Source organism: Physella acuta, unplaced genomic scaffold (assembly GCF_028476545.2).
Source record: "Physella acuta isolate Inbredline_101_S28 unplaced genomic scaffold, ASM2847654v3 ptg000080l, whole genome shotgun sequence".
In the NCBI taxonomy this organism is placed as follows: Eukaryota; Metazoa; Mollusca; class Gastropoda; family Physidae; genus Physella; species Physella acuta.
Window position 1 is genome coordinate 286,822 of NW_026731600.1, and position 144,179 is coordinate 431,000.

At 38.8% G+C, this 144,179-nt stretch overlaps 2 protein-coding genes across 3 annotated transcripts; both read right to left on the minus strand.

The window, feature by feature from the left end:
* Nucleotides 1–4,241: 4,241 nt before the first annotated feature.
* Nucleotides 4,242–117,317, minus strand: LOC131957145 (ras-GEF domain-containing family member 1B). 2 transcript variants are annotated; one of them, XM_059321875.1, is made up of 23 exons: nucleotides 116,984–117,317; nucleotides 99,164–99,410; nucleotides 79,720–79,812; nucleotides 79,513–79,544; nucleotides 78,705–78,795; nucleotides 54,202–54,252; nucleotides 45,270–45,326; nucleotides 16,089–16,202; nucleotides 12,436–12,525; nucleotides 11,111–11,188; nucleotides 10,864–10,952; nucleotides 10,577–10,718; nucleotides 9,410–9,496; nucleotides 9,220–9,285; nucleotides 9,037–9,105; nucleotides 8,805–8,903; nucleotides 8,470–8,613; nucleotides 8,271–8,309; nucleotides 7,955–8,050; nucleotides 7,650–7,802; nucleotides 7,410–7,476; nucleotides 7,199–7,271; nucleotides 4,242–6,877 (listed from the first exon to the last, which is right to left on the minus strand). In XM_059321875.1, the coding sequence occupies exons 1-23, from the start codon at nucleotides 117,061–117,063 to the stop codon at nucleotides 6,850–6,852; spliced, it is 2,085 nt and encodes a 694-aa protein (XP_059177858.1). In that variant the 5' UTR covers nucleotides 117,064–117,317; the 3' UTR covers nucleotides 4,242–6,849. The 2 variants fall into 2 exon arrangements, with proteins under 2 accessions (XP_059177858.1, XP_059177866.1); XM_059321883.1 differs by lacking the exon at nucleotides 116,984–117,317 and adding an exon at nucleotides 110,918–111,212.
* A 6,227-nt stretch (nucleotides 117,318–123,544) lies between these two features.
* LOC131957228 (uncharacterized) lies at nucleotides 123,545–133,513 on the minus strand. The gene is made up of 5 exons (XM_059321975.1): nucleotides 133,448–133,513; nucleotides 127,771–127,871; nucleotides 126,304–126,520; nucleotides 125,676–125,755; nucleotides 123,545–124,278 (listed from the first exon to the last, which is right to left on the minus strand). The coding sequence occupies exons 1-5, from the start codon at nucleotides 133,462–133,464 to the stop codon at nucleotides 124,163–124,165; spliced, it is 531 nt and encodes a 176-aa protein (XP_059177958.1). The 5' UTR covers nucleotides 133,465–133,513; the 3' UTR covers nucleotides 123,545–124,162.
* Nucleotides 133,514–144,179: the final 10,666 nt, after the last annotated feature.

The window sequence follows — 144,179 nt, forward strand, 5'->3', positions numbered from 1 at the left end:
CACTACAACACATCACAATCATTTTGCCCATACTAAATTCTCACGCACTAAATTCACCCACAACGAATATTCCACACTAAATTATCCTATACTAAATTCTTCCACACTAAATTCTCCCACACTTAATTCTCGCACACTAAATTCTCCCACACTAAATAATCTCACACTACATTCTCCCCCACTAAATTCTCCCACACGAAATTCTCCGACACTAAATTCTCCCCCACTATATTCTCCCACACTAAATTCTCCCACACTAAAGTCTCCCACACTAAATCCTCCCACACTAAATTCTCCCACACTAAATTCTCACACACTAAATTTTCCCACACTTAATTCTCGCACACTAAATTCTCCCTCATTGTTGCCAGACGTTTTTCCAGACCCGGTATCCCCAAGGTTTTGTTAAATGTTATCACAACTGGACAGTGTGGTCTAGTATGTAGTACGCCCGCTAACTAAACTGATAGATCGGTACACGGCCTGGTACCGGAGAAAACATCAAAAGCAGCTAAAGTTAATGAAGGTGACAACGAGTCAGCACCCACCAACCCGTTTTAGCGCTTGTAAAAGCTCGTTAACATAAAGGGTTTAAGACATGTTTTTCCTCTTACTATTTAGTCTTAGATATAGGGCTAACAAAAGCACCGTCAAATAAGTAACATAATAAGTAACACGAGCCGACCCGCGGCGTATCATATGCCGCTATATAGTTGTTTTATTTTCTACTTTTCAGTAATTTATAATTTGTGAATTCGACACTACCGTCCCTTCCCCCCTTCACGCCCCCCCCCCCCCCCCCCCGTGAAAGCAGCTGTCAGGGACGACAGTTTACAGACTACAATGAAAAGATCAGGCAGAACTTGTTATTACCTCATCTTAGTTTCAGAACTAAATGACCCGGCTCAACGAATGTAAACATTTAGCGTGAACTACAGCTCACCAGATTGGTAGGGGTGGTAGCTATATGCCTAGAGAGCGGGAAAGCCACGGCGTGCGTTTACGTGTGGTGTCTCGCATGATCCCCTCGAAGAGAATTATTTATATAGATAGATGATCCAAAGATTAATTATAGACCACACCCTGAAGAGCAACAACTCTGACCCACGAGAAAGATTGAAGAAATGTACACTGGATGTCTGGACAGAATAAATGCGCTTTCTTTTTCCTCTTGTGTATTATAGCAGAGTCAATCAAACTGTGTTTATTTCAGACTTTTTCTCCCGGGGTGGGGGTGGGGGGAGGGGTAACTGGTACAAGTATATGCTTTCTATATAAATTCTATTTCGTTCGTGGTAGCCGAAGGTGGGGGGGGGGGGGAGAGCCTAAGAAGGAACTCTGATCCCCACACCTGAATTAATCCCGAACACCCACACTTAACATGCGTCCACTAATCCCACCCACACACACACACACAACATGCGTCCACTAATCCCACCCACACACACACACAACATGCGTCCACTAATCCCACCCCCACCACACACAACATGCGTCCACTAATCACACCACACACAAAATGCGTCCACAAATCCCACCACACACAAAATGCGTCCACTAATCTCACCCACACACAACATGCGTCCACTAATCCCCCCTCCCCACACACAAAACAATCACACCCCTACTGATACCTAACACCCCCACCCAAGTAACATACCCACAGTAAACCCCTTCACCAATGCAAATTATTTCCCTTGCCTACACTACAACACATCACAATCATTTTGCCCATACTAAATTCTCACGCACTAAATTCACCCACAACGAATATTCCACACTAAATTATCCTATACTAAATTCTTCCACACTAAATTCTCCCACACTTAATTCTCGCACACTAAATTCTCCCACACTAAATAATCTCACACTACATTCTCCCCCACTAAATTCTCCCACACGAAATTCTCCGACACTAAATTCTCCCCCACTATATTCTCCCACACTAAATTCTCCCACACTAAAGTCTCCCACACTAAATCCTCCCACACTAAATTCTCCCACACTAAATTCTCACACACTAAATTTTCCCACACTTAATTCTCGCACACTAAATTCTCCCACACTAAATTCTCCCACACTAAATTCTCCCACACTAAATTCTCGCATACTAAATTCTCCCACACTAAATTCTCCCACACTAAACTCTCGCACACTAAATTCTCCCACACACAATTCTCCCACACGAAATTCTCCCACACTTAATTCTCACACACTAAATTCTCGCACACTAAATTCTCCCACAATAAATTCTCCCGCACTAAACTCTCGCACACTAAATTCTCCCACACTAAATTCTCGCACACTAAATTCTCCCACAATAAATTCTCCCACACTAAACTCTCGCATACAAAATTCTCCCACACTAAATTCTCCCACACTAAATTCTCGCACACTAAATTCTCCCGCACTATATTCTCCCACACTAAATTCTCCCACACTAAATTCTCCAAAACTAGAAATCTCCCAAATCTAAACTCGATACAAAAATAGTCTCCATCAAAATCACCCAAACATTCAACTCTCATTTACTATATTCCATCACATCCTTCCCCCCCCCCACCCCACCCCCCCCCTAACATGGAATGAAAAAGTGACACAGAATATTGGTGTTACTCCTGAGAGTGCACCAAGGTGTAACACAGTTCACAGCGGTTTGCTGTCGTCTTTTGTTTCTGGCAATTAATCTCGCGCGTAGAACTTTATTGTCAGGGGAAATAGCAAACAATAATTTTGTAAGGGAGGTAATTATAAAATTAAACGATAAAAAGAAAAGAAAAATGCATTAATATATATCTAAAAAAAAACAAGTAAACAAACATTAGTATTATCTATTAAAAATAAAATAGTAAGAAAAATATTTAAAACTTTTGGTGATTAATTACAAAATATTAATTACAACTCCTAGTAATTGTTAGTTGTTAATCCAATAATTACTAGTCATTAGTATCAACCAGCTGTAATATTAATACCAAGAAAACTGAATAAGTAACTGCTAAAAAGTCTTTTTGCGACTTCGCGTATTAAATGTGTTATTTATTTACACAGACGACTTTTTGACTAAGACAGGGGTCGGCAACCTGCTGCTCGCGAGCCGCATGCGGCTCTTTAGGTGTCCAGTTGCGGCTCTTCAGCTCCATGCACAAATATTAATAATTGTTTTATTTTATGTGCAAAACTCATGAAAATATTAGTCTGCAACACTCGGTAATAAACGATATAACATAAGATATAAACAATACACATTCACTATTATATTAGAATATTTAGTTACTCCCTATCTCAGTGTATTTCCTATTACATTGTCTATTCCGAATCGAAACATTCAACTTCATAGTGGATATCACAAAGAAACTAAACCAGCTAAGTGTAAAACTGAAAGGAAAAAACCCAGTCTATTTCTTGCTTGAAGAAGTGGTTTGTTTCGAAAAAAAATACTTTTTTGTTGAATAGGCCTACATGGTGAGCGGTAAATTACTTAATTAGAAAAACATGAAAAAAATATCGTTATAAAACCAATACTACTATTCAATCACTTCAGCATTAATATAAACAAAATGAGGGATGTTTTCACTGAGAGATTTGAGCTATTTAAACAAATGCAAGTACTCTTACTTACATAGTATATCCTCTCAACACAAATTCAAATGAGATTATTTCATAAATTAATTTGAAAGTTGCCTCCCTTGGCTAAAATACCGTGTATTGAATTTTATCCACTCACTAGTTAGCTAAAGACGTGGTGTGTTGAATTAAATGCATAAATCTTCTTATCTAGAACTAATCCAATTTGAAAATATAAAAAAAAATGTTTTGTACAGCTACAAATGACGTAATTTTTATGAACTGTACACCCATCACATTTCCTACTCATAGATCTATAGTACCCAACCGCCACCCAGAGTTTGATTTGCCCATGAAAGTATTTTTTCTCTACTTTCAGCTTTTTTAAAAATTAGAGTTTGATTAAGAATTGTATTCAATAACTGTTTTGGTTATTGTTAACATTTTGAAAAAAAATTTCTTTAAACTCTTAACATAAACTTGGTCTATCAAAGTCTATATTTTCCATTACAAAATCCATGAAAAGTTAATAGTTGAGTTCATTTTAGCCGAAATTAAAAGAATTTAGCATGTTTTCCATATGATCTTCCTACAAGATACATAGGATGCTATCCACATATATGCTACAACATACAGTATGCTACACACATAACACACCAAACAATAAACACCAAAAGGGCAAAATTTTCTTTCGTTTAATCACATTTAAATGACATGTTTATAGTGACATGATCTTTGCAAATGACATTTGAGATTAGTGACAAAAAAAATATTGTATGTACACGATGAAGAAAGAAACAGGAAATGTATAATGTTTCATGTTACTTTTGTTTACGTAAGATGATGACTTCAGTAGCTGCACTTGTGTGAGTAAAAATGGTAGTGGCAAAATGGTAGGAAGACAATACAAATAGCTTTAAACAAGTAGGGCCTAAAGTATCATTGTTTAACTAGCGATCTAGTTAGATAGCAATCTACCCTAAAAGTCAAATGACAATTAAACCTGGCAGACTACTGATAGTTATATTTAAAAATGTAATAAATAGTCATGTATGAAATTTTTTCAAAATTTAAATAATGGTTATAGCCCTTTATTTAAGCACCTAATGGTTATGGCCCTTGATGAGCACCAAGGGGAAGATAATGCATCCATTACAAGTGATCCCCGCGTACAACTTTCTCAGTACTTGGGCTAGGCAATATAAACAATTATAAGGCAATCAGGCATTGTGGTTCATCATCAATGATACAAATATTCTAATGGCAAAAAAAAAAATCTACTTCAGAATAAACCCAAAAGTTTCAGCTAAAAGAAAACGACCAACCTAAAACTATAAGATATGCTAGCAATAAATAAGACAAGTATACACATTATATACAAAATATCTGGCACATAACAAATTCAGCAGCAGTCTAGATAATATTCGATGCTCAGTTTTTTTAAAAATAATATCTAATTCAAGCTTTTCTAAAATATTAGAAAACTGTTTAGACTTAGGCCTTATGGGTGATTAAAGTTAAGCATGGACTTAGAATGGAAATAAACTTTGCTGCCGATGTGTTAAGACCTACTTCACAACACTCAACACACACTGACCACAGGTCTACCAATTAACCACACACCAAACACAGCAACCAAGAAATAATTTATATTATATGCCATTTTTTTCCAAAGGAGTACAGCTAAAGGAGAATTTCTACAATGAATAATTCACCCTTAGTGCAAATGTTTAATTTCTATAGATACAAGTACATAAAGAATAGTGTGAACTCTAGTGATGAAATTTTTTGATTAACTAACTAATTTTGAACAGCTACACAATTTCAATGATTTTTTTTAAATTTAATTTTTAACATCAATCATTTAAAAATAAGAATATTGTAAAATTAGGAAAGAAAACTGATTTTTAACATTAGCTATGATTAATGTACTTTGTATAAAAAAAACCCCTTGTTTTCAATCAAGCAATTTTCTTATCCCCCCAAATAAACAGCAATCTCAATAAATTCTTAAACTTTAATAATTATTTAATAAACTTCCAAAATTGCATACACAGCCAGAATTCCTGTCTAACCTAAACTAGTTTAACCCAAATGTCTTGATGTACGTATTTATATATATGATGATATATGCAGCAAGTTTTATGGGATATAATTTACATTATACAAGAAAATTTCAGGCAATTGCACTTCATTGTGAACCCCTCATTTACTTTTTATAAGCAGGTTAATATGGTTATAAAATATATACCTAATCTGACAGTATAATATATAAAACTAATCTGGCTGTATAATATATATAACTAATCTGTCTGTATAAAATATATTTTGCTTAGGCTCAAGAAAGGAGCATACACCTTTAATAAGTCAGTTAAAAACTAAACATTGTTAATATACTTTAGTTATTACTAGCACTTGATCAATTTAAACTATAATTAATTAGAAAAAAATGACATGCAATTAGAACAAACAGTTCATGATGTATCCACTTACATAAATGTCTTAAAATATTGAAAATAAAATTGTTTTTTTAACTATATCTGTAGAAATTACTAATATTATATAAATATTCTATTGAAAGAAAATAAACCAATGTAGCCTTTATATCACATACAAAATCTAAAATGTAATGTATTTCTATTTGACTTATTCAAATAGGCTAATTCATTTTAGTGTTAACATAGTAAATAAAAATTACAAGGAAGGGCTAGTTAAACTTTGTATATACATTCAGATATGTGGTCAGTAGGATATTGAAATTTTCCTCATTGACTAGCTGAGTTCAGTTACAGGATGATTTTAGTTAATAAATTACATATTAATTAACTAAATTCAAATTAAAAGGACAAATTGTACATCCAAAGCAAATGTAGAGTAAATGTAACTTCAATAAAAATGTATCACTAAACATATAAATATCAAAATGAGGTCATAGCCAAATGTACATGAACAAATCGCCAGCGATTGAAAAACTCTGCAAAAATGAAATATGCAACAGAAAACATAATGGCGCCTAGAATACACATTGTGTGGTCTGTCAGGTCAACTATTTACATCAGTTTCTATTTACATCATTGTTTATATTTACATCAATGTTTATATTTATGTCAGTGTTTATATTTACATCAGCTGATATGAGAGACGAAGTAGCTCAAATTATCCCAGATAATGTCAGCCATTTCTCTCTAGTTGTTTTGAAGTCCATTGTAAGTTGACACAAGGGAACTATGTTGTGGATGGCTTAGGGATACAGGAGTACTTTGGCTTGTGAAGCTTTTCATATAGTCATAATGATGATGTGGATGTCTGAGATCTATGGAGCAGTTACAAAATATAGAATAAAAACATGGACTGGATTTTCTTTTAAAATTAATATAAAAACATGGACTGGATTTTCTTTTAAAAATTAATATAAAAAACATGGACTGGATTTTCTTTTAAAATTAATATAAAAAACATGGACTGGATTTTCTTTTAAAATTAATATAAAAAACATGGACTGGATTTTCTTTTAAAATTAATATAAAAAACATGGACTGGATTTTCTTTTAAAATTAACTATTCACAATGGAAATAAGGATGTATTTTCAAATTCTATATTTAAATTGAACATTTTTTAAGAAATAGAACTCACTTGATCTGCTTGTATCGTTCCCGGTCATAACTGGTCTCTGCCGTTTCACATTCATAAGAGGCTAATGACAACACTGGTAAAATAAAGAGAATAAACTGTCAATTTTTCTCTACATTTTGTATTATTACAATATCTACTTGCAAATAAAGAGTTTTATTAATGAAATCTTTTAAACTATGTTGTATAATAAGTTTCAGTAGAAACAACTTACTAGATTCTTTGTATATGGGTGTAGTCAAAACATAATTAATGACTGCATTTTTTCTCTCAAAAGGACACTGCAAAAAAACAAAATTAAATTAAATAAAATAATTTTCAAAGCACATTTAAGTTTTAGTTTCCTTCATTCAAACTGGCAAACCCTAATATCTTAACATAATAGGAAAGATCAAATCTAAAATATTTGTATGTCAAATTAAAAATGAAGAAAATATTTTTAAAATTTAATTACCTCAACTTGCTGCCATGCAATGAGGTCTGAGATCTGCTTGGCCATCTGCCAACACTTCTGGAAGTTGACAGAACCATCCTCTTGCCTACTGGAACAGCCCTCGTTTAGGAAGTAAAGATCTTTTACAAACAGGCTGAAGAAGGGGATCACAATCTGGAAAACAAAGAAAAAATTCTGACGTTAGTTTAGCTAATTCTGTTTTAAGCGTTTTTGGTAAAAGAATGTTCATTGTGTTAATTAAAAATGTTTTTTAAAATAAAAAAAAACATTAAAAATTAGTGTTTTATTAGAACATATAAACTGACCTTTTCTCTCTCTTCTGCTGCACCCTCTGACCTCCACATAGCTGCTTTAAGGCAAGATCTGTAGCTGCCAAAGTTATTACTGGGGTCCATTTGATGCTGGAGATTAATAAAAGATTAGCAATTAGATTGGGGGATTATTAAATTATGTGTGTGCACAATTAGATTGTGTGATTATTAAATTTTGAGTGTGTGCATTTTAAAAATTGTGAAATTAGTTGGTATTCTCAAGTAGGATTTTTCAAGCGAAATATTTTCTAAAATAAAAAAAAAAAATGTGTAAAAGACTGTTATCGAGTTCAAAATAAAAGTTACCTACCTCTAGAATTTTTAACTTGTCTCTGTTTACTTTTGCCCACTGAAAAATTTAAAAGACATTTTATAAATTTTGTTTTTACGAATGTTTTTATACAATTTGTTATAACATATTTTAGTAGCTAAAACAGAATTTTGATGAGATCAGTTATCTTTAATTGATAAATATAATTTACCGAGAGGTATTATAGAAAATGACTTACTGTTTTCTTTAATCTTGTCACTGGGCTGAGGTTCATGCCAGCAATGATTGCCATCAGGGAGTTAAAGTTTCCAATGTTAATGCATTCCTTGGCAACATCAATAAAATATTCTACCATTTTCACCCGATTCTTTTTCTTTATGTGCTGAAAAATGATAAACAAACATGTTAATTCAACAATATTTGATGTATATCAACATTTTTATTACAATTTTTAGTAAAGGTTTTACTTGATTAATTACTAGCACTTAAAAATCATTGAAAGTGTAGAATACATTAGTAACCGATTCATAAAGGTATCAAACAGTAAGATGGCCAGACAAAAAGAAAACTTACTGAAGTAATTTCTGAAGCCACCAAATAGCTGAGTCTGTTAAACCACTGAACATAGGACTCTAGGTTGTGGGTCATCTTAATATCTTGTATGTTGATTATCTAGAAGATGGAATTAACATTTTTACCTATTAATTAAACCATTAATATATTTTTTTTCTGTTCATATTTTTCATATTAAATTAACTTTAAATTAAAATATAAAAATAAAAAACAGCAGGGGACTTTAACTTACATCTGACTGAAGTCGTTCTTTTGTAAAGGCTTGTACAAATTCTTCTGGTCCAATCATACTTAATCTTTCCTGATTAACAAACAAAAAAATACTAAATGTATAAAACAATCCAAACATGGTAATACAACCACAATGTTTACTTCATTTAAGAAGCCAAAACTGCATATAATATTTTTTTCTTACCAGTTCAATGTGTGTAAGCTGCTGAGCCAGGGCTAATGGACTTGGACACATCTCCATAATATCAGTCTGTAAACAGAAAGATACATTCATACTTAGGTCAAGAGTTAATTTGTTTAAGGATTCGCATAGCGGAGGAAAATTGAAGATTAAGTTTTAGAATAAAAGATTTAGTTCAAAGGTCAAAACTTACGGTGGCCACAACCTGGGTCTGAGATTTGTGTCTCTCTTCTGATTCAATTTTATTCAAAGTTTCCTCAAAACTCTTCAAGTTTGTCAGCTGTTAACAAAACAAAATAAAAATAATTACAAATATGTATAGCAGGAAAAATGTACAATATTGATACAGACAGTATATTAAGATTTTTATAAATAAAATATAAAATACATCTTAAAAATGAATGGTTCTATAATAACCAAGTTTTTGAAAAACTGAATAGAACAATGAAAGATGGGCATCATTAGTTATGTCCCTTAACAAGACATGTATTATATGGGAAATCAGAACTGCCTGTAACATAAGCAGGAGTGGTTCTGTGCATGATAACATTGTCAAACCTAACACAAGCCAGCTTAAGCAAGTCCTGTGCTGGGGAACAATGCTATCTACATTATTTAATGGCCTTTGGAGCAATAAATTTGATAGAGGGTTATTTCCCCTGAGACAATGCCCAGATTTCTGGCCAGGCAGTTCTAGATATCAACTAGACATTCCCTCAGTGCAGGTGGATGGGTAAACAGAAATGAAAGATAACTAGCAAGGGAGAGTACTCGTTTTCAAAGGGGAGTAAGAGTTAAACACCATTATTGTAGGCTAACCAGTCAGGACAAAAATAAAATACAAATAATGTATTCTTAGAATTTCCAGATCAATGTTTTGAAACAAAAATTAAATATTTTGAATGAACAAAAAATGTATTAATATCATAATGTGAAAACCATACTTCTTTTAGCTTATTCATATTATTATACACCCCTTTTGAAAATAAATAAAACAGCAATTTGTGAGAGTTCTGATGCACCATAATAGCACACATGCCTTAAACTCATATTTGCAGGTGCTGAAATTGATATCTTTTATTCAGCACAAACGCTGGGCGCATTATTTATGTAAAGAAACACATGTTCTTTCTTTTCACTCAACATAATCAAAACAATGGCAGAGTTATCTACCTTCCCCGTGGGCGTTGCTAAAAACAATAATTTCTTCAACTGGCAAGAAAAATAAAACAAAGTCTGACAGCCACTGCATCATGTAGATTCTAGATCCAGCCAAACATTTTTTTTTATAAAAGGGAAGGAAAAATAATTATGGGAGGATAATGGGTTGGGGAAAGAAAGTAAGAAGAAAAAAAAGTACCTTGGTTACCAGGTTGTAGCTGAGATTGTTTATGTCTTTTCTTAAATCTGGGTAAATGGCGATGATGCGTTGAGTGATGTCTCTTAGTTGTTTCATCATTCTTTCGTCCCGGAAGTCGTATGGAAACATTTCTGTCCACTCGCTAAAAAGAATTAAAAAACAACCATTCACATAAACACGTTTAAGTTGTAGGAAGATGTACTTTTTAAAAATCCTGACGTGACTTAGACAAACGTAAAGAGAAAAAAATGTAAATGTTTTGTAATTTTCTTTTTTTAGTTTCCTACCTGAGTAGATTGACAATGTGTGGTCCAAACTGGCCGAGCCTTGTTTTATCGACATTGTCTTGGGAGAGATTTTGTTGTAACACGCAGAGCTATTGGTCAGGAGGAATAAAAAAATTAAAACTCATTAAAAATGTTAAAAGTTAAAAACTAAAAAAAATATATAATAAATAGATATACGTAATGATTTCTTTTTAAATACATAGGAGAAATGTGAAATATATTTTGAACACATGTTTTGTAACTTTACCTTGAACACTTCTGAAAGTAGGTCATGAGGACGGATGAACAGACGTGAACTCAATAGGAAAGCAAATGTGTAGGTTCTCTGTAAGTAAAAACAACACATGTACATTTAAAAAAAAAACCTCCAGCCTGAAAAAATGTTTTTAAAAATGCCGTTAAGAGATTATTTAATGGCTGTAGTTTTAAACACTAGAGTGGGTGAAACTATTTTCATTGATGTGAAAAAAATGGGGGAAAAAACGTAATATTTGATATAATCTACTTATTTTAAACAAACGGTCATGTTGAAATTGAAGCATCATACTACTTATGTCATATTTACAACAATTTTTTAAAAAGTATATGGCGTTGTCTTCAATGTGTTGGTATAAAGTTGCTTGACTATTTTGTCAATGTTTACTGCTCCCCCTCCCAATCCCCACAAACGCTGGATGCGTATTTTCTTGATGTCTTTCCTCGCAATGTTGCCTATTTATTTTCTTGACGTTTCTCCCGTGCACCATCGTTTATTTAATTTATTGATATTTTTTCCTTGCAATTTTGCCTATTTATTTCCTTGACGTTTTTCCCCCCACAATGTTGCCTGTTTATTTTCCTGATGTTTCCCTTGCGTTTCCCGTTTAGTCACCACACGTGCAGATAGTCCTATAGTAACTACACAACCTTGCCCTCCCCCTTCCTTTAACTATTTACTAACGCGCTATTTTCATTGACTCTGCATTCCAGCGAGCGCCTTTAAGTCAATACCGCAGGGCAAAAAATAAAACAAAGAACAATGAAGCCTAACGGAAATGTAGTTAACAACGTCTTGCCTTGTCTAAAACGGAAAAAAAATTAGAAGAAGGATTTGACGTTCTATGTGGACTTGGCCAAGGAAAATATCTTGTTGATTTCCCAGCCTACTTTGGAATGTCGGACAGACGGAGTGAGCCGAGTTGACGACTCGGCAAAATTCGGTGTCTTTTTACCCCAGTGTAAACAAGAGTTAGTCCCCGTGGCCCGAACGTCATCACATACCGCAGCCCAAGGGCAACAATACAACGAGAAGGGAGACAAACGAAACTGCTTTGTTCAACGTGAATGTTCGTTTCTCGTATTTGTGAATACGAATTTTCTTTTATTTATTTTTTTCCAATTCCGATTTAAATAAGTTTAAACTATCATCAAGCAAGTTTAGCATTACATTGAAAAGCTATTTATTTTTTTCAAATTCCAAATTTAATAAGTTTAAACTATCATAAGTCAAGTTTAGCGTAACATTGAAAAGCTAGCTAACATTTGTCGATGTTCGTGTCATAAAGGGGAGTTAACAAGTTTAAGTATGCTTACATCAGGATAGTAGTCAGAGGTTGGGACTAAGTGTTGAATGAGAGCCTTCAGTGGTCCCGAATGGAGATTTCCGTTTTGGAAAATGAGAGCCTGAATAGAAAAAAAAACCAAAATGAAATAAATGCATTATAAGGCTTAATAAGACAATATGGGGTATTCGTTAGTTAGCCGTACCAATATCAGGTATTCAGAAATTCTATCTATATTGATAATGATAAATCTAAACCTAGTCCTACGTACTAGGTTAAATTACTATAGGCTGTTCCTGCTATATAACATGACGATCTTATGATAAATCGATAAAAGTAAAGTTTTTTCTCATAAAATGTATGTATGGCCCCACTGGCATAAACACAGCTAAATAATACATTACTTTCTTAACAAAGAAAAATATGTATCAATTTCAATTTGGAGATATCTGTTACGTTCCCAATACATTATCTAAAATTTTGGCTAGGACTTTCACCCCCCCCCCCCCGGGAGGCGGAGTGATATCCATCTCTTGGCGTTGTCCCCGACCTCACGCCAACCAGCGGCCGTAGACTGCAAGCGATACGTGGCTATCAACAAACTTGACCTTAACGTATCTGCAAGCTCGTCGTATTTACGTCACTTCCCTGACCCCTGGAGCCGCTTGAAGATAGGAAATGGCGGCATTTATGGCAGAAGACGGGGGAGGGGAGGGATGGGAACCAATCTCCAGAGCCTGCAGTGTTCTTTTGCTTACGATGTCATAAATGTAGCGTAACCTTATTTCAGCTAGACACTGGAATAATTCCCTACGTGTTTATTACAGGTCTAGGGTATAGAAAATAAACGCAGATCTGGAGGCCGAATGGCATTTGTAAACACGCATCTCATATACTCATATAGTGTATGATACTAGAATGAAGATACGACATGCCTACAGCGACATAGCAAACTGGCCGTTTATTGACGATGCAATTTGTGTTTATTTTATTAACCCTGATTGAATGGAGACATGCCTAGAGCGTTATTATAAACTCTTACAATTGTTGACAATTCATATAGACATGTCTACAACAACTCATGTTGGATTTCAAATTGTTAACACTCTCACTATAAATATACGTACAGCACAATGGTAAACTACATTTGTTTGAATTTCGTGTTTAACACCCTCACTACAGACATGCCCACGGAGCAATTGTAAACTATTGTTGCATTTAATGTTTTTAACACCATCACAGTCTATCTGTTGACATTTCCTCTTTTATTTTGCTAACGCCCTCAATTATCATCACTGTACCCGAGGCCTTAATTCTGAAGCCCCCCTCCCCGCACTTCCCCCTCCCCTAAACTTCCTCATTGAGTCTTAGATGTAAAAGTGAATAAGTTTCTGTAAAGCCGGCCCGGGTTTTCTCCGCAATGATCAACGCTGACAAATTCAATTATCGCCCGCCGGCCTGCCAAGCAGGTTTACGAAAGGACCAGTGCCAATCTAATTACCCAAAGATTGAGTTGTCGGATGGAGATTGCCGAATGGTTGTCTTAACTCGAAACAGATGAATGCGTGTACATTTTTCTCTCTCTTTCTAAACCTCGGTCATAGCTTGTTTAAGCCTCGTTGGCTTTCGTCCTTCGTTGAAAGGGAAATAACTCGAGTTTATAAACTAATAATTTAAAAAAAAATCACTATATAGTTCAAAATAGTGTGCACGGTGGATGTTTTCTAGTTTGCTGTTTAAACATATTTGTTTTAACTTCTCTAGACTCAAAGTCACACGTCAGTAACATTAATTTTAATTAATGGAGAAAATACCAAATTGTAACCTAATTGTAGAGAACATTAATTTTTAGAGCTTACTAGCAATATATGTATGGCTTGTCACCAACCTACATAGTTTTGATTGTCACCTCTCGGAAAGGGTCTTATTTTAGACAAATAATTTTCTCGTTTACATACGTTACTTGAGACAAATCCTTTCACACACATGTTGATGTTATTAGTTTTTATTGGAAATAAAAGTATTTTTTTTAAATATTCCCAGAATACTATGATGCAGACGCCCAACAGATGACTGGACGTAAACTCCGTAATAATATACGTTAAAAAAAAAGTAACAGGGTGCAGAGATCTAGTAACGGTAACTCCCAACAAAGAGAGTCACAAGTAAAGGGAGGTGATGCTCTAAGCAGCTTGGACGTAAACAAGGTTTTTCATTGTGATGATCAGGAGAAGATAACTCGCCAAGTCGCTCCCACAGTAGGTATGAATGAAATTGTTTGTTTGGTGAAGTGCTTTCACAGCCCATTGATTGTGTGTGCAGAAATAAAATTGCCACGGTCTTTTAAATAAAAATAGCGTGTTTATAATTTTTATTATAAACATTAACAAAAGAAAATTAAAAGTAATGTTGACAGTTTAAATTTATAGAATGCCTTTATGGAGTTGACAATGTACGTAAATAAAGAACCGGTTAAGCCTAGATTAGTGTAGTTATGTTTTCCGTGTAGCTAATGTGGGTTTAAAGAATGGCCATCTAGACAAGGGGGGGGGGGGGAGGGAGGGAGAAAGCCCGTAATTAATTTAAAAACCAGCGGGAGAAAAAAGAAATGTCTAGACGCGGGGGTCGAGAGATCTAGAATTGAGTTAAAGACGGTCAGTGCAGAAAGGACTGGTCAGTGCCAGAAGACCAGTAAACAATGGACGGTACCATGAACGGTGTACTAAGAGTTTTCTGCTTTGTATTGAGACGTGGGTTAAATAAAACAATCTCATTGATTATGTTGCAGTAATGAAATAAAAGACAACACCTTGATATCAGTTAACAGTTAACACTAACAGCGTTCAAATGGTGACATTTCTTCTTCGTTTTTGATTTGTAACATTGAAGTAAAAAACCTTACGGCTCTTGTAACATTGAAGTAAATTTCATCAAACACAATTAAATATTGCGTGTCAACATATTATACGCTTTATGGCCCATTTACTTTGACTTCAGCCTGCTTTTCTTTCTGGATTTGCTCCCATAAATTTTATCTACACAACAGCAATCTGCAAGGCAGTTTTGTATTATGTTTTTATTTTGTAGTTTTCTCTCCTAGATAGGTTGATTGTCCGCAGCTAAATGGTCTTATCTGCCATAGGGATCCGAACTCGGAATTTTTGGAGTTACATCCTATCTCCCTCCCGCCATCCCAAATGGTGAAATAAGAATACAGGTTTCTATAACTAGTCTTATACAGGCCTGCATGTTGCGCAAAGAAAACGCCTTACTAGTGGAAATTTCTAAGTGACAACAATTAACATTTCCTCAACGCCCGTCTCTCTCTTCCTTCCTACAAGTGTGGACGGACGTTTCACACATCTTAGCTTTAAATTTGGCGCTTGTTTTGACATGGGTTAGCTGCATGTTACGCTCATCCCGAGTTGACCTCAACTTTGGCTATCTTATCTACATATTTTATTAATCCTAAGTTAACCTCAGGCTTGACAATATTATCAGGGTTTTTTTTGCGTTAATCTCATTTTTTTTTTATTTAAAAACTAAAAAATTATCTTTCAGTGTCAAAAGGTTTAGAAACTTGTGTTTAGAATCACTTGTTTTATTCACCTTTTTTTTTTCTATCAAAGCCTAAAGAAACCACAAGGACAAAATACCACAAGGACAAAATACCACAAGACTTACATCTCTGTCTCTGTCCACTTCTGTCAAGTTGTTGTTGTCTGTTGCCAGGTAACCAGAACCGGAAGCAAACATCTGTGCCAGACTTAGCATCTGTGGGCCAACACTTTCACGGTTCTGATGGAGAAAAAAAACAACGAAATTTAAAAAAAAAAAAAAACTAGAATGAAACATGGACGAAATATAGTTTCTAAAAATCCTGAAATAAAAACGCTACATACATTGTTCTTTAAATCATTATCACGGTCGCGATTAGGATTATACAACAAATCCATCTTGCGGATAAAGTTGTAATTGAAATATGTGTCTGAATTGTAATCTGTAAAAATTTAAATAACAACACTCCAATGCCAGGTACTTATTCCAACTGGAAAACACATTTGCCGCGCATTCCAATTTTTTTATTTTTCAGAAGCAGAATTTTTTAAATGCACAACACATTAGCGAAGTCAGTCGACTGCAACTAAAAGCCTGAAATACAAGTCCCGGCCCTAAGTAACATAGCCTTGTTTACTGCGTGTCAGACCTGTACTTTAAACCGCCCAACGATGTATATTGGAAGCTGCAACATGCTCAACATGAACGTGTTTTAACTGGCTCTTTTGTCTCGCGCTTGCTCGCTCACTCTTAACAGTTTCAAGAGTTGTCTTTCCTGAACTAACAAAACAAAAAAACAAAAAAACAGGAGTAGGTGCTCTTGTTTTAGACAAGGGCATTCACTCTTCCGAAATAGCGGGGGAAAATGGTGTTATGAGCGTTATCTATGGCGCGATCGCCTTGTTTACCAAATTACAGCAGATCTCGGTTATAGACATTTACTTTAAAGCGATGACGGATAACGACAATTACTTTATCTCCTAATGTACATAGCAATTTACCTGCTTTCTCTTTTCTCTTCCATTCCGAACCCATTTCTATCCGCGCTACTGATGTAATGTAATATGCGCTTTGAAGCAACATAGACCCCGCCCAATATAGATCTACATTACATATTCTACCACACCTTATGAGATGTTCGTATGTAATATCACCCCACCTTCATCAACGGGTGGTCTGGTTATGATGTAAGAAGTTCATCTTGACCACCAAGAAGCGTGCTTGACATACCAGGTATTCGTCGAGGTCAAATATTTAAGACAATTCCCAAAACTGCTGAGTAGGTGAAATGTCCAACGACATCTAATTTACATTTTTTTTCCTTAAGCAAGATCTAGATATGTCTCTATGTTTAAATGTTAATGTTGTTGTTAAAAATAGCTTGACCTTGCCCTCCTGACAGTGTGCACCTTCCGTCTAAATTTAGCTAGAGGACACCATCGCATTAATTCATATTTCCTGCCGCATTCGTTTTTTGTGTTGAGACAAATGAACCTACCTTTTCGATGGCGGTTATTAATAGCGCTGTCACGTGACTATTTTTGTCTTGTTTTTTTGGCAGAGAGTAAGATGTATGGAATTCGGTTAACGAAAAAGTTTGTTAATTGGGGGCGGGGGCGGCTAGGTAGGGGGGGGGGGTTATAGACGTGAAACAAATATTTTGTTTTAAGCTCGGTAATGCTTGATAGGATCTAAGGCGGTGATGTAAACACGACGCTTAAGCAGACGGCGTTTCCGTTGATCTAACGGTACGATCTAACGCCCGATTTAAAATCTGATTGATCTTGAACGGCTAATAAAGATTAGGCTAGAATTGGGACAATTGGGTCATTAAAAAAAAAGATCACTGATTGTAATTAAGATATATTACAATTCCTGTGAGTTTGTATGTATGCATGTAAGTGTGTATGTGAGACTATCTATGTATGTGGATCTGAAAGGCTTAGCTAAAGACTTTGCTGTTTGCTGTTGTGACAATTACTGCTGTTGTGACAATTACTGCTGTTGTGTCAATTACTGCTGTTGTGACAATTACTGCTGTTGTGACAATTACTGCTGTTGTGACAATTACTGCTGTTGTGACAAGTACTGCTGTTGTGACAATTACTGCTGTTGTGACAATTACTGCTGTTGTGACAATTACTGCTGTTGTGACAATCACTGCTGTTGTGACAATTACTGCTGTTGTGACAATTACTGCTGTTGTGACAATTACTGCTTTTGTGACAATTACTGCTGTTGTGACAATTACTGCTGTTGTGACAATTCTTTTATCTTATGAACACATTTTACATTTATATTTGTAATGTCTTATGTTTATTTCTTTACATCCCAGTGGAATATTGAAAAATGTAATGATAATACAAAGTTAAATTATATGTTGGCGATGAAACTATTGATATATTCCGAATTTTTTTTAAAAAAGGAAATGTTCTCTTTAGACCATTGGAAAGATGAAGATTTCATATATTTCTTGACCTCGACATAACAAAGGGATGGTGTGGTCAGCACTTTTTCCATCCGTCTTTTACATTTGAATTCAGTTTAAAATATTCGATGACAAATGAGTTCTGGTAAAACATTGAAATAACGGGCAATGTCACGTGGTCACTACCATCAGCTGAGGTCATGTGACATGGTGAGGATGTTGTTTCCTGCATTAGGTATCTCTCACTTCAATCTCGTTAGACGCCCTCGCACGGTCGGTCAACGTTACTCAGCGGATCCGCCCACTCGCCGTGTTGACAAGATGAACACAATAGTGCACAACTCAACACAGCACAACACAGCATAACACAACACAATCCGCCCACTCGCCGTGTTGAGAAGTTGAACACAATAGTGCACAACACAACACAATCCGCCCACTCGCCGTGTTGAGAAGTTGAACACAATAGTGCACAACTCAATACAACATAGCTAGAAAGATTTTTTTAATAGTTTTTTTTTTGTTAGTGGATATAAAAAGAAAGTTTTATTTCAGATCTTATAAGTTTAAATTTAATATTTTGGCAGCAGTCTTTATTTTAACATTTGTGATTCTAGATCTTGATTGCTTCTAGATTGCGATTTTTTTAAATCCACCCATTTAATCCTGCTACGTAGTGATATGTCAGGGGAACACAACTTTATCTCAAAACGTAGCTTAGTACCAAAATATAAAATTGTCCAAAACATAACTTTATCCCAAAATTTAACTTTATCCCAAAATTTAACTTTATCCCAAAATTTAACTTTATCCCAAAATATAACTTTATCCCAAAATATAACTTTATCCCAAAATGTAACTTTATCCCAAAATGTAACTTTATCACAAAATGTAACTTTATCCCAAAATGTAACTTTATCCCAAAATGTAACTTTATCCCAAAATATAACTTTATCCCAAAATGTAACTTAATCCCAAAATTTAACTGTATCTCAAAATATAATTTTATCACAAAATGTAAATTTGTCTCAAAACGTAACTTTATTCCAAAATGTAGCTTTATCCCAAAACGTAACTTTATCCCAGACAAGTTTATTGAATTCAATAAATGCAATTAGCAATTACATTTTAAAAGGTAAAACTTTTTTTTTATATTAAAGAATATTACTGAATCTTAATATCGTCATAACTTTATTCATGCTTTAAAAAGTTTGTTTTATAAAGTGTCGAGTATTTTAAAAGTGGTTTCATTTACAATATTTGATATTTCAACACCTACCTCAATACCCATTGTCGAAACGCCGTGTTGATTATAGCCAACAAGTTAAAATAATTACTCCAAAAATAAATCCTTGAATTATTGAGTCCTTAAAATTATATCACAAAATAGTTTTACAAGTTTGAATTATTTGACTGCCATACACCACAGCTGTATAGAAAATACTGATGACGGTGAGCTCAATACAGAGCTAATGAAGCTCAGAGTTGTTCACACACAGAGTGAGCACAAGCGAGTGACCTGCTGTAACGAGCGCTCACGAGAAAAACCGTTGGTCAGGGAAAACGAAACTCGTGCTTGAAACAGCCAGTGGGAATTCCTCGAGTTTAAATTTGAAATGACGTGAGTGCTCGCGTTTTATATAAGGAGCGCGAGGTCAAGTTGTTGAGTGGAGCCTCCTACACAAAGTTGAGGAGGGCGGAGGCAGGAGTGGGGGGGGGGGGGGGTTAGGACGGGAGGGGGGTAGGGAAAACTACTGGCCACTCGGTGTCACAGGCGTCAGTATTGACGATGTTTACTGGTCGTCCGTGATAATTTCTAACACTTTGAACACCGATAATCTACGCGGCTTTGAGAGATTTTTTTTGTCAAGGTTAGGGGAGATGTCAAAGTAATTGGATGGGGGGAGGGGGAGGGAGGTCACAAGAGGCGGCTGGACACTACATGGGCATGTTTACAGAGGGTTGGGGCGCAGCGTAGGGGTGGGGGGGTGACGCTTCTATATGGGCATGTTTTCTAGGGGCGTTGGGTGGGGGTACACATACATTCTTCTATATAGAAATGTTATCAATGGGTTTGGGGCGCTGGGTGGGTGGGGGGTGGGGGGGTGACATGCTTTTATATGGACATGTTTTCCAGTGGTTGAAGTCGTGTTGTCAAGCTTATATTGACATGTTTTCTGTTATTGAAGACTGGTGATAAGACGAGTGTATGGAGGAGGGGGGGGGGGGGGTGCTTCCTCTAAGTTGAGCTTATAATCCAGCCGCCAATCATTATGTAGAATACATTTTAAATTACACGCAGTTTCCTTGCACCGCTAACAAGAACATAAATTTTACGAGCGTGGACGTTGTCCATCCTTGGGTGTAACGCAAGAGGGGGGTGGGGGGTGCAAGAGGAGAAGATGCTTTCTGGCGGTCCTTTCAACTTCGATTAGAAAACATCAACACAACGGCCCAGACGGTGGCTGTTAAACACGGACACTGGTCAACAGGGTATTATTCACTGGCCAGCTGACAAGGTCACTCGAGCCGTCTACTGTCAAGGTCATCCACAATATTGACCCTTCTAATCCTGACCCTGACCGGGGACCCACACCCCAAAATAAGTAGCGGAGCTTCTGTGGATAGTAAAAATGTCTAAATGATCAAAAGCGTTGTCAACTTCAATTTGCAGACATATATTCTGTTTATCGCTTACGTATACTAGACTTATGATGTGCCCATTCCTTACTTATCCAGGAGGCATACTGTATTTATTCGTATATACCCTATACGCAAAATGTATTTATCCTTACGTATCCCATCGACATACTGTAGTTATACTTACTTATCACCAGACACATAATGTGTATATAGAAGGAAACTCGGACGAAATTTTCGTTATACATTATTCATTTTGTATAGGGGCCTACTGACATGTTAGAAAACCATAACGAGGAGTAGCATATTATGAAGTAGTTGAAGCACTTCGGGGAGGCAGGGGGGTGGGCTATTATTGCCCCACCCCCTTTCGAAGCAGTTCGTTTGCTCTACCCCCCCCCCTCCTTTGAGGAAATAGAAAAATATGTATCTTTTACAAAGAAAATAAATACTTCAAAAGGTGTTCGGCCCTTGCTTGAAATTTAATTGTGCATCCTATATCTAAAGTTTCAACTGTCAAACATCCCCCACCCCACCCACACCCGGAGACAATTTTCTGAAGAATTTGTTTTTTTAATTTATGATATATTAAATTGGTTTTAAAAAATGTAATTTTCTACATTCTTTTCTTAGTAACATGATCTAACAGCCAATGAAAACAGATGCATTTAACAAGGGCAGTAGATTGTCTACCTTGCGTCTAGACATCCTGTCTCCGTCAATACCTCAGCGCGATAATCCTACACTATAATCTCTGACCATCCCATCCTAAAAATAACTTTCTTAAAAAAGTTCGAAAGTTTCGGCAACACCCCGGACGTCTTTGAATAGGATAGGATAAACCATCAAGGAAAACTTGTTCTATTTTTAGAAGAGTGTTTTCAAGAGTTTATTTTTAAACCCCGGGCTCAAAATCACTCGCGCTGTGACGTCACGTCGTTGTTTTCGTTTCCGGTGACCAAAAATAGACGCCGAAATTGGACGGGGGAAGCCGAGAGAGGGGAAGACAACTCAAGGAAAGCCCACTCTAAAGTGAAACAAGAAGCTTGGGTAAAAAAAAAATATTTCAAGTTGAGTCAGAAAACAGCAACAACATACACCGCGCGTGGTATCACGTGATCGGTGTTGTTGGTTAAAAAAGTGTGACCACATACTTATGGAAAATATACTTGCGGTAGTGAAGGGTACAATGGTGAGGTGGTAAGGAGAGAGGGTGGTGGAAGTTTCAGTTGATCAGAAGATTAATAATTACGTTTTTTTTTGGTGATATTTAGGTCAAATTTCGCTCCTTAATGAGATTACTGAAGAATAGATTACACCATTAATTTTACATTATACATAGCCTATTGATGCGTGTTTTGCAATTTACACTTGGTGCTATTAAGATTTTGAGCTATTCGGAGATAAAGCTATTCAGAGATCGATTTATACAGCTTGAGCTATTCAGAGTTCGATTTTCAGAGTTTTAGATATCCAGAGTTTGAGCTACTCGGTGTTTTCTTAGACTAGCAACGAAATAAATATCTATATACTATAAATTGTATTATCAATAGCAAGAAATACAACTGTTTGTTGTGAAGAGACAGGGGGTTGACAGTTTTAGATGAGAGATTTGAGCTTTAAGAGCGTGTTAGAGCTCAGATAATTGGAGCTTATAGAATGTATTTAAGCTTGAGGTAAGAGATTTATGTGTAGACATTGTCTGCACCAAGGTCGGAGTTAGTGCCCCTGATTGTCCCCGGCAATATGACAACCTGAAAGCCTGCGATAACTCATCTACAGGGGGTAGGGGTGGGGGGATCACCAGGGAGTGGGGGTCGTGCAGTTAACGACAGGCTAACCCTGGGAAACGGCAACAATACGACCGGCCGTGGACGGGCCCCGCAAATGCTTTGATAAATACGAGAACATTCCATTAGCTGTTAAAGGGGAATCGAATCGCAGTTAGCGGAGGGGGGGGGGGTGGTGAAGAGTAGAACGGTAATATGTTGGGGCGAGGGGGTGGGGGTGGTTGTACAGGAATACTGGGAAAATGTTTTAAAATATTGAATTACATGATAAAGAGTCTAAAACAGTTACATACCGGTACACTAAAGGTGGCTGACAATTTTTTTTTTGTGTTATAACTTATCATGAAATTAAATGTAATAAACTTATCATCGTACAAAAAAATGAACCAGTTTTAACATGAGATATCAGAAGGATATTACTATACTTAATGAAGCATAATTACTGTACACCGAAGCAAAGATAGTGAAATTCGTATCGAAACCCACAAGTTTTCAACCGGCTCACCCAACTGTACAACAAAACATGACAAAACAAAATCTCCGCTGGCTAAAATCCGCAGCTAAACAACCCCCCCCCCCCTCTCCCGACACAAAAATCGCTTTTTGCACCTTTAAAAAAAACAACCCCGTCCCCAGTTTCTCACGGTCCGTCCATTGTTTGACTAGGTGTCAGATCACGTGACCACGAGATAAGGCCGGGCTCGAGTAAGTTTTCAGTGTCGTGACCTGGGAGGGAGCGATACGACCGTGGGGGGGGGGGGCATTGTCGTGGTGCAATCGTGGAGCGGGTGGGGGTGGGCAGCGATGCCCATTATTTATTGTTGTCGGAGGGATGGGTTGGGTTAGCCTTGGTGACGCCGTTTATTGTAGTGGGAGGGGTGGGGTGGTTTGGATGACCCCATTATGGTTGTCAGCGTAGAGGTGGGTTAGCCTTGGTGAACCTGCTATCATGTTCATAGGGGTTAGGGTTAGCCATAGTGACCCCTTAGTGTAGTTAGAGGGGTGGGTTAGTCATAGTGATCCCGTTATTGTAGTTAGAGAGGTTGGTTAGCCACAGTGATTCCGTTAGTGTAGTAAGAGGGGTGGGTTATTCATAGTGATCCCGTTATTGTAGTTGGAAGTGGTGGGTTGGAAAATATGGTGATTCCTTATTAAGGATGTACAGTCGCTCAGATTCATGGAGGGCCGGAGACATTGTCTTACTATGAATAAAGGGGTAGGGGGAGGGTGTCAGTTTTGACAAACCCAAGACACCCTTATAGCGGACAAATCATGAATATTTGCTTTCTCCATCCCACGGATTCGGATACCACGATTAAACGGATTATCAGCAGCCAACGCCCCATGTAACCCGACACCCCCCACCCCCCCCCCCCCCACACTCAGCAAGCGGTTAGATCGTTGCTCGGTATACAACACAACAATCTGCGCCTTAATTAACATGAGAAGTTTGATCCCTGTATTAATTAATTATCCTAGCCCCCCCCCCCCCCCACACACACACACAACGATGCAGAGTTTTTATTTTTGTATCTTTCAACTTCAGCGACAAAATATATATATATATATATATATATATATATATATATATATATATATATATATATATATATATATATATATATAACGAAAACAAGGCCGCCATTTTTGATAGAGCTTATCGATTTAACGGCTCTGTTTACTTCAGTTTGATTGATTTTTACCCCCCCCCCTTTCTCCCCACGTTTATACAACATATAGCACCCACCCAATTTGCACAAGTGCTCCCTGTTACGGAGTTAACACTTTTTTCCCCATAGCTATCTCTAATGCTATATGTAATAGAAAACTCTAACGAAATTTTGTGAGGGTTTTTTTCACCGTTCTCTCTAATTCTAAGTAATAGAAAATCAAACATTATCTAGTAGAGGCTTTTTTTCATAGCTGTCTCTAATCCTGAGTAATAGAAAATCAAACATTATTCAGTAGTGGCTATTTTTTTTTTTCATCGCTGTCTCTAATCTTGGGTAATAGAAAATCAAACATATTCAGTAGGGGCTTTTTTTTCCTCTTCTTCAAATATGAATATTGAGGCAGGCGACAAGAGGGAGATAAAAGTAAAAATCTTCGCAGAAACAGAATGTCAATATTTTCCAGGGTTACAATCATTACTGCGCATATGTGCGTGACGTCGTTTTAACACACGTTTTAACACGAACATACATATGACGAAATGATGTATTCAATTTTTTTAATGCGTGAATATTTAAACACGTTAAAAGCATATCAAGTAACTAGCAAACAGTCCCCCCCCCCCCCTCCCTCCCACACACACTATGAACCAAGTATTAACATATATTGATAACATAATCCAACATAATGTTTTTGATCTGTGTGTTCCATTGAACCAGCAAATATAGATTTATTTATTTTTAAACTGTGTACCAAATTGAACCAGCATAACAAGTAGGTATGGCAATCCAACATAATTTTTTTATCTGTTTACCCCATTGAACCAACATATGTAGATCCAGCAGTCCAACACATTTGTTTTAGATATGTGTGCACTACTGAACCAACATATGTAATTTTTTTAGATCCGTGTGACCCATTGAATTAGAATATATAGATGTGTCAGTCGAACATAATTTTTTTTAGATCCGTGTGCCCCATTGAACCAGCATATGTAGATCTGGCAGTCCAACATATTCGCTATCTGCCAACACACTAGATAAGCCGGAGGGTGGGGCGAGGGGGTTGACGGATTCTAATAGCCGCCCTTAACGGTCTGTTTCACACACATGCACCTTCAGGGAATGCGGATTTGTAGTGTCACTTTAACATAAACATGGGAGGGTACTGGCTGGCTGGAACACGAGGAGAAACACATAGCTACAACAGACTTGTGCTACACCCTGCTACTACCATACCACACAACCACAGCTGCTTCTGGACCACACAGCCACAGCTGCTACCATACCATACAGCCACAACACCACACTAACTATTGCACCTTGCTACTCTCATACCACACAGCCACAGCTACTATTGTACCACACAGCCACAACACCACACTAACTATTGCTACACCATGCTACTACCATACCACACAGCCACAACTACTACCATACCACACAGCCACAACTACTACCATACCACACAGTCACAACTACTACCATACCACACAGCCACAACTTCTACCATACCACACAGCCACAACTACTACCATACCACACAGTCACAACTACTACCATACCACACAGCCACAACTTCTACCATACCACACAACCACAACTACTACCATACCACACAGACACAACTTCTACCATACCACACAGCCACAACTACTACCATACCACACAACCACAACTACTACCATACCACACAGTCACAACTACTACCATACCACACAGACACAACTTCTACCATACCACACAGCCACAACTACTACCATACCACACAACCACAACTACTACCATACCACACAGTCACAACTTCTACCATACCACACAGCCACAACTACTACCATACCACACAGTCACAACTACTACCATACCACACAGACACAACTTCTACCATACCACACAGCCACAACTACTACCATACCACACAACCACAACTACTACCATACCACACAGTCACAACTACTACCATACCACACAGCCACAACTACTACCATACCACACAGCCACAACTACTACCATACCACACAACCACAACTACTACCATACCACACAGTCACAACTTCTACCATACCACACAGCCACAACTACTACCATACCACACAGTCACAACTACTACCATACCACACAGACACAACTACTACCATACCACACAGCCACAACTACTACCATACCACACAACCACAACTACTACCATACCACACAGTCACAACTACTACCATACCACACAGCCACAACTACTACCATACCACACAGTCACAACTACTACCATACCACACAGCCACAACTACTACCATACCATACAGCCACAACTACTACCATACCACACAGCCACAACTACTACCATACCACACAACCACAACTACTACCATACCACACAGTCACAACTACTACCATACCACACAGCCACAACTACTACCATACCACACAGTCACAACTACTACCATACCACACAGCCACAACTACTACCATACCATACAGACACAACTACTACCATACCACACAGCCACAACTACTACCATACCATACAGACACAACTACTACCATACCACACAGCCACAACTACTACCATACCACACAGTCACAACTACTACCATACCACACAGCCACAACTACTACCATACCATACAGACACAACTACTACCATACCACACAGCCACAACTACTACCATACCACACAGCCACAACTACTACCATACCACACAGTCACAACTACTACCATACCACACAGTCACAACTACTACCATACCACACAGACACAACTTCTACCATACCACACAGCCACAACTACTACCATACCACACAACCACAACTACTACCATACCACACAGTCACAACTACTACCATACCACACAGCCACAACTACTACCATACCACACAGCCACAACTACTACCATACCACACAACCACAACTACTACCATACCACACAGTCACAACTTCTACCATACCACACAGCCACAACTACTACCATACCACACAGTCACAACTACTACCATACCACACAGACACAACTACTACCATACCACACAGCCACAACTACTACCATACCACACAACCACAACTACTACCATACCACACAGTCACAACTACTACCATACCACACAGCCACAACTACTACCATACCACACAGTCACAACTACTACCATACCACACAGCCACAACTACTACCATACCATACAGCCACAACTACTACCATACCACACAGCCACAACTACTACCATACCACACAACCACAACTACTACCATACCACACAGTCACAACTACTACCATACCACACAGCCACAACTACTACCATACCACACAGTCACAACTACTACCATACCACACAGCCACAACTACTACCATACCATACAGACACAACTACTACCATACCACACAGCCACAACTACTACCATACCATACAGACACAACTACTACCATACCACACAGCCACAACTACTACCATACCACACAGTCACAACTACTACCATACCACACAGCCACAACTACTACCATACCATACAGACACAACTACTACCATACCACACAGCCACAACTACTACCATACCACACAGCCACAACTACTACCATACCACACAGCCACAACTACTACCATACCATACAGACACAACTACTACCATACCATACAGCCACAACTTCTACCATACCATACAGCCACAACTACTACCATACCATACAGCCACAACTACTACCATACCACACAGCCACAACAACTACCATACCACACAGCCACAACTACTACCATACCACACAGCCACAACAACTACCATACCACACAGCCACAACTACTACCATACCACACAGCCACAACTACTACCATACCACACAGCCACAACTACTACTATACCACACAGCCACAACTACTACCATACCACACAGTCACAACTACTACCATACCACACAACCACAACTACTACCATACCACACAACCACAACTACTACCATACCACACAGCCACAACTACTACCATACCACACAGCCACAACTACTACTATACCATACAGACACAACTACTACCATACCACACAGTCACAACTACTACCATACCACACAACCACAACTACTACCATACCACACAGCCACAACTACTACCATACCACACAACCACAACTACTACCATACCACACAACCACAACTACTACCATACCACACAGCCACAACTACTACCATACCACACAGCCACAACTACTACTATACCATACAGACACAACTACTACCATACCACACAGCCACAACTACTACCATACCACACAGCCACAACTACTACCATACCATACAGACACAACTACTACCATACCACACAGCCACAACTACTACCATACCACACAGCCACAACTACTACTATACCATACAGACACAACTACTACCATACCACACAGCCACAACTACTACCATACCACACAGCCACAACTACTACCATACCACACAGCCACAACTACTACCATACCACACAGCCACAACTACTACTATACCATACAGACACAACTACTACCATACCACACAGCCACAACTACTACCATACCACACAGCCACAACTACTACCATACCACACAGCCACAACTACTACCATACCATACAGACACAACACCCCACCAACTCGTGCTGCACCCTGCTACTACCATACACAACTAATAACATCACACTGTGTGGCATAGCGTCTACACAGCGACATATATAATGATTGAAAATTATCCAAGTCTCGCTAATCTCCTCCTGATGACCACACAATCTTTAGGTTAAAGTTCAAACAATCAACAATCATTTCTCTCTTAACTAGTGCAGCTAAACTACCAGAAAAAAATTCTATAAAATGTGTGCACATTAAAACTTGATTATTTACTAACCAAATTAAGTCCCATGGTAAAAATTAAACTAATATAAAATATCCCAGTAACACCATACAAAAACATTGTATGCCTACCTTGTTAATGTCCGTCATTGTTGGTGAGCAAATTGTTGCAGTATTTAACAATGCAATATATTTGAATGATGTCACAAAGTCAAAACAATCACATTAAGTTATACTGCCCGAACGACAAGTCCACAAAATGTCAATAATGGCCGTCAAAAACAATGAATATTAATACAGTCGTTGTAAATATTTTATTCACCAACTTCGCGAATCAATATCTCCAATTGATAGCAGATTGCGCGCGGTCTTTGTTTCAAATTAATGTTCGCGTGCCGTCTTTGTTTTAAATTAATCCAGTGGGACTGCACAACTCCATGTTAATTAATCGTTGATTGAAAAATCCCACTCTGAACACATATTGCTTGATTCGAGTGCGATAATCCATTTTGAAATTGATTTAAAATGTTTAAAAAAAAACTTGGATTAAATCGTCAAATGTCACAGCTAAAACTAAAATTTCGTTTTTTTCGGTGCACAGTTAGGGCACACGACGCGAGGCTCGTGGGTTACAATACATCCTGTTAGCTGAGGACGGGGCCGTCTCGTTGACACATGTACGGCTAGCTCGCCACCCTTGCTGCACACGTCTAGCGCACAGTTACGGCCCCTTGTTCTATTGGGGGAATGCGCCGTGAAGAAATGTCCCGCATTGCTTGAGCGGGGAGAGGGGGGGGGGGGGAGATTGGGTGGAGGGATTGATTTAGAGAGGGATGGGTGGTGATTGTGAAGGAGTTAGGGGGAGGGGGCTAAAGAAAGTGTCAGTAAGGTGAGAAAATGTGTTCAACATTTAATGTATTAGCTGGGTCAACACGTTTTACTATTTGAACTTTTTATTTTAAGAGATGTTTGCTTTTTTAATGTGTTTGTTTTGTATAAAGGCCTATGTAATATAGGACTATATGGTAAGTGAGAGGGTGACAATGGGTGGAGGTGTTGTATAATGTGTTAATTACTTAAAATTTTATAGAAACATAAAGTGATAATTTAAAAAAGAAAATGCAGAAAAATAAGGATCGTTAATGTATTTAAATTGATTTCCTTGTGTAGGTTTCTGTTGCTTCGACATGCCCCGATAAATAATATTATAATTACATAATCTGTAATTGTAATGTTAAGTTTTAAAAAATTGGCTCATGTATATTGCCAGACCTACCAACTATCCACCCCCTCCGTCAATCATAAACTGTTTAGTATCTAATCATTATTAATCATTGTGTAGGAGTTTAAGCTTCTTTAAAATTTAAATGTTAGTACGTTCAGCATCCCCCCCCCCTTAACACACCACCCCCCTCCCCCAACACCCCCCCTCCGATTCAAGGTCACCACATGTGCGGTACAACCCGTGGAGTTGTACAACCCGAATCACAACCTGTTTTCAACATGGCAATACGTTTCACATGCTAGGTCAAACTACCACGTCAACAACGACTGGCCACTTCCCCCCAACAACACTCAACTTGATTGGCTGAACTAACCAATCACAACTCTCGGCATCCCAATGAGAAAAATTATTGCCGTTTAATCAGTGTCATACCCCCCCCCCCCCTCACCCATACACTACCCTTCGGGCGTTCTTCCCCAACAATGCATCACTTGAGATTTTTATACCTGGTGTATGTCAAAATGGTTGAGATGAAAAATGGAGGAATGGCGTGTACGAGAAGATAGAAACAATGAAACAGGTCGGCTATAATAGTCTTCGTTTGTTCTGTTAATTATTTGCGTCTTTGCTAGTTAAGTTAATCATGTGTTTGTTTGCTAAGTTAATCATTAGTGTCTTTGTTTATTAAGGTAATCATTTGTGTCTTTGTCAGTAAAGTTAACCATTTATCTCATTATGAATTTATTATGAATAACCTTACGGTCTTCACAATTTTTATTTACCCCACAGAATAAATAAATAAATAAATACGGCCGTTGTTTAGTCACCTTATTATAAACATACAATAATGTCATTAGAAACAGAACAGCAATGGAACTGGATTGTAATATACTCAACAAGTTAGGGACTTTTATTAGATGTAAAATAGAACTGAGATACAAAAAGTTCAAAGCCAAAACAGAAATGGAATATAACAAGACTAGAATAGAACGATATCAGTAATAGGTCCCTACACCAGTGTTTAAGTACTATAACATAACACTATATCAGTACTATACCAGAAGTAGATAACTTTATGTATAATTCTATCAAAGTACAAAAACAGCGCTGGGGTTCTGTGATATAAAACTAAGCAGTTCTCCAGAAGTACTGGAGTCATTGTACGGCTGGGAAAGTAAATGGCTGAGTGAGAGACCGCCACTCAGACACTTAGACCAACCGCTGTATTGCTGCTATTGATGATGTGGGGACACTTGATGGTCGACCATGTTTTGACCACTGATTGCTTAGCTGCTTGATTTGCATGTCGAGATGTGATGACGAATCGTTCATCAGAGGGGCCATTAGGCCATGTGGCCGCTGGGTCCCGTGGGAAATGGCCAGAAAGAGGAGATTTTTTTTTCTACGAGAGGCGTCAAGTAGCTTGAGACAGTTGTGGTGTAGTGGCATCCAATACAAGGTCGGTGGAGTGGGATCTAGAGGCGCTGTATTGGTAGGGAATGGGGGGGGGGGTGTTACTAAGAGATGCTCTTATTGTAGGCAGTGTGTGAAGAGAAGGTTCTACCAGTGGGACTTTCTGAAGAACTGCTCATATTTTTTTTGGGGGGGGGGGGGGTGGAAGGAGGGGGCTGGACGGTACTGGTAGGTTGAGCGAACTTTGGGTTTGGGGGGGGGGGGGATGGACGGCACTGGGAGGGGGACAGATTGTGATTGGTACAGGGAGAGGGATGAAACTTAGTGAAGTGATTATCCTTCTTGGACGGCTAGGGGTGGGTCGGGCATGACGGTACTGTAGGGGGGGGGGGTGTCTTTGTGAAGTGATCATCCTACTGTAGGGGGGGGGGTCTTTGTGAAGTGATCATCCTACTGTAGGGGGGGTGTCTTTGTGAAGTGATCATCCTACTGTATGGGGGGGGGGGTGTCTTTGTGAAGTGATCATCCTACTGTAGGGACCTCAAGAAGTGATGCTCTCAGGCAATAGACACTTCGTGGTCATACTCTCAGGCAGCCAATCAGCGCCCACCACTCCCATCAATGTATGACTTCAGATATCGAGTTACCGCTCTTACATAAGGTGTTGGAGTTTTCTTCAAATCAAGATACTCAAGCTTCAGTAATTGCATGTAATTGCTCAAGTGTTTATATATTGAAGAAAAATTATTTGGCAATATTCAGAGGAGAAATTTACCGACATTTCAGTGTTCATAAAATGTATCTTTTCGGTGTACTAATGTGTTCTTCAAAACACCAATGCTTTTTTTTCTATAAAGTTTGATTTTCTATTACATTTATTTTTAGTGTTAAGCTTAGGATTAGGTAAGGGTCAGAGGTAGGGTAAAGGCTACAATTCGGACCAGGTAGCGCTCGGGTACTACCGGAGAACACACAAGTTTCCCGTTTTTAATTAGTTTGCGCAACGAAGCGGGTCCTGGTTTTTGTTTGAGGGATCCGACGTTCACGACATGTAGATGTACAGACCCAAGGGACGTAATTCAGGGGACGTAATTCACGTTTCTAAAAATAGCCGGGCCATGGCCAATGTTGATCCTATGCAAACACAAGCTCGGGTCGCCTTGGGTTGACAACATCGGTACAACTAGGGTACATGCTGTCTTTAAGGTCATGTGGCATTAGGGTACATGCTGTCTTTAAGGTCATGTGACATTAGGGTACATGCTGTCTTAAAGGTCATGTGACATTAGGGTACATGCTGTCTTTAAGGTCATGTGACATTAGGGTACATTCTGTCTTTAAGGTCATGACACACTAGGGAACACGGTGTACTTAAGGTCCTGTGACACTATATGGTATTTATAAGATCATGTGACACGATATGGTGTATATACGGTCATGTGACATTGAACTTGATGTCTTTAAGGTCACGTGACACACTGTATGTTGTCTGTAAGGTCATATGACACTAGGGTACACGGTGACCTTAAGGTCATGTAGTCTTTAAAGTCATGTGACATTATTAAGTATTCTAACTTTAGCAGCGACTACAGCTAAACTACATCATATCTGCAGTTAATATTTACACTTTTACACGCATCCATCAAAGGGCATGCGCACAGGTGGTCAACTGACTGGAGGCCTTTATTCGCTGGTCACTAATGACGTAACACAATGTTATGATGGCCTGTGGTTGGTTAACCTCGGACACACCAGGTAGGTCAACACACGTTCAACACATTTTGGTACTACACACAACACGTTTTTGGTACAACACACAACACGCTTTGGTACTACACACAACACGCTTTGGTACTACACACAACACGTTTTGGTACTACACACAACACGCTTTGGTACTACACACAACACGTTTTGGTACTACACACTACACGTTTTGGTACTACACACAACACGCTTTGGTACAACACACAACACTTTTTGGTACTACACACTACACGTTTTTGGTACTACACACAACACAGCTGAGCTATACATGCGGGGTAAAGGCTAAACGTTCTACATCAGCTGTATATCGCAATCGTCGTAATTAATATCAATTAGCGTATTTACGATAGGGTGGGGGGGGGGGGGCAATTTGTAAGCCATCTACTATAAAAACACGTAACTACATCTATAGCTGATTATGCAGCTTAAAATAACACAAGCTAATATGTCGTACATGTTTTCCCCATGGTTAGAGGTGGCTTAAGACTAGTCAGAGGTGGGCTGATGCGGAACAATATGACGGGTCCTAACAGCGGTAGCAACCGCAGTACAACATGGCAGCGTGTCTATGACGCCATAATAATTCGAATGCATGTTTCTAACGACTGTCTGTATGACGTCAGTGTCCTCTCGCCACATGTTTCAAAGAGTGAGTGCTCCATGCACATGCACAGTGGGTAACACGATCCATGTCAACAGCAGCTTGGCTGGGCGATCATGATGTAAGGGGAGACTAATTGTGTAAACAGCAAAGGGAGAGAAATTGTGTAGTAAGTAAAGGGAGGCAACTGGGACGTGATGGACAAAACGTAATTGTGACGTAGCCAACAACCGCTGGTCATACTTAGACAAGTCACGTCTTGAGATCAATGATGTAATACCATTGTTTTTATACTTAGCATGCACGTCTTACATCAGCAGAGGCTCATGCATTAAAATCTTACTTGAATACATTTGGGTCAAACAAAGGGCTAGATTTTTTTCCTTAAATTGAAGTAAAGATTTGTAATTTATTATAATTATTAACCTGTTTTCTACAACTCTGTCACGGTAAACTATTTTCTTAAGAGTATATGCACCTCTAAAAAAAAAAAAAAAAAAAAAAAAAAAAAAACACCTCTACAGAAACTGCAATAATACGCATCTCTCTTAGAAATTTCAATGACTATCAAGAGTTTAATTCTTACTGACAGGTCTGGAAGATGCATATGAAGTAGGGCTTGTGGGATGTCAGTGGGTAAGTTGGGGTGAGTGAATATAGTTTTTGAGGGTGAGTAGAGTGTGTTTGGGTGTGAGAGAGTAAGGCTTGTCTGGTGTGTGGGTGTGCAATAGTGAGGGGGGGGGGGGGGGGTAAATGACCGAGCTGTGGGGGATGCTTGATTAATTGCTAATCAACACTTTAACGCAACCTAACTGTGCAGTGTTGTAAATAATACAATTCACTAGTACGGCAGAAAATATTAAAGGTAGCCTTTTAAAATGTTATCATTGTGAAATGTCGTTTCATTTTTTTTTTCTTCAAGAAATTTGTCTTTTTGGTAATTTTAGTTAAAGTATTTAAATGGAAACGACTCCTTTCAAACGTCCTCTAGTCAATACTACGAGCAAACAGACCAAAAGTAGAAAACAGAGGCGCGTTTCTTCTTCATCGTCTGCTTCAACATGGTCGACATTTGTTTACACGTGGCCAGGTGTGGACACGACGGTTGCTCACAACATCACGTGACTTCCGGTTCTTTATCAGGACCAATCAGAAAGTCAAACAGTCTTTGATCACTGGCACCCTGTGACCTTGTTGCACTGGGCGAAATGTGCCAAAACCACGTGACAGGCAGGCGTAGCGCGTGAGCGGGAATGTCGAGCCCTCTGACGTAATTAACCAGGCTGAGTTAAGCACGTGCACACGTGGGTGCCAGGAACGCTTATGAGCTGTGCACGCGAATTGTGACGAATGCAACAGTGTAGGGCGCGTCACTGGGGTAATGATAATAAAAACAAATGCAGAAAATGTGGAGGGGGTTTTGTGAGTCAACGGTGGAAGAGGTGGTTTTTGTTTATCAGGTGTGGCGAATTTTTAAGGTGGGCGAATTGATGTTATTGGTGTTGGCGAATTGATGATATTGGGTGTTGATGAATTGATGATATTGGGTGTTGGCGAATTGATGATATTGGGTGTTGGCGAATTGATGATATTGGGTGTTGGCGAATTGATGATATTGGGTGTCGGTGAATTGATGATATTGGGTGTTAGCGAATTGATGTTATTGGGTGTTGGTGAATTGATGATATTGGGTGTTGGCGAATTGATGTTATTGGGTGTTGGTGAATTGATGATACTGGGTGTTGGTGAACTGATGATATTGGGTGTTGGCGAAGTTGATGTTGGTACAGTGGCAAACTTGATGATGTTGGGACATTATCGAACTTGATGTTGGGACATTAGCGAACTTGATGAGGTTGGGACATTAGCGAACTATGTGATGTCGGTACAGTGTCGAACTTGATGATGTTGGGCGGTGGTGAACTTGATGATGTTGGGACATTAGCGAACTTGATGATGTTGGGACATTAGCGAACTATGTGATGTCGGTACAGTGTCGAACTTGATGATGTTGGGCGGTGGTGAACTTGATGATGTGGGTCGTTAGGGAAAAGAGAGTTGTCGAAAGTAAGATCTACTCTTAGCAAGTGTCAAATTCATAAGGCTAAAACAAGGGCAAATAACTGCAGCAAAGTATTGGCAGATTCCAATATACGCTTATGATGTGTTTTATTTATGTTAGCCCTAAACATCAGCACACGTGTTATTAAGCCCCAAACAACACACACGTGTTACTAATTCCAAGACTTCTTTTGTCTGCCTGGTAGTAATTCTAGCATTTAAATACTTGGCACGCATTCGCAAAACCCTCCTATTATTACCCACAGGTATTATAGTTCGCATTTTTCAACGCAAGTAATTGCGCAGGTTTCCTTAATCTGCCTTGTAGTTTAGTCCAATTTAGATAAGTGTACATAGAACATAACTATGCTTAGACTAAAGATTCAGTGGGGTATAATGTAGAGAAAAGCCCATTTTTTTCCTGTTCAAGAAAAATTTGTTAACATTCTTAGCAGCAAGGGTGAACGGCCTCCACTACTCGTCTGCTTAGTCCCATTACAAGGGGACGTAAATCTTTAGCGGCGGCCCGCATCACGTGACGGCTACAATCACCTACGTGCGTAGCCCTATATTGTTTCTCCCCCCCCCCCCCTCTTCTCAATCTAATCAAGCTGACAAGGGGAGCTAACTCGGACAATACGCAGAGTTATCCCCGCCCGTGACGTCATCGCCAACTCAAGCAGTAATAAAAGGGAGGCGGGAGGGGGGGGGGGGAGAGGGGGGAGCTTGTGAAACTTCAGAGCCGTCAAAGGGGAGATAAATATGTGACTAATACTAACAGGGGGCAGAACTTGTGGTTTGTGCTTTGCTTTTAAATACAACTCGAAGTATAGCGTTAAGAGTACACTAATAATAATAGTCAACTTAATGATTGGGTACACAACACAAGGTAAGTACAGTATGATTGGGTATTCAACACAAGGTACGTACAGTATGATTGGGTATAAACACAAAGCAGGTACAGAATACAGGAAAACTATTGCAGTGTTTAGCAGCATGTGGATCAAGCGCCATATTAGACTATTCAATAGACACAATGCGGCTCTTTTCAATCATATCACTGCTTGTTACAAGGATTGAATGTTGCAACCTACACCTAAATCGCTTCAAATGTATCAACATGGTATCATAATTCTCGTACATGGTACCAGCGGCCCTCTTGATATCGTTGTAATGTTAAGTTGCTCTGAAATCAGGAAAGGTTACTGACCCCTGGGTTATTGCAAGGCTTAACAGCTAACAGGTGTGAGCAACGTGGGTAGAGATGACGTCATAGGGGTGGAGAGTACTCACCGTTTTAATTGAAGCCAGCATAATTAATTACCCTAATCTCTATTGTCCGGGTCTTAATTATCTACGCCTCCTCAAACCGCGCCAAAAAAAAAAAAAAAGAAAACACTTCCCAATACTACCTAACAATAAACGCACTCCTCCACTACCCACCGCACACCACCCCCCCCCCCCCCCACCACATATACCCCCATCACACACACGCGCGCACACACACACCAATTGCATGCATCACAACTTAACATAAAGCACGTTTACTACTCTAGGTTTGAAGAAGCGAAACTAAAACCTTAAAAGCCCAGACGCTCAGATCATTGAGTGGGGTAATTGTTGGAGCTATTGATAAAATGTTCTCTTGTTCTTTTAGGTTTCCCTTTGAGGCCTACCTATAATGGAGACAATAAAAACAGGCAGCTGAGTTTTTTTTTGTAACTCTCTCCATCAAAGATTTTACGTCGGTTTCGTTTATTACAGGAGATCTGTCAAGCTCTGTTTACATGGTTACAGAACAAGAACAAACTTTATTCAATGATTTAAACCTATGGCAACGGATGATCAAATTTTATTACGGCACTTGGCGGTAAGGTTATCACAGAGTATAAATGTAGTACACTGCCGGCGTTAGGGGGTGGCAAATGGGGCGGTCGCCCCAGGCCCCGCGCTTGAAGGGGCCCCGCGCTTCAGCACCGCCATTGTTGTCTAAATTAGTTTGTAAACTTTAAATAATCTTTGCTGAATTGAATTTGAAAAAAATGGCCGAAATTGCTGATTGTTAAAAACTGCGGCCACGGCTGATGTTAATGAGTTATCCCCTACATGAACTGGGACAGAACGTCACTCGATACGAAGACAGTGTCACACCCCACATAATGTCGACTCGCTTTTGACCTGAGGTGACTGGTAATGGCGGTTGCGAATTAGCCCCCGACCTGACATGGGAGGTAAAATCGAGAAAACACGTAAAGAGATACCCTATTGTATTCGGACCGTTGAAGACGCTTTTTTAGTGAGAAGGCGGGGGTGCCAGTAGTAGACAGTCAGTGACCTAATAAATTATTTTGAAATTACGCACTTAAAATTTTTAACTTAAGTACCGTTACAGCTAGGTTGATGAAATTTAATTTCATATATAAGTATTTTATCAAAATCGTAGATCCGTATCAACTTTTGAGCGATTTACGATAACCGGAAGTAGTACTTTTTCTACTTTGAATTTTTCAAAAGCCTATAACTTGAGTACTATTTCAGATAGATAAATGAAATTTCACATGTAAGTAAAAGATCTATATCTCTACCTTCTGTCAAATTTTGGGTAATTTCCGTTGACCGGAAGTAGTAATTTACGCTACTTCCGATTTCTCAAAAAAACGCATGTAAATTTATAAAGTACTAATAATATTGCGCACTATTATGCACATTTTGTTTTGGCGTTCGCTTGGTGCGCTATTCTTTTTTCTATGAGATTCTATTCTATTTTTAAAAGTTTAAGTAATTAAAAATCATGTCTATATTCCAAGTTATATAAGAATATTCGAGAAAGTTTAGGGGAGATCACTCCCGGTTTATTTTATTTTTCAAACAAAAAGCTTTAACAGAAACAAGCAACGTTTCAAAAACGCTTCTAAGTAAACAAATTAATTTTTATTCTGTGTCTTTATGTTAAAACTAATATACGACATTGATAAACAGCTTAAAAAGACCACATATATCGTTATGAATATTAATTCGCGTTGAGAAGAAAAAAAACGCCTCTCTGTACATGTTTTAGACACCAATGGAAAAATATAAGGCCCCGCGCGGATGGTTAGCACTAGGCCCCGCGTACCCCTAACGCCGGCTCTGTTGTAGTATAAGTTGTAATACGTTTAAGCTGAAGAGTTTAGCCAACCCACCAATCCATAAACTCGAGGGTTAGCCATCCCACCAATCCATATATTTGATGAGTTTAGCCAACCCATCGCTCCATACACTCGAGGGATTTGCCAACCCACCAATCCATAACCTCGATGGGTTTTGCCAACCCGCCAATCCATAAGTTCGATTGGTTTTGCCAACCCACCAATCCATACATCTGATGGGTTTTGTAAACCCACCAATCCATACATCTGATGGGTTTAGCCAACCCACCAATCCATAAACTCGAGGGTTTAGCCAACCCACCAATCCATAAACTCGAGGGTTTAGCCAACCCACCAATCCATAAACTCGAGGTTTTTGCCAACCCACCAATCCATAAACTCGAGGTTTTGTCAACCCACCAATCCATAAACTCGAGGTTTTTGCCAACCCACCAATCCATACATCTGATGGGTTTTGCCAACCCACCAATCCATACATCTGATGGGTTTAGCCAACCCACCAATCCATACATCTGATGGGTTTTGCCAACCCACCAATCCATAAATTTGATGGGTTTTGCCAACCCACCAATCCATACATCTGATGGGTTTTGCCAACCCATAAATCCATAAAAGCAATCGGTTTGTCAAACAATAGACTGGAAGGGGGTGAGCGCAGGGCGGCGTAGGGGAGGTGATTCCCCACACCTTTTAGCACCCGGAAGTCTATGAAAGATATTTTTTCCTGTACTGACAAAGGAAACAAAAAACGGCAACAGTTATTCTTGGAGCTGTAGTGAGCGCCATTACAGCCTGGAGTGTAGAGTGCTGTGGACAGCTCTATACAGATCAGGACAAGACTTGAACGATTATCGTCTGTATTTCTAAAGGAGTTTGTGGATATGGGGTACATACGTTTAACTAAGTATATATTGTTGGATCTAATGGCGCAAACGTTTGTTGAAACTAGGAAACGCTGTGATGTGCATTACTGCAGGAAAAAGGGGGGAGCCTGGTTTGCAAGCAGGAGACGGAAGAGTTAAATATAGGACGATGTTGAAGTAGCGCCACCTACTCAATTCCCCGACGCTAAACAGGATGTTTTCTCTTGCCAGTGGTAAAGTTCAAAACATGGAACGTGCAGTGGCAGGGAAATTAAACCTAACGAAACAAACGTAGTAGAAATTGTTTGAACAAACAACTGATTATGTAAATAAAAAAAAAAAAAAACTGCTAGATCGGGCATTAATGGGTAAAAATAATTCATTTTTTTTTAAATTTTCAATTATTTTATCTAAGCGTTTAAAAAATTATTTAAAAAATTATTTAGAAATTATTTGATAAAAAGTTGATTGTGACGTTATTTATATGCCAACTATCTTGTATTTTTTGCGAAGGTTAATTATTTTTTTGTACTTTTATCAAGTACATTGACGTCACGGAATACCTGCTTACAGATCAGATTCTCATCGACACGCGAATCTCTCAAGACTTTTTAGCAGACATTTTTATCCCCCGAAAGCTCATGCGCATGCTGTTGATACGTCACAAGACCTTTTATCCTGCGATGTACGTCATCAAAACATCCCGACATTTGTCGAAGTATGACGGAGGTATTTGCACTCATCTATATTTAATCTCCACGCGCTAAATGCCAATGGGATCAATCTGTTGCGATGATGACGTATGTATAAATCTGTTCGTAATCCGCTCTATAGAAAAACTCAATGGTTAAATATTTCTTTTAAAATATTCGTCGATATTTGGGTGGGAAAGGAAACCAGAACAACTAATCTTAAAATATTTGACAGATTAAGTTGTTCGATATCGCGAGTATTTCTTTAAGTAAGGGAAATGTACGTTCCCTAATAGCAAAAACTGACGATAGAAAAGTTTCCTTTTCAGACCTAAACGATCTATAGAGCATATGAAGTAGAGTTCACTTGTTTCTTGACAAAAAGATGACGGTGCTTTTATTATAAAACTGCTTCAATTTTTTTTAAAAAGTTGAGTAGCCTCTGTCAGTTGTCATTGTCAGGGCATGGAAGGATAGTGTATTTAAAAAAAAAGAGTAGATTTGCCGTTACTAACTACTCAGAACAGCAGAGGACCGAGACAGTTGGCGGAAAATTATGAAAAAAATCAACTGTGGTGCCACAACGCCTCGGATTAAGGGATGGTTGACTGCTTCAATCCTGCATTGGCGCAAACTCAACTTTTGAAGATATTTCTGGCTTATACAATAACAAAACGTATCGAACGGTCAGTCCTACCATTGACGCTGGTAAAAAAAAAACAAAAAAAACTCAACAGCTTTAAGCTACCTCATCACGTGACGTAAACCACTTCATCACGTGGCTTGTTCCCCACCTTCCCATACGACCACTTAAGCTGTTACCCTGTCATTAACACTGCACACCTTATGTCAGATAACCCTAACCTACACAGGTACTCACGCCAGCATCACTCCGTAAGACCCGGATAAGACACACCTGTCTTGCCGGAACTACAGCCGCCCCCTCAGGTGATAACTTCACGCCGGGTGTGCCAGTGACCAACGGGAGGCATCAGCACACAGGTATTTACCTGATCTCGGGTTCTGGCACCTGCCTCAATCAACTAAAACACTGTTTATCTTATTGCTACCTGTTGAACTTGTCACTTCTAGAAATGACCCTGAATTTTACAAGTATAAAACTTTATCTCTACACCCTCCTAATGTAATGAACTCGTTTATATATATATATATATATATATATATATATATATATATATATATATATATATATATATATATATATATATATATATATATATATATATATATATATATATACATATATTTCTTATTAGCCAGTTACTATACATTTGGCTAACACTACTAACACTAATGCAAGGGACGGAAAATGGCAACGTCCTGCTATATAAAATGGCATTGGAAACGGAAACCACACAAAAAAAAGTAGGCTTGTGACCAGTGCATCAAACATGCCATTACCTACCATAACTAGGGGACAAAGAAATGAGGACAAGGTCAAAACGTGACCTGTAGTATGACACAAGATGGATGGATCACCGTTATGGACAGGTGGAGAAATGAGCTGATGACTTGAGTTACCTGGATGTCTCTTGTCAGTCGGCTGTGTTACGTGGGTATTGTGGCGGCAAAAGTAACGGTAACAACGTACTCAGAAATGCAACTACCCCTATGATAACGCATCACTCAGATGGTGCATCTCTTTAGATAGATTTAGGAACCTCTGCATGACAGTTTGAGAATCCCGGAAATCTTGTAACATCCACCTGCGGCAGGTTCCAGTGAATGAATCACGTGATGCCCGTTATTCCTGGCAGACGGAGGTCAGCATGCCTGGGGCTCATTACCTCGACACTCCTGCGATAGGTGGGATAGGAAGGTGTACTAGGGCGGGGTAGACGGGGCTTCGGGAGTTAAAGTGATGTGTTTACAATAGGTCTAGCCTCGCTACTTCCTGCTCTAGAAGTTGAACAGAATTAAAGAAATATACACAGGTATATTGTCTGAAATGATGTAGGGTAAAAAAACAACCGCTATCTTTAAAAGCCGTTTGAGTTTGGGTCTAAAATCCCGGAGACATATTTTGAATATTGATGAGTCGTTTCGAAGAAAATATTAATTTCCGTTATATAGAAAAAAAAGTAGGTTACAATTATCAAACAAGGCGTTAAACGATGAAATTAAATTCTTACAAACTGTTGGATGTATTTTGTTAAAATGTTTAGTAAGTATACGTTTTTTTTTTTGGCTAATCACAACTATAAGACTTCAAATATCACCTCTAAGAAAAGAACCCAGAAATCATGCAAGTTAACACAAAATGGAGTGATAAGTTCAACGTTTAGAAGAAGCAAAAACTACACACCAATACTCTTCTGGGGCGTTTCCCGATCGTAAATCAGCACAAAAGTTACTTCTTGTAAAAAAAAAATATCTTATTTTTATTTACTGTAAAATATCAACGTGAAGACAAATTGACCGCTGTATTCCCTCCTAAAAGCACACTTTTGTGTTCAGTTGAGTTAAAGGAGTTTACCGCATTTGGATGCATATGTGGATTTTGATATGGAGACATTGCCGCTCACAAATTTATCTAGCTTCCCCACCCCCCTCCCTCACCTCAAAATCTAGATCAACCTATAGTCGACCTTGAACCCTGACATAAATTCAGTCAACTCGTTCGACTACCAAATTTGATTTCGGCTCAATTTGAAACGAGAGCGAGATTGCAGGGATATCCCGACAGTACAAAATGACGTCTGGATTGAAAATGTCACGCCAATGTTTCTTCTAGTGTACACAGGGGCGGGGGCATCACGCGAGAATTGACGTGATTACAACCTCAATGGCGGATCCTTGTCTAGCCCTTACAGAGGAGAAACTCAGATTTAATTCAGGATTAAAATGATTCGGCTGTTTCTTTCGTTTTAGATTTATCTTTCACAGTGAACTATAAGTGAATGTTTTAACTTGCTAGAATTTTTGGAAGATGTTTTATTTTTGTAATAATGTTTTCATTTCTCTGAAGTATAGATGATATTTTATCCTGAAATTGAATGTCGGTGTCACATTATGTGTTGGATTTCACAAAATACTATCAATTTTATTTCTTGTTTCTTTTTAAAGTATTTTAGTTTTTAACTGTAAACACCGAAGGGTGTTTCCTATAACACAATTCAGTATTACATGTCAACATGTTATACGATATATGGCCCGTTGATTGCAGCCTGCTTTTCTTTCTGGGTCCCTAGTTTTTATGCACCCAAAAACATCTGCAAGGCAGCAGTTGTTTGATTTTTCATTTTTTTATCATATATGGGTTGTTGTCCCCATTTAATGAGCCTCGCCTTTCCAGGGGTTCGAACTCGGGACTTTTAGAGATAGCAAGCATACGCTCTCGTACCCGACCACATCGTCCCCTTAGATTGTTTTGCCTCACATTTGAAGCTTTAAACCAAATGTTTAAACTCATATGATCAAATATTTATATCGTCCAAAGCTTAAATGTAAAGCCCAAATTGTAATCCAAACACCTTGCTAATTGTTCTATACGAAGAAATAGTATAATAATAAATCAACTATAGAAATGTAGAAGTTAGTAGAATTCTAAAATTAGCAGAGAAAGTCGGTCAACTTAGATGAGCTGGATGCAGATGGGGGATGATGTTGATGAGGGTGGGAAGTTAATTAGCGGAGACACGCTAGATTAAAGGAAGCGAACTCTGAACGTCACAAATACACTGATAATGTGATAATTCGTGTCGGTTAATGACTGGTACGGGGTGTAGGTACACACGGAGTCGAAAATACCTGGGGGGGGGGGGGACAAAATGTTGGAGGGAGGCGATGGTGATGGTGGCGGGAGTTGTAAAAATGAGAAAATTTGATAAAAGTAGGATTAAAGGGAGTGAGGGAGGGGATGATGGGTGGAGGTGGTGGAGCATAGCGATGAGGGAAAGGTTGTTGTGTGGAGGCGGTGGAAATTGATTGTAGTTACGATGGAGGAGGTGGGGGGAGGTGTAGGAATGAGCGGAATTCACGGTAAACAACTGACGGAAAAATCCACGCTGTATAGGCTAAAAATAGCTCAAGGCTGCTGCGCGCGGATAGATAATTCGATTAGGCGGAAATAATTTTTTGTGGAGAGCGTTATGTCAAATACATAGAGCGGTGAGGTGTCAGATAGAAGGGGGGGGGGGGGGAGATTACATCACATTTGTTTTTACATGCAGGGGCTTTTAGAGCTGAAGATTTTAAACGCTTACCTTTTTCTTGCTCTGGGCGAGGCACTGTGGTGGGGTGACGGTGCCAAATATCGTGGGCTGGGGACGAAAAATTTAACACGTTAAAACAGATAAAATATCGTGGGCTGTGGACGAATAATTTAACACATTAAAAACAGATAAAATATCGTGGGCTGTGGACGAATAATTTAACACATTAAAAACAGATAAAATATCGTGGGCTGTGGACGAATAATTTAACACGTTAAAACAGATAAAATATCGTGGGCTGGGGACGAATAATTTAACACGTTAAAACAGATAAAATATCGTGGGCTGTGGACGAATAATTTAACACATTAAAAACAGATAAAATATCGTGGGCTGTGGACGAATAATTTAACACGTTAAAACAGATAAAATATCGTGGGCTGGGGACGAAAAATTTAACACATTAAAAACAGATGATTACATAAAATGTTGTGGTTTGCAGACGAATAATTAAATACATTAAAAGCTGTCAATTACATAAAATACCGAGGGCTGTAGACGTATATATTAACACATTAAAAACAGAAGATAAAAAAAAATATTGTGGGCTATAGATTAATAATTAAATACATTAAAAACTACCGATTAAATACAATATAGTGGGCTGTGGACGTATAATTTAAAACATTACACATTCATTATAAAACAAAATATAACAGCTGTGTAGAGTAATTAAACGCATTCAGTGTATGAAGTATTAATGAGGGCAGCGCAATTAAAACTGAATAATTAAAATTTGGCGTTGGCGTTTTCAAAGAAAATAAATATTTTAAATTTAATTATAATTTTGGAACAAAAACCTTTGATAAAATATTAAGGCCATGCTAGGTCAGAAACTCGATTTGAAAATACAATTCAGTATGACTTTTAATGATAAATATTTAACGTATATATATATATATATATATATATATATATATATATATATATATATATATATATATATATATATATATATATATATATATGTACTATAACAGAAATAGACATATTCCAAAGTTAAAATATTCTTGTTAACATAAGACATCGTTCTCGATAATGTTTTAAATTCAAGCTTCAAAACCTAGATTGCTAGATTTAGCCCATGTTCTACCTGTTACGTGATAAGAGCACATCAAAAAACAATCTAACTGTAAACACAACAGCAACGAGTTACGGAAATTTACTAAACTTTGTACAAGCTACACAAGGGCACTAACTCTTGGCATATACGAGTTCATACATTATGAGCAATAACCCACACTGTTTAACCCCATGGTGAGACCTTTAACCTCTCATTACACAACTCCTGATCTTTGACATTAAACAACGCGCATGTTAAAATAAAAGCTTATATAATCAGACACACCCAGAAAAACCCATTAAATCCTGACTGCTGTGAAACAGTTTTGAAGAAACATGAGAAAAAAAATTATCACTATAAAACTTTTTCAGTAGATTGTTATCAGAATGTTATCGGATTGTTATTAGATAGTTATCGATTAGCGCTCTCTGTAAAACTTGAAGTGGTTTGTACAGAAAAAACATGGTGCCAAAATTTGAGAACTAACGACTGCGAGCTACTCATACAGTCATAAAATGGTATTCGCGTGAATGATGTACTTGTTGGTCAGCTTGGTCAGTATTCACTAGGTCGATATGTCTCTTCAAAATGTCATTCACATAACTCTGTCATATGCCGCAACATTTAATTTGATCATTTCCATCGAAATTATCTTGATCATTTTGATAATAGTTAGGTATTTTTTCGATAATAAATTTGTCGTTTTCATAATAACTTAGTAAATTATTTGATTAAAACTTTAAAATTGTCTATTAAAATACTTTACAGTTTTGTCTAAGCATGAACTGAATCATTAACTTGGATATTTTCTTGATTATTTATTTGTTTATTGCTTTCCCTATCCAGTTATTCATTAGAAGCAGGAGGAAGGGTGTGGTATTTTTTTTTACTACACTACTACCTATGGCCTATCTGTACTTTATTTATTCGCTACTTTCACTATCGCATTCAAGTTAATTTTTCTACACCGCGACCTTTTACCAACTTACCGACGGCCTCTCTATGCATGAACGTAAAAGATTCATACGGTAAGTATACGCCTACATCAGCTACATCGGCCACAAAGTCCAGGTATAGTGCACACCACACACAAGGAAGGTTCAACTCCGAATCAAAGAACTCCCACTGTCCGGCTTCACTCACGGTAGACCCCCGGGCCAGGTCCAGGTGAGGAAAGGTCAAGAAAACAATACGTGCCAGTCCAAAACACGAGCAGACGACGAGGTACGTTGAGTTAAAACTTTGATAGACTCCATGTTTTAACGGTTCCAGAAAGGCGGGCTGGCAGACGGCATCGCGCGCGGGGTGGAAGAGAGCGCCCCGCCGCTCCCTCTCTCAACCTGACATGCAAGTGTTGATTTTTTTTTCTAGGAATTTGGTGCCCGGGGAGCAAGAGCACAAAGAATGAAAAAAAAGGAAAATTTTCCAGGAATAAAAAAAAAAAAGCTGCCGTGAAGTGAAGTGACAATGAACCAATCAAGTGGAAGAACAGAGGGGCGCGTTTTCAAAAGGTGTTAGCCAATGAAAATAACAGTTGCATTGGAGGCAGGAGGGGATTGGGGTGTCCCTGTCCCCCCCCCCCCCCCACTCTTTAGAATGTTTAAATTTTTTTTTTTTTTTTTTCAGCAGATTTCAAGACATTTGGAGCAACGCCAATGTGAAAGAGAAGCCATTTGTTTGGTGCATCTAAAGCTTTTCAATTAGGTGGGGTAAACTAAATATGTAAACAAGGGAGGGAAGTACGCTACAAAATTATCCTTCCAGTAAATAAAAAGTCAACAGCAAATGGGGGGAGGGAAGTACACAACAACAACATTCTGCATAACAAAAAAACGGAGGGAAATATTATCTAAATTTACCGTGACCAGTAAATCATAAAAATAATAACCATAAAATTCAATGTATTATATGCAAGGAAAGAAAACTTTTATACAGAATAATATGTCCATTAAATAAGCCGGAATGAAAACCTCCTATTAATCAATGTTGCTGCAATTACTTTGTCCGACGTTAACAGTGTTATTAAAAAAAACTTATCAGAATGTTTGTATTAGGGAAAATGGAAAAATATTGAGAACCCATAATTATAACGACCCCAAAAGTAACAGGATCTACCGACCCCATGACTATTGGGATCACCGGATCAGAAGTAACGGACACAGCGAAAGTAGTATGACGTCGAGTTCAAGCAATTATCTAATCTACAACATCGAGCGACTTCAAAATTTGTTCATGCATGTTAGAATATTTGCAAGAGCTCTTCACAGAGTAGCAAACATAACTGGGGTACGTGTAATGTGGCGGAGTGGGGAGGGAAGGAGTTAACATGTGTTTGGGGGGAGGGGGGGGATAGACATAAGAAATTAAGACTAGCGTTAATAACATGCCTGTCTAAATTGATTTTGTGTGCTTCCAGGATCGGCGCTATTGATAAAACGGACGTGCTGATGGGTGCAACAGACGCGGGTTGTCATATGTTAATTAGGTCTAATTGACACAAGGGTTGGCGATTGGGTCTAATTGACAAGAGGGTTGGCGATTGGGTCTAATTGACACGAGGGTTGGCGATTGGGTCTAATTTACACGAGGGTTGGCGATTGGGTCTAATTGACACGAGGGTTGGCGATTGGGTCTAATTGACACGAGGGTTGGCGATTGGGTCTAATTTACACGAGGGTTGGCGATTGGGTCTAATTGACACGAGGGTTGGCGATTGGGTCTAATTGACACGAGGGTTGGCGATTGGGTCTAATTTACACGAGGGTTGGCGATTGGGTCTAATTGACACGAGGGTTGGCGATTGGGTCTAATTGACACGAGGGTTGGCGATTGGGTCTAATTGACAAGTATGTTACTAATCTATTACTTTTTCTGAGCAGAGGATTTAAGGTTCTTTTTTTCCGTTTTACAAAAAAAAAAAAAAAAAAAAAAAAAAAAAAAATCAACGTGTAAAAAAAATAAAAAATTCTTTAATAAAGTTCTCTAGTGCCGTTTTACGGTACATTGCAATTTTCCTTAACCTAACCCTCGCAACATTAAAAAAAAATATCCCCGCTGTTAATCTGTTATTTTAACACATCTTACATCACAGTGAGGCGTTGATCTTGTCGTGAAAACAAAACAATCTATGCAACTTTTACCCGCGATGATAAAAAAAAATAATTCCTAACCCACTACACTAAAATAGTGATATTTTTTCAATCGCTGGCGTTGCTGAAGTAATTCGATATCTATCCCATCCCTAAAATGTGTTACAATCTTTCTTGAAGCAAACAAAAATGTATACAAAGTAAATGAATACAAAGAGGTCGTATGAGTTAAGACGCAGTTACCTCTCCTAGCTTTTCTATGAGTGAGCTCCCTTGTTTTAAAAAAAAAGCATCACTGGTTGCGTGATTCACGGGGAGAGAATCGATCGTTTTGACTTTGTATGGGATGTGCTAAGCTGTGGGCTACATGATACCACGATAAGGGGACGCAACGTCTTCTGGGAGGTAACAAAGGGAAATAATCGGGAAATTAAATAAAACTAGATCTATCAATACAAAATTATAAATTTACATATAAAGAGTAGATACTAAGACTATGGAGAATAAGTAAAATAATTGTTTTTTCTGTATCTTATGAAGTATTGACTTTACTTTTTTGATACCACTTAATTATATTCATAAAGCAAATTTAGATATGCGTTTAATTTTTCTATATATTTGAATATTTATTATTCTCCTTCTTCAACTTCATGGTATCAATTTGAAATGTTATCCAGGATGGTTAAATAACTGTACAATTTCATTTTCTTTAGAAATCTATACATTTAAAAGAAGGTTACCCCATCTTGTTGAACACCACAAAGTAATTATAACCAGTCGCCAAGTTGGGGAAACCCACTGTAGACTTGGGGAAACAGAAAACAAAGGGTTAATCTCTCAGCCAATCAGATAGGCGTGCCGGGGTGCGGGCTAGACTCCAGCAGAGCGTGCCGTAATGGTTTAATTGTTTATCGATCTGCTGGCCATTGATCTCGGCCGATCTATTGTTAGTAACAAAGCGCGGCTTTGTGTTAGCGTCTAGCTGAGCAGCACGTCGAAGGGAGCGAGGCTTAGAATGGGGTATGGGGAGAAGGGGTTGCTACGGTACATGGGGATCAATGAGTTAAAAATAAATAACAATGAAAATAACAAAAATATAATGCATCGTTTAAAAAATATGTATAGTTGTTTTGTTGTTGGTCTAATAAACTTAACATGAATTTGTATTTAAAATTGATTGCGATACCTCAGGCATCGAAGATTTTAATGCGATACTTCAGGCATCGAATATTTGTTTACTGACGAAAACGCATTGTTTTCATCTGCAATACGACCTTCACAAACAGGACTCATTGCGTGGTTGAAGTAAAACGGAGCGTGTAGTGTAGTCTCCTACTATAGTCATACTGAAATAGGGCTGTGGGTAGGTCTTCGTGATAAAATAGTGACAGATACTGCTACCATAATAGAATCTTCTCATAAAAGGGCGTTAGGTTACTGGTAGTTAACTAAAAACAAATACAGCTTGCTAATGTCAACACTAACGCGTTCTCTAGCCCAAATCCTAACCCAAGTCCAGTCGTAGTCCTAACCCTAGTTTCTAACCTTAAAAGTTAATCTGAGATTACCAACCACTTACAGTTTACTTTCAGTTGAGTCTATCGTCGTATATAGGTAAAACACATACTTCCAGTGCTAATATTAGCTACAAACTGTCATTGATTACTAATAGCCAGTGTATAGTACAAACTGTCATTGATTATTAATATCAATATACTAACTCGCAATATACTAACTATGCTACTTTTACAAATTGTTATTGAAACAAATATGTCCTAGGTTTTAAGTACTCTCACTAATTGTTGTTGTTATTAAAATTATGTCTCGTATCTACGGCTAATAACACAACACAAATCACAATATTATAAGTACCGCTATCTATATGATAAAATAAAGAAAATAATACCGCTGTTTACTTTATTATGCGACGAAATGGCCTAGCGTTAAGAAAACAAAGTCGGCTTGGCATAGTGCTGACCACAAAATCCCTTCATATGCCGAGGTCTCTAAAGTAGATAAACTCTACTTCGTCTGCCCCATTTGTCTTGGGCACGAACGGGAAATGATCATTTGCATTATTAAAATGTAATTGAAACATTTCGTTTTTTTAACGAAGTTAAGCAGGCAACTAATACAGACTGTACCGTGCGCTAGATAAGAAAGGGAGCTAACAAATATATGTCCCTTAATTTAACACTTCAGGCATACAATTAATTTCAATAAACAATTATGCTTATAATCACCTCGTGAACGGGAGTAACTATAACTATATGAACGTCCCTTAGTTTAACACTTAAGGCATACAATTAATTTCTATAAACAATTATGTTTATACTCACACTGTGAACAGGGAGGCAACTATAAGAACGCCTCTTAGTTTTACACTTCAGACACAAGATGAACTTCTGTAAACAGTTACGTTTTTTAGCACCGGGCATTTCCTGGTTGCTGCCGGTCAACATTTTTATAACGTGTCCTTACACAGAAATAATTTCACGGCAAGAAAAATAAATTCCTCTTACTGCGATACACCTTGATGGTTCAATGATTCGAGTGGTCACATATGCAGTGATTGGAAATATTTTTAACTTCACGTGGGGAAATAAAAAATCAAAACAAAAATCGACCAATCACAGCGCAGCTTATGAAGATGGGGGGAGGGGGGTGTCAGGTGGCGCAATCCACCCAAAACGCCACCATTGTGACCTAGATTGTAGGACTTGTTGCGACACACGATGCTGCCAGATTTAGGCCGGGGGGGAGGGGGGGGGGGGTGGATAGGCAGGGGTCCGGTCTTGTGCCACCCGGGGGTAACACAATAGAAATAATTGGCTGATTGTCAGGCTAATCAGGTGTGGACATTGATCCTGTAGACTCAGCGACTCAGACTCTGATAAGATTCAGTGGAGCGTATCGTTCGTCTGCCATCATGCTCATCCAAACAATCACACGTAATCAAATTTTTCTTCAAATATCAAACGTCATTTTAAACACTGTTGACACATTGAAAACTACACTGTAGCATGAATCGAGTTTTGAATGAACAATTAACGAAGTGTTTCAATCAGCATTCTTATAAATCTATTAAGAACTTTTAGAAAAAGAATTGAGGGGAGGAGTAGAAAGAGGCGGCTAGTATCCATCCATTGTGTCAATACAATAATTTACCAATATTCACTTTAAATTGGATCAAAATACTTAGGCTTGGTCAAGTGAATTCCAAATAGTGAATAAAAATATGCGTGATTTATTCTTTTCAATTTATTTATCTAGCACATTAAAAAAAAGGCGGTAGCAAAAATAAAAGTAAAAATAAAATTTCTCAGTTTACATAAACAAATTTCCTGTTGAGTTGCCAGCTCAACGCTTACAACTCAATATTTTCCACATGTTCTACAGAAGATTCCAACGTTGTCTTAACGTTATGCAACCCGTCGATCTCAAGGTGGGCACAATTTCGCCCTCATTGTACAGCTTTCAATGGTCGGTAAACGGGTCGTCAGAGATAGCCGTGTGTTGTGTCAGTACGTCTCTTTTGATGTGCGGAGTCGCGCGTCACACTACATGTGGGACTAGTTCCATTTCTATCACTACGTGTGGGACTGGTAATGTTCCGACCGTCCATTTCTATCACTAAATGTGGGACTGGTAATGTCCCGACCGTCCATTTCTATCACTAAATGTGGGACTGGTAGAGTACCGACCGTCCATTTCTATCACTAAATGTGGGACTGGTAGTGTAGCGACCGTCCATTTCTAGCACTAAATAATGTGGGGCTGGTAGTGTACCGACCGTCCATTTCTAGCACTAAATAATGTGGGGCTGGTAGTGTACCGACCGTCCATTTCTATCACTAAATGTGGGACTGGTAGTGTATCGACCGTCCATTTCTATCAGTAAACGTGTGTGAAAGAGGAGGGGGGGGGGGGACCGGTGAACTGACAAAATTTTCTTTCATCCTTATCTTTTTATACGCATATCACCGAACCACCAAAAAGGCAATTAGTATTTAAATTCTTTGAAGTAAATGCCAATTCTATTACAAGACTAAAATAGACTTAATCATAAAAAAACATGCTAGCCTGCTATGATCAATTAATTGAAAAACGTTACAATAGACGATATCCCCCCCCCCCCATATTATCCATAATTATTCTACAAACACACAATATCACTTGCTCGATTAATAATCGTGAAATTAGTTTTGTTAACTCATTAATTCTACACAACGTATTTATAAGAAACAGTATTTTGGCGACAATTTGTTGTGTACGGAAACTGCTTCAAGCCACCCCGTCTACACATTAAACAAAGTTTGGAAAATAGTTCTAGGCAACCCTGCTAGTATCATAATGACTTATCAAGTGCCAGCTACATCATTATTAGCACTTCGTAAATTGCGTTGGTAACAGAAGTGTCGCTTCTACTCTTCTGACACTACTATTAAACCGGTGCTTGACTGCCACTTCTATTTTACTGACGTAACCGTTTAACTGACCGCAATATTTGACGGAAAAAACTATCAGACAATACTCTTTGACCCTGTTGTTTCCCCACTCGCGTACGTAGTGAGCTCCAATCACACACTCCATAGCGTTTGAACTTGATGAGTAGCATCACAAAGTAAGACATAAGTAAAGAAGAAAATGACTAACACTAAGACTTCAATAAATTTAAGTACAAAATGACTTACCATAAGACATGAATACAGTAAAGTAGAAAATGACTTACCATAAGACATGAAATACAGTAAAGTAGAATATGACTTACCCTTGATTTGGGAGTTTGCTTGACACCAATGGCGGGTTGACTTCTGGTTGACTGAAAATAAGCATACAAAAAATACTGTAATATTTCATTACATGTTATTGTATAATTAATAGACATTACAACTATTAGAGTTTCTACATTTCATAAACATTATATATATATATATATATATATATATATATATATATATATATATATATATATATATTATATATATTATATATATATATATATATATATAAACAGTGAATAATAATGTTCACAATTTAGACAGAGTTTTTATTGAAATAGATTTACTAGACTTTTAATTTGAGTCTTTGTTTGATGTTTGGACATGTTAAATTCTTCGCGAGAGAGAGGGAAAGACAATGTAAAACAACAACAGACATTTAGGTCAACATTTAGGTGATTGGTAAACACTAGAGTCAACATTGGCACGTGTTGGTGTGTGTAGGCCGTGTTTATGTGTGTATGTATGAGGGATATTTGTATGTCTGTGGTGTCTGTGTGCGTGTGTTAGTGTGTAGGCTTTGAGTCTGTTTGTGTGTTTTATCAGTGGTATGTGTATGTCTGCGGTGTCTGAGTGTGTGTGTAGGTTATGAGTCTTTTTATGTGTGTATATCAATGGTATGTGTATGTCTCTGGTGTGTGTGTGTGTGTGTGTTTGTAGGCTATGCGTCTGTTAACGTGTATATGTGTATGCATGCGCTGTGTGTGTGTAGGCTATGAGTTTGTTTATGTGAGTAATCTCTGGCTCATCTCTGGTGCGTGTGTGTGGTTTGTGTGTATGTGTGTTGTGTTTATACGCACGTTTAGAGTGTGTATATTATTGGTGTGTGTATGTGTTGTATGTGTATGTGTGTTGGGCCTTATCCATCTGATGTATATAAAAGTGTGGTGGGTATAACTTATATGTATATTTGTTATGTGTGGTAGGTTTCACGACAGCTGGTTCACTGAACAAATCACCATTTTTGGCACAGGTAAGAAAAGTACTCTACTAAATAGTCCAACAGCTGTAGGAAACGGTGCTTGTAAATACATTGTTGTCTTGCTATCATATGTCAACCCGTTGAATTATACGTTGGAAGTTGTCTAGAGTTACATCAAACTAGAACTCCTAAGGGTTGTCTAGAGTTACATCAAACTAGAACTTTCCTAATTTGTACAAGGAGGGAGGGTAGGAGTCGAGTGTGGGAGGTAGGAGTCGAGTGTGGGGGGTAGGAGGCGAGTGGGGTGGGTGGGGTGGGGCGAGTGGTGGGGAGGTAGTAGTGTGGGGGTAGTAGGTGAGTGTGGGAGGTAGTAGGAGAGTGTGGGAGGTAGTAGGAGAGTGTGGGAGGTAGTAGGAGAGTGTGGGAGGTAGTAGGGAGAGTGTGGGAGGTAGTAGAGTGTGGAGGAGTGGTGGGAGGTAGTAGGAGAGTGTGGGATGGTAGTAGGAGAGTGTGGGAGGTAGTAGGAGAGTGTGGGAGGTAGTAGGAGAGTGTGGGAGGTAGTAGGAGAGTGTGGGAGGTAGTAGGAGAGTGTGGGAGGTAGTAGGAGAGTGTGGGAGGTAGGAGTGAGTGTGGGGGAGGTAGTAGGAGAGTGTGGGAGGTAGGAGTGAGTGTGGGGGTAGGAGCGAGTGTGGGGGGGGGGGGGTAGGAGAGTGTGGGGGGGAGGTAGGAGAGTGTGGGAGGTAGTAGGAGAGTGTGGGGGTAGAGGAGTGTGGGAGGTGTAGGTGGAGGTAGTAGGAGAGTGTGGGAGGTAGTAGGAGAGTGTGGGGGGGTAGTGGAGAGTGTGGGGGGTAGTAGGAGAGTGTGGGAGGTAGTAGGAGAGTGTGGGAGGTAGTAGGAGAGTGTGGGAGGTAGTAGGAGAGTGTGGGAGGTAGTAGGAGAGTGTGGGGGGGTAGTAGGAGAGTGTGGGGTAGGAGTGAGTGGGGAGGTAGTAGGAGAGTGTGGGAGGTAGTAGGAGAGTGTGGGAGGTAGTAGGAGAGTGTGGGAGGTAGTAGGAGAGTGTGGGAGGTAGTAGGAGAGTGTGGGAGGTAGTAGGAGAGTGTGGGAGGTAGGAGTGGAGAGTGGGGGGTAGGAGTCGAGTGTGGGGGGGGGTAGGAGGAGAGTGTGGGGGGTAGTAGGAGAGTGTGGGAGGTAGTAGGAGAGTGTGGGAGGTAGTAGGAGAGTGTGGGAGGTAGTAGGAGAGTGTGGGAGGTAGTAGGAGAGTGTGGGGGTAGGAGTGGAGTGTGGGAGGGTAGTAGGAGAGTGTAGGAGGTAGTAGGAGAGTGTGGGAGGTAGTAGGAGAGTGTGGGGGTAGGAGTGGAGTGTGGGGGGGTAGTAGGAGAGTGTGGGAGGTAGTAGGAGAGTGTGGGAGGTAGTAGGAGAGTGTGGGAGGTAGTAGGAGAGTGTGGGAGGTAGTAGGAGAGTGTGGGAGGTAGTAGGAGAGTGTGGGAGGGTAGTAGGAGAGTGTGGGGGGTAGTAGGAGAGTGTGGGAGGTAGTAGGAGAGTGTGGGAGGTAGTAGGAGAGTGTGGGGGGTAGTAGAGGTGGTGTGGGAGGTAGTAGGAGAGTGTGGGAGGTAGTAGGAGAGTGTGGGAGGGTAGTAGGAGAGTGTGGGAGGTAGTAGGAGAGTGTGGGGGTAGGAGAGTGTGGGAGGTAGTAGGAGAGTGTGGGAGGTAGTAGGAGAGTGTGGGGGGTAGGAGAGTGTGGGAGGTAGTAGGAGAGTGTGGGGGTAGGAGAGTGTGGGAGGTAGTAGGAGAGTGTGGGAGGTAGTAGGAGAGTGTGGGGGGTAGGAGAGAGTGTGGGAGGTAGTAGGAGAGTGTGGGAGGTAGTAGGAGAGTGTGGGGGTAGGAGAGTGTGGGAGGTAGTAGGAGAGTGTGGGGGGTAGGAGAGTGTGGGAGGTAGTAGGAGAGTGTGGGAGGTAGTAGGAGAGTGTGGGAGGTAGTAGGAGAGTGTGGGAGGTAGTAGGAGAGTGTGGGGGGGTAGGAGAGTGTGTAGTAGGAGAGTGTGGGAGGTAGTAGGAGAGTGTGGGGGTAGGAGAGTGTGGGAGGTAGTAGGAGAGTGTGGGGGGTAGGAGAGTGTGGGAGGGTAGTAGGAGAGTGTGGGAGGTAGTAGGAGAGTGTGGGGGGTAGGAGAGTGTGGGAGGTAGTAGGAGAGTGTGGGAGGTAGTAGGAGAGTGTGGGGGTAGGAGAGTGTGGGAGGTAGTAGGAGAGTGTGGGGGGGTAGGAGAGTGTGGGAGGTAGTAGGAGAGTGTGGGAGGTAGTAGGAGAGTGTGGGAGGTAGTAGGAGAGTGTGGGGGTAGGAGAGTGTGGGAGGTAGTAGGAGAGTGTGGGGTAGGAGAGTGTGGGAGGTAGTAGGGGAGTGTGGGAGGTAGTAGGAGAGTGTGGGGGTAGGAGAGTGTGGGAGGTAGTAGGAGAGTGTGGGAGGTAGTAGGAGAGTGTGGGAGGTAGTAGGAGAGTGTGGGGGTAGGAGAGTGTGGGAGGTAGTAGGAGAGTGTGGGAGGTAGTAGGGGAGTGTGGGAGGTAGTAGGAGAGTGGGTGGGGTAGGAGTCGAGTGTGGGGGGTAGGAGTCGAGTGTGGGGGTAGGAGTCGAGTGTGGGAGGTAGTAGGGGAGTGTGGGAGGTAGTAGGAGAGTGTGGGGGGGTAGGAGTCGAGTGTGGGGGGTAGGAGTCGAGTGTGGGGGTAGGAGTCGATGGGGGGGGGGGAAGTAGGGGAGTGTGGGAGGTAGGAGTGGAGTGTGGGGGTAGGAGTCGAGTGTGCGGGGTAGGAGGCGAGTGGGGGGGGGGGGGGGCGAGTTGGGGTGGGAGGCGAGTGTGGGAGGTGGGAGTCGAGTGTGGGAGGTAGGAGTCGAGTGTGGGGGGGGGGGGGGTAGGAGGAGAGTGTGGGAGGTAGTAGGAGAGTGTGGGAGGTAGCAGTCGTATGTAGGAGGTAGCAGTCGAGTGTGGGGGGTGAGAGTCGAATGTGGGGGGTAGAAGGCGAGTGTGGGAGGTAGGAGTCGAGTGTGGGAGGTAGGGGGCGAGTTTGGGAGGTAGGGGGCGAGTTTGGGAGGTAGTAGGGGAGTGTGGGAGGTAGGAGTGGAGTGTGGGGGTAGGAGTCGAGTGTGCGGGGTAGGAGGCGAGTGGGGGGGGGGTGGGGCGAGTTGGGGTGGGAGGCGAGTGTGGGAGGTGGGAGTCGAGTGTGGGAGGTAGGAGTCGAGTGTGGGGGGGGGGGTAGGAGGAGAGTTTGGGAGGTAGCAGTCGTATGTAGGAGGTAGCAGTCGAGTGTGGGGGGTGAGAGTCGAATGTGGGGGGTAGAAGGCGAGTGTGGGAGGTAGGAGTCGAGTGTGGGAGGTAGGGGGCGAGTTTGGGAGGTAGGGGGCGAGTTTGGGAGGAGGGGGACGAGTGGGGGTGGGGGTTGGAGGCGAGTGGGGGGGGGGGACGAGTGTGGGAGGTGGGGGCGAGTTTGGGAGGTGGGGTAAGAGTCGAGTGTGGGGGTGGGGGTGAGTGTGGGACGTAGGAGTCGAGTGTGAGAGGTAGTAGGAGAGTGTGGGAGGTAAGAGTCGAGTGTGGGGGGTAGGAGGCGAGTGTGGGAGGAGGGGGACGAGTGGGGGTGGGGGTGGGGGTTGGAGGCGAGTGGGGGGGGGGGCGGACGAATGTGTGAAGAGTAACCAGGGAGAAATTGATGAGATATTAATGTCGTGTTAGAGTAGTAAACCTTCTCCTATACCTAACACACAGCCTAACCCTTAACATTAAACCCCACACTGATTATCGCCAATCAATAAAATTAACGTACGGATATCAAAGGCTATGTTAAACCTCAACTTTTAAACAAAGTTTTTATTTTTACTTAAGTAAGAACTTTTATAATTTGATTTTCAAATAATTCCATCGTCAATTTCAATACAACTGATGACTTTTTTGCGCTCTTGGATTAAGGACAAGCCAAACCTGACTTCTTGTGGAGAATTAACTATTCATGTTGGGGAATACTGTTATTAAATAAAGTGTTACTAACCTAAATAGTGTAACATAAAAAAATACTACTTTTTAAATAATTAAAAATAAATGAATTCCCAATTTATTTTTTATTTATTATTTATTATGAAATGTGAATTAGGTTTTTTTTGGACATTGAGCTTTAAAATATAGTAAAGCGAAATCACAGGGAATACCCTAACGATTGCAGTTTTTCAACACAAATTCCCTCCCCTCTCTGGTTAACTAAAAATAGACTTTAGTTATTCCCCTTGAGCTCACCATTTTTTCCACAACATTTATTTTTAACCCGACAACAGTAGAATGGAAATTACGGAACACTCATTTAGCCTTTTAATTTAACTAGAGCACATATCAAGATATTAAAAACTCACATTCTCTCACTTCAAACGCTACAAAATTATTACTGTAAATGGTTAAAACCTAACAAAAGTTAACGTTAAGTGGGAAGATCACGTGAAACAGCTGTGCCAGATAGAGATTTTATTATGATGTAATGGTATATTTTGTATTATGTTCTAGTTATATGATGTATTTGGTTCTAATATAAAAAAGAACACAAGACACTCTGAGACTATTTAGTGAAGCCACGGAGCCACATAGATCTGTGGTTATATGAAAGGAAAAATGTAATATATATATATATATATATATATATTTATATATATATATATATATATATTTATATATATATATATATATATATATATATATATATATATATATATATATATTTATATATATATTTATATATATATTTATATATATATATATATATATATATATATATATATATATATATATATATATATATATATATATATAAATATATAAATATATATATATATATATATCAGAACCATACAGCAGACGATGTGGTCATGTAATGAGGCCACATATCGTAAAGTGTGGTTTTTAAATTGTTCAAAACAAAGTGTGGTTTCTAAAACATAGACCCAACACAATGCGTTCAACCACACCCACGTTCAACCACACCCCCGCATAAAGATGGAAATACAAGACGTCTCAAGGGGGAAAAGGTCTTGGTTGACCTTCAGAGGGTCGGTTGACCTTCAGCGGGCTAGCTCAACGAGGGAGGAGGGGACGAGTCATCAAACTGCGGCCATCTTGCAGACCTGTTACGTGATTAAGGCTTTGTTGCTGGAGAAGTGAGGGTTGGAGAGGGGGGAGGTTATAGAGAGGGGGAGTGAGGGTAATGGAGTGAAGACTGTGGGGGAGGGGGGTGAGTATGAGGTGATCTAGGGAGGAGTGGGGGTAGGGGTGAGGAGGTGATGGAGGGAGCAGTGTGGCAGGGTAGAGTTAAGGAAGGAAGGGCGAGTGTGGGAGGACGGACCCTAGAGGTTTGATTAAACACTCATGTTGTGAGAGAGGAGAGATATGACAGCAACTGGATACGTTTTTATGTAACATCGTTGTTTCATGAGAGAGAAATAAAAAAGAAATGAAGTTGTAAAATGTAGGAGAATCGTTTTGTGAGAGGGGGAACTTGGGTTTTGGTACAACGCGGCACGGCAACCAATCAATGGCTTTGGGTTCTTTAAATAGGGACTTCATATCGATTGTTGGTTGTTGTTTTATGGTGAGGGGGGGGGGGGAGATCAAAAATGTGCCCGAGTGTTAAATGTTACGGCGTAAAGTGGCTAAACGTTAGTGAGATGGAAATGTTGTTCAGTTTCGGTGGCTCAAAAGTGGCCTAGTTTCGGTGAGACAAAAGTGGCCTAGTTTTGGTGTGACAAAAGTGGCCTAGTTTCGGTGAGACAAAAGTGGCCTAGTTTTGGTGAGACAAAAGTGGCCTAGTTTTGGTGAGACAAAAGTGGCCTAGTTTTGGTGAGACAAAAGTGGCCTAGTTTTGGTGAGACAAAAGTGGCCTAGTTTTGGTGAGACCAAAATACATCGAATGCCATATGCTAGCGAGAACCCAAAGTGGCCAAGAACTGAGGAGAAACAAACGTGGCCATGAGTTGATGCGACGGGCCATCAAGCATCACAGTCACAATGTTATGTCAAGGTGAAGTTTCTGGAAAAATTAGAGATGTTATCACGATCACGTGACCACACGGTACTCACACTCAAGGTCACATCCGTATCACGCGGGAGCTCGAGGGCTGATTGTGTACGAGTCAGTCGCTTCGGGAAAACAAAATTCACCCACGGACATTTCATTGGGACAAATGTACAGGGGGAAAAATGTCAAAGCGACAAATGTTTCCAGTGGTCAAAAGTATAGGTGACAAATTTTAATGGGGACAAACTTTTAAAAGGACAAAAGTTGTATTGGGACAAAAGTTCAGGGGGCACATTTTTAAACGGACAAAAAATTTCAGGGGACAAAATGTCACTGCACGTATTTTCAGACATAAATTCACTCAGTGGCGTAGCCAGGATCGTCTCAAGGGGGGGGGGGGTGTTCCAATTATTACCCGGGGACAAACTTTCGATTTGCACCCCCCCCCCCCCCCTCAAGATTTGCACAACCTCAAACTTTCGATTTGCACCCCCCTCAAACTTTCGATTTGCACCCCCCTCAAACTTTCGATTTGCACCCCCCCCTCAAACTTTCGATTTGCACCCCCGTCATACTTTTTATATATATACCGATGGGTCTATGGGGGGGGGGGGGGTTATGACACCCCCCCCCACTGACCCCCCCCCCCCCCTGCCTACGCCACTGAACTAGCTGGTTACTTTTTCGTGCAAGGAGAGTCGGGTTAAAATGTTCCTCTATCTTCATCATACTACGTCATACTCAGACGGCTGGGTAGATTAAGACGTGGGTGTTGTGACAACATCACCACCTAACATAACAACGTGTGTTAACTGTTAGATTGTTTGTTTCGTTAGAACAGAAACATTTTTTTTTAATTACCAACATTTAAAAGCCGACATTCCATTAAACCAACAACATTTGTTACATATTAAAAAAAACCCAAAAAAACCGCATTTAAAAAAATGTTGACATTTTAAACATTTCCCTCTAGATTAATTAAACATTTTCAACAGTATAATATAAAATATAACAGCTATCAAGAAATATATTTTATTCATTACGTGTTTTTATTTTTGCAACAACACTTTTAAAAAAATCCCCATATTTATTTAATAAAAAAATTTATTTCGTCACAATTCATGAAAACAAACCACGTGATGCTCGTTGAAAAGCTCGTGAGGCCTATTAAGGCGATGTTTGCAGGTCAAGTTGTTTATGTAAGGAGGGGGGGGGGTTCATTCAGCGTGACGTCATGACTCAAGTGGAAACCATTAAGTGGAGTTTTTTTTTTAATTAAAAAATTGTCAAGTTTCAGCATGACAAAGTTCGACCTTCGATTTCTCGTATCTAAAATGGGGGAATCTTTGATTTAAATATAGATTGTAACTTACGTCATATGTCAAGGTCAGCATCGACTCATCTCAGCCGAAAGGCTGCTCTCGTTAATTGATAAATACAGCATTTATACTTAGAACAAGGGGAAACAATTCAAATCAAACACGCTCGCCAGGACTGCAAATTTCTTATAAAGGGAGATCATCATTACTAATGTTTACTTTTTGGTTGAATTCTAATATTAGATAGTAAAGTGTAAGCTAAAATATTTATTGAAAAATCATTGTTCCACTATTACATAGGTTATTTAAAAAAAAAAGTTTATTCCAATCACGAACACAAAGACTTAACTTATTCACGGTTTATTATTAGTAAAAAATTTACCACTTATCCCTGATCGATTGTTAGATTTCTGTTTTTAAAAACAATTAAGTAATATCTTGAACCTTAAAAAAAAAAAAAAAATATCTTGCACCTTGCCAAAATTATAGCATTAACGATTTTTTTACCGATTCGACCACTAACTACAATCCCTCCTTCCCCAATCTGCACCATTTATGTAGTTACCCTATCGAACCTGCCTGTCTATGGAGTAGATGCCACTTATGTGATGTCTGGTCAGCTCTACGCCCAGCCGCTATAACATTCCCTAACGTAAGTCAGGTACCCATTAAAGCTGCGTCGACTACTGACTCGAGATATCATGTTAGAAGTAGTGAGCTCTACCGTACAGCCGGGGCGTTACATTCACCATTCATCGTGTACGGTCACCTTGAACTATATCCTAGTGTTTAAATGTTGTCTCAAGTAGCCAAATCTATTGTAGACGGTTTTAACGACGTGTCTGATAGATTAATAAAATACTTAAAAAATAACTTTTTAAAAAACCACGTTTTTCTTGTGGACTAAAAAGTAGAAAATAACTATTTACATACATTTGATGACAAAAAACGTGGGTACGTTCACCATCAAATTTCCCGACCCATCTGCCCGACCCACGTTTTTTGTCATCAAATGTATGTAAATAGTTATTTTCTACTTTTTAGTCCACAAGAAAAACGTGGTTTTTTAAAAAGTTATTTTTTAAGTATTTTATTTTCTCCTTTTTAGTCCGTTGCTACACATGAAAAACGTGGTTTTTAAAAAAGTGTTTATAAATACACGGACTAAAAATCTTGAGCGACCAGGATTCGAACCTGGGTTGTCGCGGCCACAACGCGAAGTACTAACCACTATACGATCACGGCCAGCGCGCTCACATCGATTGGGGCCGAAGTAACTGTGTCAATAGGACTGCAGTCTTGTCGGTATCTTTAGAAATCATGTCCTCAATTTTATGGTCCTTGGGGCGTAATTAAATTAAGCTAATTACGGTCACTAATTGCTAGTTTTTATGATTGCATCTGAAATTGTTAGGCGAAAGTAGCATGCATGCCAAAATTCAGGTCTCTAGAGCAATCAGAAAAGGGCTAATTTTCGATGTCAATTTTAACAACAAACATCCAAACAAACAAACGCGAAGCTGAGTTAAGAAAAACGTTTTAAAAGATGCACGATTGTTGCGTGGGTGAGCACTAGTCAGCGTCAGACAGTTGCTGGTTGTTGTTTTTTTAGCGCTGTCTGTCGCCAGGCAGTCAAGTGGACAGTCAGATAAGTGGCCAGTCAGTCAAGTAAGTAAAGTTCCCTTTCCGATCCATGTGGCAAGTGATGTAAAGTTCACCTGTTTCTGTGACCCCGACAAATGAAGGGATAATGTGGTCAGCGTTATGCCAGCCGTCTTTACTTTACACCAGAGATGGAGGGTAGTAATTTTCTACTGACTTGAACAGGATTCGAACTCGAGACTTTCGCGTTAGCAGTCTACCGCTCTACCGTCCCACAGTCAACCTTTTTTGTGTGCCTTCAGCACATGTGTGCCGTTAACTTAATGTACATATGTGCTAGATTTTATGTATATACCGTCAATATATGTTATAAATGCGATTTCAAGTTGTTGTATATGCACCTGCAAGATATGTATATGCCGTCAACGTATGTTATATATGCCACCAACATAATGTTATATACGTGCCGGCAACATAACTATGTTATATATGCCTCCAGCATGTTATACACGTGCCGGCAACATGTGTTACGGACGCGTGCCTTCCGTTATGTCTGAATGTCATATCCTTGTGTCAATGGTACCTGAGGTATTCTACTACAACTGACATCACGGTCCCACCCCCCCCCCCCCCCCCTACCTGCTATGTTGCTTAGGCATCCCACCTACGCTTTTGTACTCAGTAATTCCCCCACAGCGGGCATTCCACAGAGGTGGTCCCCATTCACGTGGACTAAATATGCTCTCTGGTTGGATGTGTGCCTCTTAGGGTTTCTTTCAGACATTTTCTAGGTGGGGGGGGGGGGGGCACTTGAAACTTGTGGGGGGATGGGGGATACCATGGTTAAAGAATATATTTTCTATTTAAATTTAAAATATTTTTTCTATTTGTTCGTGATAGGTGGACGTACTCCTGAGTTAGAGAGGGGAAGGGAGGGGGGGGGGGGTACAGATATGCCTAAACGAAAAACTGTTTTTAAGTTTTAAGAGACGTCTTCCTAGTAATGTGCAACGTGTATTTTGTTTGCACTGTGTTTTAATAAGTCTTATACTAGGTTACATGTATTTTACTAAATGACTGCGGCCGAGCAACCGCGCACTGAGAGGGAACATTGTTCAATACATATCATCGGATTATGTAAATAAGATAAAGTGTTGAGATCTTACTTTATGTCAGCAGAATTGTCCAACTTTGCTAAGATAGCAAAAGATGTCCAATACAGTGGTTTAAAACTGGATCATTGGAACTCGGGTTCGAGGCTGTAAACCGACTTTACTTAGATGTTGTGTTTTAAGCACACAAAAACGATGAATAAGATAGCTAAATTCCTGAAGATTTTTAAAAATGTACGTTTCTCTTAAAGTTAGGAATGTTTAGCGAGATTAGCGCAGGCGTTAGATTAGGCAGGTGCCACAACTCTGCCGATTCTTTGCGATACAGGTGGCAAGTGTCCAACATCGAGGAGGGGGAGGGGGGAACACAGGTTGAGTTTCATAGCATGGTGAGCGGTGAAGGTAAGGTTGGGTGGGTCAGTGCCACGTCGGGGGAGTGGCACTAGCAGCGCAGGTGAGCAGAAAGGATTGAATACAGTAAGTACCAGTGGAGTCGGGTAAGAGTGAGTTTAAGTACCAGTGGTCGAATACTGAGGAGTCGAATACTCATTAAGTCACGTGGTAGTGCAGGTGGATGGGAGAGCAGGTGAGCTGCAGTGACTGAACACAGGTGCAGGTGAGTACTAATTGAGTCGGGTACGAGAGAGTTCAAGTACCAGTAGTCGAATACTGAGTATTCGAATACTCATTAAGTAAAGTACCAGTAGGTCGAACAATGAGGAGTGAAGTACTCAGTCACATGTCAGTAGGTCGAATACTGAGGAGTCGAATACTCATAAAGTCAGGTACCAGTAGGTTAAATCGTGAGCAGTCAAGTACTCAATCACACGTAACTAGGTCGAATACTGAGGAGTCGAATACTCATGAAGTCAGGTACCAGTAGGTTAAATCGTGAGGAGTGAAGTACTCAGTCACATGTCAGTTGGTCGAATACCGGTGGTTTAGAAGGCCGGGTAGAGTGATAGTAGTTGAGTGATAGTAGTTGAGTGATAGTAGTTGAGTGATAGTAGTTGAGTGATAGTAGTTGAGTGATAGTAGTTGAGTGATAGTAGTTGAGTGATAGTAGTTGAGTGATAGTAGTTGAGTGATAGTAGTTGAGTGATAGTAGTTGAGTGATAGTAGTTGAGTGATAGTAGTTGAGTGATAGTAGTTGAGTGATAGTAGTTGAGTGATAAAAGTGAATACTGAGTGATCAATACTTGAGTAATCGAATAGTGATAATGATCAATACTAGTGTACTTTGGTATTGCTGGTGGTCAATATTAACGTGCACGAGTACTGATAGTGGTCAATACTTGTACAATCGAGTACTGATAGTGGTCAATACTTGTACAATCGAATACTGATAGTGGTCAATACTTGTACAATCGAGTACTGATAGTGGTCAATACTTGTACAATCGAATACTGATAGTGGTCAATACTTATACAATCGAGTACTGATAGTGGTCAATACTTATAAAATCGAGTATTGATAGTGGTCAATACTTGTACAATCGAGTACTGATAGTGGTAACAATTGATTATCAACGCCAGTTAGTACAGATTAAATCAACCGACCGAACCTTCCGTCAAATCGCTGGTCACGCGCCATCAGCTGTAGATGACCACAGGTCACCACACCGAAGACCCCAGCCCCCACAGATTCACCTGACCCTAATGTCCACAGATTCTTACCTTCCTTATCAGGTGTGTGAGCCTCTCCCAGGGACGTAGAATCGATGCCAGGCTGGACCGGCGGGCCACCTGTGACGTCATAGGGGTTGTGGCCATTGTAGGCGAACGTAGGATCAAACACAAATGAGTTGATGTCTCTTAAAGTCACATGATCGGATAATGGGAATTCCAGTCAAATTATTGTTCCACAATTATTGGTTTCTCCTTGAATTGAACGATTCACATTCAATTCTGATGTTTTCCAATTAATTAAATTCACTTTTGTTTTTAATACCTGATAAACTACTTCATAGAAATATAGTCACTTGAATTATATCTATCATAAACATACGCAGTCTTATTTATTTTCTTATTTTTATAAGCCCCGTATAGCATTCCGCTATACAGAGAACACAAAAGTACTTTGCCGGTTAGACTTCTAATGAATGGAACACAATTTACCTAATGTTGACATAGTAGAATATGTGTCTGAGAAAACATTTATACCTACAATCTTCCACACATCATAGACATAATTTCTAACACAAGAAGTTCTAGCAGAAGTTGTAAGTAAAAACTTATATCTGTCTATTAACAAATATTCTTTATCAAAATACATTGCGCGAATGATAAATGTTTACAACAAAAGTAATAACAAACTGAATGTTGTTTAATCTAATCAAGGAGATATTTACTTCTTAAGTCTACAGATTCCCGTTTTAATACGAATGTATTATAAAAAACAACATCATTTTAAAATTTATTGTAAGTAAGCAATGTACGCAGTTTTAAAAAGGTGTCAATCTAATATGAACTCGCAAGTTAATCATAGACCTGCAGTATAAAACCAAGTACAGACCAGCAGTATAGAATCAATCATATTCCGGCAGTAAAGAATCAATCATCAGTATAGAATCAAACACAGACCAGCATTAAAGAATCAATCACTCCAGCAGTATAAAATAAAACTGTCTTTACTACAACTTACTACCTACAACAACAACCACGCAACGAGATGGACCCAAATACTGGATAGAATAACTTTTATCTTAAGCGTGCCGGCTATTTTTAACCTCTGACAAAGCGCCAAGAAAAAAAACAATTCTCCTTCTACTCACACGGAAGTTTCTCGTAACGGCACTGTTGCACGTGCACCCACCCGGCTGAATCACGGTGCCACGCCGCGTCCCGCGACTGTTACGTCATACACGTGACGACAGATGTTTACTCACCATTCAATCGACGCCATTGTTTTTTTTTTCACGATTCTTTCTCTCGCTTACTGCCATAACTCATCTCAGCGCCATGCATCGATTTTTTTTTATCCACGCTCAAAGACCCGTCGAGTTACTGATCACGTGGTTTTATATTTGACTCACCCCGCATGCGTTCAACCTTCAACGGCAGCTTAACAGAAGGGAAAAATTTGAGCAAAAACAAATTTTTTTTTTTTTTTTTTTTTTTTTGTGGGATTAAAAAACAAACGGAAAAGAGGTGGAAAATACAATTTCCAGGGGAAATATTTTGTTGTGTGAAGGAAATTTCCTGAGCTCACCTGTCCAAGGCAGGTAAATTCCCTTCACGTGCGTTGTTTGTTTCAGCCCAGTTGTTGTGTCAGTGATTAATGGTTTAAAGTTTTTAGGAAAAGTTTCTTTCATTCAACAAGACCCTACTCTTAAACTGACTTAAGCAAACAGTAGCTGTTAGTTATTCAGCTGTTTGAGGAAGGAAATAAAAAAATTCAAACGATATAATCTGTAAAACAAATTAAAATTCGGTTCTGGTATTTTTACCGCCTACTTTAAGAAAGTTTAATATAAGGAATGTTTAAATACAGACGCGTGATTTTATAGCTATGCATTAGCAAAACAACTAACAAAAACATAATCAAAGATAACAAAACAAAAACCTTAAAAATAAACATCGTTTAAAAGCTCATTTTAAATACATGTTATAACCTTACTGGAAATCCCATTTCAAAACCCCTTTCAAAAAACCTAACTTAAAACCGCAGAAATAAAAATAAAAGTTAAAACAAAATACATGGTTAAATCTATACATTTAAAATACATTAAATCTAAACATAAACCCAAAAATTTCTACTTTGAATTTGTAAGAGTTTAAATCAACTCATTGCTAAAAACACGTGCATTGGTACGATGTTAAATCAACTAATTGCTTAAAAATGTGTTGCGTCACAGGCGCGAGTATTGTTACACCTGACGCCAGCGGACACTTATCACGTGACTTGCTCATCACTCAACGGCACCAAACCAAAACTCAACGCCATCAAATCAAACCTCAACGGCACCAAACCAAAACTCAACGCCATCAAATCAAACCTCAACGGCACCAATCCAAAACTCAACGCCATCAAATCAAACCTCAACGGCACCAAACTAAACCTCAACGGCACCAAACCAAAACTCAACGGCACCAAACCAAACCTCAACGGCACCAAACCAAAACTCAACGGCACCAAACCAAAACTCAACGACACCAAACCTCAACGACACCAAACCTCAACGGCACCAAACCAAACCTCAACGGCACCAAGCCACAAAACTCAACTGCACAAAACTCAACGGTCTTATCCAATCTACCAATTCTAATCCACGAACTCCCAACAAGGCAAACAGCAAAGTACGGGTTGCCGTTTGGTATTGATTTCCTTTCACAGATCACCGGTTTCTGTTGATCTTTTGTGGTCTATGGGCCAAACAATCAATCAGGTGGCTTTAGAAGACCGGTCATCTGACTTATCCAATTACTCATTTTGGGCGTTGATATTGATCTCATAGATTAATTAATAAAGTCAATGCATTACATTAAATATTACAATGCAGAGCTATTGCGTGGATTTTATTATACGGAAGCTATATTTTGAAGTCAAATAAAACAATATTAAAACAATATTCCTGAATGTATTGCGCAAAACGCACCGCGGTTCTATTTTTAGTCATATAGGGAATGGCAGCGTCTATTTATAGATTTATGAATCACAATGCCGTAGTATTTGATCGGCCCGCTGCACCGGAAAGCACTTTGGAGAGAATGACGCGTTTGTTGGTCGGCGGTTCGATCCAGGCTTCGGGTTGCTCTCCAGAGGAAATTAAGTGTGTTACAGGATACTTTTATACGGCATGGTGATTAGAATTAGGGGCGTTTCTGGGGGTGGGTGGGGGTTGACTGGACTTAATGTATGAAAGCGATGTTTGGAACGCTGAAATAATTGTTCCCAACATAAACGCTTATAAATTGTTTTTTAATCAATAAAGGATGAAAATTTGCTTGTTCATGAATAGAAGGCTCTTGATAAAGAAGAGTTTTTATTTTTAAAATAAAATAAAAAAGTCTTTGTAATCATGTCGTTATACGCGACGCTATTTTCACAACGATAAGTGTTTGTAGTTTACAACGCCGAAAATCTAGACAGTGTGTTCACAAATATATGAATGGCAAGATTATCATATTTTCCCGTTCGTGCCCAAAAGACATGGAGCAGATGAAGTAGAGTTTTTTTTTCTGTTTCAGTGACCTCGGCATATGAAGGGATAGTGTGGTCAGAACCAGTGGCGGATTAAGGGGGGTGCTGAGGGGGCTGCAGCCAGGGGCCCCCGATTTTTAGGGGCCCCCAAATTTCCTTTTTCAATTATAGTAAATTTCCCTTTAAAGTGATATTTTTGGTTTTTTTGTTTTACTATAAAAGCCAATGTTTTCATATTTGAATCACAAGTTTATTTCAATTTTTTATCAAAATATCAAACTCGAGCACACACTTTAGTATAAATACCAGCCCAGACAGCATTTGCTTATAACAATAAATTGGGTTGATTTTAGAGTTAAAAACACAATCAGCGGTCGAATTCTGATACATAAATGACATGTATCTGGTGTGAACACTGTATGATTTAAACTTTAAAAAACATTTATAGGCCTTTAGTTTTAGTGAACGTTAATATCGGGGGTACAGGCCAGGGTTGACGTTCTTTAAATGAACGCCTGTGGAAATCCAAGTTTTTGTGGGCCTCATAAATGGATGACACCTGAGAGGATGGAGGTGTGTTTTTTTTTAAGTTTATACCGTGCTTACTGTTTTAGTTGGGCCTAGTTTAACCTATGTATGTTATTAATAATTTCATACGTAGAGTGGTTTGAAATTCTTTTTCTCTTTTGCGTCTGCAATCAAACAAGTGCCAACAGTCTTTATCGTCTGATCTATAACGACATAATATTCTCATGGACATTTTTATTTGTTCAATGTTAGTCTGCATTTCCAGCTTTCTCATGCCCAATATAAATTCTTGAATGACAGTTCAATAACTATCGTGACACGGATATACCGGCTCAGGAGTTTGATTCCCATTAGCCTCTCACCAGGCTTTACTTCCTCCACCACCAGACGCGTCCTACCGTCTGGTACCGGCTAGTAGATGATCAGAGGTCGGAAACTTCTACAGGCCTAAAGTAAACAGTCATGTATTTAGTACCACTGATGTAGCGGATGGATCTCGCCTGTGTTTTGTTAGTGTGTGAGTCGTGGTAGTGGGTGGGGCCAACATATAATCATGCTAAAAATGAGTACATATTGGTTAGATGTTAGGGGATCGGCGTGGTCGAGGCGGTAAAGCTCGTGCATGCTTAACCGAAATGTCTCTAGTTCAAACCCTCGGGCAGATGAGGCTGGTTAGCTGAGGATAGCCATTCTTCTAGGAGAGACAACTCCAAAATAAAAAATCTGCTGTACTTTGTTCTTGGTTCGACAAAGGCTATGAAAACAAATTAAAAAAGAAAAGCTGGCTGAAATCGGAATCAATGGTCTCAATGGCGCATAACCAGTTGACACGTATACTTAATTGTGTTGGAGGGGATCCCCCTTCCAACACTAAAATTAAGAACGAAGAAGAAGAGAAGAAGAAGAAAAAGAAGGTTAGATGTTTGTATCCAATTTACCGCTCATTGAACACAATTGACAGCTTTTTTAAATTAGCAGTTTTGTAAATATCGGTGTCGAATGTTCCTATAAGTTATAAATAATCCATTAATATCTTGAATAGTATGCTGATTAGGATATATATATATGTATATATATATATATATATATATATATATATATATATATATATATATATATATATATATATATATATATATATATATATATATATATATATATATATATCAGGGGCCCCCAAAAAGTTTCAGCCCGGGGCCCCGCCCAAGCTTAATCCGCCCCTGGTCAGAACTATGCCCAGCCGCCTATATTTTCCCTAAAGTGAGTTAGATACCCATCAAAGCTGGGTGGACTCAGACGTTTTAGTATATATAACGAATACAGGACATGAGAACAAGTCGAGGCGTTGACGAGAGAAGGAATACTTCGTGAGTGGTTCTGAATAATAGGCCTACCAGGTAACACTGAGGTGAACTATAGAATTAAGAGTTTTATTCATATGTCTTGAACTAAACAAAGGCCTAACCGTAACTTTTTCTACGTAACATATTCCTTAAGTTTCTTTCACTTCATAAAAAAAACGAAAACAGTTTTATGAGTACGGCTAAATGAGTAGAACCTACAAGTAACACCAAACTCAACAGTCCGCATCTTGTGGTGAGTGTTAAAAAATCAACCGACCGCTAGACCCTGCCGTCCCCTACACACTCACTAGTCTACACCTCACTAAATCTGGATCAAGTTTCACCGGGATGTTGTAAAAATACCCTCGTCACGTGAGATAGATGGGGGTGAGGACAAAAGGTCCAATTGTGTCAGTCACGTGATGCCCTGGAAGTGTCAGTAAACAGGAAGTGACCTCTGTTCAACCATCCGTCTGCTAGCTCAGACCAGGGAGGCCATTCAACGGTTTAGAGATTAATCACATCAACTTTTCAGCAGAGGAGATGTAGGTAGGAGTTGATGGAACCGAGGTGGCGCCGAGGGGAAGAATTATTCCATTGTTGTAGCGTGTTATACAAGGTGTGGGCCGGGTGTTGTGTGGGTTGGGGGTTGTGTGGGTTGGAGGTGTGTGGGATGGGGGTTGGGTGGGTTGGGGGTTGGGTGGGTTGGGGGTTGTGTAGGTTGGGGGTTGGGTGGGTTGGGGTGTGTGTGGGATGGGGGTTGGGTGGGTTGGGGGTTGTGTAGGTTGGGGGTTGGGTGGGTTGGGGGTTGGGTGGGTTGGGGGTTGTGTAGGTTGGGGGTTCGATGGGTTGGGGTGTTGTGTGGAACATGTTTTAAACAAGATTTGGATCGGGTGTTGTGTGGTTAGGGGGCTGTGTAGGGTTGTGGGTTATGTGGTTCGGGTACGATGTAGGTTGGACGTTGTGTGGGTCGGGCTATTTGTGTGGGTCGTGCTATGTGTTGGTCAGGTGATGTATGGGTCAGGAGATATTTTGAGAGAGAAGAGAGAGACAGGAGAGGGCGGGCTGACCTGTACAGATCACAAAATGATTCACTAATGGAGTTCGTTCTCCCTAGATAGCCAGAGTGAATAATAACTATTACCGTTGTAGCTACTTGCCTTGTAAAACACTACTATTATATCAATTACAATTGTAAACTACTACTATTATATCTAGTTGAATGATAAACTATTACTGTTATATCTTTTTGAATAGTAAACTAATACTGTTATATCTATTTGACCATCATAACCTTAGCTATACTAGACAGTTGCTCTTTCAGGTACCACCGTATACAGAACATTACACCCTGTACAGCACCAGGTCTCCTTCAATGGCAGCTGTTACACCACTCACACCACAACAGGACGTTCAGTAATGAAGTGGTTAACATGCAGTACAGCATGACTAGACTGTGTCAAGGGTGCATGCAGTCGATCAACGAAAAATAAAGCATGCAGCCATATGTTGCATCACTGCCCCCGGGGGTGGGGGGGGGTGCATGGAGTAGCCCTGGTCTTTGATGTCTGCATTTATTAGCGCTTATTACTGGTCACAGCTGAGCGGTTATACCGTGCATGTTAGGTACTCACTCGTTCAAGTATTAATGTACACGAGTTGCATAATCAATGGCATATGAGTTACTCTTGGTCTAGAGTAGGTGTATAGGTGGCCTTGGTATATAAGTTGTGAGTTTTGAAAAACTAAACTGTAAAATGTATGGGCCTGGTCCGGACTCAAATGTGTATCCTAATGTGAGAATGTTACCCAAAAGTGTAGCTGCTTCATTAGCAGCTATAGCTCGGGCCTTAGAGCTACAGCATAGAATAAACAAAATACAGGTAAGTAACGGCTACACAGCACAGCTAAATGGGCTGCAACCTCTGCATTAGCTACAACATTATACTGCTACAGTAAATTCGCCTTCACAGCTACGATAAGCAATGATACACAGCTGCATCAGATACAGCTACACGGCTGCTGCAACAACAACTGCTGCACAGCTACATTTTGTAAAGCCCCACGACTTCTATACCCACCTCAGTATCCCAACATCAATACTAGACTACCGTAATTACACATCAAAACATGTTCTTTATACAAGGATATGACAATGGCAAGTATACACCAGGATCGATACCATCTCCCATTGTTTCGTCCATCTGTTACAAACTTTACATTACCATAACAATAGCGGTGACAAACGGTGTAGTAGTTTTTTCTTACAATCGCCCAGGTAAAATTACAATTGGGTTAATTCATTTTTAATAGCAATTATAATATTTTCTATTAACTTTTTAAAAAGAAAAACAAAACGTTCTACAATGTGGCGCATCTTGTACTTCCCCCTTTCTGTCTAAGTACCCGCTACATACTGGTTGGTTTTGCTATCAGATGTTATGGACTACTGCATATGAATAGGTTATGAAACTCCGATCTCTGCATATACGATGTGAGAACATAGACCCCCACCCCTACGATATAAGAACACTAACCCCACCCCTATGATATAAGAACTCTAGCCCCACTCCTTTGACTTAAGACCACTAACCCCACACCTACGAAGAAAGATAATTAATTCCACCCCTGTGATATAAGAGCTCTAGCCCCACCCCTACGATACAAGAAAACTAACGCCACCCCTTTGGCATAAGACCACTAACCCCACACCTACGATAAAAGACTATTAACTCCATCCCTATGATATAAGAACTCCGAAACTAACCCATTGACAACATACTTCTGTCCACATATTATGACACACAAACTACGACTGCGACCCTTACAGTAGAACAATGACACCACCTAACACAAGAGTTTTGACCCCATCCACAGGACACAATACCTCTGCCCCTAAAGCTTGCATGTCGCTCCAAGCTTTCCACAGAAAAAAAAAATTCCCAGCGTTTTTTTTCTCTTTCTCGGGCAATCTGCGGGTGAGTCAAAAAGCAACATGCCTAATGTGCCGGCCCTTAGACACGCAAGCCATTAGGCTGATTAAAGTACCGACGGTCTTCACGTTTAGAGGCTAAACGACCTCGCTTTAACAGAAAAATCATCACAATGAAAGTGAATTACAAAATTAGGAAATGATGACTAAAATTTCCCCTAAATCAAATACTAAAAATGTAATTATACACGGGCAACTGTCTGTATACGAAATATGAGAGCTGATGCGAAAATTTCAAATACCAGGAAGAAAGATGAAATCGATAATTTTCATCCAAAATGTTACAACATAACAGTTGTACACGATGTCACAGTAAAGTAACCTTACTTACGTAAACACGCCAATAGTATCAAGGTAGGTAATCGTGAGGTAACATTCCATTTACGTAAATACGGTTATTGTATTATGGTAAGCGAGAGGTAACCTTACTTGTACGTAAACACGCGTAAGGTGTAATGGTAATCGCGAGGTAAACTACCATGTTCGTAAAAACGACTGAGATAAGAATAGATTCTTTTCAATCGTTTCAAACGCGTCATTCAGCAGATGTTAATATTCACATTTCTTCACACTGATGGAATAAACCTGGTTGCTTCTCAATTTTTAAGATTTACATGGCCTTAACCACGTGTAAGGATTGAGTCTACTTTTACTACGGTTCTGTTGGGCGGTACCAACCAAAGAACCTAACCATAACCTAACCCTTACTTACCATGATACTAACTGCCACGAAAATTAACAGATGTTTTAAAATTATCACCAAACTATAGATGTAACCCTCAACTCCAAAAGAAATCGATCGAACAAACTGACTTGACAATACATTATGAATCTCTTTCCATACTAACATATACACTGTAACTGATAAAATTTGTTTTTAGAACATTAATTTATCTGTATTCCTATAAATTAAATCTCAAAACCAAACAATAAAAAAAAAATTTAAAGCTATAAATAGAAATGCTGTTCATTTAACTTTTAAACTTTTAAAGATTGGGAAAACAAAATGCATGCTTTACTGGGATTTGAACCCTGAACGAGCCAGTAAATCTCTCGACCAATTTAGTTCTCACGACATTTGAGACGTGAGGTGAAATCCAATCCCAAAAAAATCAATGGAAGCTATCAAGAGGATACAATTTACACAGCCAATGAAAGGTCTTACCGAGGCGTGCACTAGTTCTGATTGGCACATTCACATATAGACAGTTCATTAGCTGAATAAGTTGGATGGGGGAGGGGGGGGGGGGTAATCACACGCCGTTAGAATATATCAATCAGTTGTAAAAATGCGACGCGGGTAAGTAATTTCAAGTAGAAAAATCGCGAAGATTATTCAACAAGTTTTATTCATTCTTTTTTTTTTTAAAGAAAAAAAGTTTTCAATATTTTTTAAATACTATACCCATTAAATAGTGATGAAACGGGAAATTATTTTATATAGAAAAAGCTAGATTCGTTTTATGGAATTCCGTTAACACAAGATCCAGTTATAGAAGACTTCAACCACATATATGAATACACTGCCTTAAAGTCTAGAACATCACAGGTTAAGTTTTCGGTTCAAACTGAGCCAGCATCTCACGCACGCACACACATACACAGGTCGATACGGCAGACAACAACATGTTACGTCACTTCCGACCGAGCCGGTGACAGGGCACACATGGGATCAATGAAAGATATTACGTCCAGATAAGCGGGCGGTGTTTGTATGCAAGATGGGCTGATCTGACGCTCAAGGGGGTCCGGGTTTCTACTTGAAGGAGGGTGAAATAGGCTCAAGTGGGGGTGAACTAGCGGTCAGTGGTCAGATAGCAGTGGTCAGTTAGTATGATAGGGGTCTTTAGTATCAGAAAATATTCATTTCAGAAAATAGGCCACTGTACTAGTGTCGATTTTAAGAGGAAGGGACGTAATCCTTTCAGGCTTTTAATAATAATGATTCTCTCCCCTACTCTGACGGGGATATTTTTTTTTTTTTAAAATTGTGTTTGACATAACAAAACTCCATTTTAAATAAAGATACATGTCTTTACTTTGCTAAAATGTGTATGGGTTTGATATTTTATGAGTATAATATGAGTGAGAATTATTTGCTTTTCGTTTAATAATAATTACATAGTGTCCCAATTGTATAATGGATTTTACTAAACATAAATAGGGAGCCTGGTGTTATTAAGTAAAAATGGCATCACAACAAGAAACTGGGAGTTTAACAGTAAATGTCACATAGAAGCATCGATATTGTTATGTACTTCGGATACAGGTATAGAGATTCACGGTATAAGTTTAATGTATTGGATCATCATGTAACCTCCACATAATTCACCATTAAACTCCACATAATTCCCCATTAAACTCCACATAATTCCCCATTTAACTCCACATAATTCCCCATTTAACTCCACATAATTCCCCATTTAACTCCACATAATTCACCATTAAACTCCACATAATTCACCATTTAACTCCACATAATTCACTATTTAACTCCACATAATTCCCCATTTAACTCCACATAATTCACTATTTAACTCCACATAATTCTCCATTTAACTCCACATAATTCCCCATTTAACTCCACATAATTCACCATTAAACTCCACATAATTCCCCATTTAACTCCACATAATTCCCCATTTAACTCCACATAATTCACCATTTAACTCCACATAATTCACCATTTAACTCCACTTAATTCACTATTTAACTCCACATAATTCCCCATTTAACTCCACATAATTCCCCATTTAACTCCATATAATTCCCCATTTAACTCCACATAATTCACAATTTAACTCCACATAATTCACCATTAAACTCCACATAATTCACCATTTAACTCCACATAATTCACCATTTAACTCCACATAATTCACCATTTAACTCCACATAATTCACCATTTAACTCCACATAATCCACCATTAAACTCCACATAATTCACCATTAAACTCCACATAATTCACCATTTAACTCCACATAATCCACCATTAAACTCCACATAATTCACCATTAAACTCCACATAATTCACCATTTAACTCCACATAATTCACCATTTAACTCCACATAATTCACCATTTAACTCCACATAATTCACCATTTAACTCCACATAATTCACCATTTAACTCCACATAAACCACCATTTAACTCCACATAATTCACCATTTAACTCCACATAAACCACCATTTAACTCCACATAATTCACCATTTAACTCCACATAATTCACCATTTAACTCCACATAATTCACCATTTAACTCCACATAATTCACCATTTAACTCCACATAATTCACCATTTAACGCCATATAAATAAATTCACAATGTATCTACGAAGGTACATCAGATGAAGCCATTATTCCTACCAGGTGTTTGTAAGTAAGATGGCGTCAATTGTTGTTGTGAATGTGTAAGTCTTGTATGACAGTGTATATCATCCAGATCTGACCATAGCTGCTCACCCATAAAGGTCAGTCTAAGTAACCATATTCTTACCTTTTTGACCATGTTGATCCGCCTCAGCAGAGCTTCTTTACACTCCACTCGATATTCCTCGTCCAAAGTCTGACATTTGTGCTCGATACGGCTGGCAAAGTCAGAGTAAATTGTTTTGTTAGTTGTCATTGGGTTTTCAAATTTTCAACAAAAATTTTAAATACAAGGGAAGTAATGCAATAATTGTATCGACACATTTAATAGAAGTTGTCTCCCTTTTCTATACATCTTGTTCACTTAAAAAAGTCCGATTTTTTAATCATTTTAACATTGCTTTGTTTATTTATTAACTTATTATTGAAACGTGTAATTGAAAACGTTACACTAAGAACGAGATATGTCGAGTACCGTTTTATTTAAACTTTTCCGTAACGGAAAAACATAAATCCTTTCAGACCGGAAAACGTGTTAAGTAAGTGTGACCGGTACTACGCCCCGTTACGTTTACTGTCCTCCAACTCAAGCCGGGTACACATTAGAAATGAGTGAACTCAGAGACGTTTTCCGGATTCTTGCTAAGGACGCTCACTCCAGTATTTTTATTTTTTTGCAATCGCGCGTCTTAATCAAGTAATCAAGCCTAGCCCTCAAGACTGATGTGCATCCCCCCCCCCCCGACCAGCCCCACACAGACTTACTTCTCATCTATAACTATGACAACCTCAGATAACTTAATAAGATCTTCTAATAAAGCACTTTATTCACCAGAAACTAAATAGCTTTTAGTAGAGAAATTTGATTTTTTTTTTTTGCTTAAAAAACTGACTATAATTTTTAAAAAAAAAAGCAAAATTAAGCGAACACCTACCTGATATTCTCTTTCAGCAAATCAATCTCTACCTGTTATGAAAAGAAAATAGTGTCTTATAGCAATACTATCGGTTAATGAATATTTAACTTTTGCTTTAAAAAACTGCAATTAATTTATTTCCATGGAACATAATTTGACAAATACAAAAAATATATTTTATGTTATTATTATATTAACTGAATATAAACATTGTAATAAATCTACCTTCGATGGGTTTGTGTGAGAGAGGCATAACTCTAGGTTGTGTTTTAGCAGCATTAGTCGTCGCTTCTCTCCCTCTAGTAGACGCACGGTTACCTAAAAAAAATGGAATTTAAAAATGATCAATTTTAATTGTTTCGTTTCTAGAACTTATTTTAAAATCATGAGAGTATTATAAAAGATTTTCAATGGAGTGAGTGGTAAGCCTATACGTGATACATGTTAAAGTTTGATGAAGGAAGATAGATGTTTGGCAGGGAGGGTATTATTAAAGTATTTTAAAAATCTTTTTTTTTTTTGCTAATGCAATCGTAATTAAAAATTACAATCGTAGTTATTGTGTTCATGTGAAGACAGGGGTTCGGGGTGGTTTATGGACCGGCAGTCCAATGCAAGCCAGAAATATTATGGTACGGTATGGCTCATATTTAGAAGCTTTACTAGTAAAATGTAGACAGATATCAACGTGTGAGAGATGGAGAAAGAGAAGAGAAAGATCTACACACTGTTCATTAAAAATAAATTATAAAAATTCACACACAGAAAATATATATATATCAAAGTATCAACACAAGCAGGGCAAGGTCGTTGGCTGGGGACAGATACCCATCTATGAGATCGTTAGCTGGGGACATCAACCCATTTAGGAGAGGCTCGTTATCTGGGGGCAGCAACCCATTTAGGAGAGGCTCGTTATCTGGGGACAGCAACCCATTTAGGAGAGGCTCGTTATCTGGGGGCAGCAACCCATTTAGGAGAGGCTCGTTATCTGGGGGCAGCAACCCATTTAGGAGAGGCTCGTTATCTGGAGACAGCAACCCATTTAGGAGAGAAAACCCAAAACCAAACTACTGCGTTGTAGTTTGTTCTTGGGTGGGCAATTGCTATGGGAGTTTATCCAGAAAGAAAAGCAGACTAAAGTTTTAATCAATTGGCCATATGGCGCATAATGTTTACGTGCAATACTTAATTATGTTGGAAATTCCCCTAAATATTACAATAAAGAACAAAAAAGGAGATGAAATTATTAAACAGTACGACATTTCGACATTTTAATAAAAAGGAAAAACGGATATAAATATGTTTTAATAATTAATTTAGCTGTGGTGAGAATATGTCAATCATATTAGCAGCCAAACGCGAATCTTGAAATCAAACCCGATTTTTGTTTGAACAAATGTTTGCATAATTAAGATAACTCCGTTTTTGCGTCACACACGCGGGATAACTCTACCAAACTCTCCTAATTTTCAATCAACAATCGGCCTATTGTCATCCAAGTCCAGCTCAAACAGACCCTCCGGAAACAAATTCCCGATCTCCGGAAACAAATTCCTGATCTCCGGAAAATTCAGACAAAAATCCTCCGCGACATGTTGGCGTTGGGCCGCTAAGCCCTTGAACCATCCCTGGTCATGCTGGTCGAGGCTTTGGGCTTCAAAAGTTCATTGTCACTACGTCATGCTGCTGGTAGCTTTCAACCAAGTGGAGACAGAGGGAGGGGGTGAGGGAGGGGGGGTGTTGTGTGGTTGATGCAACAACATGGCGGTGTAGCATCCCGAGGAGACAAAAAGTTGCTTGCCCGAGTTCAACACGAGTCCCGGAAGTAAGTTTTTAACCAATCAGGACCGTGATCTCGTTTGTAAACACTGGGGAGTAAAGGGAAGTGGTGGGGCGGGTTTGGAGGAGTGAGGGGCGATAATTTTCATGTTTGTTATCTAGAAACAAGTTCCGCAACCCATGGCACAATTCTTTTTTTCAACGGATGATGTAATGATATAGCAAACTCATGCCAACGTTTAACATTAAATGCTAAAGGTCAAAGATCAACATTTGCATTCACGATTAAACCTAATTTTATTTTTCCTACTTTAACAGCCACAAATTATCTAACCTTTTTTAGTTACTTATTTATTTTTCCAATTGAGACCAGCCTTTTGAAATTCTAGTGCCCATCCAACCTCAAAAAAAGTATATTTGTATAGTGCCTTTATTTTTTTTCATAGTTACTAACCTAAAAAAAAAGCACACAATGATAGGCATTAAAAAATACCATCATCATGACAACCAGTAACAACCACAGAATCGATTATGCGCACTTTGCTATGATAGACATTCCCATAAACAGATATCGATTCCGAGCTTAACATGTTAATGACGATAAATTGACGTGTTACAAAAAAAGAAGGGTTGAACTTCCTTTGCAGTCATCTACGTGACAATTCTACCGTGTTTGCAGATAACAGCTTTGGTATCATGTTACTTCTGGGAGGAAACTGGTAAAAAAAGTAAAGAATCCTTTCGAACATTGTGGTCCATGGTGCAAGTGAATAAGAGTTACGCTGTTACGTCCCGGCATATAAAGCAAATATGCCTAGCCGTCTTTACTTTCTCTTAATTCTGATCAGATAACTACTTTGATATTGCCTTAGTTTTGTTACATACATTAAACTGGGAAAATCAAGCTGCTGTTGAAGATGAAGTTTTAAGACCAGATTTGAATCATGGTTAATGTTAGGTTTAGATTTTTTTGTTAATGTTAGACAGTAGGATTAGGTTAGTTCTCTTGAGATCAGCAGAATTAGCTTTAATACCCAATCATTATACAAAAAACAAGAAATAGCATTCCACAATATTTGATCTGAGCACGAATCGTACTAAGTCATCCTTGATCCTAAAAACTGTGTATGTTTTAATATCCCCATCGGCTGCTCCCATAACCCGCCACCACTGTGTATGTACATACAAAAGATAACGCGGAACTTCTCTCACCCTTTACTCTATCGTTCGTTAAAATCAATAGAAGAAAACACATTTTACATTGACACCAAGCTTAACCATTGACACCAGACGGCTTAACACCATGACGCTCTCTCCTATAATCCCAACATAAGGCTGTATCAGCACTCCCCACCCCAGGCTCCCTCCCTGCTCAGCACCCCCTCCCCCTCAAACACACACCCCAGGCCCCCTCCCTGCTCAGCACCCCTCCCCCTCAAACACACACCCCAGGCTCCCTCCCTGCAGACAATTCCCAGAGTTCCTGTTGACTCGCCACTGAATCGCCAATGACGTCAAGCGAACGAAAATATTGAACTTTGATCCAGTGTTTACCGTCAGCTGCCCGCAGGTGAAATTTTTCGTAGACGGTCGGCGGGAGGGGAGGGAGGGGAGGGAGGTCAATATCATCTTTACACACTAATATGTGGTCCAGTCCTACGCGATTAGCACTAATTAATGAGGCCGTGGATTCGTTTTTTTTTTAAATCCTAATTCAAATTTTACAATTTCGAAAGCTTGCTAATTCGACAGTTTTTTTTTTCTGAGCAGGAGACATTCTACATTACATTGACAGTCTACATAATCTCTTCATAGGCATTCTACTTTGCATAAACACTATGTTGCATATACACTACGCATAGCATAGACACTCCAAATTACATAAACACTTCGCATAACATAGACACTCCAAATTACATAGACACTTCACGCCATTTCTAAAAATGAAGTAGTTTTTTCCTTTTCTAAAAAAATAAACAAGACTAGAAAAACACATTTGAGAAAATAACTATTGCTTAATTAATCGTAATTCGATTTTTTAAAACAGTTTGTGATTTCGACATTTGCAAATAATTTAACAATGCATCACACCTCGACAATTACAAGATTTTCAGATGTAAGAAAAAAAATCAATAATTAGTAAAGACTATTTAGAATTTAGATCCTTCCCCAATCCTTCCTTTCCTTAAGGTAATGCTAACAACCTGCCCACAACTAAATGACTTCAACTTACAAAAAAGTTGCGCTGTAGTACTAATTTTGCTATTCTTTAAATGTAAAAATCATACGATCTTGAAACAAAAAGTCTAAAACAAGCGTGCAGAGAACTTGATACTAATAGCCGTTGTAAAAAAAATTTGCAACTAATTAGAAAGACTGGACGAGACTGTAGGTCAAGGACACTGATGTAACTAATATGTGACATCGTGATAAGGCCGGACGTGTACATTATACATTGTATGCAGCAGACTAGAGTTAAGTAATAACTGGACCTGTGCCAAGCTGGACGTTGAAAGATGGTGAAACAGTAACAACGCTTAGCGAATATTTTCAACGCGCCTGAATAAATTTCTATCACATTTTATTACAGCTAGCTAAATTTTTTTTTTTTTTTTTTTTTTTACAAAGAAAGTAAAGTTCCCTTTTCAGACTTCATGTTCAAAAGAGCATATGAAGTAGAGTTCACTAAGCTTTTGAAAGTATGGTGCTTTACTCTAGATTTTATTGTGTAGATTGAACAAAATATCGCATCTTCTGTTTCAAAAGCTGCGTGAGATATCCCATCTTGCTCGAACATCTCACCAATGCCACTGACCCCCGGAGTTCCCTGTTTGTCGTCTGTGGGTCAGTGCGCCCCTGCAGACCTATGACGTGCGGAGCCGGGCATTTCACCGGCCGGACAAGATGGCTGACCTCGACGTGAAGTTTAATTACCGCAGGTGGACACCGGCGCGAGATCGACGGGATCGCCACGGGTTTGACGTCATCCATGTCAAACAAGTTTGTGAGCAAATTTGTTTTGTCACGTGCCACACAGCTGATGATGCTCATGTTGTGTAATGTTAATGTTAGAGCTTTTTGATATGTAATGTTGATGTTAGGGACTTTATCTGAGCTGGCTGAAATTATTTATCCGAAAGTGTAATACAGAAACTAGTTGTAATAAATATAGTTAAAATATTTGCATTATAATCGAGTTTACAGAAATAAAGCTATATGGTCGAGTGCATGGTATTGCAAAATAATAAAAAAGTAAAAGTAAAGTTCCTTTTTTGAACCTGACGGTCCAATGACAAGTGAAGTAGAGTTCACCTGTTTCTGTGACCTCGGTATTTGAAGGGATAGTATGGTCAGCGCTATGCACAGCCGCCTTTACTTTCCCAAACGTAAGTTATGTATCCAACAGAGCTGGGTGGACTCACGGACTTATAATAAAAACTAGAGCTTAAATCATAAAATACAATAAAGTAACTAAGATATATTGTCGAAGAAGTTGAGTCGCATTGCCCACTGTACCTGTAATCGTCATTAATCTGTGTGGATATTATTTACATTATCTTTTTCATTTTTATTGATTTTTGTAAATAAAACCCACAGTTATTAGTTCTAAAAAAAAACAAATTACAGCATACAAAAATCACGAAACTTGACTACTAGTGATTGTAAAATCTCATAAAACGTGATCCTAATGTAGGTTATGACAGCATTCCGTAGTGACGCTAGATCAACAATGATTGTGTAGCCACTACAGCGCCACCATCGTCTCCCACACACATCATCACCATCACGGCGTCGCTATAATGGAGCGACAACCGACAGCGATGAAAGTGTTAATCCCGGTGACGAAGTGTTAATTGTTGTGTCTTCCGTTACGTCCGCCCACATGTAGGTCAGATGAGTTGATTTAACCTTCTGGTCTAGCCCCAGGTGTGGGTCACGTATTTTGTTAAAACGACCCTGGAGATTTTTTTTTTAATGCTGGACTTACGTGACTAAATGTAGAACCGGAAGTACGCACATCGAGTTACATTCAGCTTTATGGATAGGGGGGGGGGGGGGGATGGCGCCTGGACGTGATGGAGGGTATGTTAATGCTTAATCCAGAAGTCCTGAGTTCAAACCCCGGGCAGATGAGGGGAATTTCCGTCTAACAATGCAATTGAGATCGAAGAAGTAGAAGAAAAAAAAGGAATATTGATAGCTCCAGGTCAATCAAATGTCGGAGAGTGCAGTGCTGGGGATATTGAACAGCTGAGATCGATGGTATCTGATTGGTAGAGGATTGTTATTGCCCTTATACCTTTAACAACTTCTTACCGGTCGTTGAAATAGGGAGAGATTTAGTGAATTCTTTTTGCATGTGTGTTAACATGTAATAATTATTGAACGGCATGGTTTGTGTGTGTGTGGGGGGGGGGGGTGGGGGGGGGGTAGAACTCGTATTCTGTTCACAGGTTCGAGTCCGATTCACGTCCCTGAATCCACCCAGGGTACCGACCTCAAGGAAAAGTAAAAGACGGTTGGGCGTAGAACTGACCACATTATCCCTTCATACACAGAGGTCAGAAAAAGTTGAACTCTACTTCAACTGCTCATAAAACATTATTTCATGCGATCTAAACAAAACGTTGATGCAAAAAATGAGCATTTTTCAATTACATCACATAATTAACCTTAATTTCCAATCAGAATTAAACTGAACAATTCCATCGTATAACGATGGACTGTTATGTTAAACTGTGGTAATAAACCCAATAGGCCTAACATAGATCTTCAGCAATATTTCTTTATATTGTATCAGCGAGATCGGCTTAATCGGGTCTTTGTTTAATTCTTTTGCACTCTAAAATCATTAATGCACGATCATTAATAGTTGATTTAATTAAGCTTACAAGGATGTCTTGTACAAGAAGCTTATTTTCTCAATTAGCTATCAGCCTGAAATAATTAATTTCTCTAATCAACAACTGGTCTATGACACAAGCGTGTACCGTATAAATAAACTGCGTTTTAATTTAATTATTTTTTAAGGTGGAATTTTCTACGACAGGTTAAGGCGTAATAGATTGATCGTAATACAAATACGATTTTTTAAAACTATTCAGGTCATGTGACATTCTGGCTCAGTCATCAGCGACGAACTAAAATCTACAGCCATAACAACAGATAGTCTCAAGTTTAGCAACAGATGGTACTTAGTGGGTCAACACAGTCATCAGAGTAGGTCAAAACACATCGGTCACCCAGATTTTGGACTTGTTGTTTTTGAGTTAACTGCCCTACATACGTGAAACTTACTTCCCCTTACAAGTTTTATTCCTGTATATTGTGTACATGCCAGAAATATACCATCACAAATTCTGGCAAAGTATTGTAGTTGTATGTCGAGTTAGAAAAAAAAAACATTTCCTTTGTTAATTAACATAGCAACTTACCTGCGTTGTTTTCTATACAAAGGTTTAAAATTCCAGCCCCCTCTCAATTTTTTGTAACCAGCTTTGTAAGTTAAAATAATTTAAAATTCTAACACCTTAGAGCTAAGAATATCTTCTCTCTTAAGCTTGAAAAGAAATATTTATGTAAACAAACATTTTTTTATTGGCACACCTCCAAATTGCGTAAACAATATTGAAAAAAAAAAAACAGAATCACATTTACAGTACACTTAGATGACAATACAGCCTCTATAAATCTTTGAATCCGTACCCTATACGAGTAAAGTACATTCAATAATAAAATACTTAAAAAAAACTTTTAAAAAAACCACGTTTTTCTTGTGGACTAAAAAGTAGAAAATAAATTTTCATACATTTGATGACAAAAAACGTGGGTACGTTCACCATCAAATTTCCCGACCCATCTGCCTGACCCACGTTTTTTGTCATCAAATGTATGAAAATTTATTTTCTACTTTTTAGTCCACAAGAAAAACGTGGTTTTTTTAAAAGTTTTTTTTAAGTATTTTATTTTCTCCTTTTTAGTCCGTTGCTACACATGAAAAACGTGGTTTTTAAAAAGTTTTTTATATAGTTTATTTTCTACTTTATCTAATCACTTGATTAAGTATGACTTGACTAAGTGTTTTTAAATACACGGACTAAAAAAATCTTGAGCGACCGATACGCTTTAAACAGAGAAAGGGTGTAATTTACGTTGCTGGCGTGGAGATCTACTCACGAATCACGTGATCAAATCTCCCATAAACAAACAAATAAACGCGAAGCTGAGTTAAGGAAAAACGTGTTTATGTGTATTTTAGCATGCCCAGCGTACCAACCGTGTCACCGTTAACAATGTGTTACCGTGTCCGTTCTCCTTTTTAGTCCGTTGCTACACATAAAAAACGTGGTTTTTTAAAAAGTTTTTTTTTAAGTATTTTATTTTCTCCTTTTTAGTCCGTTGCTACACATGAAAAACGTGGTTTTAAAAAAAGTGTTTATAAATACACGGACTAAAAATCTTGAGCGACCAGGATTCGAACCTGGGTTGTCGCGGCCACAACGCGAAGTACTAACCACTATACGATCACGGCCAGCGCGCTCACATCGATTGGGGCCGAAGTAACTGTGTCAATAGGCCTCAAGTCTTGTCGGTATCTTTAGAAATCATGTCCTCAATTTTATGGTCCTTGGGGCGTAATTAAATTAAGCTAATTACGGTCACTAATTGCTAGTTTTTATGATTGCATCTGAAATTGTTAGGCGAAAGTAGCATGCATGCCAAATTTCAGGTCTCTAGAGCAATCAGAAGTGGGCTAATTTTCGATGTCAATTTTAACAACAAACAAATCCACACATCCACAAACGCGAAGCTGAGTTAAGAAAAACGTGTTAAAATACATATATTTTATGAATGGCTGAGTAGATGGGCTCGGCCGTTCAGACACAAAGTATTTCTCATTTCAATTACCTAGTGAAATATTTACCCTCACCTGCCACATCAAGCACGTGACTCAATGAAAACAGTGGAGACACAGGTCAATCACCCGAAGTGGATTAAAAATAAACCAGTCGTCTGGAAATACATTGGGTTATCCCAACATTTTACGGGGGTAATTTCCCACCCCCAATTCAGGGGTCTAACCGCTCCGGACTCAAAAAGGCCATCAGCGCCCTGCTCACACGGGCCATCTGTAGTCACTTAAATGGGCCACTCACATAAATGGGCCATTCCCTTCCTCTAAATTGGTTTATCGCCTAGTTTCATCATTTTAAATATCGGCCAACCCCTCCCTTTAAGTGGTCCGCCCCCCACCCCGCTAGACCACCGAATACCATTCGAGATTTCCTCCTAATCGATGGCAGACCTGCTCCCTATCACTTTCTACGCTATTTTCAACATTCTATTCTCTATCATTTATTTTCTATATGCTATTTTCTACCTGTCTGTTGTTTTCTACATGTTTCTTCCTGTTATTTTCTACCTTTCATTTTATACTTGTTTTCGTACTGGTATTTCCTTCCTGTTGATTTCTACCTGTAATTTTCTACCTGCTATTACTATCTGTTATTTTTTTCATGTTATTTTCTAGCTGTTATTTTATACTTTCTGTTATTTTCACTTTGTTTATATTCCACTGGCCACTAACCCTAGACACACTATGTGATCAGTAGACAGAAACCAAAACACAACTACAATTCCATCTCACGCTTTAGACCGGTATTAAACAAGCCTAATTCATCCGGTCAGAGGGTATATTGTTTATGTACTGCAAAAATACATTTGAAGGGTTGCTAAGCTTGCAGCATAAAAAAAAAGTAACAACGATTATTTTTACGTGGACATAGTTATTTCAAACAACAAAAATAAGTTTAAACAGCTAAAGATAACTTTACAAATCTTTAAAAAAATTATAAACATATTTTCTAGTGGCGCCGTTTTTTTTTTATCCGATAACCCCTGACCCTATTAGCTTGAAAATGTCTTCCTCCTGTTAGACGAAAATTGCGGTGCAAAAGTTAATTAGGAGAGTTAATTATCTTTTAATTACAACCCCCCCCCCCAATCCCATTCACCTGTCCTTACTTCAAAACTATATTGTCTTTACTTTATTTTCCAACTTTAACTTACCATTAATAAACATCAAGACTATTTTTGTTGCATCACGTGATAAGAAAGTGCACGCCCAAGAAAATATAAACACATCCATACACGTCAACGTATTCGCCTCCGTTTTGTTATTGTGATGGTGTAAAAAAAAAAAAGACCATAAAGATCACAACAATAGTGATTTCCTAGAGGCTGGACAGGTCAAAGGTGAAGGTCATTGATCGAATCGCACGTGTACTTTAGCAAGGTGGGGGAAAACATGCTATTGCGGTCAGTAAGGGAGGAGTAGGGGGTGGTGGGGGGGCATTGGTTTGTGTGGTCTGTGGGTGGTGGTGAGTAAATAAAGGTAGTTTCAGTGGTGCGGTAGTTTATGTGTGAGTGAGTGAGTGAGTGAGTGAGTGAGTGAGTGAGTGAGTGAGTGAGTGAGTGAGTGAGTGAGTGAGTGAGTGAGTGAGTGAGTGAGTGAGTGAGTGAGTGAGTGAGTGAGTGAGTGAGTGAGTGAGTGAGTGAGTGAGTGAGTGAGTGAGTGAGTGAGTGAGTGAGTGAGTGAGTGAGTGAGTGAGTGAGTGAGTGAGTGAGTGAGTGAGCGAGCGAGCGAGCGAGTGTGTGAGTGAGTGTGTGAGTGAGTGTGTGAGTGAGTGAGTGAGTGAGTGAGTGAGTGAGTGAGTGAGTGAGTGAGTGAGTGAGTGAGTGAGTGAGTGAGTGAGTGAGTGAGTGAGTGAGTGAGTGAGTGAGTGAGTGAGTGAGTGAGTGAGTGAGTGAGTGAGTGAGTGAGTGAGTGAGTGAGTGAGCGAGCGAGCGAGCGAGCGAGTGTGTGAGTGAGTGTGTGAGTGAGTGTGTGAGTGAGTGAGTGAGTGAGTGAGTGAGTGAGTGAGTGAGTGAGTGAGTGAGTGAGTGAGTGTGTGAGTGAGTGTGTGAGTGAGTGTGTGAGTGAGTGAGTGAGTGAGTGAGTGAGTGAGTGAGTGAGTGAGTGAGTGAGTGAGTGAGTGAGTGAGTGAGTGAGTGAGTGAGTGAGTGAGTGAGTGAGTGAGTGAGTGAGTGAGTGTCTCAGGAGGGGAAGAGGGTTAAAGGTGAGGGGGAGGGGTTCAAAATTGTGTGGGGAATAGTGAGCTGCAAGAGTGTATATTTTGTGAATGTGTGTGGGAAGGGGGGGTGTGTTTGATTACGCAAGAGGTTTTATGCAGGCCAAGGGGAAGTAAATATTTTATCTTAAAGATACAATTTCTTGGCTCAATCAAGTACAGGGCAAGATGTAATCGATTACGTTGTACTTTAACATTCTCAGCAGACGTGTGGCCTGTGAACTGGCGTGGTGGGGGTGGGTGGAGGATGGGGAGTGGGGAATGGGATCGGTTATTTTTCAAAATATAAAAAAAAAGAATTTTTAAATGCTTACTTTTATGTATAAACGTTTTTTATAATTATTTTGTAAAACAAACAAGTTACCAACGTCGGAGTTTTTTTTTTGTACTTTATATTCGTGATGTTAAAGCTAAAGGAACTGTTAAACAATTGTCTCTAGGCCGAACATTGTTTAACAATGTATCATGTTGGGGGTGGGGTTAAAGCAACGGATGTATGTGTGTTTGTGTGGTGTTTTGTATGTGTTTGTGTGTGTTGAAAAAGAGGGTATGAGTTGGGAACTTATTTAAAAGTTAATTCCATAAATACCTCCCATGACTAATTATTTATTAACTTTCTCATGTATTTAATACATATCCATAAAAGTCCCTTTCCGACGGGTCTGAACCATGGGGCAGATGAAGTAGAGTTCACCTGTTTCTATGACCTCGCATGTAAAGACACCCGCCTCTACTTTCCCCTAATCTTATTGTACCTATAAGAGCTGGCTGGACTCCGTGACACCTTCGAAGGTGAGAGCTTCGTGAACCGAACTCAAGTATTTCAGGTTAGTAATCGTACGCTTCGCCACTCTACCACACCGTGCCATATACCGTATCAACCTATGAATGTGTCACTTCTTACATAAAAAAAAAGATTATATAAAAGGTATGACAGTCGCGTAGATAAATAGTTCACACATAGCCAACTTAGCTTGATTATCTTATAAAGTTGTAGTAAGCAATCACTCGATAATTTAGTGTATAGTCAGACGGATAAACAAACATGAACTAGATACCCAGGTGTAATGTAGATAGTGGCACTAGACCCAGGCCACAACAACCCGGGTGGTATTACAGGTACAGGTGTCAAATACCACCAGGTGAGATAGTCGATAACGATCTGTTGGCGGTGCCAATCACCTATCGATTGTTGATGATTTTTATCTTGATTTTTTTATACCTGGAGAATGTGGGTGGCTCGGTGCAAATAATTTATTGTACCTGACACTAAGAGATTGTTGTGTTACAGTAGTTAGGAAATATAGACTGTGTTTATGGGTTAGTTGGTCATGGGTTGTTTGTTTCGTTATGAAATATTTTTCACGTAGATAATGTCAACAACGCTAAATAAGACAGATACAATGAAGCAAATAGGCAATAGAAGTAATATTGAATGAGTGGGTATGTGCAATAGTACAGCAAAAGTTGTTTCAACAGGATGCTGTTTCACATTAGAAAGATATAGCGTTGTGGTCAGTATTTCTTCCAGACTTTTTTTCTCCGGGGCGGGGAACACTTGAAATTTTTTTTTTTTTGGGGGACTAACTAAAATTTCAGGGGGGGGGGGGGGGTGGACACTGTTAAAAGTATATGTTTTCTATATAAATTTATAAATTATATTTCGTTGGGAAGGGGAAGGGGTCGGTAGACTCTCTTCGGGGGGCTGCCCCCCCCCCCCCCCCACCACCCGAAAAGATGCCTGGAAGAAACACATTTTTGTAAATTTTGATGTGATTTTCTACGATAAGGCCACGGGGGTGTTTGTGTTAAAGTCATCGCGTGTGGGATCAGACCCCTTTTAGGTTGGGGGTCAGTCTAGTGGGTTTGAATCTGGGTTCAAGCCAGTAGAACGTCCCTGAGTCCACCCAGCTCTGACTCACGTTAGGGAAAGTAAAGGCGGCTGGGCATAATGCTGACCACACTATCCCTTAAAATGCCGATGTCACAGAAACAGGTGAAATCCACTTCTCCCATGAACCGTCAGGTTCAAAAAAGAAACTTTACTTACTATTTACAGTCTAGTGGGTTGTGGTTAAGTCTCTTACTGAGATAAAGAAACAAGTCCAATAGTAGGGGGAGGATTTGTTTGTGATAAAATTCAAAACAAATTCCTGTTTGGTTAAGGAAACAAAACGCTCATGCTATCAAAAGATGACAAACTAGAACAATCACAACTTGTGTTGTATTGGGAGACCAACTTAGTCTATCGGAAGGCCGATCATGTATCGATATTATCTGCCGTTGATCAGAATTGTCATCTTGATTAGATAAAGAACTATAGCGACACCTTTAAAGAAAAAATAAACATTGCACGTATTGGAATGTGTCACTAATGGACTTCAAATAAATGTCAACAACTTTTAAAGTATTTTACAACTTATAGTAGCTGATCTGTGGTCAGGGGCGTGTAGATATTGTAAAGATAACTCAGGCAACCACGACCGGAAATCATGTTTGAATAACAGGATGTGGCACATATTGCAAGACAGTTCATTAGCACTAATTAGTTAATTTATCTTTTGGTGATTTAATTTTTAAGTATTTGGTAGTTTAGTTTAGGTCGACGGGTTCCGGTCGATATAGCTCATAGCTGCTAAACCGTAAAGTCCAGAGTTCGAACCCATGGGCAGATAAGGCACGATAGCCGGGGACAGAACGTAGAAAAATTAGATCATTTAGTATTTACAAAATGTAGGCAAGGCAAGAGTAGAAGCGATGTCATGAAATCGTTTGTTTTTATCAATTCTGACTGCTTCCCTGTATGTATAAATTGTGTCCCAGAGTAACACACACACACACACATACACACGCGTGCACACATGCACGCACGCACGCACATACAGCCGCACATACACAGACACACAGATAGACAGACAGAAACACAGACAGATATACACAGAGACAAACACTCACACACGCACACACAGCCGCACGCAGCGACATTTGTTATGTTGTCATCTCTTATGTTTGACCCGTTGGTCTGTCTGAACTATCACACAATCAGATCAAAGGGAAATTCGTTGGTTTTTTTTATCTATTTACGTCAATTCGGCTTTAACCTGAAGACGTTCTGTTATAGCTGACGTCTGAAGAGGACTCAGACGTCAGACGTTTAAAGAAAACCCAGACATCAGCAAGGGAAGTTACCATTTTATCTCCGTTTGTGGGATCTTGACTTCAGTTTGTATACCACTTGATGGGTGATGGTTGGGTATTTCTGTAATGTTGCACACAACACGATTTTAGCTTAGCTGTCTTACACTTCGACTATGTGGCACTTTCTTTCGAAAGTTGGGTCAGACTAAAATATGGAATCGGAGCGTATTGTATTAATGCCTCACTCTTTCTTTGTGCTAAACGGTATTGTCTGTGTATTAGTGTGTTTCATTGTATCATTCTAAGTCATTGAATTGTGTTATACTGAGTCTAACTGTGTTTAAATGTGTCCTACAGCACCTTTGTGTCTCAATGTGTCCTGCTGCGCCTATGTGCCCAATTCTATTGTACTGTGTCTCGTTGTGGAACAGTTGTTTATCCTAATCCAGTCCTAATTATTATGTCTAATTGCCTCGACTGATGTCGAATTATTTCCCCTTATTTTGAAAACCGCGCAGCGAGTGGTCGAAATTTGAGGTAATTAACTTCCTTCTTCAGCTTACAACACGACTTTAGCGATGCAATCTACAATCATGATTGTGTCTACAAATTTCAATGGCCATGTATTGATTATTAAAATAAACCAATTAGGGGTAAAACATTAATGTCTCTTAAATCTGGTATAAAAAATCAAAGCTCAATTTCTATAACTATTGATAAAATAATTAAGGACAATTCACTGGAGCAATTCGAATCCATTCAAACCCACCAAAAATAGTCAATGAGTTTTACATTATCGCTATTACATCACGTAACGTAAATAGATTTATCTAATTGGACGTCATCTACTGTAAATGGAATTAGCACATTATTATTATGACGCCACACGCTTGTACTATATTCTGTACCTTTGTCTACCCTTGGCGTTGAAATATCCCTTTCTGTACATATTGCTATAAATAAAGGAAGGTCATCTTTAGCTATACACAAGCTTTAAGACATAGCCTAACCCTACTGCTAGAAACTTGATAAAAACTTGATATTTTAAAATACGATTTTACCATAACGCGTCATTCAAACTTTTTTTTCTCTTTAAAAGACGATTTTTTTCATATCCTCGCCGTTGCCAGTTCACCTTATGTGGCGTCACCATCCTGATATTTTGTATAAATGCGCTAAGAGGAAGTCATTTAAATCTATTTCAAGACACCAGCATATCACGCGGCCACACCATCCGACACGACACCGACACGACACCGACAAAACCAGGTACACGGTTACGTATAATTGTTTGACATACAGAACAGGACACGAAGCATGGGCTGTCTTGAACCATAAACCATAGGTTAGGTGTGCCGGGACGAACAGTGAGATCGATATTGATATTTGTGATGTATTGATTGGACTGACGGCCTCCTGTAATGATGGAGCTGGGTCTATTCGTTATGTATGGAGCGTTAATGTAGTAAATATTAGTTAACGATTGCTTTTTTAAGCACATCAGCACGTTTATAACATATCATATCGATATGTTTTTTTGGCATCTGAATGTTGATGTGTGGGTAACGGGGTAACATTTGGGTCAGGGTTAAGCTCAAGATACGGCTCAGCTGGTGTGAGAGTTATAATGGGAATAAGCTTAACTTTACAGCTGATGTTGAACAAAATAGTAAACTATAAATAGTCTTGATTTTTTACTTCTCCTTTTAGGTTGTGGTCAGTCTAATGGGTTCGAATTCAAGTCCAATTCAGTAGGACGTCCCTGAGTCAATCCAGCTATGATAAGTACCTCATGTTAGGGAAAGTAAAGACGGCTGGTCGAAGTGCTGAGAACAGCTTCCCTTCATATGTCGAGGTCAAGAACGATATGAACTCTACTTCATCTGCCCAATGGATAGCTAGGTCTATTTGGTCTTTTTCGTTTGTGAATTCCAGCCATTTCAAAGCAAATATAAATTTTACCTACTTCATATATACCTTCAATGTAAACTAGCTCTTCTGGTTAAAAGTCACGTTCTATTTTAAACTTTTTTTTTTATAGAAGATAGACTTGTTCCTTGATATAGATGTTTGAGTTTTTAACGCAAAAGAATCCATAAATTACATCTCATACTAACAAGGCTTATTTAAATAAAACAATATCATAACTGGAAGCTAAAACTTGTCATTTTGTGAAGAGTTCAACATTTATTTGATGTTCCACATACCTTCCCTTGGATCTGGATTACCCACCCACACACCCGTCCCAACCCTTATCGCCATCGCCATCCCCATCATCACACAACATCCTCATCTCACAAGACATCAGCACCCAAAGTTCTGCCTCTCAGATCCACCTGTAGACATCTAATCTCATAATGTCACCCCCTCCCCATGCATTAAGCTGGGGTAACCTCATTGGCACAAATCGAAGAATAAACAGCTGAAATCACGATCACACGGAGAAACAAAAGAAATAACCCAATAACAATCCACGAATATGAATATTTCATGGTGTAAACTTTACCTCATTCCCACGTTTCTGTATTTGTTAATTATTAATTAGTCACGAAACAAAGATGACGCTGATGTATAAACTAAAAATATTACATGGAGCTTATATTTCTCTCTATTGTGTGGATTAGGAAGAAAATAGGAATTTTACAATACTTAGTGTTGCGTTGATTAGAAGAAAAAAAACCAGCCGATGAATAATATGTGGGATTGGAGTCACGTGATTGTGAGACGGGAGTCACGTGATATGGAAGAGCTCTATCCCCAGGGGCGTTACACAGTCACGATCTGCTTAATGGAGATTTGATAAAGTGGACATACGGACATACGGACATACGGACATATAGATGTGATCAAAATATGGCGTGTAAGAGATTGGGCATAGAAGAGAATGGGCATAGGAGAGAAAGGGCATAGTAGAGAATGGGCATAGACGAGAATGTGCATAGGAGAGAAAGGGCATAGTAGAGAAAGGGCTTAGTAGAGAATGGGCATAGAAGAGGATGGGCATAGTAGAGAACGGGCATATAAGAAAATTGACATATAGGAATATAAGAGATTAAAAAAATTGAAATGTAAGATATGCATCAAGACCTAAGCACACAAAAATTGCCAGGAAAGAAACTAGTTAAATAACCTTTTACTGCAAATATACGACAGTTTGAGGCATTGTCAACAATATTCACCAGTCCACTGCACTACTTCTAGCATCCAAGGAGCCACACAATATCTAAATTTGATCGAACGCCAGCTTTATTACTATACTACTTCTAGCAAGAAAGGAGACACACAATATCTAAATTTGATCGGACGCCAGCTTTATGAGTACACACCAACAATTTACCCATGAAAGCCACCACGTAAAGGTAAACACAGGTAAGTGCTAATACAAATTGGAATTGTCAATTCCGTGATATTCTAGAGGGATCAAAGGTGAGGGTAAACATCATAACATTTGAGACTCCCTGGCAGAAAGCCAGGTATGAACAATTTAGTTTGGCGCAAGTTCTATAGACAGCAATGTGAAGATCTATACTAAAATTTGTTGTGCTTTTTTTTTTTCAAACTTCGCTGAGATATTTTTAGGTTCGGAGAGGTCGATGAAAAAAAACGTGAGTAATTTAAGTGGGACGGGGGTAGGGGTGGAGGGGTGGGGGAGTCTACGTATGCAATTACCGAGTAATGAGGTTTGACTGGGGAAAAAAGAATTAACCTTTGGCGTGATTGTTTTTTTTAAAGAGGGGTTTTAAAAGTTTGGAGTCGTGTTGTGGTTGATAGAAATTGTGTTTTAGAAAGTGGTGGTGTGGTGGTGGAGTTGATAGAGTTTGGGTTCTAGAAAATTTAGGGGCGTGGTGATGTAGTTGTTGACTTCCGGTTGTAGAATGTTTGGAGAAGTGGTGAAGGAGTTGATAGTTTCGGGTTTTAGAACGTTCTGGGGCGTGGTGGTGTGGCCTGCTGCCAGATATAGTAAATGTTCGTAAAAGGAACCGACATTGGGAACCAGTTTTTTATACCTCTTATCGAATACAAATAGTAGCTACATTTTAATAAATAAAGCCTGTATAACAATTGGGGGGGGGGGGGGTTATATCAGTGTCCGATAACAGAATCTGCTTTAAAAAAGGGGCGTTAGGTTACTTGTAGTTAACTAAATACTCACATTGCTGGCTAATGTCAATGTTAACCCTGTCCCTAATCATAACCCCAACCCTAGTCCTACCTGACCCTAATTTCTAACCATCAAATTAGTCTAGATCACAATACTTTTTGAATACTACTAACAACCCAACACACCTAATTTATGAAAGAGTCTATTATCGGACATCGGTATCTAAAATCATCCACAATTTGTTAGGCAACCATTATCACACCAATACACCACACACCACACTTAATAACACACATCTTCAGCTTCATTTAGCTAATCCTAAACATTACCGAAATGACGAAAACAGACGTAAACAACCGATTAGCCTACCGTCTTTTGGTTTTTTAAAAAACCTAACCAATTAACAGAGAAAAAGCTGCCGTAAAGAAAACAAACATCAGACCCCATACGACGCCGCGGACGTACAGGGGTTTAGCTCATTAGGTTGGAGTTTTATATATCTTTAGCTCTCGAACTTAATTAACAATTTTTGGCAGCGTAGAAATATTTCAGTTTGGTTAAATCAGACAAGTCTATAGACCCAGAGATTTATCGTTTCTTTCATGATAGCTTTGACGTTTAGCAAGGAGTTCAAAGATTAAAACTAAATAAAGACAATCTGGTCAGATTTCATATGAAGGAATGAAATGTTGGATGCACTAAAAGGATAAAAGTATCACATATGTATAGAAAGATAGGGTTTCAAATAGTTTTGGCCTTAAATGAAAATGGCTATAGGAGCAAGTAAGAATTCTGTTAAAAAAATGTTAACTTTCAAATAACTTTAGTTTTAATAACTTGGTTTAAAAATTTAAAATTATTAACTGAGAATCAACAACTTGGCAATATATCACTTGTTGGGTTACCTGATAAAGCAGGTAAGGATTACTTCACTTCTTAGTTTGTATCACTGATAATTAAAATGTCTGGCACGTTTTAAAAAATCTACCTCCATTAGTATGCCATTTGGGAAAAATGATCTACCTCCATTAGTATCTGTGTTTCTTCCAGGCTTCTCTTCGGGGGGGGGGGGGGGGCTGAACGAAATGGAATTATATAGAAAACATACTTTTACCAGCGCCCCCCCCCCCCCCCCCGGAGAAAAAATCTGGAAAAAAACACTGATTAGTATGCTGCTTGGGTAAGTAAAATCTTACTTCTATTACTATTTCTGATATTTTGGGAATATTTTACATTGTCGTGGTTGACAAGTTACAAAGGGAGTAGCCAACTTCCAGTTTCATAACTGACAATTCAGAAATATTTCATCACTTTATACCTGACATTTTGATAATACTTTACTTTGTTAAATTCCTGACATTTTGATAATACTTTACTTAGTTAAATTCGCGACATTTTGTGATACTAACTTAGATCTAAAAGGTCAGTAAAGTCTAGTCTCCATTCTTATAGCTGACATTTTAGAATATCTTACACTGCCACACCTGTCAGGTAAAACAAAAACCACGCCCCTTACCTCCATCTGCACGCTGCTAAGCTCAACAAGGTCACCGGACGACTTGCCGGCCTTGAACCCAATGGTCTCCTGGTGCCTGTGCTGGAAGCTGTGGATGGAGCTGCGGCGGTCGTCATCACTGCTGCAGAAGCTGTCGGTGCTGCTGCTGGTGTCGAATGACGTCAGCGTCGGCTCGATGGAGCTGGCGCTGGAACTGCTCAAACTGTCGTCTGAGAAGTAAGGCATTTTCGATCCTAGGACCACGGATCTAGAACACAAGAATAAAATCTTTATTAGCATCGTACTCCATCATTACAAGGTTACGCTTATATAAAAAATATTTTCGATCCTAGGACCACAGTTCTCGAAAAATGCAGGAAAAAAATAAACTTTAATAGCACCGTAGTCTATCATTACACGGTCAGGCTTTGGATTATGTATAAAATATTTTCGAGCTTATGACCACGGATCTGGAAGAATCCAAGAAAAATTCAATTTATTAGTACTGTGCTCAGTCTGTACACGATCAAGTTTTGGGTTACTTATATTTTCAATCGGGGAACCACCAACCTAGAAACATATGACATCGTTTTACTAGCACTGTGCTCCGTCTAAACACGGACAAGTTTTGTTTTACAGAAAACAATATTTTTGATAATTTTTCATATGGAATATCACACGAATATCACCAGATTTAATAGCAACAAGCTTTGTCTATAAACCTTCGATTTTTATGTAACATAAACATACATATTTTCTAAATTCTAGTGTCGTTTCAAATAGTTCGTAATTAATCTAGATTTTAATTGCAGTTCATCCACTTATAAAAAAAATACAGAGGAATTATATTCTTATCCGATTGTATAAAAATTCAAACAAACATTAACTGCACTGAATAATTTATGCGTTGAAATTAAAGACCAAAAAGATATGACACCCCCCCCCCTCCACCCCGGTAACTGTCTTAAATAAACAGCAAACATTATATTTAAAAAGATAATAATCATATTTTAAACGGATTTGATTTACGTTAAGTTGACATTAATGATATATCTTACTGATAGAATTACACAAACCTGATCACAAATCGCATAGTAAAAAAAAATATTTTAAAATCCAAGAGCTAGAAACACCAAGTGTTAAAAGTGCTCACACTAGAGCTTCACGTTTAGAATCCACCTACACGCTCACCTTTAACAAACAGCCAAGTTACCTGTCTGGCTACCTCACACGACTAAAGAACTGAGTGCAGGTTAAACCAGAGGTAGACACGAACAGATCAACCAACTCCAGTCCACCTTAGTTAAATGACTGCACGGGACAACAGGTGCTGCCCCTGTGTTCCTTCTACACCTAGTGGCCTGCTAGACTAACGTGAACCTCGATAACTGACCGTCCACTATCCGCTGTTGTGACGGTCCAACTATTCACGTAATGATAGTCCGCGGGTCCGAGTAAAGAAACCGTCCGTCCATCGACTGATTGAATTAAATTTTCACCGGTGTCGCTAATGCGTGCGGCGTGCGCAGAATCCCAATCAGGCGTCCATTTTGTAGTGAGACGCGGCACTGGTCAGTCGACTAGAATACCAGGCTACCGTCATCGCACTGACCACAATACATAGTTACCGCGATCGCACCGGTCACAAGACATAGTTAACGAACTCGAACTGGCCAATGAATACTTGCCCCCAAGGATCTGATGTGTGAAGATAATTGCTGGGTCGACCAGTGTACGGAGACACAGCTAATTAAGTGCACAATTTCTGAGGTCACCAAAGTTCTCTGAGTAGGATTTTAACCGGGAATTAGGGAAATATGTAATTGGGTGCACAATTTTTTAGGTCACCCAAACTTTTCTTGGAGTAAGACTTTAACCAGTGCATCAAACATGCTGGCTTTGTATTAGCGAAAAATATTCTCTTTTACTACTAAGAATTTGTATCAGGTGACTGATACAAATTAAATATATCTATAGATACACACTGATCATTCAAATATGTTATGTGTTTTGTCTGTACTATCAAAGGTGTAAGATATCTATATCTTCTGATATCTACAATAGACAATTTTAATTTTTAAAATACATTTGTATACGATCATATCTATCATATGCACATTCACATAACAACACATATATTTTTATCAGGCGAGTGATGTGTATCAACTGTTAAGATATGATAGGATTAGGTCTAACAGGATTAGCTCGACCGATAATCCAATTGGTAACATTCCAAGAGCTTATTTTAACGACAACAGCTTAGTTTAATGGTCATAGCTTAGTTCAAAGACAGGGAAACCACTAAAAACTTCAGAAATATTCGACTAATCTTTCGTGGCAAATAACTGCAGCAAACTGCTATTCAATAACTTTTCAGCAACTTTTAAAATACGCACTTTTGAAATAGTAGATTGTTTATAGAATGTACACTGAGACGAAGAAAAACCAAATCACCCCCACCCCCCGTCTAAAGTACATACCACTACTCACTGCACTTAGCTCAACAAATAGATTTTAACTCAGCAACTATACAAAACCTCGTTCGGTTTTTCTGGGTGAATATCACAATACTGGGCCACAATCAGCATGCTATATAAACCTACTACAATACTAAGAATTTTATCTCAATCCGGAAGAACGAAACACAAAGCATTGTAAACCATCTAAGATAATATACCAATTTTAGTCATTAGAAACAGCAAACACTAAGATAAACTTTTATACAGGGAAATTCTGCATCGATCACCTGCCATCGATTAAAGAATTACGTGTCTCTAATCCTGTGGCGTGTTATGGTTTGGTGTGTGATGGATTAGTGAATCAAAGTGAAACCTTGAGAGTGAACTTAAAAGACTGGAGATCAAGCAAGTGGCTAGGTCAAAGGTGTGGGTTCACAACCCATGTAGGTTGGCTGCTAGTTGTGTAGAAACAAGACCTTACGTGGATACCAGCCAGCAATGACCTGCAAGTTATCAGCCCTTGGATATGAAGTTTGAATGGTCATTGGAGAAAGTGATTTGACTGCAAAGTACCAGCTTAGAATTAGGGTCACTGACCTCAGTAGCCACCCAAAGACCTAATTTTGGGACCTGAAATGTCCTCAGACAGAATCCACCCGAAGACATACAGTTTGTACATGAAATGTCGTCAGACAAAAGCCACCAAGATATCTAATTTGGAAGCTGAAAGGACCTCAGACAGTAGTGACCCAAAGAGCGAGTTATGGACCAGACAGTAGTCAACCAAAGACCTAACTAGGGACCTAAAATGACCCCAGACACTAGTCAATGAACCAGTTTGGGACCCGACAGTAGTCCACCCAATATAACGTTGAGGTGTGATCCGACTAAGTGAAATATTTGAACATGATTCGAGCCTGAATGTCGGGAGCATGTAGGGACGCCAGGTAAAAAGTAAATGGATTATCGAACTGACAGGGATTATCCTAACGGATCTCGCATAAACCAAACTGTCAGCCCACTGCAGGATACGCTCGGGGAGTGTCGTGTGTGTGAGCTAATGAAGATGAAGTGGGGATAGTGTGGTGTGATAGGTGGGGTGCTGTGTGGAGGTGATCGGTTTGGTGATGTGTGTGGTGGGTTGGGGGTGTTGTGTGGGTGATCTCTTTGGTGATGTGTGTGGTGGGGGGGGGGTCCTGTGTGGGGTGATCGGTTTGGTGATGTGTGTGGTGGGATGGGGGTGCTGTGTGGGTGATCTCTTTGGTGATGTGTGTGGTGGGGGGGGTCCTGTGTGGGGTGATCGGTTTTGTGATGTGTGTGGTGGGGTGAGGTGCTGTGTGGGGTGATCGGTCTGGTGATGTGTGTATGTGTGGTGGGGTGACTGTAGAGGGGATGTTAAATGGAATGTTGTGTGAAATGCTGGTAGAATTGTGTGATGGGGTGCTGTGGGGAGAGTGTTGTGGGTGGTGTGTTATGTGTGGGAGTGTGAGTGGAATGCAAAAGTTATTGAAGGTGTGAAGTGCTGGTATAATTGTTATGTGGGGTGTTGCGTGTGGTGGGGGGGGGGCGCTGTATGTGTTGTGTCGCTGTGCGTGGGGGTGCTGTGTGTGTGTGGGTGGGGGTGCTGTGTGGAATGCCAAATGAATTGTAATATGAATTGCAGAGTGGGTAGCAAGAGTGAGATATATAAAACAGACACGTGCACTGAATTGTTCAGAGGACAAGCGAACTGCTGGATCATGCAACTCTCCCTTATCCAAATCTATGTCTAAATATATTCCGTGATTTATTAGCCAAGTGTTTATTTTCGTAATGTTTATTTCTGTTTGAAAAGAATGCTGCTTAAAAATGTGAAACAAGTTTTTAGTTTTATCTCTAACATTTATTGTTTGAAGTTTGTTATTCTAAAGCGTTAAGCAGGACGAACGATGTTTTAATAAATGTACCGTGCCTAGGTTTGATATTAAATTAAAGCTGTTTTCTTTTATTCCTAGATTTGTCTAGATCCAGCGATGCTGTTGCAGGTGTGTGTAGTCCATTTAGACAGAATGGTGAGTCCATTTGGGCCGGAAGATACGGTCAAATCGACATAGGAGGGACGGTCTATACGAGCCGGAAGTAGTGAGGGGGGGAAAAAGGGGTGGGGTGTCATTTAAAGTAAAGACGTTTCATGTTAATGTATTTAGACAATTAGGTCAAATTATTTTTTGTTAATTAGCGAAAAACAAATTAGTTTTTTTTTTAAAAAGCGGAATTCGTGAAAGCAAAACATGAGAAACTGCTAATAAAATTCGAAGGATTTATTAGAGAGCCAAATGTATCTGTCAGACTGGGTGCTCAGATTTTTTGTGTTACTTTACACGTGAGCTCGCGTGAGTCGTTACACCAGGCGCCGCCTCCTGTAAAGACAGGCTATTTTAATCTACATCTACCTCGCATTCCCCAAAAACCTGTGAAGTGCCATCAATCCATCATCGCGTGGCTGCGCTTACCTGGTCTACATTCTACCTTCAGAAATACAGGTAAAACTACCTGATTACCCACATGGACAGTGAAGTAGAGTTTATGTATATGTGGTTTTGTATTGTACGGTCAGCTACCTATCAAGTCGTCTTTACTGACGCTCCTAAACAAAATTAGAGGCTTTTTAGATTGACGGCTAATTTTCATTTTATACCTTAAAATTAAGTAAGTGCAATGCCTTTTCTTCTTCTTCTTTCTTAATAGTTAATTGAAGGGGATTACGTCCAACACAATTAAGTATTACGTGTCAACATGTTCAGCACTATATTGCCTGCTGACTCCGATTCCAGCCTGCTTTTTGTGTCTGGATTTTATTCCAGTCTTTGAACGCTTCTATGACATTCGTCCACCCAAGACCAATCTACAAGGCAGGAATTGTTTGATTTAGGAGATTTCTCTCCTAGATGCCCCTTTGATTGTGAGGCGGAGAAAGAGCACTCGCTAGTTTCAATATCGCACAATGTAAACAGTGCTGTTTATTTGTGCCCGCTACCCTTTGTCTCGTTGATAGTATACACAAAGGTCGCAAGTATCGTGTGTGATATGATAGAAGTTATAATGACATTGAGTCCACCCAGATATGACTAGTACCTTGACTAAATTAGGTGAAAGTTTAAGCGGCAGGGAGTAGTGCTGACTAAACAATTCACCCACTAATAAAGAAACAGATGGACTCATCTACATTACAAAACATCAGATCCAAAATGGGTAGATAACTTACTAGAAGCACTAATTGGAAGTTTACAATACCTATTCATTTCTTAGAAACGATTTCTGATAATAAAATGGAGATAGGTACAAAAACTTAGTTATCTTTAAAGTTTATCGGACTGAATCTATTCAAAACACAATCTGAACTGGGAGATTATCAGGGTACTCCCACTCAAGAATACTGATATTCATTGCTCAGCTTAAAAAAAACATTTGGACTGAAAGGTTTACGTGAAAATTGAGGTTAATTTCCATGTTTCTGTTGACTCAGAATATAGAGGGGATTGTATGTATACCATGCCTTGATATTTTTTTTTCAACTGCTCAGATAGACTTGGATACGTAACAGCGTTGTCTGAACACAGCTTCGTCACATAGACCATTTGTGTAGACACAATTACGACAAGTTGTACAGACACAATTACGTCACAAAGGCAAGCAGCCTGGATCCAATTACGTCACATAGACGAGTACTAAAAACATGCGATCGTGCCACTGAACTCTGCATTCCTGGACCACGTCATAACAGTTTCATTTCGCTTTTTTTTTTACTCCTGTTTTTAAAAAGACCAAGGTTTATTTATATTGCTATGTTTATCATTGAATTGTTTCTAATTATTGCATCTTAAAATGGTTCTACTTTAGTTCGGTTTAATAAACATCGTTTATTTTTGTAAAAGCACATAACAAAACGTGAATCGATGGAATCTAAAAATAGACACCATAACAGCATGGAACACGAGATATGGCACGTGCTTTCTGCAATGTTCAATTACGTCACCCAATACGGGGTTTATGGCGCCATAGACAAGAGAGGTGTCCATGTTTTACTGCCCTGTATGGGGCGGGTAAGGTGGTTATGTGTGACGTAATTACGGGGTAGGGGACGATGGGAAGGTGCTACAGAATTATGGGAGGAAGGGGGGGGGGGCATCGACAAAATTAAAGTGAAAGGGGGAAGGGCAGGGAAGGGGGGATGTGCGCCAAAATTAGGGGCTTGTAAAGATGGCTGGTTTGGTCTTGTCTATGATTGCATGAAGCACAGCGGTTCCCAAACTTTAACCCCAAGTATCTCTAGTGAACGATGTATACACTGTGTTAATGTAACTTACAAGTTTTGTACGTTGTGTTATCCATTCTAGGTGAATCTACACATACACACACCATACAAATACGGGTCTAGGACAAGAGTCCATTCGGGCAAGTGTCCACTCGGACATTTGTCGCAATGGGCAAGTGTCTTTTGGAAAAAACGTCCAAACAAATACATACGTTAGGAACAGCTGCATATATATATATATATATATATATATATATATATATATATATATATATATATATATATATATATATATATATAATCAAAACACTGATTTAGAAGTTACAAGCATGTAAGAATCGCAAGATTCTTTTAATTTTTACATATATATGCCTACACCTACCGCGAATCGTTGAGAACCTTTACATACATTTGCCTACCCATACAGCCAATCGTTACATAACAAACAGCAAATCAGGACAGACTTCACATACTAGCAAGAACCGCAAGATACAGGCTCCAACTGCCTGTTAGTCTAACGACTAGCTAGACCTGATTATTGGGCGTGAATGCTAGGAGATAACAACCGGTGCTATTTTTAGACTTGACATCACTTTTTGCACGCATCTTGCACGAGCTATTGTTATTGACTTGTGTGCGTACAAATAAAGACGATCTTGGTTTTTCTTAGTACTTGTGGGTTAAACCTACATTACATAATCTACAGTTAAGGTTAAATTTAGAGTATAGGATTAACATTTTTACATCGTTCTTGTTGATAAGCGATACTCGATTAAGAAGGATCTATATTAACGACAATTTAACACTTAATATTTGGTTTTAGTTAAAGTTATGTCTATACGAAAGACTAGGATTGAGGTTAGGGGAAGTTGTTAGATGTAGCGTGAGGAATAAGGAAATGACAAGATAGTTAGGAATTAGGGTCTCTGCTAGCTTTTGTTTAGTGTATAATTTTTTAAACTCACAGAACAGTTGTAAGTAATAAAAGGTAAAAGATATATTAGACACGTACATTAAAATCGTCGTTTGCAATATCAGCTAAAAGAGTCGCCAAGCACATTAAGAGTTACATTTATGGTGACGAATGTAGGTAAAGGTTGGTTTCTATTAGGAAACGATATCACTATAAAGACTATTTTATTTAAGCTAAGCATTATACCAGTGTATGTTTTATCACTTAACAAATTTATACAGCACGGAAAAGGGAAAGGAAATTATTGCATATATAATACTAAGTCAATACTTGATAGCTAAGGCAGTAAAATATTTTATCATTTCTTCAAACATTGGCTACTTTACTTATACAAACACGTCATCACCCACGTGGTCGCCATGTTTGAGGTATAGGTCACGTGTTAGGTCACGTGATGGGGTAACACCTGAGACAGATTGTCCTCAGCAGAGAGAGATGTATGGGCAAAAGTATCGGGTAAATAAGGTGATGTGTGAATATGATCTGAATCAACAATGCTGGTGGCACTATTGGTTTAGACGTACCTTAATAGAGGGTTAGATTTTAAAAGTCTGGTTTTGTGTTATGTTTATGATAGGTGTTATGTTTATAATTTTCGGTTTATGGTTAGGGTTAATTAAGGCTTGTGTTTAGTATGGGGATTATGTGGGTGGGTTATGTTTGGGGTATGATTAAGGTATAGGTTAATAACTAGATTTTGGTACAGGAAAGATTGAGGATTATTTTTACAGTGGGGATTTAGCTGGTGATGATGTTTGGGGTAGGTCTAAGTTGGTGATGTTTGTGGTAGGTCTAAGTCGATGGTATTAGGGGTAGGTCTAAGTTGGTGATGATGTTTGTGGTAGGTCTAAGTTGATGATGTTTGTGGTAGGTCTAAGTCGATGGTATTAGGGGTAGGTCTAAGGTGGTGATGATGTTTGTGGTAGGTCTAAGTTGATGATGTTAGGGGTAGGTCTAAGTTGGTGATGATGTTTGTGGTAGGTCTAAGTTGATGATGTTTGTGGTAGGTCTAAGTTGATGATGTTAGGGGTAGGTCTAAGTTGGTGATGATGTTTGTGGTAGGTCTAAGTTGATGATGTTTGTGGTAGGTCTAAGTTGATGATGTTAGGGGTAGGTCTAAGTTGATGATGTTAGGGGTAGGTCTAAGTTGGTACATCTAAGATGAGATATCATGGCGGGACCCGGGCCTGGTGTAAAAATGTGACTTAGTCAAGTAACTTTGATTTGTCGGCACACAGTGGTATAACTTCTATACTAAACCCATGATACTATGGTCTAATATGATTAAAATATAGTGTTGTAAAATTTATAGAACACTCGAGGTTTTATCGTCTAACATGATTAAATATAGTGTTGCAAAATCTATAGAACTCTCAGGCTCATATGATAAACTGAGTTTTCTGTGTTGTAAAATTAACACAAAAAGCTAAATACAATGTTAAAACAGCAAACTGATGTTTTAAAATTTATGACCTAACATTTAAAAAACATACACCAAACACTAACAACTTTAATATTCAAGGTCTCAATGACATGGACAAAAAGTACATATCAACTTTTAAAATCTATTTGTTAACCGAAGCTTCTAGATCTATGACCCAACAACCGATCTCACGACTCGTCCTAAAAATAACTCTAAAATTGTCAAGCAGGTTTATAAAAAACAACGAGTCGATACTGTACAGAAAACAATTATAAAATCCGATAACCATGATTATTTATTTTACAAAGCCCAACATCTTTCTTATAATTAAGCTCTAATTACCTGACACCGCTTCCTAATTACCGTGTCTCGGTTACCTAAGATGTGTAAGAAATCTGACAACCTGTTACTACAGGTGCCCACTAATTACCTGCGTGCACAGGTAGTGCGGGAAGGGGGTGGGGGTAATTTGTGAGCTAAAAATAGAAAAATTACTCATACGGATTATTGACGAGTTTCGTCATAGGCTGATAAGAACGGGGCGGAGTTGACTACTGTATCTAAACATCTAAACATATGTTAGAGGGTTTGAGAAGAATAAACAAACAGATGAAATAAACATACGACAGTAACGATAATAAAAGTATCGTTTGGCTTTTTGCATGGCGTTCAAATAATCAAACAGGAACAACTTTTATACTCACATATGAACACACACAAACACACTCACACACACATATATGTGTGTGTGTGTGTGTGTATGTATACTCTTGGCTGATAACTGTTACACTTTAAGTTAAGTAAATCATAAAATATATCGTATGCAATAATGTTCACCCTTCGTTTTTATAGGATCAAAGATCTACAAGGCTACTCAAACTTTACAGTCAGTTTTAACTTTTTGGGTCTAATTTGGAAGATAAAATTCAGGGTATTAGATCCCTTGTGTATAGTGTATCAGACTACATTGACCACTCGTGACATATAGGTCATTATAGGGACGTGAGTGGCCAGGGACACAGTGTGTACAGCTATTGTCTTATAGACATGGCCAACATGACAAACAATAGGTCTTATAGACGTGGCCAATATATCAAACAATAGGTCTTATAGACATGGCCAACAGAACAATAGGTCTTATAGACATGGCCAACATGACAAACAATAGGTCTTATAGACGTGGCCAACATGACAAACAATAGGTCTTATAGACGTGGCCAATATATCAAACAATAGGTCTTATAGACATGGCCAACAGAACAATAGGTCTTATAGACATGGCCAACATGACGAACAATAGGTCTTATAGACGTGGCCAATATATCAAACAATAGGTCTTATAGACATGGCCAACAGAACAATAGGTCTTATAGACATGGCCAACATGACAAACAATAGGTCTTATAGACGTGGCCAATATATCAAACAATAGGTTTTATAGACATAGCCAATATATCAAACAATAGGTCTTATAGACATGGCCAACAGAACAATAGGTCTTATAGACATGGCCAACAAATCAAACAATAGGTCTTATAGACATGGCCAACAGATCAAACAATAGGTCTTATAGACATGGCCAACAAATCAAACAATAGGTCTTTTAGACATGGCCAACAAATCAAACAATAAGTCTTATAGACATGGCCAACAAATCAAACAATAGGTCTTTTAGACATGGCCAACATAACAAACAATAGGTCTTTTAGACATGGCCAACAGAACAAACAATAGGTCTTATAGACATGGCCAACAGATCAAACAATAGGTCTTATAGACAAAAACACAAACAATAGGTCAAATAGACATGTCCAACAGAATAAACAATAGGTCATGAAGCAGCAAAATAGATATATAGAAAATATGTAGGCCCTACTTAACTTCCTACTCTAGCAGTTGGATAGAAAAATATTATCTCTTTTGTTCGTTCTGACGTTGACCAATGATCGAAACAAAACTGTTTCGTAACTTATTAGGCCTAATAACATTTTTAAAAAAAAGAATTATGTAATCCTTATCAACTGATCATATATATTAATACTTTTAACGGTTATTCAGCGTGTTGTGGAAATGATAGGGCCAACCATGATAACACAACACACACCTGTGTGTGTGTTAACTGTATTCAGTTTACAGGATACCAGCTGGTCATTGCTCGATTGATCTAGCTCATTACACTAACAGTTTGTCTACTATAGGATTCCACATTAAAACGTTATTTTGTTAAAATGAAAGACAATGATGTCTGATACTAGACTTCACAAAATAGGTGTGTTCGATAGTTAGTAGTTTTGTAGTTAGAAATTAGGGTAATTAGGGTTAAGCGTATGGTAGGGTTGGGGTTAGGGATATGGTTAGCATTGACATTGGCAAGCTATGTGTATATTTTAGTTAACTACCCGCAATCCAACACTCGATTTTTAAAGAAGATTTTATTATCGAACACTGGTATAAAAAATCCGCCAATATTTTATTCACTATTTTAATCAATTTGTGAAACCGATTCGATTATTTTTTTTTTAAATTAAAATAAGTGTGATAATTGTTTATTAAGTTGAAAAAAAATATGGACTACATTTTTTATAATACTAATTAGTTGTAAACTTAACTAGATATAGATACACACCTGTGGATTTATTATATATCCGTTAGATTATAGAATCTAGATTATCACAGAATTATATTCCTCCACTAGCCACTGATAGGTTGTATCGTCTGCTAGTATGAACTCTTGTCTGACTGCACTCAAGTTCCACACCTCCTTTTCGATTCAAAATTTCTCGGCGCTGCGCATGCCAGTTCAAAGCTCGCTCTAGTTTCGTTTTGCCATTGAACGAGCAAGCGGTGATATTATTTCCAGTACCAAAGTTTTTCCCTTATGACGTGCAGCGACGCTTAGCCTTGTCATACCAAACAAAACAGTGTTTGTGGTTTGTTGTCGTTTGCGAGTTTTGCATAAAAGTTTTTCGGAGTAGCGTCCCTTGCGCCGGTCCGCGACGCCGCGATGACGTCAGCGCGGAGACGGTGAAACTTGTTCACGAGCAGGCGTTGTTTTGAAAAACAAATTGATACACGGGACGAGCCTCGACTCGAGCGGTTCAACTATTTGACGAGAATGAATATGTTGACACTGGTGTGTTTTTACTTTGTATGAGCTAGAAGTCTCCATGTGTTGGGACTAGGATTATACGCGATATTATCACGATTATTGCAGACGTGTTGGATTCAACTATAATAATTATAAGGGGTGATCCATGAACATCAAGTGTTAGTTTCAGATTTTTTTTCTCAAAACGGGGGGAGGGGGGGGGGGGAGGATTGGAAACTTTCCGGGGGGAGGGGCGGACTGAATTTTCGGAGGAGGAAGGACACTGGTTGACGTATATATTTTCTGTATAAAGTGTATTTCATAATGAGAGAGGGGGCAATAGCCTTGCTTCGGGGTGGGGGTCAGTACCCTAAGGCTGAATGAATAGGTTTGTAGTAATGGTACTTTTCTCTAGACGTGCGACAACCTCCACACATAAACACGTACCCGTATATATATATATATATATATATATATATATATATATATATATATATATATATATATATATATATAGTAGAAAATAAATTATACAATACTATTTAAATAACTATAAAGAAAAGCGTGGGTCTCTTCCTAAATATTAGTAAAGGTATCCAATACATACTAAAGTGACCCAAATTTTTTCTTTATAGTTATTTAAATAGTAGTGTATAATTATTTTCTACTTTTTAATGCATTATTACATAAAAGCTTGTTATTAAAACGTTTTTTTATGAATTTTGAAAAACATAAAAGCTGATCTTATTTTTTATTTCCCATATGGTTGATCTATTGCTACTAGTCTGTTTTCGTCTTCTGTTTAGTCGTGTTAATTAAGTTAAGTGTGATTGCTTTATGTGTTATTGTGGTTTTCAATATTTTCGATGTTTTTCAAAATGTAAATAACTTTCTTTTGCAAAAGCTTAAATATGATTACGGATTCAAATTTTTTTTTAAAAATATGTACAATTTTTTAATTGATAAAGTTTACCCGCGAATAATTCAAATAATGCACACTAAAAGATCTAATATCCATGAAATAAAGCAAGACCAAAAGGTATGCACAATTTTATTACTTATATTAAACTTTTTTTTACTAATTCAGATTTGTATTATTTATTTTGCTACTGCTGAATGTATCTACATATGTAATACACTTAAGGGGAAAAAGCTATAGGTTATTTCCCTTATTGATTTGAAAACTGATGTGGGACGTAACTGACAAATATTTTCAAATTTTTAAAATGAAAACTATTTCTTTAAAAAAAAAAAGCCTATGCGATGCCGTTAATAAGCAGTATCAATAATTCCTTATCGTAATCATAACATAGCACTAATCCTCACTTTGGCACTAATCATAATTTTGACGTAACTATAATCCTGAACCTTATCCTGACCCGGATTAACGGTGATGTAGGCAGAGAATAGTTAGTCGTGTATCACGTAATCAACCAGGCGTGGCGAGTGTTATTGTGTTCACATCATCTACCATGTTTACAAGTTTTATGTAGTATTCTTTAACCTGAACTACCCAAACTACCCAAACTAAACTACCTAAACTACCTAAACTAAATTACCTAAACAAAATTACCCAAACAAAATTACCTAAACTAAATTACCTAAACTAAATTACCTAAACTAAATTACCTAAACAAAATTACCTAAACTAAACTACCTAAACTTAACTACCTAAACTAAACTACCTAAACTAAATTACCTAAACTAAATTACCTAAACTAAACTACCTAAACTAAACTACCTAAACTAAACTACCTAAACTAAACTACCTAAACTAAATTACCTAAACTAAATTGCCTAAACTAAACTACCTAAGCCAAGCTACCAAAGCCAAACTAACTAATCTATCTAAACTACCAAACCAGCAAACTACCTACACTACCTAAACTATTGTCCGAGCATTGGTGCTACCATAGTAGACTCTTCCAAAAATAGGTGTGTTAGGTTGCGAGTAATATTGTAAGAGTCGTTAAGGCCAGAATTGTTTACCATATCAAGGATAGGACTAGGGAGAGAGTGGGGCAGTATATACAATCAGTGGCGTAGCGAGGTTGGGTGTCACCCGGTGCGGCACTTAATGGTGTCACCCCCAGAGGCGTAGCGACCCTTCCCGGAGACACATTTTCGATGTGCACCCCCCCTCGAACTTTCGATTTGCATCCCCCCCCCCTCAAACTTTCGATTTGCACCCCCCCCCCTCAAGTTTTTCTCTATATATTTTGCTATTTTTTGCCTTGGTGTCACCCCCCTAAATGGTGTCACCCGGTGCGGTCCACACCCCCCTCGCTACGCCTCTGTATGCAATAGCAAGCTATATTCATATTTTTATATTCATATTTATTCTACTACCATAATCGTAATACCTGTTCTTTTAGATTATTTCTATTATTCTGGCTTTATACCATATATACCACAGATACACTATAAACCCGTCCACTGGATTTCGCTCACTAAACCAGTGGTTCTTAACTTTTTTGGAGGTACCGAACCCCAACTGGTTCATATGCGCATTCACCGAGTCTGGTGTGTGTTTTGACCTCGGCCGAACCATAGAGACGGACTCACCTAACCCCTGGGGTTTAGACTGAACCCAAGTTAAGAACCACTGAACTATACAACTTCAAACAACTCATACGTCACAGAACCACACATAAAAGTTTTTATAGGGAAAATTTATTAGATGTAGAGTCTAAATTTGTTTACGCCGAATTCCGAACATAGGTGCGTTACAATATATGTGAATCAATATATCAAATTTATGCGAGCACGTGAGTTTAGTTGCACGTGAGTTGCGGTCACGTGTGAGACTGCCTAAGTGACCTAGATCCGAGAGGGTATTGTTTTAGTATCTGTGTGTACGTGTATATTTATATAGACAAAGATAGTATTTTCTATGGGCAAATACTTTTCAAATTGGAAATCAATAAACATCATGCCAGCCCTCCATCTACCATACATACACGTAATCATATGCGATACTGAGATTTAAATCTTAGCATTTACACTTTCATATTTTTAATTTCATAAGAGTCACAAACTATTCAAATGTATGAATAATCTATATATATAATTCTCTTCTAGGATCAGTTAGAAAACAAGCTGCAAGCGCGCCTTTGCAGTCCCCTCTCTTCCTCTCTATCACTATCACTACCACCCCCACCCCACCCCCACATGACCTGGTGAGCGGTGTTCACTCTGAATGTTTACAAATAGTAGAGCTGGGTTTGTTGACGGCTATTAGGGGCAAATAATGTAGTTTGAAACGATTTTAAACTTACAGGAGGTAACTAAGAGAAGGCTGCATTCACGGGGGGGGGGGGGGTGTAGGGTAGGGGTTTGGGGGGGGGGGGGTTAGTGTTTTAAAGCAAATATTTGCAGTGGTAGCATTGGTACTGTCGAATTCACAAATTATGAATGAATGAAAAGTAGAAAATAAAACAACTAAATAGCGGCGTATGATACGCAGCGGGCCGGCTCGTAGAAAATAATCACTAAGAGTAACTGTGGCGAAGGCCTGTGGTCGAAACATCCAGTTTAATTTCCGTTTTATTCAAAGAAATTGACATTACCTTATGAAATAGTGTAGTTGATATTTCACCATTAACGTCATTTGCGGTAAACAGATACTCACCAGGACACGCGTCCCTACCCCACCCCACCACTCAGCCCCCCCCCCCCCCACACACACACACACCAGACAATGAGCTGCACGTGTTCACTGTACCGTGACAAAGGTATCTTTGTCAGCTGAGGCGAATCGATAGCCTAGGTGCAGAAAAGGGGGAGGGGGGGAATTAGAGCAGAGAGGTGATTTGTGCGGTCCAACAGTTAGATCTTAGGGAGGTCTTAGCGAGGTCCTAATGAGGTCCTAGTGAGCTCTTAGTGAGGTCTTAGTGAGATCTTAGTGAGATCTTAGTGAGGTCCTAGTGAGGTCCTAGTGAGGTCCTAGCGAGGTCCTAGTGAGGTCCTAGTGAGATCTTAATTGGGTCTTAGTGGGGGTTTTGTGGGGTCTTAGTGAGGTCTTAGTGAGGTGAGGTCCTAGTGAAGTCCTCGTGAGGTCTTTGTTAGGTCCTAGTGAGGTCTTAGTGAGGTCCTACTGAGGTCTTAGTGAGGTCCTAGTGAGGTCTTAGTGAGGTCCTACTGAGGTGTTAGTAAGTAGGAATGTCCTACGAAGGGCCAACTTAGGTACCAACAAGGTCCTACTGCGGTCTTAGTGCGTGATACATATTGTAGAGAGTGTTATAAAAAAAAACCATCCATTGTGTTGTGTTAATTATTTAACCGACATTTTAAAACAAAAATTTATACTGAAAAGAACAAAAAATCCCGTAGTGCCAATGTATCTAGTAATAAGGTTATTAATTAGGTTAAATCAGTGTTTGTGTGGTATTGTAGGAAAATATTTTTTCTGACCTATTTCTATATCATCCGGCACAGTAATGAAATTAAACCAGGTCACGCTGACCTCGTTTTAAGCCAACAACGAATTCTAGACCTTTCCTTATCTTTAATCAGTTTTAAATCTTTAAACTCTAGCTGCATACAATACGAGATAACATAATTGTGAATCATCCGTAGAATATCATGTGCATCTATGTAACCGCGTGGTCGGAGGATAGAGCCGATTCCTTGTACCCGAAAGTTCCTAGATTTGAGTCCAGTAGAAAGTCAACGAGTCCACCCAGCTCTTAAGGGTACCTGACGTACTTTAGGGAAAGTAAAGGTGGATGGGTAGACTGACCACACCATTCCTTCATAGACTGAGGTAATTGAAACAGATGAACTCTACCTTACCTATCCTATTGACAGTTAAGCCCGAAATGGTTTTTGTACCGTACGGCATAAAGTAATTAAGTATAGAGTATATAGAGACTAAAATGTGCTGTGATGTGACCAAACTAAGCCCGGATAACTTCTGCAACACGAATCTATTTGACACGAATATTGACAGTTATGTTTTTTTTTCTCCGTGTAGTGATGTGTGTGTTGAACACAGGTGTGTTAGTTGTAGGCCTTTGTTGTGTTATGAAATACGAGTGAAGATAATGACGGTGCAGGGGCGTGGTCACGTTTAACACAGTCGGCGTCCTTATATTGTGCTAAATTATATAAGCCGATTTTATAAATACCTTACAAGATGGGCGGGAAATTCCCCCCCCCCCCCCCCCACGGCGAGCAAGTATTTTGCAACTCCGAGGATATGCCTTCAAAGACAAAATAATGAAAAACGAGTTCTTTATGTTGGTTTTTATTTCTTTTTAAATGTCGTTATAGCGCAATTCATGGACATGGTTAAAAAAATAACTTTGCTTCATTAAATTAAGACATGTACAGAGGCGTAGCGGTGGCGGGGGGGGGGGAGGGGTTCACATGTCTCCGGGCGCCGACCCTAGGGGCGCCAAAATAAGCTCATTTTAGCTGCTATTTTGAATTATAAATATAAAAAATAATGGGGGGGGGGAGGCGCAAATTGAAAGTTTGTCCCCGGGCGCCGGGAGGGGTCGCTACGCCTCTGGATATGTACCAACATTTAATGGGTATGATTCATACTAACTATTTTTTTTTAAACTTTACCATTATTTAATGGGTATGATAAATACTCACGCCAGAGAAAGTAACCTTCGGCTAAACACAGCATCCAGCAAGGAGAAGCTCTCGACCATCGTAGCCAGACCTTTGTACATCCGCTGAATTTTATCCTAACACACAACTCAAGGATCTACTTCAACTACTGATGACAATACAAATAAACCTGTCTGAACTATTGACAATCAGAAAACCTATTGTTAATGTTGATATCACTGAGAAAAACCTGTTTCAAATGATTTCACTCGAAAAATATGTTTCAACAGATCTCACTTTGAAAACCTGTTTCAAACTATATCCGTCACAAAACCTGTTTGAACTATTACATGTGTATTTCAACGACTCAGTGTCGGACGTCACACAGTGAATTAGTATCAGCGTTACTGGTGTAGCTATCCTGACCGTAACGGTACACGCTTGACCGCTTTCTGAGGGAAAACATTGCCACCATGGCCTGAATGAGCTGGGAGAGCGAGCACGTGATTGGCGCGTTCAGGCAGACGACAGTCGATGTGAGTGGTTTCATTGATTTTCTGGCGGGAAAAAAAATACAACGACATCGCGTTATGAAAGCCTGGTGGACTGGTTGATTACGTACCTTAGCTTAGATCATTCTGTGTGTTAAAATTTGATGAAGTGAAATGGACTGCTGAAAAGATAGTGGACGGATAAATTTAAAGAATAAGTATCAGAGTTTTCTCCAGGCATCTCTTCGACCCCCCCCCCCCATGAACAAAATAGAATTTATATAGAAAATATATAATTTAGTGTCCAATATGGGACAGAGTGGTCTTGCGGTATAGAGCTGGACTGCTAACCCGTTAGTCTCGAGTTCGAATCCGAGTTCAAGTCAGTAGTCCACCCAACTCTGATGGGTATCTAACTCACGTTAGGGAAAGTAAAAGCGGCTGGGCATAGTGCTGACCACACTATCTCTTCGTATGCCGAGGTCACAGAAACAAGTGAACTCTACTTCACTTGCCCCATAGACCGTCAAGTTTGAAAGGGAAACTTTACTTTACTTTTAGTGTCCATATCCCCCCCCCCAAACACACACTCCCTGGAAAAAAGTCTGAAAGAAATACTGATAAGTTTCCATATGGGAAATGAGGTAGAGGTTATTTGTTTGTTTCAGTAGTTTTTATGTCCATTGGACGGGATTGTCTAGTTTGTCATTACACAACTGTTTCTTTCAGACTTTTTTGTTCAGGTGGGGGTGGGGATGTAACAAATCTTTTGTATGGGGGGGGGGGGTCTGGGGGACGGACTAAATATCGTTCGTTAGAGGTGCTTCGCGGAGGATGTGGGTTGGGGGTGCAATTTTGTCGTTGTATCCACCCATCCCCGGAAGAGATTATTGAAAGAAACTGTTTTACACTAAAATATCTATTAGCGTTGTGAATGAATACAACTGATTAAAAAGCTCTATTATTGGCAAGGACCTCCTGGTCAAAAGTGGTAGTGCGCCTAACTGGATGTTGAGAGTCTAGACCATTTGGTGTCGATGTGAAGTCCCTGTTTCGGATCCAGCCAAAGTACACCGTATTTTATTGTAACCTTGTCTCAACGAGTTGCTGTGATAACACAGTACGTCTCATAATTCTACATCAGACGAAATTATATGATCTTACATGATCATACAATGCGCAGACTCAAGTCAAGTCGCCGGGGCATAGCTCTCACTATACCATGATGGTTTCATCCCTTCGTTTCTTAAAAGAGATGAACTCTACTTTATCTGCTACAAAGAAGATCTATTCTGTATTTATTTATATTTCCCTGCAGATTTTAGTGTAGTCCTTGGTTAAAAACCACCAATTCCTAGTGTTAGGTAAGTGCTAAAATTCAATTCCTAGTTTAAAAGGTGAGACTTTTCGAGTTAAAAAAAAATTTAAAATATAGTTTGTTCAACTTAACAACTGTCGTATCTTCGACAACAAGTGAACACTCCTTTTCCAATCATATTTTGTTTTTCCTTTTTTTTTTTTTTTTTTTTTTTTTTTTGAGAACGATTAAGTGAACTGCCCAAGCGATAAGCCAATAAAAAAAAACAGCAACCGAAACAAAGGCCAGAAAACAAAGATCGATTATATAATTCCTACAGCAGCCAGTAGTAATCACTGTGAAAGAATGTACCTAATTGATTTCTGATACGAGGCTTCGCGGACAATATACTCGAAAAAATATTTTCAATGTAAAGCCTTGTGAGTATCGATTCTTGCGTTCAAAAACACACAAGCTCGTGCGATTCAGAGAATCGATCTATTTACTTATTTGTTCATTTCGATACTTGGTTGTCGCGGTTTCTGGAGAACAGAGGTCACGTGATTTCTTTATTTAACTCCGTGTCAGGAAGTACTGAAAGTTATTTATAGACACTCTTAATGAAGTTTCTAGAAAGATGAGGTAACTCTAGGTATGACAAATCTGGGTGGTAAAGAACAGCTGTAGGGCTTGACCTTGAAACAAGTTGATCGATGTTTTAATTTTTTTAGGGTGGTGCGCTTGTGAGAATGGGCGCAGGGGCGTAGCGACCGTAAAGCTAGCGTAAGCAAGGCATAGGGGCCCTTTTTCGAAAGTTTGAGGGAGGGGTGCAAATCGAAAGTCTGAGGGGGGGGGTGCAAATCGAAAGTCTGAGGGGGGGGGGTGCAAATCCCCGGTCGCCGGGAAGGGTCGCTACGCCTCTGAGGGGCCCACTAACACTTTTTGCATAGGGGCCCAAAAATCCTAGCTACGCCACTGATTGGGAGGGGGGGGGGATGGGGGTGCGTGTAGTATGGGCAAACACATTTTAGGTAAGTGAGATAGGTCGAGAAAAAATAACCACCTTTTGAATTACTGTTTTATAATTAAATTGATACTGCAAGTTGGAAAAAAATAATTAGGAAACACGAAGTAGAAAGTTTGGCGGAGAAAGTGTGAGAGAATCAGTGTTGTTTCTTCCAGACTTTTTTCTCCGGGGGGGGGGGGCGAACACTGCTAAACGTATATATTTTCAATTTAAATTACATTTAATTGGGGGGAGGCGGTAGACTTTCTTCAGGGGGGGGGGGGTCTTATCACCTCCGAAGAAATGCGCGGAAGAAACTCTGGAGAAAATGGAGTTAGATATTTGAGGGAAAATTATTAGTGACCTTTATACAACTTTGATGAAGCTGCCTTGTCTACACTTTAGGTGTTTGCGTTGTGTTTAGTATAAACAGATGATTCTAAATACTTTGTTTTCATGAAATATTAATAAACAGAATAATCTAATCTTTTTATATCAGAAATAGTTAAAATAAAAATATCGATACCATTTTGTATCGTCTCCGAGATGTGTAGATAATCGTACAACACAATGGGTTAATATTGGCTTCTGTACAACAGCTGGTCCCGCCTGAATGAGACGCTGATATCCCCCATTATACTAAAGTAGGATCGTCAGCTTTATGTAAAATATGGTTGCTGCGCTCCACAATAGGGGTGTCAGGTTTGTGATTCATATCCACCTTTTCGCACAAAGAGACAAATAGAGTCATTTACTTCACCTTAAGGTTAATTGAAAGACAAGAGCTTTTAATGATTGAGGGGGGGTGGGGGTGGAAGGGGAGAGAATAGAATAAGGGAGAAATAAAATAACACAGCCACTGTATAATTTCTCTGAACAATCACAGATCCAGAAATATTCACGTATTAACAACTGAAGGTGATGTTGACAACGTATGACCTAACCGTCAATAGGACAGGTGCTTCGTACACGACATCCTGTTAGCAGTGTTTCTTTCAGACATGTTTCTTTTGGAGGGTGGAGAGGGCAGCGGTACATTTAAATTCCCGAGACATACACACGCACACAAATTCCCGAGACATACACCCTATATTTTCTATAAAATTTCTATATATTTTTCTATTTTGTCCGAAGGGGGAGATGCAGGGACACCCCCCTACCCCCCACAAGAGGTGTATGAAAGAAACATTGATAACAAGATTGTGTTCAAAGCTTTGCTTTACAAAACCTTTAATTTCCCTGATTAAAAGTTTACCAGTCGGTGTGGGTGGAATCGAACTCGAGAGTTCCGGGTTAGCAATACATCGTTCCTAAACGTTTAAAAAAAAACCTGCAATTTTTGGAGAGGGGCGGGGGAGATTGTGGCGTGAGGGCAGATGTCTGGCCTTTTATAACCCTGGGGGTAGTGAGGGGGGAAGGGTGAGAAAATTCGTCCCAAAATCGAGGCTGACATCGTTTATAGATACTATCTAACAAATATTGTAACCAGTAACACATTATTAACAAGTTCCTTACATTTGTTTGATATTTGTGTAATATCGCCTCCTGGTGTGTGTTGGTAGGTGTATTCACCCTGCAGATCGTTGACCTTGTATACTAAGTCAAGAGGTGTCATCGCTCTGAGCCTACTAGGATGTTCGCCTTACCTCTTTACAAACCAATATTGATTTATCAGATCGATATTCAGATCGTGATAACTTAGAGAAGCTACATAGGGAAAAAATTTCTTGTGATGGCTACTTATATTGAACTCTATTGTCACGTGTGTTCGCGCATGCGCTGATTCGACAGATGGTAAGAATAAGGCGACTGACTTGACAGCTACTATACACAGATTTACATGGATAAACAAATATTAAAATATAATTTTGAGACTTTATACATGTCAGTAACATCGGGTTACATAAAATTATGTTAATAGTAATCACAATAAGTAAAGTCTTAAAATTTACGGGCTTATCAACACCAATGGTATTAAAACATTGGAAACAAGGTAATTAAAAAGTCTAGTGACAATTTTAGCGCAATTTCCTTATGTTATCTAAAAATAGCTCTGTCGTAGCGTAAATCAAGAGCAGGGTTAGTAAAACCATCGGTTAGTTATTAAAACGTTTTTTATTAATTTTTTTCAGTATTTTACATGTTTTATTTACAATAGAGTTACATGACTAAAAACCATTGCGCGCCTACTGAACGTGATGGCGCAGCCATGGAACGCGATGGCGCAGCTATTGAACGTGATGACGCGTGTGGTGTGGTTGGAAAAAATGCCTACTAATTCGGTCCAAATTTTAATTAATTCAAAATTCTTTTTGTGACCGAACGAAAGGATATTTTTGAAAACTTTCTTCGGCAATATTGTTCTAAATTATGGCAGGAATCGATTGGTACATGTTTCAAGTCGCTTAGTGGTCTGGTTGCCGAGATATGGGCCAAAAACTGCATTTTTTCGAGGTTTTTTGGCTTTTCCGGGAAATCCATGAAAGAAACCCGGAATTTTTATGGCCTATGTTCATCCTCGTAACTTGCTTAACATAATTGCTTTTGGAACTAGTCATCGATATTGCTTCGTTGGGGAGGAGATACGACTTAAAGCCCGGACACACATTCATCCATACATTCATACATCCATACATTCATCCATCCATTCACAGAAATGACGAGTTAATAAACGCAATTCTCCAGAATGGAAATTGCGCTAAAAAATGTACAAAAATAATTAAATAGAAATAATAAATGCAAAGCAGGTTTAGTAAACGTACAGTGACCTCAACTAGCTTCAGGGAAACCTATTCAAGCAACGATAATCGAGTAAATTCTATTGCAACAAAGTAACGAAAGAATAGCCTCCCTTTGACATGCCAAACCAAGAAATAGTTAAAATAATCTATCCAGTGGAAAGAGAATGTTACTGAAGTATTAAATTAATAGTGGATAAAAGTTCTTTTATATTAAATGAACATAAAAGATGACTGAAATGTACAGTTTTTAAAATACCAAAACTTTAAAATAAAATAGTAATTACAGAACCAATATTTCATCATTTTTAAAACATCAATTTGCAATCTAAAAGAGTGGTTGGTAATTTCATGGACGATAAACTCTAGGAAGCATTAAATTTAGCACATACAGAACAACATAATCCAGAGACCATAAACTGTTAAATGGTAGCACATGATTATACAATTTAGCTCTTTATTTACATTAACAATACAGATCAGATTCAAATAGTGAGGACTGAACTGCAATTATGTGACCATGCTAGTTATACATTGTTTTACTTTTTAAATAACTTGATATTTTAAACAATTGACAAAAAAAAACAAAAATCTCTGGCAACAATTATGATGGTAACACTGAATGGCTTACTAAAAATTAATGCTAGAATAAACAGGATTCTTTTACCTAGGCACAGGTGTATTAAAAACAGAAAAATTTATCATTTTCATTTCATTTGGCCATGTAAAAATATTGTGTCAGCAATACAATAAATAAAAAATATACTTGAAGGGACAGTGTGTTTGCTTATGGAAAAAAGTGTATGGGAGTCATTTCTGGGATTAAGTCATGAGGTGATTTCCGTCCATTCAGTTCAGATGGGTACCTAGCATTAGTTGGGTAAAGTAACAGCAACTTGGCCTGGTGTCCACACAGTGTTTCTTCCAGACTTTTTTCTCCGGGGGGGGGGGGGGGGGGGGGGGGGGGGGGCACTTGAAATTTTCGGGGGGGGGGGGGCGGACACTGTTAAAAGTATATATTTTCTATATAAATTATATAAATTTCATTTTGTTCGGGGGGGGGGGGGGGGGCTTCCCCTTCCCGAAGAGATGCCTGGAAGAAACTCTGTGTCCACAGATTCTATTTATATGCTGTTGTAATAATGAACTCTACTTCATTATGTCCCATATGTGTGGGTGAAGGTATCAGGTGAATTATGTCGAATAAACAAAGAAATACAATTACAGATGTAAATTTAATTTAAATATTTAAGAGTTACATTTATTTGATAATTGTAATGAGCACTATGTACATTGCTTAATAAAACATTTAACCCTATATTAAAAAACGGACTTTCAATTTTAATAAGACAGTAAAGTTCCATTTTGGAACTTGACTGTCCATAGGGCAAGTGAAGTAGAGTCCACTTGTTTCTGTGACCTAGGCTTATGAAGGGATAGTGTGTTCAGCAGAATGCCCAGCCATTTTTACTTTCTTTAATTATCAATAAGACAGTTACATTGCACAAAAATAAAACAATAAATGGTCAATAAAGGCATTCTCTCTACTGAATCTTAACCCCCCACCCCACCCCAAATGATGACTCCCAACCAGTGCTGCAACTTGTAGAAGGCACATAAACAATGGCAGTATCTTGATCAACAAAAGAAACAGCTCCAGTTCAAACCATAAGCAGCTGGTAACCATGGTTACCAAGAGTCCTCATCCTTCGCCAAATCCCACAGAGAGTTGGTGATAAAAAACTGGGACTGTTTCTGTGAGTCAAAGCAAAAGGACTTCACACCTGATTTCCTGCTTGAAACAACTGGCATTTCTGTTAAGGGGAATACTAGACAATGTTTGTATACAAAGGGATAATAGTGTGTTTGTTTGTAGTGAAACTGGCATGTCTGTTAAGGTGAATACTAAACAATGTTTGTATACAAAGGGATAATAGTGTGTTTGTTTGTAGTGAAATTGTTGAAGTGATTGAACTATAGTCTTCAGATAAAAGTAATTCTAAAGCTTAGTTTGGTAATAATAGAATGCTGTAGATGTATCCCTATGTTCATACACAATAGTAGTTCCAAATCTTAATTGTAAACAGTGTGAGGACCATGTAATGGAGAAGTTAAAAAAATGTTCAGACTGTCAAAAGAATACTGGTCTTATTTTCTGGTACATTAGTTAGAGAAATTATTAAGGCCTTTAAAGACTTGGGCATGGCTTTTAAAGAGGATTGAATGTCCGAACACTATTGTTACATAGTGAAGGTTAGAATATTGTAACACTATTGTTTTATAGTGAAGGTTTGAATATTGTAACACTATTGTTATATAGTGAAGGTATGAATATTGTAACACTATTGTTACATAGTGAAGGTTAGAATATTGTAACACTATTGTTTTATAGTGAAGGTTTGAATATTGTAACACTATTGTTATATAGTGAAGGTATGAATATTGTAACACTATTGTTACATAGTGAAGGTTAGAATATTGTAACACTATTGTTACATAGTGAAGGTTTGAATATTGTAACACTATTGTTACATAGTGAAGGTTAGAATATTAGGACACTATTGTTACATAGTGAAGGTTTGAATATTGTAACACTATTGTTACATAGTGAAGGTTAGAATATTAGAATACTATTGTTACATAGTGAAGGTTAGAATATTAGAATACTATTGTTACATAGGGAAGGTTAGAATATTAGAATACTATTGTTACATAGGGAAGGTTTGAATATTGTAACACTATTGTTACATAGTGAAGTATTTAATATTGTAACACTATTGTTACATAGCGAAGGATTGAATATTAGAACACTATTGTTACATAGTGAAGGTTTGAATATTGTAACACTATTGTTACATAGTGAAGGTTTGAATATTGTAACACTATTGTTACATAGTGAAGGTTAGAATATTAGGACACTATTGTTACATAGTGAAGGTTAGAATATTAGGACACTATTGTTACATAGTGAAGGTTAGAATATTAGAATACTATTGTTACATAGGGAAGGTTTGAATATTGTAACACTATTGTTACATAGTGAAGGTTAGAATATTAGAACACTATTGTTACATAGTGAAGGTTAGAATATTGTAACACTATTGTTACATAGCAAAGGATTCAATATTATAACACTGTTGTTATATACAAATATTATAAGATTGAAAAAAAAAAGTAACAACAAATGTTAAGTAAAGGATACAGCCTTTGATCTCATGGGGTTTTCCATCATCAATTTGCCATGTAATCTTGCTTATCTCACGGTAAAGATTAACTGCATACCTTAAAGAAAAATGTTAATCTCTAATCAGGCTGAATTAAAATATTGATAAAACAAAATAAGTCAAAGAAAGCTTAAGAAAATAAATATGTTCATGATGAAAGTAAACATCTTTGCATAATATTTTTTAAATTTTGTAAGTTCAAGAATGGAAATCATTTATTCACATGAAGCTACTTCAAGAAAACATGAAGACACAAATTTTAGAAATTAGAATTCGAAAAAAAAATATGCATCAATTATTAATAATTTAAAAGAGTTCAAATGTTTTTTAGAAACTTGATTACAAAAAAATCAAATAAAAAAATTAAGCATTAAGTGTGGGCTTGAAATCACAACCATCAACAACTAAAAAAGAGCAATGTTGAGTATAGGTTTAATACCACACTTGCACAGTGGAACACAGGGTTAATGCCAAACTTCATCCAAAAATTTTATATAAAGAAGCTGTTATTTTTTTAATAATTAAAAAAAAAAATCAATGCCAGCAATATAATATCGTGCAATTTCTATACCCTTGTGGTTTATTTACAAAATGTGAAAACTGTACCTAGCGCTTGGATAAGCTCTGTTGTCCTTGTGTTGCTGAGCCATATTTTTTAAAGTCTCCTTTGCTTCCTCCACCTGCTCCTTGAGTCTGGCCACCTCGGCAGCCGACTGAGCTAGAGGTCCCTCCAACTTGCTCAACTCAGCTTTGTTCTTCTCTGCCTCTTCCAACACAGCTTTGTCATCAGAGTCTGACAGGGATGCCAGTTCATTGCTAAGACCTGGAGAAAAAAAAATTATACAGAAAGGCAAACAAAAAATTAATTGAAATGTAATTGAATAAGTGAACTCACGAGATGGTTATAAAATAGGCCAGTGGTTCTTAACTTAGGTTCTATAGAACCCCAGGGGGTTGGTGAATCACTATCAGTCTCAGTGGTTTGGCGGAGGTCGAGATAAACGTGAAACATTTCATTCATGATTGGGTTTTGTCAGAGCGGGGCAAAAGGTTCGGTGAATGTGCAAATGAAATTGGTGGGGTTATTTACCTCATAAGGTTAAGAACCACTGAAAGAGGCAAATGAAATAAACTTCTATGGCAATGGAATAGTTTTGCTTCCCTTGTCATAGGTTTTTTTTAAGGCACACCAGTGATAAGTATACTATAATTATTTAAGTAGTTATAAATTAATTATTTAAAGTTGATATATATATAGTAAGTGTTTTCACTGAATGCATACACATTTTTACTGCTAATAACATTTTTGAATGAACTTTAATATTCTTTTTAATAAATTCATCAAGTTTATACAATTGTGAAAATTTATTAAACTCAAGGTACACAGTTGACCCAAGTGCTGCAATAGTGTTTATGATGCTGTGTAGAAATAGGTTAATGGTACCACCTGGTGAACAAGGACTCACTTTTCTGCCAAATTGCTCTCATTAGTTCGCCCAACCTGCTATGACTTACCAGACCTACCTATTTCTTAACCATTTACATTGGAGATCTGAATTTTATTTTTGTGTAGGACCAAACAAAGGGACATAATTCATTTTTTAACGACGCTTGGAATAATTAATTTAAAGAAGAAAAAAATAGTACATTTAAAAATTAAAGCAAAACATAGGCCTACATCAGAAAGAAAAATGTATGCATATTGTTGCATTACTTTTAATTAAAATGCAATAAACACCTGAATTTTAAAAAGCAGCATCAAACCTAATAGTGAAAAAAAAAGGCACACATAAAGGGTTAAGAAAGCAATTAATTATCAATTATAAAAATATTTCAATCTCTTTAAATCAACGGTAATTTGACACAAAATAAATATACCTGAAATATATTATTGAAGAAAGGCAAAACAACTTCTGTATACACATTTTTAAAAATCATGTTAAAATAATGTCATCTAAAAAGCTGTTCATGATCAGCATGATTTAAACAGTACAGTGAATATATAGTTCTCACTCAGTTCTTAACTTAAGAGAGAGGTGTTTTAAATTAACATTAAATGAAGGAATTACTCACTTAATATTTCAGTCTTGGCAATCTTTTTCTCCAGTTGTAATTCATCTAGTAATGCCTTCTCAGCTTGTGTGAGGGCGTTCAATATATCCTTTATGCTGGTACTGTGAATAAATGAGATACAAATTACTTATCACTATGTTTTATCAAAGAAAAGCTGATAATTAATAAGCTAACAAAATTCAAACCCAATAAAAAGTAGGCCCGAGTAATAGGCCTAACTACTAAAATATCTGAACTAACTCTAAAAAAAGCTATAACAAGGGCATAACACGTGAAGCTGTGAATAAAAAAAAATACACTATTATGGAGTTTCTTCTCACACTGAAATTAGTATTACTAATTACACTGTGTTATCAGCGTTGAAAGCACTGACTAACACAGTGAACACATAAGACCTAAGTTGTGTTAGTGAGTTAGTGTTACTATCTAGGTTGGGTGTCACCCAGTGTGACACTTTGTGGTGTCACCCCCCCCCCCCTCGAGAAACAAATTATATATAATATATGTGTGTGTAGGCTAACATAGGCCTATAATTTAAATGCCACATACACGTATATGTATAAGCCCAATCACTTCAGACTTAATAGTAATGATGCTTATCTGTAGTCTGTTGGATGTAGCATTGTTTTCTTTATAGTTAGCACGTTTACATCATGGACCCCCTCCCCTCTTGTAATAATTGTCGATTTGTATTTAAAAGTTTATTTAACTTAATTAATAACTAATGGATCTCGCAATAAGGCATTTTTCTTCTGTACATTTTGTAATTTTTTGCCTTGGTGTCAACCCCTCCCCCCTTAACGGGATCAATAGGACCTAAACACGACCGAAGCCAAAACACACAAAAACATTAAAAAAACACTAGGATTAAGCCTAGATCTAGATCTACTTATTTTTTTTCTAAATGTGTGTTAGAAATGGTAAAAAATATTATAAATAAGCACAGTTCCAATAAAATAGCCTGTGATTGTTGGCTTGAGAAAAATCTCAACACTCTACAATTCTACATAGTCGAGGGTTCACCGTAAGTTCACATTGACTTTAATAATTATCACAAAGTTGTGAGTGATAGCTTGGCAATTGCTATTTGAAATTGTGGTGGCCTCAGTTTTGGGGTCATTGTGAATTCATATAAGTTTATTTATAGTATCATGTATTCGAGATCATTTTATTTTAACAATACAAACTTAACCACCTAGTATGAGTTTGGTACTTTACCCATCGCCATGGAAATCTTAGACACAAACATATTTTCAAGAGTAAAAAAAAGTCAGATGCTAGCTGGAAAAAGATACACATGCGCAATTGAGAGAAACTACGTCTTGCTTCGCTACGATGTTTTCGATGGTATTGCGCATGCGTCACTGCATGTGTTTACAACGGGTGCTGAGAGATTGCGAGACGCGAAAAGCAAAATGGCGAGGCGGGAAAATGCGAGAAGATAATGCGAGACATACCTGCGGAATTAAGGGTAAATAGCGAGACACTTTTTGCGAAAAAAAAGTTTTTTCATGCTTTTTTCATCTTTATTTATTTAAATTATTTTTGTTTTGTTTTAAAATAAACAAGCATTTAGCCATAACCTTTAACACGAGTGTTGTGTGTTATTTTTTATCAAGATTTTATTATATAGATAGATAGATACTAAGAAGATAGATAGATCTATATCTAGATCTATTTATTTAAAAATCCTAACATCGCTGCTGTGCTACTGTCATCGCCTGCTCTCGTTAGCGAGAGGAAAATCCCGTCTCAGTCGGCATTAATTTTAAAAATCTAGCCCGCTCATGTTTATACAAACGTGAGCTGTTTCATTGTGAATTGGTTTAATCTTGTCAGCAGGAGAGATATTCTGCAACATGTATTTTTGGATTTTTGTACTTGCAAAAAGTGTAAAAGTATAAACAATTCTAAAAAGTGCAATTTATTAATTTTAATTACAAACAAAATTTACAAACACAATCTTCTGACACAGTCCTAGCACTACTCAAACACACCTCGTGACACCATCTTTCACACATAGTGCATCCAACCCAGTTCCAGGGTTCCTACACCAAAGTGAACTTGAAATTCCAGGAGAATTCCAGCAGTTTTCCAGGAGAAAAACCAAAATTCCAGGACATAACTTAACCTCTTAAAAAGCAACAACGACTCAACCCCGCGCTGAATGGAAGGGAGTTGGACATTTCTTAAATAGGAAGTGGTCTTTATAAAATGCTATGTAGCATAACATTTGTAATTTTTAAAAGTAACTGTTTCTAAACCATTTAGTTTAAAGTAGATTCAATTTTGCACCCCACCCCTCCCATTTATAAATTGTTATTTATAAAATTGCTATCTCTCCTTTCTCTCTCCCCCCCCCCCCCCTTGGAAAATTTGGTGGCACTTTTTACCAGTCACTATCCTGTAACAATTTTTATCTTTGTACTTAAATATATAAATGTGACACTTTTCTTAAACTACTCACTGTCCATAAATTAAGCCTGTTTATAAACCCCCCCTCCCCAGCACCAGTTCTAAGGCCTGTTGTCACAAATTCATCTCATAAATTTCCCACCCTCAACCCCTCACCAATGTCAGCCCCCATACTAACAATGTCAATTATAAACAAACAGAACAGCTGAAACCATGTCTTGTCTTGTAAAAATGGACATGGCATTGTGATTTAAATGGGAGTCTTCAACAGTAGGCTAAATAGCCTAACTGTAATTTTAACTTTTTATCATTTGATGAACAAGTAGATCAACCTGAGAAGCTTAGATTTGTCCTACTAAAAATAAACTGTATTTTGGAAATAAAGGCATAAATGACGTTGCGCTTTTTTGGACGATTTTTACACCCCCTCTGGCACACGTCGTCACAAAAAGCCAGACCCCCCCCCCTAAAATGACGTCACACCTCTGCCTACAACCCCTCTCAAAACTGATGTTGATTTTTTCTTAAAACATCGATATTTTTCCAAAATCTTGTCAGAAAGCCGTCCACATAGAGTATTTTGATCAATTCCTATTGCAATTTATTAAAACAGTTTTCTAAAACGCGAAATAACGGCTAAAATTCATTTTCTAACATTGCTTTTTTATGATGCAAAAGTGTGACGTCCCACCATCTGAACCCCCCCTCAACACACACCGTCACAAAATTACGGACCCCCCCCCCCCTTCGAGTGTGATGTCATTAATGGACGACCCCCTAATACTTGAAAAATTTAAAATATTTCAGCCAAAAATAGAATTTCAGATAGTTGTTTTATTTTTATTTTTTGCCGGTAGCGTATTTTTTTCCTCCAGCTAGACACCGTCGCGCGGGGTCAGTTTGAGTTCATCTGAGCTTACAGTTGGCCTGTAGTATACTGCTGATGACATCACTGTCAGTTTGAGTTGATCTAAGCTTACGGTTGGCCTGTAGTATACTGCTGATGACATCACTGTCAGTTTGAGTTCATCTAAGCTTACAGTTGGCCTGTAGTATACTGCTGATGACATCACTGTCAGTTTGAGTTGATCTAAGCTTACGGTTGGCCTGTAGTATACTGCTGATGACATCACTGTCAGTTTGAGTTCATCTAAGCTTACAGTTGGCCTGTATTATACTGCTGATGACATCACTAGCGGGTCACACAGAGTTCACTTCATATACCCAACCAGCTGTCCCCCCCTCCCCCACCCTGTCGTGGGAAAGAAACTGAGATGCCGGATGGGAGGGTGGTAGTATTACAACATGCATGTAAAAATAGAAGGTAGATCTAGGGCCTATCGGACTGTAGATTCAAATTAGCTGCGCAAAAACTAGATTTTGGCCTAGGCCTACTAGAAATTTCCAATTTAAAAAAAAAGTCAGGCCTATTAAACAGAGCCGCACACATAGAAAGACGTGAGAAAAAAAATTAAACCAAACCCACAAGTTAAAGACAGCTTTAGGTCTATATTTTAAAATGTGTGCCTTGTAATGCGAAGAATTGAAAAGGCAGAACATTTTTACTGGGGCGGTCAGATCTGATCACCTCGAAATATAAGCGCGAAAAAAATATTCACTAAAACTATCGATGCGCGTAAAATTCCAGGACATATTACAAAATTCCAGGAGAAATGTTAAAATTCCAGGAGAATTCCAGGACTTTTCTGGTTTTTTGAAATTCCAGGAGAATTCCAGGACATCCTGGAATTTCAGGAGGCCGCAGGAACCCTGCAGTTCATTAGACTCCCATTTATACTGCGCTAACACAGAACACGAATATCTATGAACAGAATGGAAAAAAAAATGTGCGTTTGTAGATAATCTGAATAAAGTCCGCTATTGACAAAACTACCATTTAATAGCTAAAAGGGGTCATCCATAAATGATGTCATGCTTCTTTGACGATTTCCCCCCCCCCCCCCTCCCATGGGTCACACAATTTCACAAAAATCCAGAGCCCCCCCCCCACTAAAATGACATCACACCTCAGCCTACAACCCCCTTCAAAATTGCAGTTGACTTTTTTTTTTAAAACATCGATATTTTTTCAAAATCTTGTCTAATTTCTGTCCAAATAGAGTATTTTAATCAATTCCTATTACAATTTATTGAAACAGTTTTTTAAAACGCGAAATATCGTCTAAAATTCTTTTTGTAACATTGCTTTTTTATAGTGTGACGTCACAGTATCTAACCCCCCCCCCCCCACCTTCCTCCTCATAAAACATTTCTATGCAACAATACAAAATATGTTTGCGGTGGCAGCGGATTCGGGCACTGTGATCTTCAAAGACGGTAAATCAGGCGGCCTTGGCATTCCGCACAAAACACAGAAGTTGATCTATTGTCGGCGGTATTTCCGTCGGTTTCGAACAACGTGGTATTCTAAGTCGACATAAAAGATGGGGGGAGTTGACAAATCATCAGTATGTCTAGCGACGGAAAAATCGGAACTTTTAACAATGTAAACAAAACGTCTTTGAAGTGTGGACCAAATACCACACAAAATCGGGTGCGGTAAATTTTTCGCGGAAATCTTCGCATTTCAACACCACCCAGCGTAAGTATCGGGTTGTGGTAAAATGCGAGACAAAAAGTCACGTGACCGACCGTTTTCGCGCCCTTCTCGCATTTTCCCCGCCTCGCCATTTCGCTTTACGCGTCTCGCAATTTCCCCACACCCGTTTACAACCGCAGAACCCTAGCCCTAACCCTAATACTAGCCCTAACCCTATCCCTAACCATAACCCTAGCCATAGGTCACTGTGCATGTGCAGCACTATCTTTTGCCGACTAGGTGGAGACGTTGGGGCGAGAAAAATCTTTTTCCGAGTGAGTAGGCTAGTCATTTTGGTAAAAAAAAAGCTAGAACTAAGTCTAGAATCTAGATCTAGATACAAATAGTGCACATTCAATGATTCCAACTTTGGATTTTTCTCAAGTTTTGACAAACGTAAATTATCAAAAACTAAAATTCCTTAAGAATTTGTGTGTACTGTTCAGTCCAGTGTTTCGTCTACGGCAGCTACGCGCAACGCGGCAACAGCAACTGGAGGTGAACGTGAAGCGGGAAATAAAATAGAATCTACACTCCTACACTAAAATGGAGTTTTACCATAAATTCTTATAACGTCTTTAATTCTAGATTTAGATCTTCTCGAATCTATGCAGAATCTAGTAAGTCTAGATCTAGATCTAGATCCAATTTAATTTTATTTACCTTTTTTGTTGACTCATTTTAAATTTTTCGCTGGCGTGGTTCAAATATGCTTTTCATCATTGAAGATTTCTGAAAACGGGCTAGGGGATGTCACTCGAATATTTCTATTTAAAAAAAAATGACCAACATTAGTTAAGGCTATTAGTATTGAATCTTGATGTTGAAAAATAAATTAAGCTCGTGTTAAAATTAGATCTAGGCCTGCTTTATTAAGATTTGTTACGAAATGAAGTTCGTACATTATCATTAGTATGCTATATAAGTACGGGGGTATTTGCTCAGAAAGGGGAAACGATCAACGTTTCCTTCAGAATTATTCTCCCAGGAGGTTAAGGAATGAGAGAGGGGGGGGGGGGGGGGCGGCAGTGTTTCTTCCAGACTTCAGAGGCGTAGCGACCCTTCCCGGCGCCCGGGGACAAACTTTTCGATTTGCACCACCCCCCCCCCCCCTCGAGATTTCGATTAGCACCCCCCTCAAACTTTCGATTTGTACCTCCCCCCCCCCCCCCCCTCGAGATTTCCATTTGCACCCCCCCCTCAAATTTTTGATTTTCACCCCCCCTCAACCTTTCAATTTTTCCAACCCATTTTGGCGCCCCCTAAGGTCATATTTCCCCCCCGCCCCCCCCCTCCTCGCTACGCTACTGCCAGACTTTTTTCTCCGGGGGGGGGGGGGCCGTAGAATTTTTTCACCCCCCCCCCCCCCCGAAGAGATGCTTGGAAGAAACTCTGGGGGGCGGAGGATAGGTGCCGGAAAGAAATATTGGCTCTGATTTATATTTTGGGTTAGTAGGCCTATGCACTTTAGATTTTAAGCTGAAGCCCAATAACTTACATAAAATATTATATTTTTAAAACATAGGGAATATTATTGTTATATTTTAAATAACTCATAATATTTTAACAAAAGAGCGTCAGTAAAAGTATATATTTTATAACAATTGTAAAATCTATTTTGTCTGTGTGAAAGGGGGGGGGGGGGTGGAAAGACGTGCCCCCTTCACCCCACTCAGTTAACAGATAAATTCCCTCCCTCCGCCTACACAGACCTGAAAGCTGTCGCCACCTCCCCAAAATTCCATCTAACTGAACAACATGCAACATTTCAATATCGTGTTGGATTACCAACATGTTACAGGGTTGGGCACTTGAAACCTACGGAGGGTTCGGGGCGTATTTAAATGTCCAGGGGGGGGGGGGGGGGCGGGCGACGACACTGAAGTCTATATTTTGCATGTAAATCCTATTTCATTCGGGTGAGGGGGGAGGGGATACACGAAGAGATGCCTAAAAGAAACTGTGGGCGATGGTTAAAATCACTTAGCAAATTGCGGCTGATTTTTAGTTTTGCCATAGACATCAACACATTGTTAACTCTTGTTTAATTTGCTTAAGCTGTTGATAAACAGGCACAACCCTCCCTGCGAAATGATGGCTTTCAGTGTTGACATGTTCCGCCCAGAGAAGATAACAGTCAATGTCATTTTGAACCCTAACCCTTGGGCTACTGCTTCAGTAAGGTCAGTTCCCACACAGTCGGACCCTCCGCTCAGAGGCGTAGCGACCCCTCCCGGCGCCCGGTGACAAACTTTCAATTTTGCCCCCCCCCCCATATATTTTTTATATTTATAATTCAAAATAGCAGCTAAAATGAGCTTATTTTGACGCCTTTGGGGTCGGCGTCCGGGGACATATGTACCCCCCCCCCCCCCCCCCCACCCCCGTCGCTACGTCTCTGCTTTCGATGCAGTCGAATTCCGTCTTTTCGCGGCGCCGATTAGCGCGCAGTCTAGCTTTATAGTTTGCTGCCAATTTTAATGGTACTCATTAGTCCTTTGTTAAAATAAAAACGTATACCTTTTTTTCAAATCTCTGTTAGTCGTAGTTCCTTTATTTTAAATGAACTAATTATTTTAAACTTATGTAGTTTCATGTATTAGACCTTGATATAATTTATATTCTTGTTGTCATTCTTACTATGACCGTGACACTGATCACGTGGCAATGCAATATTATTATTATTCTGTCTGTTAATAACACACCCATTCACGCACACACAAGCGGACTTGCGCACGCACTCACCCACATTCCCACGCATGCATACATGCATGCATACACACATAAACACGCCTACAAATACTGATATATAGATAGTTTATGTCAGTGTTTCTTCCAGACTTTTTTCTCCGGGGGGGGGGGGGGGCACTTGATAATTTGGGGGGGGGGGGGGGCGGACAACATTTTCCGGGCGGACGGACACAGGCAAAGAATATGTTTTGTATACAAATTACATTTCGTTTGGGGGGGGGGGGCGTTTGACTTTCGAAGAGATGCCTGGAAGAAACTCTAGTTTATGTTTGTATGCAATAATCAATATGCTTCAGAGTTAAAAATGGTTATCGTTGCAAAGCGTTGAAAGTAATCTTCTATTTCATACTTACTTCCCATTTCTGTTTTGAAAACAATCAAGGGAAGCAGCATGTAAAATTGTCCACACAGGGACACTAAAAATAGAGGGAAATTCAATCGTAAATAGAATAAAACAAAATTATTAAAAAATAATAATTTGTCAAATTTAAATGCTAACATTTTATAGAAATGTATCCTGATGTTTATACATTTGGAATTTTAGGATTATTACTGTGCTGTAGTTTAAACATGAAAGTTTGAACATAATTAGATACATATTTTGTAGAGAAACAAAAATTTAATTTAATTAAGTAATCTGTGGGAGTAAGCCTTTGATCTACAATAGCTTCTACAATCACACAACAATAAATTTAGCTGTTTTTTATTGTAACAAATTCCCTACAAAACTGTAAAAACTTTCAAGACTATCATGGTAAAAACATCATTTCTGTATTTCTTTATTTCTAATTGCTTTCATTTGAATTGTTAATCGACACATTATTGTTTGGTAATGTTCACCATTTTTTTCATGTAAAAGATAATTTTCGTAAATGTTTGAATTATATTACAGGCTAACGCGTTTGTAAAAGCTGATGTAGTTATTTATATTTGAAAATAATAGTGTTAAAAAATTAATAAATTAATTTCGATTATAAACACAAATTTAGTATATCAGGTTAAAACCACACAGGCGACTCAGCGTTAACTTAAACAACTAAGAACTATGGACATACTGAACAATAAAATAAATAAAACAAATCACAACCTGGACAAATATCAACTCTACAGACACGTTTGTATAGCTGACTTGAGAAAAAAAATATGCCAAAAATAATTTCCATTGCGACAAGTTCAACAATAACCAACTATTTCATTACAGAAACCACAAGCAGATTAAAAAATATTAAAAAAAAAAAAAACAAACAATCAGAAACATAACCAGTGTTTCTTCCAAACTTTTTTCTCCGGGGGGGGGGGAGGAAGGCGACTTGATATTTTTGAACACTCTAAATGCACTACACCAAAAGAAAGAATACACACTACTGAACGAGTCGCCGTTACGGAAGTCTGTTTCTGGGTTTCATCGCTCACAGAGGCCTATAAAAGCCAAAAGTGCTGCAAATAATCTTGGAATGTAAACAGCCTAGCAGATGTATGTCACAAAAGGTATCATCAGACAGCCTAAAGATTCCATATAACTTTAAATTCCCCCCCCCCCTCTCCACCCCGCTCCCTCAATTTAAAAAAAATGTTTTTCGAAAACCGTATAGGCTAAACACCAACATAAACCCTTCCTTTATAAACAGTGTTTCTTCCAGACTTTTTTCTCCGGGGGGGGGGCACTTGAAATCTTCGGGGGAGGCGGTAAACTTTCTTCGGGGGGGGGGGCGGACACTGTTAAAAGTATATATTTTCTATATAAATTATATAAATTTCATTTCGTTCGGGGGGGGGGGGGGGGCGGTAAAAAATTTTCGGGGGGGGGGGCTTCGCCCCCCCCCCCCGAAGAGATGCCTGGAAGAAACTCTGTTTATAAATGTAGATGCGGGGGTCGGCGGGGTCAAGTCGGTAAAGCCTCGGCAAATGAGGCTCGTTAGCTGGGGACAGCCACTCTTCTAGGAGAGGACAACTCCAAAATCAAACAAACTGCTGCCTTGTAGTTTGTTCTTGTAGCACAAACATTATGGAAGCAAATCCAAAAAAGAAAAGCAGGCTGAAATTGGAGTCAACGAATGGCGCATAACCAGTTGTCAGTTGACACGTATACTTAACTGTGTTGGATGGAATCTCTTCCAACATTAAAATTAAGAACGCAGAAGAACAAGAAATCCATATCTAGTTTTAACGTTCACATAATAATATTTTTTTTTTGTAAATTAATAAGTAAAAAAATTGACTGATATGTTGTATTAAACTATTACACATAACTTCTTTAATTAGATTTTTCTTTGCAATTAAAACTTTTTTAAAATTTGAAAAAGCGGATTGAATCCAGCAGACTAGACCCAAGTCTAGTCACATGGTCACATTTATTTCAACCAATCACGTAATGGCAAAGTTTAAATATCATCAGCCAAACGTCACGCCAGCAATTAAAGGGTTAATAATTTTATCAGCAGCTGAAGAACCAATCACATGGCGAACATCACACAGATATAATTAGATTTCCATGCCGAGATTAAGCGTTTAAAGTGTTGAGAATTCCTCCCCCCCCCCTGCAATAAAGTTTAATTATAATTTAATGCACGCACATATTTCATTTAAGTAAAGATCAATTAAATAAAAAAAATAAAAAACTAGCAGACCTACCCGATTACAGAATAATGTACCAAATTAAATTACCGATAATCATGAAGAATCGGGGTGATTTTTTATTTGTGAAAGAGATGTTAAGATAGTGTCCTGCTCGTCCTTCGATAATCAGCCGTTATAATTGCGTTAAGTGGAAACCTAATCGGCAATCTTTTAGAAGATTTAAGCGTCTTCTTCCACTTGGGCTTAAATAAAGTAGGCCTACTCCTTTGATCAAACAGTTGCGCCATTTTCACGCAACTTGCGATTGCTAGTTTGAACATTGATACAGTTGAAAGCAGATGAACTCTACTTCGTCTGTTTTGTGATAGATCTGGTCCGCTGATTAATCCAAGCAGAGGCTGGTCTATGGGCTGGTTCTGTGACGTCATCATCGCTATATTTTAGGTGATGTTTCTCTGTCTCACAATAACGAAGATATAAACGGCAGTGTCTAATCTTTGTCGATATCTGAGGGAAAGAATACATAAATTCATGGTTTTAAATACATTATTAATGAATAGTTTTTGTTTCACAATTTGATAGTAATATCTCATTTAAATGCAAACAAATAATAGTTAACTATCACACTTTTTACTCAGACAAACCAATACAAGTGTAAAGCAAAGCGTCAATTAATTAGACCTTTATTTTATATAGACTGATAACTATGATTTCGATTTATCGTCATTTCACGAAGACCCATAACACTTGCAAGAAGTATATTTGATTGTCCGTCACTTTACACATAGATCTCTCACTGTTCATTTATGCGATTTGACGATTCCCACATACATCGCCATGCTGCTTACAAACGGAACATCTGATTGGCAAATTCCAATAACTAACACCATGATGCTCTCAAACAAGACATATGATTGGTCAGAAGATAGGTCAGGATCGCTCACGGATGACGCCCGCGGTATCTTTGAGCTTGTTAACTACGTCATCCTCTGCAACCTCCTAGCCGTGTTCGGCATCATCTCCAACGTCATCAACATCACTGTCTTCAGGAAACAAGGCCTACACACTTCCGTCAACATCGGCTTCACGGGACTCGCTGTATCCGACCTCTGCGGGCTCGTAGCATTGCTCTGGTTCAACGTCTGCGTCAACCCGCTCTTCGTTCATTCCGATATCCGGATGATGCCGGCGGAAGTGCAGCACCTGACCGGAGGCTGGCCGCACGGGTGTTTCTCAAAGATCACCGGCTGGATTACCGTGTACATCACAGCAGAGAGGTGCCTATGCATCACGTCGCCGTTGAAGGTAAAGGCTATCATCACACCGAGAAGAACAGTTCTCACCATCGTTGTCATTTACGTCGTCATCATCGCGTCGTTGATACCGGAATACGCCACAACTTATCTAGACTGGAAATGGTACCCAAGCGCCAACAGAACTCTTCTTGGGTTAGTCTTCACCCGCGAAAGGTCAAAAGTCGAAGGGTTAACCTTCCTTCTCTACGCTATCTACCTCCTGGTATCGTTTGTTATCATAATCGTTCTGACAGCGGTACTCGTATTCAATTTAAAACAAAAAGCGAAATGGCGTAAGGAATCGACTTCAAACAACAAACAATCCGATACCATATCAAGCCGAGATAAGAAAACAATGACAATTGTTGTGGTGATTGCTGTCGTGTTAATCGTCTGCTCCACGCCGACTGTTATCATAAGCGTTACTGGATTCCTGGTGCCAGACTTCTCGGTGGTGGGCAGGTACGTGAATTACTTCTTCGCGGCTTGGTCCATTGGGTTTGTGTTCGATGCTTTCAACTCCAGCAGTAATATTGTGCTGTACTACACCATGAGCTCCAGGTATAGACAGACATTCCGTGAGATTTTTTCGTTGAACAGAGACAGACATTCTAAAGTTGTTGAAAACTCTTCAGTCGATGGAACCGGTTAGTAAGAAATTTAGAAAGTCCAGACACGCTACTGTAGAGGTCTTGTAAAAATAAGTTCAATAAAACAGTAATGTATATCGCTTGTTGTAGCTAATAGGTTTGAAAGTTATTACTTGTCGCGATATGAATACATTAGTGGTGAAGATAATTAGGGAATGTCTGAGGGTTAGCGTGGTCGAGTAGGTAAATCGCATGGTTGCTTAACCATGGTTCGAATCCCTGATAGCTGCAGTGGCGTAGCCAGGATCGTCTCAAGGGGGGGGGGGGTGTTTCCAACTTTTACCCGGGGATAAACTTTCGATTTGCACCACCCCCCACCTCAAACTTTCGATTTGCACCCCCCTCCTCAAACTTTCGATTTGCACCCCCCTCATACTTTCGATTTGCACCCCCCTCATACTTTATATATATATATATATATATATATATATATATATATATATATATATATATATATATATATATATATATATATATACCGAGGGGTCTATGGGGGGGTTATGACCCCCCTAACCCCCCCTGCCTACGCCACTGGATAGCTGGCTAAATACAACAACTCTAAAATTAAAAAAAATTGTTGCCTTGTAATTTGTTGGACAAAAACTACGAAAGTTAATCCAAGAAGAAAAGCAGGCTGAACATTTTGGCAAGAAATGCGTAATTGTGTTGGAGGGAATCCCTTCTAACATTAAAATTAAGAACGAAGAAGAAGAAGGAATTTGTTGATGTGAAATGGCTTTATATTGTGAGGTGGGATGCCCTCACTGTGTGAGGTGGGATTGTGTGGGGATATGTTTATCGTATGAAATATCTTCATCATAAAGGGATCTTTATGGTATGGGTAGAGTTTATTATGTGAGGAGTGAGTCTCCCTTATATGGGACGATTTCAACGTAAGAGGTGTCTTATCAAGAAAGACGACTTCTCTGTCTTGGATAGTATCCTCACAAGCAAGCAACTTTGTAGCTTTCTTTTGTACTAAAATTTTAATAAACAAAATGTACTTGTTGCGATAAGATAATGCCAACAATTGTTTTAGTTTATAAAAGCAACCAATATATCAGGGGAAAGGCAATGAACAAACTATACTGTCCTGATTGTAAAGTTTATTTATATTTCGTTAATAATATAGCTCAATTACGTGGTATCACGGCATTTGACGTTTTCTTTTTGATGTCGTGGGCTCTCAGGGATGGTAGAGGACGTGTGTCAAATCAGGGGGAGGTAAGGGTAGCGGAAGTGAGTAAACTAACAAACACAAAAACTAAACCATTAAAACAGCACAGAAAACTTGTATATTTTGAATTTTAATAAATCAGTAACAAAAAAATAAAATATAAAAAAAATCGCGGTTCTATTGAGTTAACCTGGTATTTTTGTTGCTGTTAAAGGAAATCAACGTTTTTTTTAAAAGTTAACAATTGTTTTTTGTCGATTTTTAAGTGATTGACGTAATACGTTACGCTCTGGTACCATTGACGTGTGATGTATTATCCTGCACTAGATTCCATGCTTGGTTCAACACTCGTTAAATGTTTACGTAAGCTAAAGATAATATCATGAGATTCTCAGAGTGGATTGGCGATCATTTTCCATCATCTGACGTATACTTTCTAAATACAAAGTAGTACAGTCCGGGGCGTGGTGCCCCCACACACCCCCTGCACCTCTCACTCCGCCTCATATTTAATGTTTATGAATACACTATTATATAGGCTATATGTTTTTTTTTATATTTAGTTATACAATAAAGTCTTCTTTGTTTCTTTGAACTTTTGGATTTCAATTAATGTGATATTTGTGAGACATCTAATAATATTTGTGACAAATCCGTATATTCATAAGATGTCATCAGAACATCCGCTGATATCTGCGAAACATCTATTGATGTTTGTGAAACATCTCTTAATTCGTAAGTTGTCTGCAGCTCATCATTAGGCGCATCATGATGTATGTGAGTTACATCACTGCAGTCTGATGTGTGTGAAACATCTCTGTAGGCTGATGTTTCACGAGACACAATCTGCCACACATCATGTGATGTCAGCGACACATCCTGTGATGTCTGATCCTGTGATGTCAGCGACACATCCTGTGATGTCTGCCACACATCATGTGATGTCTGCCACACATCATGTGATGTCTGCGACACATCTTGTGATGTCTGCGAGTCGTGAGCGAACATCACCAGACATGATGACGTCGCCTCCACACAGCTCCAACAACACGCCGACACGGTCGTATACGTCACCAGGTGACAGCACACTGCTCTCCGTGACCCCACGTAACCCACATAACACGGGGTCAAGTAACTGTACACACGACGTCCCAGGATTTGGCAACCGGCTCCACATCCACATGGGAACGGTCGAGGTTCGACGCCGGAGCAGGCGTTCATTTCATTTGTGGTAGTGTTCATAAACATCGTAATTTCAACCTAAGTGAATAAAATGTGTGTTAATTAATATTTTTATATCATTGCAGCTGTAATAGAAAGAATTTAAAAATTTAAAATAAAATTAGCGAATAAAATTAGCATGAAGATATTACTATTTGAGGCTTTGTTAGATGATTGGGCTATTTGGGTGAGTCTAAATAATAATTCTCCCATCTACCACCAAAGAGTTTGATCTAGGTACCAATTGTTGATCACTTTTTAAATAAAGAACTCCCATCACAATTGTTTGATAAATCAGCTTCAGACAATATTTACACGATTGTTTTAGAACTACAAGGCAGCAGTTGTTTTGACCAGATGAGTACTTGAAGTAGAGTTCCTATGTTTCTTGACCTGGACGTATGAAGGGTTTGTGTGGTCAGCACTATTCCGAGCTGCCTTTACTTTCCCCAAAGTAAGTCAGTTATCCCGATTTCGGATCCCCTGAATAGATAAGAATCGATAGCTGGGGATAACAACTCATCTTGGAAAGAACGCTTCTAAATCAAACAACTGCAGCATTGTAGTTTGTTCTTAGATGGACAAAGACTATAGAAGCAATTCTAGAAAGAAAAGCACGTTTAAGTCGAACCAATATGTCGCATAGCAGTCATGTTGTTGACGCGCGCGTAATATTTAATTGTGTTGGGGAATTCCCTCAATATTACTTTTACAATTAGTAACGAAGAAGAAACGTCACGACCAAAGCATGTTAGCAATACAGCAATACAATCAACGAGACGAAACATAGATACGACTAGCCCAGTCGAATCCACACCTTAATCATATTTTTCCACCGGAAAAAAAAGATTGTTGCCACTTTTGTTTGACGTTGCTGGTAAAAGTAAAATTCCCTTTTCGAACCTGACGATCCATGGGGCACGTGAAGTAGAGTTCACCTGTTTCTGTGACCTCACCATATGAAGGGATACTGTGGTGTGCACTGTGCCTAGCTGTCTTTACTTTCTGTAACGTAAAATAAATACCCATACGAGCTATGTAAATTCTGGAACTTAAACCCCAATTCGAACTCGAGACGTTTAGGTCAGCCGTCTAGCACTCTACTGCTAGGCCACGCAATCCCACGAACTTGCTGGTGAGTAGTTCTACAACTGTAACACGAAAAATGTGCTCTACTTCAGCACTATACATTAAAATCCGTTATAACTGAGTTGAACGGATGTCATGTTTACCTGATATTGAACCGCTAATACGTCTCCCCCACCTGAGGCAATGTCGTCTACCTTTATTATACCTGATCATATCGATGCATGATCGATTGGGTTTGCTTTTGGTCCGGGACAGACTCCGTTACGTTATTAAGTTACTAACTGTGTGTCTTTAAAATTAGGGGTGATTTGACGTAATTTCTTGAAATTGTTTTAATTGCGCACTGAGTCAGCGGAGCAGGGGGGGGGATGGGAGAGAGAGAAGGGGAGAGGGTGTGGTGGTGACAAAACACGGAGTGTGCCATGTGAAAGTCATAAATAGGTGGGGGGAAGGCGAGGTGGGGTGTGTCCTCTTGATAATAAGTGCACTTGCTAACCTATAACCTATGACCCGTGGATAGTATACGAACTATCATTTTGATATAGTTCAAGTCCCATGTTACTCTTCATAGATCTACCTCATGCTTGAGCTTACCGTCTATACATAATCAACTTCGTATTCTCTTTAATATTATA

Bases quoted from the DNA above. Each gene is read 5' to 3' on its own strand.
- LOC131957145 (XM_059321875.1), bottom strand. From the start codon at position 117,063: ATGTACAAAGGTCTGGCTACGATGGTCGAGAGCTTCTCCTTGCTGGAT. The intron at 79,545-79,719 runs GTAGATTTATTA...TTTTCATAACAG, and splicing joins CTCACACAAACCCATCGAAG to GTAGAGATTGATTTGCTGAA. The intron at 7,272-7,409 runs GTAAGTTGTTTC...TTATTTTACCAG, and splicing joins ACCCATATACAAAGAATCTA to TGTTGTCATTAGCCTCTTAT.
- LOC131957228 (XM_059321975.1), bottom strand. The intron at 125,756-126,303 runs GTACAGTTTTCA...TTTTTCTTTAAG, and splicing joins AGAGCTTATCCAAGCGCTAG to GTATGCAGTTAATCTTTACC. The intron at 124,279-125,675 runs GTATCCTTTACT...CAGAAATGCCAG, and splicing joins ACCCCATGAGATCAAAGGCT to TTGTTTCAAGCAGGAAATCA.